General features: G+C 34.5%; 5 protein-coding genes and 2 non-coding genes across 12 annotated transcripts; 4 read left to right on the top strand and 3 right to left on the bottom strand.

Annotated features, from left to right (window-relative positions):
* The first annotated feature begins 10,292 nt into the window (after positions 1-10,292).
* LOC148546182 (small nucleolar RNA R71) lies at positions 10,293-10,400 on the top strand. The gene has a single exon (XR_015900497.1). It is a non-coding gene; the product is annotated as a small nucleolar RNA R71 (small nucleolar RNA).
* A 16,156-nt stretch (positions 10,401-26,556) lies between these two features.
* LOC107616572 (cotton fiber protein) lies at positions 26,557-27,669 on the top strand. The gene has a single exon (XM_016318525.3). It carries the CDS (start codon positions 26,791-26,793, stop codon positions 27,364-27,366), a length of 576 nt encoding a protein of 191 aa, XP_016174011.1. The 5' UTR covers positions 26,557-26,790; the 3' UTR covers positions 27,367-27,669.
* A 1,419-nt stretch (positions 27,670-29,088) lies between these two features.
* LOC107618789 (pre-mRNA-splicing factor SLU7-A) lies at positions 29,089-33,566 on the bottom strand. 4 transcript variants are annotated; one of them, XM_021112250.2, is made up of 11 exons: positions 33,336-33,472; positions 32,594-32,757; positions 32,410-32,462; positions 32,233-32,293; positions 31,244-31,657; positions 30,993-31,128; positions 30,595-30,894; positions 30,153-30,369; positions 29,774-29,877; positions 29,508-29,576; positions 29,089-29,405 (listed from the first exon to the last, which is right to left on the bottom strand). In XM_021112250.2, the coding sequence occupies exons 5-11, from the start codon at positions 31,645-31,647 to the stop codon at positions 29,328-29,330; spliced, it is 1,308 nt and encodes a 435-aa protein (XP_020967909.1). In that variant the 5' UTR covers positions 31,648-31,657; positions 32,233-32,293; positions 32,410-32,462; positions 32,594-32,757; positions 33,336-33,472; the 3' UTR covers positions 29,089-29,327. The 4 variants fall into 4 exon arrangements, with proteins under 4 accessions (XP_020967909.1, XP_016176431.1, XP_016176432.1 ...); XM_016320945.3 differs by lacking the exon at positions 32,233-32,293 and having other exon boundaries at positions 32,350-32,462; positions 33,336-33,566; XM_016320946.3 differs by having other exon boundaries at positions 32,233-32,462; positions 33,336-33,522.
* A 30,408-nt stretch (positions 33,567-63,974) lies between these two features.
* LOC107618385 (RNA polymerase III subunit RPC82 family protein) lies at positions 63,975-71,192 on the bottom strand. 2 transcript variants are annotated; one of them, XM_016320433.3, is made up of 15 exons: positions 70,689-71,192; positions 68,769-69,068; positions 68,544-68,691; positions 68,347-68,465; positions 68,156-68,237; positions 67,699-67,853; positions 66,890-67,046; positions 66,706-66,779; positions 66,403-66,514; positions 65,974-66,111; positions 65,768-65,805; positions 65,588-65,680; positions 65,060-65,143; positions 64,804-64,953; positions 63,975-64,445 (listed from the first exon to the last, which is right to left on the bottom strand). In XM_016320433.3, the coding sequence occupies exons 2-15, from the start codon at positions 68,835-68,837 to the stop codon at positions 64,287-64,289; spliced, it is 1,578 nt and encodes a 525-aa protein (XP_016175919.1). In that variant the 5' UTR covers positions 68,838-69,068; positions 70,689-71,192; the 3' UTR covers positions 63,975-64,286. The 2 variants fall into 2 exon arrangements, with proteins under 2 accessions (XP_016175919.1, XP_016175920.1); XM_016320434.3 differs by having other exon boundaries at positions 68,769-69,064; positions 70,689-71,090.
* Positions 71,193-95,091: 23,899 nt separating this feature from the next.
* On the bottom strand, positions 95,092-95,199 carry LOC148546181 (small nucleolar RNA R71). The gene has a single exon (XR_015901743.1). It is a non-coding gene; the product is annotated as a small nucleolar RNA R71 (small nucleolar RNA).
* Positions 95,200-121,634: 26,435 nt separating this feature from the next.
* LOC107617412 (malate dehydrogenase) lies at positions 121,635-124,915 on the top strand. Its single transcript, XM_016319169.3, has 7 exons — positions 121,635-121,792; positions 122,675-122,833; positions 122,962-123,137; positions 123,571-123,848; positions 123,961-124,096; positions 124,184-124,295; positions 124,432-124,915. The coding sequence occupies exons 1-7, from the start codon at positions 121,750-121,752 to the stop codon at positions 124,524-124,526; spliced, it is 999 nt and encodes a 332-aa protein (XP_016174655.1). The 5' UTR covers positions 121,635-121,749; the 3' UTR covers positions 124,527-124,915.
* Positions 124,916-130,477: 5,562 nt separating this feature from the next.
* On the top strand, positions 130,478-133,814 carry LOC107617411 (malate dehydrogenase, cytoplasmic). Of its 2 annotated transcripts, none has more exons than XM_016319168.3 (7): positions 130,478-130,738; positions 131,705-131,863; positions 131,981-132,156; positions 132,635-132,912; positions 133,023-133,158; positions 133,244-133,355; positions 133,477-133,814. In XM_016319168.3, the coding sequence occupies exons 1-7, from the start codon at positions 130,696-130,698 to the stop codon at positions 133,569-133,571; spliced, it is 999 nt and encodes a 332-aa protein (XP_016174654.1). In that variant the 5' UTR covers positions 130,478-130,695; the 3' UTR covers positions 133,572-133,814. The 2 variants fall into 2 exon arrangements, with proteins under 2 accessions (XP_016174654.1, XP_088355703.1); XM_088499577.1 differs by having other exon boundaries at positions 130,597-131,193; positions 131,246-131,863.
* Positions 133,815-144,179: the final 10,365 nt, after the last annotated feature.

Raw genomic sequence — 144,179 nt, 5'->3', positions numbered from 1 at the left:
TGTCGGGCACTGATGGGAAGCAGAAGCTGGTGAATTAAAAATTTATTAAAATGGTTACATTGCAAGTATAGTTCTTAACTCACCGAAAATCTGCCTATCAATTTAGAAATATGTCACAGAGAGTTTAAATTAAAATTACTGGGAGTTTTAAGTCCCAGGTCGTCTCCCAACGAGTTGCAGAAAAGTGTGCTGTTTTATTAATCAGATGTTCCAAGAAGTTGAGCTAGGTAAATTGGGAATTAAATTGAGGAATTTTAAATAATATAAATAAAATCCTTGACTGGGAATTGATTGGTTAGAATCTCTATCATTGATGGTGTGATTGTAAGATTAATTTTTAATTAATGGTTGTTCTGTTTGGTTATCCTTTACTAGGTAAGGGAAAGTCAAACAAGTAGAAATGCCAGATCTGTTCACAAGTTGCAACCCACTTAGTTCAAAGGGATTGGCGTCGGTGACAGGATAGCAATCCAACAATTAACCCAATTACAAATTTTCTTTCAATCCTTTCAACTCAAGAGTTCCTTTTAATCAACTCCCCATCAAGTAAGGAAACTACTCACGCATTGTAAATAAAGAATCCATAGCATATGAAAGGGAATTAAAAGAAGACATGATTATTGGAATAGAAATTGAATTAAAAAGAAATAATCCTTGCATTAATTAATCATAAAAGTATCTAAATGACAAAATTAAACATAACAAAGAACATGGAAGATTAAATCCAAGTTAAGAGAACAAACTAGAATGATGAAGTCTTGATGAGGAAATAACTCTTCTCAATGTTCCAATGCTAAGATCAATTGAAAATTAAAATCCTAAAAACTAGAGAGAAAAACCTAAGAGAGTGAAAAACTAGATCTAAAACTAAACTCAATGAATGTGTCCATTGTTTTTGCATATTCTCTGACTCTAGTCTGCTGTTCCGAGCCGAAAACTGGGCCGAAATAAGGTCCAAAATCGCCCCCATCGAATTCTGCAGATTATGCAGATCGCACATGTCACGCCATCGCGTCGTCCACGCTACCGCGTCGCTTGCGCTTTTTTCTCTCCACGCGTTCGTGTCGTCCACGCTACCGCGTCACCTGTGCTTTCCAATCCGCGCGGCCGCGCAAGCCATGCGGCCGCATCGCTGCGATTTGCGCTCCTTCGCGCGGTCGCGTGAGCCATGCGACCGCGTCACTTCTCGCTGGTTATCTCCTCAATTTCTTGTGTTCCTTCCATTTTTTCTAGCTTCCTCTCCAATCTCTATCTCATTCATGCCCTATAGGGACTGAAACACTTGACACACAGATCACGGCATCAAATGGAATAAAGGAGAATTAAAAGTAAATAATTAAAGTCTCTAGGAAGCAATTTTCAAACATGTACTGAATTTAGGAAGGAAATCTAAATGCATGCTAAATTGATAAATAAGTGGGCAAGGATCATGACAAAACCACACAATTAAACACAATATAAACCATAAAATAGTGGTTTATCAACCTCCCCACACTTAAACATTAGCATGTCCTCATGCTAGATTGAAGGAGACAAGGAAATAAGTATGAACATGCAGAAACTCATGAAATGCAATGCAATCCTACGTATATAAATAAATGCATCTATATGATTATTGTCCACTTGATCAAAAGTAAATAAGCCCTTCAAAACAGTTACAATTCAAATTCCACTAATTCTATCATTATACAATAAAACCGATAAAAGTGCAACAAGATAGCTTATGAAAGCAGGAAACATGAAATTTTAAGCATTGAACCCTCACTGATAATGTATGTACGCTCTAATCTCTAGTGTATAGGGTGATCACTCAATTCTTTTCTAGTCATGTTTTCTAACTTTTGTTTTTCTCTTAACCAATCAACAACAGTTAATATACCAATGCAAACATCATGAGGTCTTTTCAGGGTTGTAATGGGGCCAAGGTGCAGGTAAGGATATACATATGGCTAAGTGAGCTTTATAAATTGAATCTTTAATTAACCTAAGCTCTCACCTAATATACATATATTCTATATACTTTTAAATTCATGCTTAGCTACCCATAATTCCCTTTTTCAACCCATACTCATGTTTCAACTTTGTATTTTGATTCTATCATATGTGCATTGATATTTGAATTCTAAATTTAACATTGGGGTAATTTTTGTCCCCTTATTTATTGATTTTTTTTTAAATAAATAAAGCTTATTAATGCACATAGATTTTTCATTCTCATATCTTCACATGAGTAGGTATCCAAATTCCCTTTAAATTTTCATGACACATTCCCTCAATAACTTTTGTTCCCACAATTTCTCATACTTAACTAGCATACACAATTCCATCTTAAGCTAACCAAAGATTCAATTTGGGATATGCAATTATTTTTCAGCTTAAGGTTAGTAATGTGGTAAAATATAGAACAAATGGGGTTTTAAAGGCTCAAAGTGATTAACAAAGGTAATTGAGAAGGGTAGGCTTGATTTGGATAAGTGAGTTTAAACAAATAATGGCCTCAATCATGTGCAAGCATGTAAATATAATAAATATTGGACATATAAGATAAAACAAAATATAGATTACAATCATAGAGAAGTAAACACACAAGAATAAAATGATTATGGTTAAATAATGTAACCATACATAAAGGCTCAAATCTTTCACAGGTTGTGTGTTCTTTAGCTCAAACATCATGTTCCAAATACAACTTAAGCAGATTTATCATAAAAATTTTGAAAAATTAGTGAAATTTTGTTCCAAAGATAGATTTTTAAAAGAAACTTATTGTCTTTTCAATCAAGTAGAACATGCATGCAACTATTCTAACCTATGCAGTTTATTCTATTTTATAAAAGAAAGAAAATCTAACTAAAATATCCTAATTATTGGTGCCAGAGAAGAGAATTTACCTCCGGAAGTCAGGTACTGACCGACCTCCCCACACTTAAGGCTTTGCACCGTCCTCGGTGCCATCTGTCAAGAACAGAGGTGGGCTGTTAGTAGTATCTCCATCGTCGGGGCAGTCATGGCTCCCAGTGCTAGTAAAGAAAGTGGAGTCCGGGGTGTCTGAGTCTCTGAAGCGTCCCTTGAGTAGCTCCTTGAGGTGTTTGAATCGGCGCTCGTTACGGCGCTCTCTCAGCTTTGCTTTCTGTTCTTGCCGATCCAACCGTTCGATTATCTGCTGGAGTAATTTCTCAGTTGTAGATGCTTGTGGTGTTAAAGAAGGATTATCTTCAACTGGCTCAGTAGGCTGGTTTGTAGTGGCTGCTGAAAGTCTGAGGTATTTCCCGTTAGGGACATATTGATCATCCCGTGGAAGCATGGCTTTGGTGTCCCCAACTCTGTAGGAGACTCCGGCTGCTGAGACAAGATCTGAGACCAAGGCGGGGAAAGGTAAGTTGCTCGCAATTTGTACGTGTTCCACAGCATTCCGGATATGTCTTGAGAGATTCAGAGGTTGGTCTGTAAGGATGCACCATAGTAGAACAGCCATGTCTGCAGTGAAAGAGGACTCATGAGTGCTTAGAAAGACGTAATGGGACATGATCTGTGCCCATACGCGAGCCTCCAAGGTAAGTGCGGAAGCCAAGATTTTCTTAGGGCGGGTACGGTGGTATCCGTAGATCCAACGGCTGCCAGGTAATGCAATGACTCCGAGAACGGAGTCCCAGTCAAATTGGTATCTCTAGCGCTGAAGGGTGGCTTCTTGAAAAGCGTCCATTCCTGCTGGAATAGGGGGAAGACTCAGAACTTGTTGAATGGCCTCTTCTGTGATGGGGACTTGCTTCTGCCGGACATAAACAGACTGCAGGGTCGGCATGTAGAAGTTGGAGTAGAACTCAACTACCCAAGAGAGATTGACCTGCCTTGGCTGTCTCCGTAGGAAACCCCATTGTCTTCGCTCAATTTGCGGCTCAACAAAGGCAGCAATATTGGACGGGAGGATAAGAAGGTATTCATTGTTATAGTTCCTTTCGGCTAGGATAGGGAACATCTGTTCACAGTAGCGATTGGGAAATCGCGCAGTGTCCTTTGCTGGAAAGGCTTTTTCCTTGTCGTCAACCTTTATTATCCTCTTAACTCTTTTTGTTGAGGGCTTGACTGCGGTTGAAGAAGGTTCTGCCACTAGTGCTCTTTTAGTTCCTCTTCTTGCTGGTGGTTTGGAAGTAGCTTTCTCTTTTCCTTTCTTGGTGGCTATCCTGAAAGAAGGGAAGAGAAAGGAATTTAAATTCAAAGAGATAGAGCAAGGAAGAGGGTATTGTAAGTGATAGTCAATGCATAATAAAGATAAATGGCATTAACGCATGGTCCGGATTACATGTGAAAAGCTCATCACTAGCAATATAGCAAGTGCATGTAGGACAATGGAATGCAAGAGGTTTATTGGCATGCAGGCAAAGGCATGAGTAGCGTAAACCAAGCCTTACTTTGTAACAAACCATCACGTTTGTATTGACAATTGAATTCAATTAATAAAACAATAAGGGAAAGTTGTGAAAAGCAAGCATTGAATAGTATAGGAACATAGAGAAGTGCATAATGCTATATGGGCATTTTCACAAACACATGGCATGCATGTTAAACAAGATATAAAAAGTATGAAATTGAACATGCAAGCAATCCCTTAAAAGTAATAATCGTCAATTAAATTATAACAAGTCACAAGCATATAATGAGGGATAATGACTCAAAAAATGTCTAACACCATGTAAAAAGGGAAAAGAAGAATAAAGAAAAATAAAAGTTTGAAAAGAATAAAGAAAGATAAGATAATTTGGCAATTGAGGTTTAGCAGTGCGGAGCATGCGACGCGGCCGCGGAAGGCACGCGTTCGCGTGGGTGCGCATCAGGTAAGATGACGCGATCGTGTCAGTCACGCGGTCGCGTGACCCGTGTTGCGCTACTGGCGCGAGTGCAGCCTCGCTCCAGCACAACTCTCTGTTCGATTCATTTTAATTGTCAAAATTGGGTGACGCGATCGCGTGAGTGTGCGTCAGAGAATAATCGACGCGACCGCGTCGGCGACGCGGTCGCGTGACAAGGATTGTGCTTCCAGCACCAATCCAGCACCACTCTCGCACAATATAGCATTGTGCACCCTTTTACGTCGAAAATGCAAGGCACGCGGCCGCGTGGGGCACGCGGTCGCGTCAGCGATGCGGTCACGTGGGGGTAATTTGTGCCATTGGCACAATTCCAGTGCTCCTCCTACGTAGCTTTCTGTTCATTTTGATTTTTCTTTACTCCTCCTGCCACGCGGACGCGTTGCTGGTGCGATCGTATCGCGCGGCAAAATTTTTTTTTTTAATAAGAAATATAAAAACATGCATATGAAAGAGCACGGAAGTACTAATAAAGAGAATAGTTATTAAAGAAGAAAAACTAAAAGTGAAGAAAAGAACGATCATACCGCGGTGGGTTGTCTCCCACCAAGCACTTTGCTTTTACGTCTGTAAGTTAGACGCTCCTATAGCTCAATCTGCTGCGATGTGGGGATCTTCCAGGCGGAAGATCTCAAGCTCCCTATTTTTCTGCACCTTCTCACCATGGTATAGCTTCAGGTGTTGTCCATTAACCTTAATAAGTTCAGAGCTTGAAGGATGGCTTAGGTGATAGACTCCGTACGGTTCAGCCTTCTCTATTCTGTATGGACCTTCCCATTTTGATCTCAACTTACCGGGCATGAGCCTCAGTCGAGATTTGTAAAGGAGAACAAAATCTCCAGGTTGGAACTCTCTCTTCTTGATGTTTTGATCATGCACAGCTTTCATCTTTTCCTTGTATATTCTGGAGTTCTCATAAGCTTCCAGGCGAAGGTTCTCCAGTTCCTGCAGTTGCAACTTTCTTTCAGCTCCAGCATTCTCAATTCCCATGTTGCACTCCTTAACTGCCCAGAAGGCTCTGTGTTCTATTTCAATTGGGAGATGGCAAGCTTTTCCATAAACCAAGCGGAAGGGACTCATCCCAATGAGTGTCTTGTATGCTGTTCTATATGCCCATAGTGCATCTTGTAGTCTGGTGCTCCAGTCTTTTCTATGAGGCTTTACTATCTTTTGCAAGATACGCTTAATTTCTCTGTTTGACACCTCGGCTTGCCCATTAGTTTGGGGATGGTAAGCTGTTGCAACTTTATGGATTATCCCATGCTTCTTCATCAATCCTGTTAGTCTCCTGTTACAAAAATGGGTGCCTTGATCACTCACAATCGCTCGTGGTGATCCAAAGTGGCATATAATATGGTTTCTCACAAAGGAAACAACAGTGTTAGCATCATCAGTGCGGGTAGGAATTGCTTCTACCCATTTGGAAACATAATCCACAGCTAACAATATATAAAAATATCCACCAGAATTTGGAAATGGACCCATGAAGTCAATGCCCCATACATCAAAAATTTCACAGAAAAGCATATATTGTTGAGGCATCTCATCCCTCCTGGATATGTTACCAAATTTCTGGCATGGGTGACAAGATTTACAAAACTCAGCAGCATCTCTAAAAAAAATAGGCCACCAGAATCCGCAGTCTAAGATCTTTCTAGCTGTTCTTTGAGGGCCAAAGTGTCCTCCACTCTCAGATGAGTGACAGGCCTCTAAAATGGACTGGAATTCTGATTGAGGTACACATCGTCTAATTATCTGGTCAACGCCACATCTCCATAAATATGGGTCATCCCATATATAATATTTAGACTCGCTTTTCAGCTTGTCTCTTTGATGTTTAGCGAAATGTGGAGGAAATGTGCGGCTAACTAAATAATTAGCAACAGGTGCGTACCAAGGGACTACCTCAGATACTGCTTGCAGGTTGTCAAAAGGAAAATTATCATCTATAGGAGTAGAATTATCCTTAATATGTTCAAGGCGACTCAAGTGGTCCGCTACTAAATTTTGATTACCACTCCTGTCCTTTATTTCTAAATCAAATTCTTGTAACAGCAGTATCCAACGTATAAGTCTTGGTTTGGATTCCTTTTTAGCTAATAAATACTTTAGAGCTGCATGGTCCGAATATACTACTACTCTAGTACCAAGTAAATCAGCTCAGAATTTATCCAGAGCGAAAACAATAGCAAGTAGCTCTTTCTCAGTAGTAGTATAATTGGACTGGGCAGTGTCTAAAGTCTTAGACGTATAGGCAATAACAAAAGGGTCCTTACCTTCACGCTGAGCAAGCGCTGCTCCTACTGCATGGTTGGAAGCATCGCACATGATTTCAAACGGCTGGCTCCAGTCGGGTCCTCTTACAATTGGGGCTTGAGTTAGAGCAGTCTTCAGCTTATCAAATGCTTGTTTGCAATCTTCACTGAACTCAAACTCAATGTCCTTCTGCAGTAATCTGGATAAGGGAAGTGCCACCTTACTAAAGTCCTTAATAAATCTCCTGTAGAAACCTGCATGGCCAAGGAACGAACGGACTTCCCTCACAGAAGAGGGGTAAGGTAAACTAGAAATAACATTCACCTTTGCTGGGTCTACAGAAATGCCATTATTAGATACCACATGTCCTAATACAATCCCTTGCTTTACCATAAAGTGGCATTTTTCGAAATTCAATACAAGGTTTGTATCAACACATCTATCTAATACTCTAGATAATCCATCTAAGCAAAGGTTAAAAGAATCACCATAAACGCTAAAATCGTCCATAAAAACTTCCATACAGTCCTCAATAAGATCAGAGAAAAGGCTCATCATGCACCTTTGGAAAGTAGCTGGTGCATTGCACAAGCCAAAGGGCATTCTCTTATAAGCATAAGTCCCAAAAGGACATGTAAAAGTAGTCTTTTCCTGATCCTCAAGAGCTATATGAATCTGGAAATAACCTGTGTAACCATCTAAAAAGCAATAATATGATTTACCTGACAGGCGATCCAGCATTTGATCAATGAATGGAAGTGGGTAGTGATCCTTACGGGTAGCTTGGTTGAGACGCCTGTAATCAATGCAGACTCTCCAAGCATTCTGAACTCTAGTTGCTATGAGCTCTCCATGCTCATTCTTTACTGTAGTGACTCCGGACTTCTTGGGCACCACTTGTACTGGGCTTACCCATTCACTGTCTGAAATGGGATATATGATACCGGCTTCCAATAGTCTGGTCACTTCCTTTTTGACAACTTCCAAGATGGCGGGATTCAATCTTCTTTGTGGTTGACGGACAGGTCTTTCTCCCTCTTCTAAAAATATTCTGTGCTCGCATACTTGAGGGTTAATTTCCACTATGTCTGCCAAACTCCACCTAATTGCCTTCTTATGCTTCCTCAGTACATCAAGTAACTGCTCTTCTTGTTGAGAAGTCAGTTCCCTAGCAATAATAACCGGAAGCTTCTGCTCATCCTCAAGATAAGCATATTTGAGATGTGGAGGGAGAGGTTTCAATTCTAACTTTCGAACATGGGTGGGCTCTGGATTATCTGGGACTTGCAAAAATGGCAAAGTGTCCTCATTGTCAGTTAAGAGGGTCCCCACACTTGGACCTTGTCCAGTGTGCCTCTCTTCAAACTCTTCTTTTTGAACTTCAGCCACACTTTCGTCTATGACATCACACTGGAAGATAGAACGATCTTCTGGGGGGTTGTCAATGACTCCATTCAGATTGAAGATCACTATGCGGCCATCTATTTCAAAGGAGTATGTTCCTGAAAAAGCATCCAATTTGAATTTTGATGTCTTCAGGAATGGTCTTCCAAGTAGGATTGATGATGGATTATCTGAATCATTATGGGGCATCTCCAAGATATAAAAATCAGTGGAAAATGTGAGCCCTTTAATGTTCACCAAAACATCTTCAGCAACTCCAGCCACTGTAATAATGCTTTTATCTGCTAACACAAAACGAGCTGCTGACCTTTTTAAGGGAGGGAGCCTTAAAACATCATATATAGACAAAGGCATTATACTGACACATGCTCCTAAATCACACATGCAATCATAAATTACTACACCACCAATAGTACAACTAACTATGCAAGGACCTGGATCACTACATTTTTCAGGTAATCCTCCCATTAAAGCAGATATAGAACTACCTAAAGGAATAGTTTCTAATTCGTTAATTTTGTCTTTATGAATACATAAGTCTTTTAGAAACTTTGCATATTTAGGTACCTGCTGAATAACATCAAAAAGGGGAACAGTTACCTCAACCTTTTTGAATATTTCTACTATTTTAGGATCAGGTTCCAGCTGCTTCCTGGGCTTCCTTGCAAGTTGTGAAAATGGAATGGGAGTTGTGTTTTCTGTGGTGCTTGCGCCTTTTTGTGCTTCTTCCTGTGGTGGAGCTATCTCTTCTTCAGCCATGTCCTGTATATCCTCTTCCTCTTCAACATCTTCGATTTCCACCACCTCTTCAGCTGAGGCGTATTCTGGTGAGCTTGGTTCCTCCTGATTCCTCTCCTGCAGTGTGGTTCCGGACCTCAGGGTGATGGCGTTAATGCCTCCCTTCGGATTGGGTAATGGTTGAGAGGGGATTCCAGTGGTGCTTGAGGGTTGGTTACTGGAATTTTGTGCTGAACCAAGTTGTGACATAAAAGCTTGCAGAGTAGAGGTGAAACCATTCAGACTGGCGTTGATATTGTTCACGATGGTATTTTCCATGGCCAGTTGTCTTTTCTCAAAAGCTTGTAATAAATCTTCATTAGAAGATACAGAAGAATGAGTAAATTGAGAGGTTTGCTGCTGATTGTTCGGTGGTCCTTGGTTTTGCCTCAGGTGAGGTGCTCGGTAAGGTTGATTTTGCTGCCTGTTGTTGTTATTATTCCACCTCTGATTTTTCTGATTATCTCTGCCTTCTCTATTATTGTTGTCCCTCCAATTCTGGTTTGAATTGTCCTGCCATCCATGGTTATTATTTCTACTTTGATTGTACCCTTGGTTGGGGCGGTCATAGAAGTTGTGAGTGGATGCCACCATGTTGTCTTCTTGTTGGAGCTGCGGACATTCATCAGTGTAATGACTGTAATCAGCATAAATTTCGCAAACTCTTTGTGGGACTAGTTGCTGGTTTTGCTGCGGTTGAGTTTGCTGAGCTTGTTGATTCAATTGCATCTGATTCAGCAGGTTGGTCATCTCACAGATGCTTCGATTTAGAGCAGCAGTCTCTATGCTAGAAGATACTTCTGCAACGGCCCTTGAACGACCTTGCTTCTGTCTGTGGTTCCGAGTAGATTCAGCTAAATCACTGATCAATTGCCAAGCTTCATCAGTGGTCTTGTACTTCTTCATAGACCCATTGCTGCCACTTTCCAATGTGGTCTTATCCTGGGGCCTCATTCCTTGTGTGACATAGCTGAGTAGCACGATCTTGTCAATCATGTGGTGGGGGCATGCTTCCAGAAGATTATTGAAGCGCTCCCAGTATTCAAAGAGAGTCTCATTGTCATCCTGAATAATTGTAGAGATATCCTTCCTTAGTTTATTAGTAACTTCAGATGGAAAGAATTTCTCCAGAAACTCCTTTTTGAGTGTATCCCAGTTGGATATATTTGCTAGAGGTTGAGTGTAGTACCACTCTCTTGCTTTTCCCTCAAGAGAGAACGGAAAAGCTTTCAGCAGAATTGAAGTTTCATCAGTGCCATCACACCTGATAGTAGAACAGACTGCCTGGAAATCTCTCAAGTGCTTGATAGGCTCTTGAGCAGGTAGGCCATGAAACTTGGGCATCAAATTTAGCAGTGCGGTCTTTATTTCAAAATCCATAGCTACCGCTGGATGATGCGCTTGAAACGGTCGCATTGTAAAATCAGGAGCTCCTTCCTCCTGAATAGTAACTCTTCTAGCTGCCATGTTTTCTGCACGTAAAACAACCGAATCAGTAGAACGGGGGCTGGTTTCTTCCTCAAATTCACTTTCAGATCCGCCCTCAGAGCGGGCTAACCTACGCTGTTCTCGCCTTATTCGTGAAATTGTCCTTTCAATTTCAGGATCGAATATTAGCAAGCGCGGATCAGGAAGTGAACGTGTCATTTGACGGAAGAAACATGCAGCTCATAGTAGCAAAATTAAATAAAATGCAAATAAATAAATTCTAATTAATAAAATTAGCACTCTATTGCAACTCCCCGGCAACAGCGCCAAAAATTGATGGGAAGCAGAAGCTGGTGAATTAAAAATTTATTAAAATGGTTACGTTGCAAGTATAGTTCTTAACTCACCGAAAATCTGCCTATCAATTTAGAAATATGTCACAGAGAGTTTAAATTAAAATTACTGGGAGTTTTAAGTCCCAGGTCGTCTCCCAACGAGTTGCAGAAAAGTGTGCTGTTTTATTAATCAGATGTTCCAAGAAGTTGAGCTAGGTAAATTGGGAATTAAATTGAAGAATTTTAAATAATATAAATAAAAGCCTTGACTGGGAATTGATTGGTTAGAATCTCTATCATTGATGGTGTGATTGTAAGATTAATTTGTAATTAATGGTTGTTCTATTTGGTTATCCTTTACTAGGTAAGGGAAACTCAAACAAGTGGGAATGCCAGATCTGTTCACAAGTTGCAACCCACTTAGTTCAAAGGGATTGGCGTCGGTGACAGGATAGCAATCCAACAATTAACCCAATTACAAATTTTCTTTCAATCCTTTCAACTCAAGAGTTCCTTTTAATCAACTCCCCATCAAGTAAGGAAACTACTCATGCATTGTAAATAAAGAATCCATAGCATATGAAAGGGAATTAAAAGAAGACATGATTATTGGAATAGAAATTGAATTAAAAAGAAATAATCCTTGCATTAATTAATCATAAAAGTATCTAAAGGACAAAATTAAACATAACAAAGAACATGGAAGATTAAATCCAAGTTAAGAGAACAAACTAGAATGATGAAGTCTTGATGAGGAAATAACTCTTCTCAATGTTCCAATGCTAAGATCAATTGAAAATTAAAATCCTAAAAACTAGAGAGAAAAACCTAAGAGAGTGAAAAACTAGATCTAAAACTAAACTCAATGAATGTGTCCATTGTTTTTGCATATTCTCTGACTCTAGTCTGCTGTTCCGAGCCGAAAACTGGGCCGAAATAAGGTCCAAAATCGCCCCCATCGAATTCTGCAGATTATGCAGATCGCACATGTCACGCGATCGCGTCGTCCACGCTACCGCGTCACTTGCGTTTTTTCCTCTCCACGTGTTCGCGTCGTCCACGCTACCGCGTCGCCTGTGCTTTCCAATCCGCGTGGCCGCGCAAGCCATGAGGCCGCGTCGCTGCAATTTGCGCTCCTTCGCGCGGTCGCGTGAGCCATGCGATCGCGTCACTTCTCGCTGGTTATCTCCTCAATTTCTTGTGTTCCTTCCATTTTTGCTAGCTTCCTCTCCAATCTCCATCTCATTCATGCCCTATGGGGACTGAAACACTTGACACACAGATCACGGCATCGAATGGAATAAAGGAGAATTAAAAGTAAATAATTAAAGTCTCTAGGAAGCAATTTTCAAACATGTACTGAATTTAGGAAGGAAATCTAAATGCATGCTAAATTGATGAATAAGTGGGCAAGGATCATGATAAAACCACACAATTAAACACAATATAAACCATAAAATAGTGGTTTATCAGGCACTATAACTCGCGGGGCGCAAGATAAAGAAAGAGTGAGTAGGGCACTATATCCCTAGTCGTGGCAGAAAGGCAACATGCCGGGGATGTGTCGGGTTGGCATTTTGAACCGACAAGTGATATCACGAGCCAATAGGATAGACATTCATCATATGCATCTATGTGACATTGTTTGGGTGTGCATATTGTAATTGGTTTCCCTATGTGAATAATTATGTTTAACTGCTAATTACTATACTTAATGTAACTGCTTTGTTTGTGTTTGAACCTCTTTACTTGTGTTTGTAACTGAAATTGGTTAGATTGTGGTGAATTGGATGTTGAATAAGTTGTTTAGGCATGAGGCCGTGATTGATTGATTCTATGATGGGCTGGAGGCCGTGATTGGTTTGAGTTCCTGGTTTAGTAAAGTATGAAAAATCAAACTGGTTCAGTATAGACTTAATGAACCTATACTTGGAACAGCTTGGTCATTTATACTATCTAGAAAAACTTTTACTATTTGATACAAAAGGTTTTGGATTTTGAAGAATAAACGGGTTTTTCTTTTAAAAAGGATTTCAGCTTTTTTTTAATGTAAACCTTTGGTTTTTGAAACGGTGCATAAGGCGAAAAACGATCACTCTACCTTGAAAATAGTTTTATTTTACGTATCTTATTATAACAATTCTGTAACCTTATAGTGAGAACCAGCGAGGACGATGTTCTCACTCCCCTATAGGTGTTTTCTTTCCAGGATATGGACGAAGAAGTCACGAAGAGTTTATCTTGTTTCTGTTTATATGATGTATTGTATTGTTTTAGATATTATGTTTTTCCTCGCCTTTATCTTTACACATTTTGTAAGAGGGATAAGATTTGTATTATGTAATGCTTGTAAGTCAATATTTTATATATATATATATATAGTTTGGATATTACGACGACTCTAAATATATTTAATATAGGATAGGAGCATGGCTAAAACTTAAAACCGTATAACCCTTTAAAAGAATTTTAGTTGAAAACATAAATACATACTCAAACCATATACAGCACTTAATAAGAATATGTATAAATATATATTAAATATTCTTCATATTCTTATTAAGTGTTGTATATGGTTTGAGTATGTATTTATGTTTTCAACTAAAATTCTTTTGAAGGGTTATATGGTTTTAAGTTTTAGCCAGGCTCCTATGCTATCTTAAATATATTTAGAGTCGTCGTAATATCCAAACTATTAGAGTGGCTCAGTCGAAAGCGTGACATTCTGATAGTGAGGGTGTTACAATAACCAAGGGCCATCTTTGACCTTTGTATATTAAAGCTACGATCAAAGGATTGGTAATTAATCACATCTTGGTCAATAGAGGAGCGGCAATTAATTTGTCACCTGAGAGCATGCTACCTTTGTTCCAAAAAACAATTGACGATTTGATTTAAACAAACTTGATTGTCATTGTTTTTAATGGTAAGTCGACAACAGCTCTGGGAATGATCCCACTCAGGGTTAAAATAGGAAGTGTCAAACGCCCCGCGGTATTTATAGTGGTGCCTACCAAGACAACTTTCAACATGTTTTTGGGGAGAGACTGGATCCATGGAGTATTGGCAATTCCCTCGACTTTGCATCAAAAAATGGTACTCTGGGACAAGGATGGAAGAATTGAGGAAGTCGAAGTTGACGATAGCCCCTGATATGTCGAACAAATGAATGTCAGCTTTAAAGAATATCATACGAGTGTTTGGCTGCTGGATATTGATATGAGCACCTTTGACCCCACCCTCATCAAAGGCTGCTATGTAGGAGCCCATAGCATGAAGCTGGTCTCTAAGGCCAAGGAGAACTTGGCTACAGAGTCCACTTAATGGATATATCGAGCCACTGGACTCGACTCTCAGCCTACATGGCTGAGAAGAAGGAGTGCACAGGAAAACATGCACTAGATTGTATATATGATTTTGACCCCTTAGGGTTTGAAAAGTCTTATTTATTTTCAAAAAGTTTGCACAATGAAGGGATTGAAGTACAAGATTCTCTCGAGGAAGTCAAGATTGGCAAAAAAGGTCGAGTTACTTATGTAAGTAAGAACTTGGATCCTATTTTTAGAGAAGAGTTAAGCAAGGTGTTGAATAAATCCCAAGATTGTTTCGCTTGGCAATATGAGGAGATGCCTGGATTGGATAGATCTTTGGTCGAGTATAAGCTTCCCCTTATTAAGAACGCTTGACCTATTAAACAAGTGCCTAGACGTTTTGCACCTGAAATCATGGTTAAATTAAAAAGAAGGTCGAACGTTTGTTGAGAGCTGGGTTCATCCAAACAACCCGATATGTCGAATGGATTGCTAATATTTTTCTTGTCATTAAGAAAAATGAAAATCTAAGAGTGTGTATTGATTTCAGGAATTTGAATAAAGCTACACCAAAAGATGAGTATCACATGCCAATCGTAGAGATACTGATCGACTCTACAGCAGGAAGCGAACTTCTGAGCTTCATGGATGGGTATTCAGGATATAATCAAATATTCATATCCCATGAAGATGTGTCGAAGAAGTCTTTTCGATGCCTTGGAGCCATTGGTATTTATGAATGGCTAGTCATGCCATTTGGACTAAAGAATGCCGATGCTACTTATTAGAGAGCTATGAATTCAATTTTCCATGATTTTATTGGTAAGTTTATGAAAATTAACATTGACAACGTTGTAGTTAAGTCAAAGTCAAGACAATCTCATTTAGGTAATCTGGAAATGAATTTTAAACAAATAAGGTATCATCGACTCAAGATGAATCCATTGAAATGTGCTTTTTGGCGTATTTGCAGGGAACTTCTTGGATTTTGTTGTGTAGAAAAAAGGAGTAGCTATTGACACTAATAAATGCCAAGCTATTTTCGATTCATCACCTCCCAAGAATAACAAAGAACTTCAATCTTTCTCAGGTAAAGTAAACTTTCTTTGACATTTCATTTCAAAGTTGTCTAAAAAAACAAAATATTTACCTCTTTATTGAAATTAAAACAGGGAGAGGAGTTTAGATGGGAGAAGGGGCACCGAGAAGCTTTCGATCAAATAAAGCAATATTTGACTTCACCACCAATCTTGGCACCTGTCAAGCAAGGTCAACCACTAAAATTATATATTGCTGCATCAGATACAACTTTAGGGAGCATATTTGTCCAAGAAGATGAAGATGGAAATGAGAGAGTAGCTTACTATCTGAGTCGAGTGTTGACTGATGTAGAAACTAGATATAGTGTAGTCAAAAAACTTTGCTTAGCCCTTTATTTCTCTTGTACTAAACTTAAAAGTTACTTAATTAGAAGGAATGTTTATGTTGTGTCAAAATTCGATATTATAAATTCATGCTTTCTTATCCAATTTTAAGAGGACAAATTGACAAGTGGATGTTAGGATTAATTGAGTATTCTTTGTTTTATGTCCCTGGTAAGGCTGTCAAAGGACAAGTGATTGCTGAATTTTTAGCAGATCACCCTTGCGTCGATATTAATGATCGACCCATAGTTGAATATTTAGAGCTCACTGATAAACCCATATTTTATGATATATTTTGTGCTCAATTTAAGTGATTTATTCAATCCTTCACCCACTTATTCATGTGAAATTGCATGGTTTTACTTTTCCTTTCTTATTATGTGATATATATGAAAAACATGTTTCCTATGCGTTAAAAATATTTATTTTAATTACCTTTTATTACCATTCGATACCGTGATTTGTGTGTTAAGTATTTTTAGATCTCCTAAGGCAGGAATGATTTAAAGGATGGAAAGGAAAATACAAAAATGGAAGGAAAGCACAAAATGGAGTTTTTGAAGAAACTGGCAGCGACGCGAACGCATGGACGACGCGGCCGCATGCCTAGCGCAAAAAGGCAGTGACGCGAATGCGTGACTGACGCGGACGCGTGCCTTGAGCAGAACGCAAATGACGCGTACGCGTGACCAAAGCGAACACGTGACAAGGAAAACTCCCAGATGACACGACTGCATGACCCACGCGGACGCGTGACAGACGCCACGTGCAACAACTGCAGAAAATACTCCCAGCGATTTCTGAAACCCTTTTTGGCCCAGATCCAAGTCCAGAAAGCACATATTGGAGGTTATAAAGTGGGGGAATGCATCCATTCATGGACATGTCTTCGATTATTCACTTTTCATAATTTAGATGTAGTTTTTAGAGGGAGAGGTTCTCTCCTCTCTCTTAGGTTTTAGGATTAGGATTCCTCTTAAAGGAATTAGGATTTCTTATTATTTCAACTTCCTCTCAGGTTCAATATTTCTTTTACTTTATATTTCTCTTTTACTTTCAGATACTTTAATGCTCTCATTTAATTACTTATGTTGCCAAATTGTCTTATGAACTCTTTATGTTTGGATTAATTTCCTTTTATTAAATACAATTGAGGTATTTCAGATTTATGATTCTTATTTAGTTTTTTTTATATTCTTGGCTTTAATTGATTAACTGGAGACTCTTGAGTTATCAAACTTATCGTGATTGTTAATTAATTTCTCTAATTGAATTGAATTCCGCTTACTCTAGTCTTTCCTTAGGAGTTGGCTAGGACTTGGGGATCTAACTAATTAGTTCACTTGACTTTCCCTTGCTTTCGTAAAGGTTAACTAAGTGGGATTAAACTCAATTCTCATAAGGATAACTAGGATAGGACTTCTGAATTTTCATACCTTGCCAAGAGTTTATTTTATAATCATTTATTTATTTTTCTTGTCATTTAAATTACTTGTTCCTTACTTTCAAAACCCCCAATTTACAAAACTCATAACTAATAATAAGAACACCTCCCTGCAGTTCCTTGAGAAGACGACCCGAGGTTTAAATACTTCGGTTATCAATTTTAAAGGGGTTTGTTACTTGTGACAACCAAAACTTTTGTAAGAAAGGTTGATTGTTTGGTTTAGAAACTATACTTGCAACGAGAATTTATTATAACTTCTAAACCATCAATCTTCAGTTCTTCACTCACACCTTGGAAGTTATTTTTTGAAGGGTCGAAACATCAAAATGGGGTAGGAGTAAGAATGATTATCATCACTTCTGACAAGATTTCGTCAAGATTCATGTTTTGATTGGAACAAGGTTTATCAAATAACGAAGCAGAGTATGAGGCTTTAATTATTGGCTTAGAACTCTTAATTGAAAGAGGAGCTCGAATAGTCAAACTCTTGGGAGATTCACAATTAGTAGTACAACAATTGGCTGGGAAATATCGAGTCATTAGTAAAAATTTAGCCAAATATTTTGTAGTGGTTGTTCGACTCTTAGTTGAGTTTGACCCAGTTTCAATCAAGCACATATTTAGGGAGTCGAATTAGGAAGCTAATAAACTTGCTCAAATGGCTTCTAGTTATAAGATATCTCCCAAATTAATGAAAGAATTTAGCGAAATTGAGACTAGTCTGACTCCTTTAGAATTAAGAGGAGTTTGTCGTGTGAATAATGTCGATCCAAATGATTGGAGATACAAGATCTTCAATTTTCTTACAAATTCTAATCAAAGAACAGATAAAAAAACTAAATATTTGGTTTTGAGCTTTGTGTTAGTTGGTGGGAATTTGTTCAAAAAGAGTATCGATGGATCTTTACTCCAATGTGTAAGTGAGCAAGATGCTTATTCTGCAATGGTAGAGGTGTATGAAGGTATTTGCGGAGCCCATCAATCGAGACAAACGATGCATTAGATATTGTGTCGACAAGGATTGTATTGGCCTTCAATGATGAAGGATTGCATTGAGTTTGTTCGACTTTGTGATCAATGCCAGAGGCATGCACCAATCTAGAGAGTCCTTGCCTCAGATTTACATGCTATAGTTAAACATTGGCTATTTATAGGATGGGCTCTCAACTTAATAGGAATGATTCATCCCTCTTTGACTAAGGGGCACAAATTAATTTTGGTTGCGGTGGATTATTTTACTAAATGGGTGGAAGCTGTGCCCATGAAAGAAGTTACGGAAGCCAAAATAATTGACTTCATTGAGGAGTCGTTTATTCATAGATTCGGAATTCCCCAAACTTTGACCATGGATCAAGAAACCATGTTCACTAGCCAACAAATAAAAGGGTTTGCCGAATCGAGAAGAATTAAAATTATACATTTGACTCCTTATTATACACAAGCTAATGGCCAAGTAGAGCCCATTAACGAATTTCTAATAAGTTTGTTAAAGAAACATATAGGGAGGCAATCTTAAAATTGGCATAATATTTTAAGTCAAGTGTTATGGGCATATAGGTAGTGTTCTCCGAAAGAAGCTACAGGTTCGACACCTTATGAGCTGGTATATATAGTCATAAAGCAGTTTTACCACTTGAAATAAATTTACAAATAGTTAGAGTAGAAAAACAAAATGACTTACCTGTTGAACAATATTGGTCGAGTATGATGGATGAATTAGATGCATTAGATCAATCTAGATTTCAGCTTTAGAGTGAATGATTTGACAGAAAGAATCTATAACCAAGTCATACAACAAGAAAGTAAAGAGTAAAGGTTTGCAGTTGATGACTTAGTATTGAAATTAGTCCTTCCCACTAAGCAAGTTAAGGGAAAGTGGTCACTTTTATGGGAAAGACCTTTTAGAGTCGAAAAAAAATTTGATGGCAATGCGTATGAGTTAAAAGATATAACAACTACTCAACAAATAGGACATATAAATGGTAAATATCTCAAGTTATATCATTGTCATTAATTGTTGTCATTAATCAAAAGATGTCAAAAATTCATACAAAATGAGCGAAAAGTTCATATGGAGCTTCGATAGAATACAATGAATTAAAACAGGGTCCTAAATCTAAGCTTCAAGTCTTCTTGTTTTTGACCCAGAATAGTAGAGGCTTCAAAATTTTCCTCTTTGATCTTAGCGGCTTGATTAACGGCTTCGACAAGTGCAGGGTGGCCTGAGGTCCTGAAGATGTGTGCTTGGTTGATCTTTTGAAGTCGAAGAGTAAGTGTTGCATTAGTGGCTTCAATTTTTGCTTTACTTGACTTCAGTTCAGCCAACTTCTTTTCAAGCGCCTCGACCCTAGATGCTATAGTCTTCTCTTTAGTTTAACCCTCTGTTAATACCTCTTTAATTTGATGTTTCACATTTCTTCAATTATGCGTCATGGGTAGCCAAAGCCTCAATTGCCTTGCTCAAGTTGCTTTCAGTAGATTCGAGCTTCAAGATATAATTATAAATATCTTCAATAAATGTCTCTAAGGTTGCATGGACTTTGACTGGATCTTTTGCAGAAAGTCTAGAGCTTCTAACAGTCAATTCTTTAGGTCGGCATTGTTGTTAATTTCTTCTAAGGGTTGATTTAGACATTCGAGAACAATGTTAACCCTTTCGACAATCAAAGGGTCAGGACCTGGTGGCAATTGGGGCTCAGGAAAAGTGACTTCTTCTTTATTGGTCGACGCAATGGGCTCTAATTCTTGAATGGAAGGAGTAATCTCTGGCCGCATACTTGAATAAAAAACTCTTGTCCCTTTTGAGGAGTACACTTGGCGAGCTTCTGTCACAATATTGTCGAGATCAAAGTCTAAATCATCGAAGTTCAGATCTCTAGCCTCAAGAACGGGGATGTCAAAAGGAGGTTTGTCTTGTTCGACAATAGCTGGATCTGTTTTGAGTGAGATTGTTGAAGCAGCTACAACAGTTGTCAAAACAGGACTAGATTCTTAATGCGTTTCCACATCAGTTGGTAGGGGCATGTAGCTTGACTACAAGAGAGAATAAGAAGTGTGAATCTGAACAAAAAAAAATAAAATAAGGAAATGGTGAAAAAATTTACAATTGGATAATCAGTTGAGGCCTGAGAAGTAGCAGTCGACGGACTGGATTGTACTGGACTCAAAATAGGAATGGGTGGTATTGTCACCAGTCGAAGTACCACGAGTGGAGGAGGTTGACTCACCTCAGTCTCGATACCAGACGGATCAACTCCTAGTCCATAGTGACTTCCTGTTTCAACCCGAGATTTGGAGCTTTGTTTGGACTATTTAGATTGAATAAGAAAGATTAAACAGATTCCCCAAAACAAACGTCGACTATAAAGCTTAGAGGTATTACAGGGATACCTTAGAAGAAATGGTGGGATTTGTTTTTTTGTGCTTTCTTGGGGTTAGCCCCAACAAGGATGTCGATAGCACCACACTTCTTTAAGGAAAGAATGGCCTCACCCGACCGTCCTCTTGCTCAACCTTGCTTGGATTAGGTCTTTTTTGGAACTATGTCTTCCTCTGACTCCCAATTCTCCTCGTCTAGTTTAAAGTCGGGAGTAGTACCTGTTATTTCTGTAGCTCGAGCAGCTGAAAAACAGAAAGCATATAAGATAAGTAAGGACTTAAAAGATAAAGTTTTAAGAAAACATGATACCTGGAGGATATCTAGCGATCCTCGTTCGACCATGAATCTTATTCCTGAATCCCTGGTAATAGATAGCACTAGTCGTGTTTATGCCTAAGGTTTGGGGATCTTTCTTTCGGAGTCGGTGATCTACTCCTAAGGCTTCTTTAGGAGGGTCAGATAGTCGATCGGCAAGACCAAAAGGGGCATTGGGAAAAGAAGAAAATTTGAATTTTCGCATAAAATGACTTTTCTGGGCATAAGGGTCTCGAGCCAAAGCTTTGAAGTAATGGTCGAGACATCTATGAAAATGGGCTTCCTTTTTTTTTTTACCATACCTCTAAGGCTTCGATGAACACATACCTTACGTTCCTGAAATACCATTTTACCTTATAGTATTTTTCAAATGCAACAATTTCATTGATATGCTCACTTTTAATTTTCTTCGACGGTGCAGCAGTCTGTGCAAAAGGAAGAACCAAGTTAGAGAGTGTTTACTCAGACGAAGTACAGTGGGAAGTAAAGTAAGTCAACCAACATTTGTGGAAAGCAAGATTCGAAAGAAAGCAAAACTTGATGTCTTGTCTTTGGTATTGGGAAGTCACCCTTTGGTGATTAAGATCCAAAACTTGATCAAATTCTTCTAAACTCAACACCTCATAGTGGATCATTTACACTGCAAGGTTGAGGAAAAGAGGGAAAGACAAGGCTTGTGCAAGACCAAACTACCTCGACACATATTGAGGGGAGCAGGTGACCAAGTTCCCTTTTAGAGCCATGGTCGACTCATGAGGCAGACCACACAGGAAGAATTTGGGGAGTTAAGGTTTTCGACTATAGCTCATCAACAGTTTCTTGGTTCCCAGGATTGAGGTTGGTTAAAGAATGGAGATATCTGACAATACTTTCTGACAAGTAAATGGATTAGGGTAATAAGAAGTGTCATAATCAGTTTTGATGTCGAGAAGAAGGTTGATGAATTAATGAAAGGAATCGATGCTAGACATGACTTTTGGCTTCGACCAGGAGAGTTGAGATAGTCAAATACCATCAACTTGAGCTTTTGGGATAGGAATAGAAGGGGCAGTGAATCGAGGTTCAAGTACAGCCTTCAACCATAGGGTTACAACCCAAAGAAGACCAAAAAGGTTGATCAAGGATTCACCTCGACGGATTTCACTAACGACTAAGAAAAGTATTTCATATAGTTGGCCCAGAATCAAGAGGGACGATTGACGTATTTTTTACAATAAAGCATGATAGCTAGTGGCAAATAGTTACTTTTCTAGATTTGAATTAGCTTGGAACAAAATATAAAAGCTTAGCCACAAGAGTAAGCCACATGTTCACTCTTAGTCACAGGGTCACCCTCAGAACCCATGTTGTTTTGAATGAAACCCAACATAGAGGTCGAGTCAAAGTTGATGTCGAAGACATCATCAAGATATTTTGCGGCCCAACATGCATCCTTCCTATCAGGAGCAATGCTGGTCAGAGCGAAAATTTCCATTAAGGTTGGACCCATCATTTCATAAGGAAAATGAAAGTTATTTGTTGTTGGGAACCAAAAATATAGGCTAGCTCCTAAGAGGGGCGTAGTATATGACAAGTTGAAAGTAGCTAACCATAGTGCGCTAGAAATCCTTAAAGACTTTCATACTGGTTTATAGGTCGAAAAGAGTCTCGACATCCAAGTCGAGAATGAAGAACTAGACTCCTTAGAGGGTGCTGTTCTAAAGACCCGACTAACAAAAAAAGTAGGCTTAACGTTTTTGCAAAAAATCAAAGAAAAGTGTTTAGGAAAAAATGGAAAAAAAAAAAAAAAGAAGAAATCGACTCTACTTGTTTTTTCTTTTTAACGGAGATTGGTTCCATGTATGAATACAAGATATTGGTAACCTGAAATAGAAGCAGTACTTGCTCTGCTATAGTGCAATGGTCTCTACATCAGGGTTAGGAGCTTTTCGAATACCATCATCATTATAGAATTGTGACACATTGGCCACCAACAGAGGAGGGTCTACAACTCTAATATGGAGGGATATTTTAGTCATTTAGCTACTTGCTAAACAACAAAAGAGAGATGGGAAACCTTATCGTACATGGTATACTAGTGTTCTAATAAAGTAAATGGAACAGGTAAAATCATATAAATATGCAAATTAAAGACCCTACAATATACTATTTATTGGTAGTGTTTATCGTTTTTGAAGCAAAATGGAATGAAACAAGTGGCTGGGATGCTACGTTTGATGATGAATTGCATTTCATGGTGGGTCTCAGTCGTCATTTCATATCTAATTTATCGTCAAACAGTTAAACAAAGCCTAACTATTACTGTTTCCTAATCAGAGGGAGAAGAAAAGTTTGATCTATACTTTTAATTTTAAGTGCCCGGGGCGGCTAAGTGCATATCTATTATTCATTTCTCTCAAATGGTTTATTTGATAGTGATACAGAAATAATGAGGCAGAAGAGTGTAGGTCTTGTTGGTTCAATGAATTGATTTTTCCATTTATATTTTATCATCACTTGGGGTTTGATTATTGGATTCTTTTAAGTAAAGTGAATCAAAAGTTCACTGAATTTGAAAATATTTATGAGTTTACTAAATACACCTTTTTAATGTTTGAAAATGTATTATTAAAATATAATATTTCCAGTCCGTGAAATAAACTTATTTTTTTTAACTTAAAATCCTCGAGGTTTTTTCGCCTATAGTTTATAATATATATTGCGAGAATTATATTATGATGATAATTTTCAAAACAATTTAATTAAGTATTCTTTAAAAGTGGTTATTTATTCAGATTTTTATTGTAATAATTTAAGAAAATTAAAACAAACACATCCAAATAAATTTAGTGTCGTTTAAAATTAAATACATATCTAAAACACAAACTAAATAAAATTGAAATTTAAAATTTAAAATTATGAAATAAACAAATTTTGAACATTAGCTAAAATACCAAACAATAAAATTAATAAAGACATTAAATTAAAATGAATAAATACTAATGCTCAAATAAATAATAAAAATTTCAACTAATACTATAATAAAATATGTTAGATATATTTTTATTGAATAAGATCTAAAATAATTAACTTAATTATTCATTTTAATAATTTTAAAAATATTAATGTTCAAATAAATAATAAAAAATCCAACTAATAATAAAAAAAATAAGTAATATTAGATGTGTTTTTATCGAATAAGATATAAAAATTTTATTTTTTTTAATGTTTAAATTTAAATTTTAGATTTATGATTTTAGATGTGTTTTAAAAATATTTTGTATATAACTTAATAATTTTAGATGTGTTATAATTAAAAAAAAATAATTTTTATGAACATACATTTTAATAATTTTAAAAACGTTAATATTCAAATAAGTAATAAAAAATTTAACTAATAATAAAAAATAAGAAATATTAGATGCGTTTTTAACGAATAAGATATAAAAAAATTAATTTTATTTTTAATGTTTAAATTCAAATTTTAGATTTATAATTTTGGATGTGTTTTAAAAACTTAATAATTTTATGTGTTATAATTTAAAAAAAAAAAATTATAGACATATCATCTACATCTTCTTATTTAAACCTTCGACTTTTTGTACATCTTTACTCAAACAAATTAAAGTATGAATTAGTTTATTTGTAACAACTTTATTATTAAAATCACATAGGATCAACCAAGTTCTAATTAAATAAATAGATTATTATGTTTATTCTAAACATAATTAAAGATGCTAATTTTTATATTTCTTAGGATAAAACAAAGAAAAATATAAACTAGGTAATCACATAAATAATGGAACAAAGAATAATAATAATAAAATACTAAATATAAAATAGTAAATTTACCTGAAGAGGAATACACTCTTAAATTCAATCCTTTCGCTTAGAGAGAGAAGAAATAAAAGGTTGCAGAAAAGAAAATATACAAAAATGTTGGCAGAGAAAAAAATAAAACTAGAGAAGAGAACGTACGAGAGAGATAAAATAATAAAGTAAGTAACTATTTTATAATACGGGTAGAAAGTTAGAGAAAATTTAGTATTTAAAATTTAAATTAACCTTAATTATTAGTGTATTTATTTATAAATTAGGAATATATTTTAGTTAAAATTTAATTAAATAATATTATTTAAAATAAAAAATTAATTAAAAACTGAAATTTAAAAGATAACTAGCATTTTTGTTTTTCAAATATCCTTGTCATATTTTTAAAAATTTTTAGCATACATTCTATTCAACTAATTTATGGTTTTAAATATATTAAAATCAAATCTTAATTTTAAATTGAGTTCAATTAGGGAATTAATATTATCATCGATATTAATTAATTTTTTAATCCTAAATTTGAATATAAAAAAATAATTTTTAAATTTTAAATCATAAATTATAAATGTAAATACTTTTTGATTAATTACGATGAAGTGAGACAAGTCATGATAAATTCATCATAAATTTAAACTTCACTTAAGATCTTAATCCAAAATCTTAAATCTTTCAAAAAATAATAGTTAAATAAAATTATTTTGCAATAAAAAATTTGTTAATATTAATTAAAAGATATTTTTTATACTTATTCTTTTAAGTTTTAATAAAGTAAAATTCATAATAAAGATCATGTGTGAGCATACAATAGGTCTAACAACTAAAATCAATGAGAAAAGGAGAAAATAAAAATTAAAACAAAAAAGTGATGCCTTTTTCTGTGATTTTGTTTTGGGAAAGTATAGTTTGGTAAGGATCAGTTGCATTCTGTATTAAAAACAATAGAAGCTAGGAGCCCACGCACCAAAGGATCCACATGGAAAACAACAATTTATGGTGGTCTTTGCAGAATTGAACTTTCGTTATTTGCAAATTCAAACTGATCATAGCCCCTCATTGTTGGCATCTGTGCTGTCAAAGACTCAAAGTGATCCCATCATGCCGAAAGTGACACTCTTAATTAGTTGTATATCTGCCCTTTTTCTTATTCTAAATTTCGTTTATATTGCAACTTGTGCCCCTCATTCTTGACCGTTGTCTATGACACTAATAATTTTCCACATTTGCTTAATCAGAAATCTTAGTGAATGGGGGCACTTCTGTAGTTCAACTGACAAATCATGGGTCAATTTGGCACCACAAGAATAAAATGGTAGGTTGTGTATGATACTAACTAATATAATCATGAATGAGTTTTATACAAAAAATTAATTATTAAATTAAGTATTATATATTTGTGTATAAATATATGTATTATTTAATTAATTTTTATTACGTATTTTATATTTTAATATATATTTTATACTGATAGTTGATTACAATTAATAAAGATGTAAATTTTTATGCTTGAAATACCCTCAAAATGAAACAAATTAATTTTATTTTATTTTTAACTTAGTTTGAATATATGGCGTGAGACTCTGAGTGAATCAACAATGATAAGATTGCAACCAATTTATCAAATTATTTGAAATCGAAACCAATCAACTATATTTAAATTCAACTTAAAGCATGAGTAGATTTTTAGACTATAAGCAACATAAATTAAAAAATTTTCAAAATAAAACCAATTATTGTTTGGATAACCAATATTATTATTTAGACCAAAATAAATAATTATGAAGACATTTTTTGGAGTTAGATAAGATTCCAAACATATTCTTTAGGGTACTTGGGAAGAAAGCAATTATATAAAAGTAGTGTGCATCAAATCAAAACTTCATCACAAGGAAGAACCATTTCCAACTCATTATATTTGCTTTTGTAAACAAAGCCTTAGTTCATTTCATTTCCTATCCAACCACTTCCCTTTCAAAAACTCTTTCTTTCATCAACCAACAGGAAAAGAAAGAAAGAAAAACTTTGTTGTTGTTGTAATTGTGATGTCAAGCTTGAAGATAGGGAAGAAGCTTCAACCTGCAAAGAAAGCATGGAGGAGCATCTCCAAAACTGTGCAATCAAGGGTCAACAAGCACAACATACAAAAGAGTATCAAGAACACCCTTCATCGCCTCATCGCCATATTTCACCATCTTTGTCACCTCATAACACGTAGCCGTGGCCATCATCGTTCGCTCACTACTACAAGAACACCATATGGTGCTTCTTATTATGGTAGGAGCATACCTGCAATTCACATAGATGATCTCTTTGCCGAGTCTGCTTCTGCTTCTACTTCTGCTACCAACGTTCGTGTTCGTGCCAATAACAATAATATTGGTACATCGCCTGCGCGAGGCGAAGCAAGCCGAGGCAAAAAGGTTGTCGTTGAGAAGAAGGAATTGCAAAGGGACATAGATACTATTGAGGATGCATGGAAGGTTGTGGTTGCTAAGTCACCAATGCTTCAGGTTGATGAGAAGGCTGAGGAGTTCATCTCTAAGTTTCATCTTGATATGAAGATTCAGAAAGAGAACTCTTTGTTGGAATTTCAAGAAATGCTAGCTAGAGGGGTCTAAAAAAATTTTGTTATGAAGCATGATTACTTGGGATTGGTTTTATTGTTGTTCATTTTTTTAGATGACTTGAAGTTATTAGTACACCCACACAGAGTGGTTTTGCCCAAAAAAACTTGTCAAAATGTGTAGATATATTATAAGAGATTGCAAGGGATAACTTCTTTTTCTTTTTTGGGGGGTTGTTTTCAGCATCCATTCACATAGTCCATAGGAAAACATATGATGAATTTTTCATTGTTTTGTACTCTGTTAAGTGAAGTGTGTATACATTGCATTAAAATATGAATTTTTTGTTTGTATTTAGTTGTTTTTCCATGATGCATACCCTTTAACAGCAACTCATGCTCACTCTGAGTTTTCACCTGCCGGTTGCTAGAATAACTTTGTCCCTGATATTCAAGAATCAAACTTCTAATTATTATATCTGTTAAATAAAGATAAGCTAAAGTCCAAGGGCTTCACGGGAGAACTAAAAACTAGTGCTGTTGGCATTGTCATGAACTTCGAATGTTAAAATACTTGCAATAATTTCATTCAGAAATTAAAGTTGTGGAGTTTGAATATTTAAAAATAAGAAAAGTATATGGAACCAAAAGGTTACCAGCCAAAAACTAAACAAAATCACATTAATTTATATTAATAATTAATTAATTTTAAATTTTTTAAATTCAAAATTTAAAAAATTTAAAAGATTAAGTAAACCTAATTAAAACTTATAAAAACGTTCATCTTCTCTCTCACATTAACCTACCCATCTCCAACAATTACACACACAGACCTCTCTCTCCCACCGTCAGACCCTCTCCGCCTCCCCACCACACTCTCCTTCTTTTCCGCATAAACCCGCATCGCAGCCTCCACTATCCCCGGCCCTCCCTTTGGATCAACCTCCACTTCCAATATCTCCGGCACCATCCTCTTCATCTCCCTACACATCTTCGTCACCTCCACTAGCTCCTTCGACCGGAAGCAATTACAGAGACTGCACATGGCTTCACCTGTTCAAGGCCAAGGTACTCCCCTCCTATCCAACAGTAGCCGGTTTATAATCCCAATCAACAACCTGGCCCAATTAACCACCGTCCTACCCTGCAACCAGTTCAACAAAATTTGGCTCAACAACCTTTCGCACACATTCCCATGTCTTCTATCACCAACATCTGCGTTTTGGGATATTAGGTATCGTTTTGATGATTAAAGAGGCTCAAACTACACACTTGATCTTAGCCAAAAAGAGTCCTTAAACAATTACAAAAATATAAAAAAAACATTCATTTAATATGCAAAAAAAAACATCCTAATACTTAACAAAAGAAATATCCAGTTATATTTTAGCAAAAATAATTAAATATCTATCAAATTTAAAAAAAATTATAAAATTCTTAAAGAAATAGAGACATTCACATTTGTAATACAAAAAAATTCGAAAAATATATATAAAAAAAACATCCATTTAATATAAAAAAGAAGCATTCTAATATTTAGCAGAAAAAACATCCATATATATTAACTCGTAGAGATTTTGAATTCACCCAAAAGTATTTGACTAGTTTTTGGCTAATACCCTTTTGGTTCCCTAACATTGCTCTTAAAAATAACATAAAAATATTTTTAATCATCATTATTGTAGAAATAATTAATAGATTTAGTTAGGAGTTGGTGTGTATAAAGAATAAAATAAATTAGTTAGGAGGAGGTTGATCAGTTATAACAAATGATCAGTTGTAACAAATAAATGGTATAAGATCTTTCAGTCTTCCTTAAATTAGTGTAATCCTTCTAGGGTTCCTAGCACAATGCCATTGAAACTCTCCTCAAAGATTCCTTTTGTCTATGACATTTACAAAACACCAACGATATTGGAACCAAAACAATCAACATTGGCTGTTAGCAATTTTGTTTTGTAATATTTCTTCCAAACTGATATAATGACAGCAACAACCACTTAGGGACAAGACAACCTAATGCAGAAAATCTTTCATTGGATCATCATAATGGACCCTTTTCATCCTATATGCCTCCATCTCCTCAGGAGTGACCTAGAAAAATCATTACAATGTCAAAACAGAAAAACAAATATCCAAAGACGTATAATGTAATATGGATTAACAGTTAAAACACAAACCATACGGAAATTTTACCTCATCATTCCATCTAACATTATACTTGCGCTTCCTCTCATCTTTTTCCTCCCTCTTTCTTTCATCCTCCTAACCAAACAAAAAGTTATTTATTTGACAAGTTAAGATAGTGAAGTTAATATCAAAACCAACATATTTTCCAAAAGCCAAATCTCAATGCTCCTTTGCCACTGATATACAAACTCTCTTACAAGGAATCTAAATGGGAAATGGAATTAATGATAAAAGAATATTAAGAAAAAATGGGAAAAAATATCAAGACTAACCTTTTTAAGGGCATTGGCAAGTTTTTTCTGATCCAGGACAAGGTCAGCAGGCACATCAGTTCCCCAAGCAGCAAGCTTTTTCTCCTCTGCTTGAGTAGGAGTATCTGCATTTTATTTTATTTTTTTAAAACTCAGGCATGAGATTACAGGGATTGCTATTTATTAGATTAGATCAGATCATATGATCATTTAAGAACTTGAAATAACAATATAATTCAAACAAATAAAAGGAGTTTCTGTACACAGATCATGTAGAAGAAAAACATTGAGAGATAAATTAAACAGAATACAAGTTTCATTCTAATTAGGGGAACATTAGAAATAAGAATATGATAGCACATAAGAATGTTCTAAAAAGTGGATAAATAGGAAGACTTGCCTTCAGATGCTGCTTTATGTTCAATGTTTGCCTTCATTAAATCTGCTGCTGTCTCAGCAGCTTCAATTCCTGCAGCCCCAGTGCAATAGCTGTTTCTTATGGTTTGTTTACAACATTTGTAGCCCCATTGGTGATCCTTCCACCATGAACCCCATACGCTAGTGTGATTATTAATATATACATCTTCTTCATACTTGCTTTTCGGAAGAGAGGTCTCCTACATATATAGAACGAAAAAATTCAAACAACATAAACCTTTTCCCATCACTTGGCAAATCAAAATGATTAAAAACACTATTTTCAGAAAGCATAATCCAAAAAGAATCTTACTGAACTTCCATTTTTTTAATGGATGATACCAGCTAAGGGAAAAGAAAAAGTATATTAAATAGCATAACTAATAAACATGAAGAGAAGGGATAATTTCCATATCAAATCATACCAGGCCTTTAATGACTCTTCCAGCACGATCATATTCAACTTGTCTCTCTGTTTGTCCTAAGAGAAGCTCTTTCGGAAGCTCTTCTTGAGTTGCTGCATTTCCATACTTCTCCATTATGGCAGCCTTTGTTTGTGACTTCAACTTCTCTTTGATTATCTTAAAATCCTTAAACAGCAATTCAGCTTGGGAAGGTGCAGCTTGCAAGTGGATATCTTTCCCTTTCTCAAATGCCTCCCAAGCATGAACATTAAGTTGTTTGAACTCCAAAGCTTGTCCACTTATTCTATATTGGTTGTCTCCCTGTTTAAAAGGAGCAAACACAAAAATTAGTTAAATGTTTCCAATGCTATATGGATCTCAGTATCTGACAACCAAATAAAATCTCTTGCCATACTCACACCATAGAATTTCTCGTTAGGATCTGCATCAGGAAGGGGGTCCTCTCGCATGGAACGGGTCTTTGGATCATAATAAGCTGAATTGACATCAAGATTTAAAAGGTATTTGGCAATGTCCTCCCGGATACGCAAATTTCTGAAGCAAAGGAAAGGTTCCATAATCAATAGCAATATCAACATAACAGTGAAACTATGAGAAAATAAACAAATAGGAATACAAACAAAAACCGTGACGTAAACTGTAAACACACCTTACAGTTCCTGTACTGCCACCTCCAGTAGTTCTAACTCGCTTTTCAACCTTGGCAAAGTCCATCTGTTTGCTCTCATCAACTTTAGCCTCATCATCCTTCATGGTATCTTCATCCTCATCATCATCACTAACCTCATTTTCTCCTTTTTGTTTATTGTTTTTCTCTTCCAATTTCTTTAACTGCTGTTCTTTCAAGTACTTCCTCCGAGCCTCATCCCTTTGTTCATATTTTTCAATAATACGAGCATAGGTTGCGGGATCGAAACCATTCCACCGATCCCGCTTGCCATCATAATCAAGTTCAAATGTTTCTATTTTCTCATCAGGAGCAATATGCATGTTGGTCCATTTTGCTCCAATCTTTCTAGGTCGCTCCATGCATGATTTCGCATTATGAGTCATTGCTCCACAGCTTAGGAGTAAAAGTAACCAAAAAGTTAGTGGGTTTCCCTATTATTATTTTCTGTGTAGTCTTAAAAATGGAAATATTCTGTGTTTTCCAACTAATCAAATCTATCAATATGAACAGGCTACAAAGCTGGCAAAGGTGAGGAATTCTATTTGATCCAATGCAGACCATATTAGTATATTAACATAGGCAACAAATGAAATAAAAAATGGTACCTAAAGTGAAGTTCACATGTGAAGTATCTTTGTATAGAAGACCATATTTGAATAGCAAGAGATGAATTAATGAAAGGTTTAGTGGGCTTTGAATAAAGAAAGCTATACTCAAAGAAGGCTATATAACAATCAGGATTTTAGCCCTCACTAGACAGTGAAAGCAGCAAACTCTATTTAGATAAGAAAAGTAAGCTTTAATTCATTGTTGACACCTCAACCAAAATAATATTTGTTTACATAAATCAAATCCATAATAGAACAAATAATGCTAAGGGACACGTGAAAAAGGGTCAGTTCTAGTTAGCATAACACGTCTAAACCATGCTCATCCTTTGCAACTCATTGAAGCTACAGAAAACAAACCTGTGTGCTGTATTCAGTTAAAACTCTTCAAGTAGCAAAACGCCATTTCCAAAACAGAAAACTGCAGAGACATGGAAGAATTAGAAAATCTAGATAGAAACAACTCAAACCACTTACTTTTCACAAGCTCCCTTTCTATACTTGTCAGCCTGAAATATTTTTGCACCTCGATCATACCAAGATTTTGTATAATTTGGATCTGATTTCCATTTCCTTTGATGTTTTAGACTCTAAATAGAAACAAAATAACAAATAAAGAAAGCTACTCAGAATGCAGAGCTTCATCATCATAACAGATTGGGGTGGAACAAAGTTATCGAAGACAGAAGGATGTAGGCATGTAGCTAGTTGTGATGCTTACAGGTTTCTCTGCATTCAAATACCATGGAGCAGAAGACATATACTGGGGTATATGAGGGTTAATCTCTTTCCCATCTTCATCAACCTCAGCTGGAGCAAGCCCTGCTTTACGCGCCTCCTCCAATTCGAGTTGTTTCCTGTGGTCCTCTCTAGATTTGAAAGCCGCTGCAATAATAGAGCAGGTATTTAAAATATCATTTAGCTCCTTCACATCCAAGATATCTATAAATTACAGAGAATACCATAAAATAGTAATTACAACCATTGATATCATCTTTCTCACTTGAAAACATTTTTTTCCAGCAAACAATGCTCTAGCATCATCTGATTGATAGCTTGGGATACTATTGTCTTTTCACAATTCATCATCATTGAGTTGACATTGAATTAAGTTATTTATATCCACAAACTTCCCTTTACGACTAAATTACATGCACATTTTAGTTACAAGCCTAGAAATAAGTTCACGCATTACAAGCTTCAAGACGCAGGTGCTTGGCACAAAGTGATTGAATTTACGACTTCACATTTGGTCCCTTTTCTCTTTCACGGTCTATTTCTGATGTTCCCATTCAAAACTGTTTTGAGAAATACAAGCTCATAATTGATGATGACGTGTTACGGAAGCATTCAAGATTATTCACACACAAATCAGAATGCTAAATCATTTCCTGGTACACCATTTCAAATTCATGACATGCAACAAAAAGACCATGAAATGGAGTTTTTGCAGAAGCGCGTACCTGATGCAGTTGCCATGTCAGATTTTTGAAGAACACGAGAATGGCAAGAACACACAAACGCACACAGCAAAATGATGATTTGATCACGATGGAGTAGTATAGAACCTTCTTCAATGTTCGATTGATTCGATAGGAATAACCGAATGCGTAATAACTTTAAGTGGTTTATTGGGCTTGAAATGGACTTGGACCTTGAGCTTTCTATTGGGGAGCATATATGTACTCAACTTTGTGGGCTACACCGAACTAGCCTTAACAAAAATTACCGCAATTTCTAGCAGAAAAGATTAAAACAAAATAAGATTTTAAAAATCGAATTTGTAATTGAATCGTTCTAATTATTAGTTTATTAATTAAGAGATTTAAATAATTTTACTGTGGTTCAATTTGAATAATTGAGTTATAATAAAATATTATATTACATAATGTGTTTAATTTTTTTACATGCATATAATTTGTAATATTATAGTTTTTGTTATACAAAAATTAAAAGTAACAACTAAAAAATAATATTTATCAGTTTAATAAAATTTTAATTATTAAGATTTTTTTCAAACATCTATATCTCTTTTCACATGCATATTTATATTAAATATATTATACTAATATAAAAATAAGTATAATCTATCACAAGAATAAATAAATAAATATTACAAAAAAGCAAATCTTTGAAATAAAAATGTTTTTTTTTTCTATTCTTTTTTCTCGATCCAAGATTCCCTCATCCTTCTGGATATCTATTAAAAAAAAGATAATTTGTAGGCTTAAAAGTAAATGACTAAATAGGCTAATCCTAATAAGTTTTTTCTTTCTGCGTGATATTAAATTGAATTGAAAGAAGAAAAAAAAATGAGAGGCTCATAAAATGAGAAGAGAAGGTTGGGCTTTGAAAATTAAATTAAGGGTACCCTTAAATTAATGATAGACATATAGACTGTATTTGAAAGAAAACTAAGAGTCTAAGACCGAAGCTAAATTCTTTTTATATTGTGTTTGGTATAAAATATTTTAGATTGAGTTATATCTCAGTATTATATTGAGTTTAAGATAAATATAAAAATTAAAGAATAAATTTAATATTTAAAAAGTTAAATAAATATATTTTTAAAAAAATATTAAAATTTTAATCTCTATTCCAAAAATTTAATTCTTGTGCTTCTACTTTTTGAATATACTGAAAAAAACTAAAATTTTATAATTCAACTTCTGGTCACCAAATATAATACTAAATTCCAATATCTCAGTCTTACAATATCCGCCTCTAAAAATAAGCGCTACCATAATATTAGTAGGAGGATCATTACTTACTGTAAATGAAAATTTGAAAACAAACCAATTTCTTTTCATTTTTCTTTTTCTTTGCTTTTTTTTATTGTATATCACTCTACCTTGGTTTGTTCTCTTTGTCATTTCTATTATTATGTTTGTCTCTCTTGAGCTCAAGAGAGATAAGAAGCACCTTCTTGTTGAGTTTCTTCTCAAGTTTATCCTTTATTTTAGCAGATTTATTACTATTCTGGTGATAGTTATCTTTGAAGCTCTCAACTACTCTTTTTCTGTGCTCATCTGTTCTGTATCTATGCATTGCTACTTGGATCTTCTTGTAGTTGCATTATATTTTACCTCTTTGATCTGCTATTTACATTATCTTTTTTCTTTTTCTACACTAAAATGATGTCATAAGGGGATTCACAAAATCAGACTAATCATTTTCTAGCCAATTTTTTAGTTTGATAATAGTTTGAGACTTAAAAAATTGGGTTAAGTACTGAAATTATCCCTAAGGTTTTGGGTGAAAATCAAAATCGTCTCCGACCTTTTTTTGTTATTAAAATCATCCTCAACATTACAAAATGTTATAAAATTGTCATTTTTCACTTCAATTTTATTTTTTTTACCATATTACCCTTCATTAGTAATAAAAATAAATAAAAATAATATTAAAAAATTAAAACAAACTCTCCCCCCTCCCCTCCCGTAACTCCCTCACTATCACACCTACACATCATGTTCTGCATTATCTTCATCATCCTTATCACTTTTTGTCCATAACTTCTGCATCATCTTCATCATCCTTAGGCAACTCTCTTCCTCTCCCTCTTCTTTTTCTCATGGCCATCACCACTGCCTCCATAACTATCACACTTTCCTTCTCTCTAAATCACTATCACCCACCCACAAACTAAATTCAGCAACAGCAACAACAAATTAACCAATAAATTCAGCAACATTAACACACATTTAGCAATAGCAACAACAAAATGAACAACATCAACAACAACATCCACAAAATAAATCAACAAAAATTTTAAATTTAACAACAATTCAGCAATCATCAACTGCAACTTCAGATCCAAATTCAACAGCAACAGAAATTAAAAAAATTTTTAAAAAAATGATATTTATCAGTTTATGTTCTTCAGAAAAAAATAAAAAAAAGGAAGAACAAAAAGAAGAGGGATTCGAGGCTGAAGACGACAAACTCGAAGACGCTTCTATCGATCCCACCACCATCTGCTCTCCACCTTTCCAACCTCTCACAACTGACCTCACTCCTCCTACCCGCATCGATCCCCATGGAAAGTGGTGAGCTCCAGGAAGAAAAACAGAGAATCAGAGAAGCAGAACAGGAAGAAGAATAGATTTGAATCTGGAAGGAGGAGCGATACGGCAAGAAGGCAGAACGGAGACGTGACGCTGTGAGAGGAAGAACGCATACCGGCGCTGCGAGAGAAAGAGCGCGACGGAGAAGGAGTCGGCACCGAAGAAGAGTCAGAGGACATGGTTGTCGTCAAGGGGTAAGGATTGAGGTCGGTGATGGAAAGGGAGAAGAAGGTGGAGAAGGAGATAAGGAGGGTGAGGCCAACGTTAATGGAGGAAGGGTTGAGATTGGTGATGGAAAGGGAGAAGAAGGTGGAGAAGGAGGTGGGACGGAGATGATACGGTGGCGGAAAGAGAGAGAGGAAAAATTGGGGTTGTAGTTGGGAGGGAGGGTTCCGAAGAGGGGTAGGAAGAAGGAGATGAAAGGGAAGAGAGGGAGAGACACGGAGACAGGATGGGGCTGGGGTTTGGGGAGGGGGGTGCTGGGTTTTTTTTTTAAATTTTAATTTTATTAATTTTAAGGATAATTTGGTCAAGAAAATGAAATTAAAGTAAAAAGGACGATTTTATAACGTTTTGTAACGTTGGGGATGATTTTAATAACAAAAAAAAGGTCGGAGACGATTTTAATTTTCACCCTAGACCTTAGGGACGATTTCAGTACTTAACCCTAAAAAATTTTATTAATCACCCAAGCCGATTTTCACAATGGCTTTTGTTCTAATTGATTCAGTCTAGTTTCAGAACATTGAAATAAAACAAAAAATTCTATCCTATTCTATACCAATACTATAAATCCTATACTATTATTATAAAAGTGGATTTTCAATAATGAAATTCTAATATATCTTTCACCAGAGTGCTGAAGCATAGCATTCATGTGGTGGTTCTACGGAGTTAAACCCCAAAATGGTCCCTGAGATTGGCGTTTTGTACTAGAATTGTCCCTGAGATTCCAATTGCACCAATTACGTCCCTGAGATTGAAAAAAATGCACCATAGTAGTCCTTGACCCGTTTTTCATTAAAGACGTGATGACATGGCATGATGACGTGGACTGTAAGTGACACGTGTCACTTCATGATTTGGCCACGTGTAATGGTAGGGGGACGTGGTGACCAGTGACACGTGGCATGCTGACGTGGATAGTTGTGCCACATGTCACAATGTTATTTGGCCACGTGTTCGGTTGTGCCACGTGTCGCAACAGTATTCGTCCATGTGTCATCCATTATGTCATCGTTGTATATGCACCAAATTAGTCCCTCACTTTGCCTTAAGTGACTCATTTTAGTCCCTGAAATTGAATGTCGTGCACCAAACTAGTCCCTTCACCAATTTTTTCTCATTTTTTCTATAAATTCAAAATTCTCAATATTTTTGAATACATTAATTTCAATTCTATTTTTTCACATGTTCTTCAAATAAAAGTGTTTTTATAAAATATTTTTTCTCTTGCGAATACCCTAATCGCCGACTTGGAGTTGACGTGAAGGCTTTTCAAGCACCTTCACTACCATCTCTAACCTCTTTCAGTACTTTTATAAAATATTTTTTTTCTTGCGGATACCTCTAATAGCCGCCGTCTTGGAGTTGATGTGAAGGCATTTCAAGCTTTCCTCATTACCATCTCCGACCTCTTTCGTCTAAACTGCAGAGGTCAAAGGTGGTAGTGAGGGTGGTTGAAGTGCCTTCAATCTAACTCATTTATACATAACGAAAACGTGTATTTCATAAGAAAAAAATATTTATTTTAATTATTAATTTCTTGTTAAAAACACATGTTTTTTTATGAAAAAAATATGTCTAATCAATCATATAATTATTTTTTTATAATAACATACTTATATATTACAAAATTTACCAATGTTAAATTATTAAAAAAATTATATAATTAAAACTAAAATCTTAAAATTTTTTATAAAAGCACTTGTATTTAAACGATATATGAAAAAATAGAATTGAAATTAGTGTATCCAAGATATTAAAATTTTAAATTTAAAAAAAAGTGAAAAAATTAGTGAAGGGACTAGTTTGGTGCACGACATTCAATTTCAGGGACTAAAATGAGTCACTTAATGTAAAGTGAGGGACTAATTTGGTGCATATACAACGATGGCATAATGGATAACACGTGGACGAATACTGTTGCGACACGTGGCACAACCGGACACGTGGCCAAATAACATTGTGACACGTGGCACAACTATCCACGTCAGTATGCCACGTGTCACTGGTCACCACATCATTCTACCATTACACGTGGCCAAATCATGAAGTGACACGTGTCACTTACAGTCCACGTCATCATGCTATGTCATCACGTCGTTAATGGAAAATGGGCCAGGGACTACTATGGTGCATTTTTTTCAATTTCAGGGACGTAATTGGTGCAATTGGAATCTCAGAGACGATTTTAGTGCAAAACGCCAATCTCAGAGACCATTTTGGGGTTTAACTCTGGTTCTACGCTATACGAGATGCATATGTGCTCCATAACAGTTCTCCACATTCTACATCCAATCTTATCTATTAGTTATGTTATACATCATATTATATTGCATATTTTTTGTCTGTATATGTTTGTCAATTACGTTTTGTTTCCAATCTTCAAATTTTAGTGTTTAAAGTTTAAATTTTTAGTTCAAAGTTGATTTAAAATTAGAATTTCTTTCGGTGTATTCATTTCAAGGCAAATCCTAACTCCCAATTAATTCTTTTGTTCAAAACTCTAATCCTAATTGAAACAATGACATCTACATTAAGCTAGAAATTGTTCAAAATGCATTGTTTGGTGATCATGAATATCATTGATTATTGTACTCGCGTCAAGTCTCAGCTCACCCCTCCAACTTGAAATCCAATGCTTTTTTCAATTTTTCTACTTTAAATATTCTACATAAATTCACTATTCTTGTTCCAGCTTTGTTCCACCATGCTATTGTAGTCCTCATGAAAGGTCCACAGGACTACGAATTTAAAAGATTTCAGTCCTTATTTCTATTGTTCATTTGAAAATCAAAAAGGATAGGCAAGTAATCAGATTTTATTTTTGAAAGATATTTCATCTCCACATCTGAAAAATGTGTAGAGAATTTTAGATTACTAAAAAAGTGATCTAATATTCTCTTTATATTTTTCCGTTGCCAGGTAAAAGGGGACAGTAAAATCAAGATTATTAAGCTCGCATATATTAATACAATGAATACAATTATTAGTATCATAAGAAAGGTTAGAAGAACTTCCTATATCACTTTGGGTGAGAATGAACTTAAAATCTCTTCCTATACACCAAGGTCCATTCATTCTTTCAGTTATTTCTTCTAGTCCTCTCCAAAGCTCCAATATGTTACTCACTTGTGGAATGCCATAGATTGGTATAAAAAATTATGGATAATATTTTTTTTCATTGGACTTTCAGATGAATAAATTATTTGTGGATGATAATTGAATTGACAGTCCACAAATTTTTCATCCACAACAAGCACCATATCCCTCCTGAAAAATATTCAGCTTCATTAATACACCATGAGCTCTAATTAGGGTAAAAACAGGCCAGACTTCACCTTTAATAGGCTAGGAATATTATGTATTTAACTGGCATGTAATCTGTTATAGATTTTATTTTAAGTACTAAATCTGATCTGTTATTAAATCTGACTTGATTTGAAGCCTGATAAAAGGTCTAAAATATATAATCTTTTATCAAAATAAAAAATAAAAAATATTTAAAAAATTAATTTTCTTTTAAAAAAATATTTATGTGCAATATACTAAATTCGATCCTTATAATAATATCTGAACTTTTAAAATATTTAAAATATAAAAAATATTTATAATAAAATATAATAAATTTAAAATTTTTAAAAACTATTTCAATTATAAAAAATTATTTTTATATTTATTTATATTTTAATAAGTTCAAGTAAGTATGACAGGCCTATTAAACTATTTTGTGAGCTTAGACCTAACTTATTAATAGAATTAGCCTTTTAAATCAGCTTGGACCTGAAACTATTTTATAACAGGCCAGACAGATCAGGTTGTAGGCCCTTGGCAAGCCTCCTTGCCTGTTTCCACTCCTAGTCATAACCAAGCTTCTTGATAATAGTTTTAACTCTATTCTCTGAAATGTGAGTCTCAAGAAAAATACAAAAATAGTTGTCATAGCAACGAGTAAGATTCTTAATAAGAGTGTTGAAGCCTTTAGACGAAACTCCTCTACACATCTAAACTTTAATTTATAATAAATAATTAAAATATAAAATAAAAGAAAAACCACAAAAAATGCATTTAAAATATTTTGTTGCTGTCAAAAATACACCCAAATTTTATTATTAACAAAAATACCCTCAAAAATTTAAAATTTTGGCAAAAATGCACAAACGTTAACTACAACGTTCAAGGTTAACTAGAAAGAGTAATGTGGCAAACGGATGTTCCAATTTCGTCTCCCCCCCCCTCTTTTCTTCTCTCACTTGCCCATTCTCCAATTCCTTCTCTTCTATCATGCTTTCTCTGGTTCTCTCCCTTCCATCTTCTTCATCTTTGTGATTTTCTCCTTTCTCTTCTCTCCTTACTAATATCTATCTCTGTTCCCTGCTGTTCTTCTCTATCTTCTGTGCATCAATGGCGGCTTTTTTATTTTTCTCTGTAAGCTCTGTCATCTCCTCTCCTCTTTTTCTTCGAAAATTTTTCTAGCTTCAAGAGGTAGCAGCACTGAGTCCTCTATTTTTGCAGCCACAGCTTCTTCAGTGCTAAGTTCTTTTCTCATCCAAATATCGTGTCTTTATCTTCTCTTTCTCTCGGGTCCACTGTCCTCTTTTTCTTCTCCTAGCACCGACTCTTCATCATCTTTTCCTCCCATTGCCATTGGAATCAAATTAGTATTCTATGCAATTCGAGGATCTAAGAAATTTAGGGATGCCCATCATGAAATCATTCTAAAATTTAGGTTTAATTGAAATTTGAAAAATTATTATTTTAAATTAGAAAAATTAGGGTTTTAATTTGAAGTGATTCATATTCTATTCTTTGATCTGATCTCCATTTTTTTTTTGTGATTTTGAAGAGAATGATAGTGATTGGGATATGTTGATAGTCAAGAGTTGAGATAGAAAAAGTGAGTGTGAAAAAGTAAGAGAAGAGGGAGAGAATAGGGAGGGAGATGGTGTTGTGGTAATGGTGGTTTGCCAGCAGCTCTATCACGACAGACAGAGGTACTGCGGATGGTGAGTGAGTGAATTAGAGGCTGGGTGAGTGAGTGAATTAAAGGCTGGGTGAGTGAGAGAAGAGAAGAGGGGAATGAAATTGGAACCTCTGTTTGCCGAGTTAAACCATAAAGTGGTCCTAAGATTTACCATTTGCACCGATTTAGTTCATGACTTACCAATTGCACTGTTTATATCCCCGACTTTGTTAAAATTGCACTACAGTCATCCCTCTCTACATCTCCGGCCAAATTGACTGCCACCGATAGTGACATGGCGCTGAGATGCCACGCTGGGTATGTTGAGAGATGGATGGAATGACGTCGTTTGAGAGATGTTGAGAGTCAAAATCCAAATAACCTAACCTCTGTGATCACTTCATCTTCCTCTTCTTCTTCTGAACACCAAAACTACGTGCCATGAAATCATGAGTCCGGGCAATTGTATAGGGTTTGAAGGGTGAAAATGCTCGGCTTTGTGGAGTTCACTGCCACTGTGATAGTTGTGTGCAATCGTTGTCGCTGATGGAAGGAGAAGTTCATCGCGAACACACGAAGGTAGGTCTGAACTAGAAAAAAAATAATGCTTTTCAAGTTAAAGTTATGCATCATTGTCTCTGTTGGGTGAAAATTTGATTTTGGTTGATGAAAGTTTAAAGTTTTTCGTTATCTGCTAGGGTTTTGTGGGTAGTAGAAAAAATTTTTCCATTTTCTGTTTTTAATGCAATCTTATTTTGGGTTGGTTGATGGGTATTTATGGTATTTTGTTTGCGGTTGAATGTCATGGTTTGTTATTGTATGTGTGAATCTGATTGTTTGATTCTTCAATTTATTTTTCCACATAAAGCAAATAGAGACTTTGATGGACATCATATTCCATCATGGGGGAATATTTAAAAAAAAATGATGATGAAATACTAGTGTACTCACTAAACAACAAAACTTACTTAGGAGATTTAGATGAGGATACAGAACTACTACAAGGAGCTTGGGTATGACAACATACTTCAGTGCTGGTGGTTGCCTACGGGGAGGAGCTTAGATGGTGGACTAAGAGCTTTTACAAGTGACGATGAGTTAAGAGACATGTGCTTTGCTGAACGAAAGAATGATAGAGTTATTGATTTGTACTTTGAGTATGGGGTGTCCATACTAGAGTTGCTAGCAGGGAAGGAAGTTGTGATATGGCTTGATGATACTCATGAATATCCTGGTGAGGGAGACTTGGTGAGCAAGAAGAACACAAATGAGGTCCTAAAGCTGATGGTAACACCTTGAACCCAAATACAGAACTGAATCCAGAGTCTGTTTCATTTTCCAACCCAAACCATAGTGATACAAATGCAAACCCAAGCCTTATAAACAATCCTATTCCAAACCCTCCTGAAACTAACCCTGATCCTATTCCAAATCCCATTGATGCTAACACAATCCCTAATCCAAATCCTACTAAGACTCATGTCAAATCCATTTTGGAGCCCAAATCTAACCTAAAACCCAAGCCTAAGTCAAAGCCCAACCCAACATTCATCTCCAAACCCAAATTGACTCAAAAGTCCATTCAAAAGCCCAACCCAAACTTGAATACCAAACTGAGAGAGACTACCAAGGCATGCTCCACACCAAAAGGCAAAGGCAAATCGAAAATGAAGTCCAAACCTCAGTTCTTACCTAGGAGAATTACAAGATCTCAGGCTGTTGGAACATATAGAAGGTCTACTAATAAGGGCAAAGAAGTTCTTCATGTTGACTTAACTGTGGTGGTGGATCTTAAAAAAAGACTATGTACTTGCCAATTTTGGATGTTAACTGGTGACTTTTGTCAATCTCTTTTACTTAATTATCAATATTTATGTATTCATTACTTTGATGATTATCCCACTCTGCATTTGTGTAACTAACTATAGGCATCCCTTGTGTTCATGCTTGTGCTGCCCTTGCACAGTGAACAAAAGACCGGAAGACTTTTGTCGCCACTTGTGTACTATGGAGTCATACAACAAGACTTATGCCCATCACATTAACCCTCTTCCAGGCCAATCATTGTGGGAGAAATCTGTTTACAGTCAACCACAATCCCTTAACATTAGGAGGAGGCCAGGAGTTCTAACAAAGAAAAGGAGAAAAGATGCTGATGAAGGTAACGGTGGTAACAAGAAAGCAAAACCAAGTGAAAGTTTGAAAAGACATCTGAAGACCTTCACATGTAGGTATTGTGGAGTAAAAGGGCATACTAAGAGAGGGTACTCAAAGAAGAGACTGGATGAAGTAGCTGTCTGCAAAGGCTGCTGCAGATAAACCCAAATTCAATGCCATTCCTTCTGCTTTTGGGGCTGGCCCTCAAACCTACTACTACTGTTGCACCTATTGATAATCCTCCTACTGCTGCAATCGTTGATAATTCTCCTCCTGTGGAGATTGAGCTATCACAACCAAACTATGAAGGATCACAGGTAATACACTTGTTTTTGTCACAACATAAAATATATATTTGTGTGCACTGGACTCATGGATTGAACTGTTTTTTTGTTTTAGGACATAGCAGTAGCTGCTGCACCTACACCATCAAGGCCAGAGAAGTTACCCACCAAAAGGAGAAGCTCACCACCACCTCAATCCATTGGTGTGGATCCAATGGATGGAGCCAGTGTAGCAACATCTTCAAGATTGGCCAGTTTTTTGAAGTTTATTCCAACTCCCGATTTCAAAGCACTAAAGAAAAAGAACAATTGATGTTTGATGCAATGCTACTTTTTTCATCAGGGTGTTTAGGACAATACTTCTTTGTTTTGTGAAAGACAGTTACTAGATAGTTGTTTTGTTTAGGACAATAGGCCAAATTTTTATATTGCCAGACTTGATTTCTTTTGTGTTGCACTTCTTTTGTTCTTTTAATGTTTGCTACTCAATCATGATTATCAGTGATTTGTAGTTATGCATTATGCATTCTGCTATTATGATGTTAGATGATTTGTAATTGTTTTTTATGGTAATTACTCTATCAAAATAGGACACATTACTTAAGAAAAAAAAGTAACTCTATCTTACTTTCATTCATCCATTAACACATTATATACAACATTGTCGGAATTTTAAAGTTATAACTAATACAACAACTACACTGAAAAAGACCAGTATGCCTAAGAATTGTATTATACATTTTTGACTCCTCACTTCAACTTTCAATTTTCCAATCCTCCAAGCTAAATTAACTCTCACTTGCTCATTGTCATTTGCAGTTGCATCCAGTCTTCCTTTATATTCCTCTTCTTCTTCTACATCATCAACCCATAGAAAAAATCCGAGTTAATAGTCAAAATCGTCCCTGAAAGATACCCAATTTCTATTTTCATCCTCGAAAGATAAAATTAATCAAAAGCATCCCTGAAAGTTACTCACGTTGATCGAGTTCGTCCTTTCGTCATCTCAGTTGTTGAGGTGTCTAACGTTTGCTGAGCTGGAACGTTAAGTGCCAGCGTGGCATACTCCAGCATGGCTACCGTTAATGCTGATAAGATATGTTTGCTTATTTAGTTCAAATTAGTCCTAATGTTACAACCCTAACCTAACCCCAATCTGAAGCATAAATGGGCGTGATTCTCGTAATTGATAACCTTGCATGTTTGTTGAGTCGCTGTTATAATGAGTGGAAGCTGCAGTGGTGACATGCCGTCTCAGTCTATCGGTAGCCATAGTTCCAACTCTTCCATGCAACGGAGGAGGAAGATCAAGGACCAGACATGCTTTTGTGGGTTGAAGACAACAATCAAGAAGTCTGGTACAAGAGAGAATCCAGATAGGTTGTTCCACACTTGTGCAAGATACTCGATGAGTTAGGTTAGGATAAATTAAGTTTGTTTTCCATTTTCCTATGTCTATTTTGCTGTGCAGTTGAAATTGATTTTTTTTTTTGAAACAATCTATAAGTTCACTTTCAAGGAAGAAGGACACTCTGCCATTCCTGAAGAGTGCAATCCAGTTACATGAAGAAGGAGTGAAGTTTAAGGTAACAAACAAAAGGAGTCTATGCTTACTTGACTTGAAATTTTCAGGTCACATTCTTGAAATTCCACAGATTGAATTAGAGGATAAAACTGAAATTTGGTTGAGGAATATGGTGGCTTTGGAACAATGCTACTATCCTGATGAGTTCTACATCACTGATTACACTGCAGTCCTTGATTACCTTATTAACACAGAGAAAGATGCTGATTTCTTGGTTAAAAGGGGATAATCATCAATTGGTTAGGTGATAGCAAGGCTGTGGCTAAATTGTTCAATGGTCTTGGAAAGAATATTATCCATGAAACTTTAAATGCCAAGTATCTGGTGCGGTATTTGTAACCCACTAACTTACCGGCAAGTGCACCGGGTCGTACCAAGTAATACCTTACGTGAGTAAGGGTTGATCCCACGAGGATTGATGGATTAAGCAACAATAGTGTTTGATAGGATTAGTTAGACAAACAGAAAAGAGTGTTTTGGTAAAAAAAAAAGCATTAAACAGTAAATTAAGAATTTCAGAAAGCAAGCAGCAGATGAGTTGTGAAATATATATGGAAAAACAGTTAAGGCTTCAGAGTTATCTATTTTCTGGATTGACTTTTCTTATTAACTAATTTTTAATCATGTAAGATATAATTCATGGCAAACTATTTGTGACTAGACCCTAATTCCTTAGACCTTCCTAGTCTCCTCTAAAATTCATCAACTGCCAATTCCTTGGTCAATCAATTCCAATTAGAGGGTGATGATCAAATTCTAGTTTATATGCCACAAGAATCCTAATTATCCAAAAATAAAGGGATTATATGTCACGTATCCCGTTAAATACAAACAATTAGAAATTCAGGATAATATATTTTCAAGCTATTATTCAAGTAAAGAGCTTTTCCAAGTTATACAAGAACTCAATTAGAACATGGGTCATACTTCCGTTCCACCCAAATTTATAAATTAAAGAACGAAAACAATTATTGAAATATAAATCAAAACATGAACTAAAATAGAAAAATAATATTATCAATCCATACAATAGACACAGCTCCTAACCTTAACAATGGAGGATTAGTTGCTAATGGTTCAGAGTAGAAAATAGGGATTGTAAATTGTAAATGGGAATAATGTTGTGTTGGAATCACCCTGTTGGCATTCCTTTTATAACTAATCCTAATAAATTTAAAATCTAATTTTTAAAATTAAAAATAAAAATAATATCTTTTCCTAATTTAAGATTTGAATTTAAATTTAAATTAATTAACAAGTCTTCAGTTGATGGGTGGGGACCACATGTTTTGTCCATTCTGCAGCTTCTGTGTTTTTTGGGCTGAAAACTGAGTTAAAACAGCCCAGAAATCGCCCCCAACATTTTTCTGCGTTTTCTGCACGTGGCGCATGTCACGCGTACGCGTCAGTCACGCGTACGCGTTGATGGTTTTTTTCGCGTGTCACGCGTACGCGTCGCTGAGCAAATCTTCAAATCACGCGTACGCATCAGTCACGCGCGCGCGTTGCCATGGAAAGCTCCAAATTCACGCGTACGCGTCAGTCACGTGTACGCGTCGCTCCTCGCTACCACCTCCTTTGATTCTTGTGCTGCAGAAACTCCATCAAATCCGGCCGAATGCTACCTAAAATAAACAAAATTGTAAAAGACTCAAAGTAGCATCTATATTGGCTAAAAGATAATTAATTCTTTATTAAATTCAACAATTTAGATGCAAATTCACTAGGAAAAGATATGAAAGATGCTCACGCATCACAACACCAAACTTGAACTGTTGCTTGTCCTCAAGCAACCAAAACTAATATAACCTTAGGATGTGAATTTGCATGAGAATGAGAGTTCGATTAAGCTCATTTCTCTTCTTATAGTGGGATTCACAACTGCAATCCTGAATAGTTTTGGCATCTCACTTTATCCTTTGAAGTTCAGAATGATTGGCATCTATAGGAACTCAGAATTCAGATAGTGTTATTGATTCTCCTAGTTCAGTATGTTAATTCTTGAACACAGCTACTTTATGAGTGTTGGCCGTGACCCTAAGCATTTTGTTTTCCAGTATTACCATCGGATACATAAATGCTACAGACACATAACTGGGTGAACCTTTTCAGATTGTGACTCAGTTTTGCTAGAGTCTCCAGTTAGAGGTGCCCAAAGTTCTTAAGCACACGCTTTTTACTTTGGATCATGACTTTAACCGCTCAGTCTCAAACTTTTCACTTGACACCTTCACGCCACAAGCACATGGTTAGGGACAGCTTGATTTAGCCACTTAGGCCAGGATTTTATTCCTATGGGCTCTCCTCTCCATTAATGCTCAAAGCCTTGGATCTTTTTTACCCTTTTGCCTTTTAGTTTAGAGGGTTATTGGCTTTTTCTGCTTGCTTTTTCTTTATTTATTTATTTATTTTTTTTCAAGCTTTGTATTTTTCACTATTTTTTCTTGCTTCAAGAATCAATTTTATGATTTTTTAGATTATCAATAACATTTCTCTTTTTCATCATTCTTTCAAGAGCCAACAATTTTAACATTCATAAACTTCACTATAAAAAATATGCACTGTTCATGTCATGCATTCAGAATCACAGAAAATACCACCACATTTAAGTAAATAAGACTATTCTTCAATATAGACCCACTTTCTCATGCAATATATCACTCCTGTATTTTTTTATTTGAATTTAAGCTCAGTGAGTGATACATGAGACATCTTTTCAGAATTAAAGTAATAGGGAGAACTAAACTAGTCCTAGGATTCTAACTAATAAAGGATCATGCAGCAAACAAAGCAAAATAGCAGAAAACCGGAACATAACATAGCAAAATAGGGGAGGAATAAAAAAATGAAAGGAACTCAACCACCTTAGTTATCCTAGCAGTCGTTTTATTCTTCAGGTTTTGCTCCTCAGTGAAGATGATTCGCCTCCCTTTTGGTGCCATAGGAATAAACAGAAAACCTATAAGCGCAGCATCAACACCAAACTTAAAGGTTTGCTTGTCCTCAAGCAAAGAAGAACTGAAAATAAAAAGAGACAAATAGTATGAGGAAAGAAAAATAAAAGGATAAAAGAACCAGAGAGAATTAGGATTGGGGGAGAGAGAAAGAAAGTTGAAACTGGGCGGCGAAGGCGACGCGTACGCGTACGGCACGTGTACGCGTGGGTCGCGGAATTTTCTTAGTGACGCGTCAGCGTCAGGCACGCGTCCGCGTGCCTTGGGTTTTGCGCGATTCGCGTGAAGCTAACCGTGCGCACGCGCAACTCTCTGTTCGCGTGGCTAGGGAACCAATATTGGCATACGACGCGTTCGCATCATGGACGCGCACGCGTGGATGGCTGTTTGGTTAAATGACGCGCATGCGTCCCTGACGCGTACGCGTGGGCAATTTTATGCTTGTAGCACACTTCTAACCCCAAGCCAGCATAACTCTCTGTCCAAACATCTTTTACGCCGATTTTCGAGGTCACGCGTACGCGTCGATGACGCGGACGCGTGTAGTGCCAAAATCATGAATGACGCGCACGCGTGGGGTACGCGTACACGTGGGTTTGTTTGTGTTAGAGGCATCATTCTTGCGTCACTCTAGCGCAACTCTCTGTTCAAATTTATTTTTCACGCACACCCATCTGACGCGTACACGTCAGCGACGCTTGCGCGTTGTGTGCCATTTTTTTTTATTATTATTTTTTATTTTTTTTATTTTTTTTCACCTGAGGTGTTCGGTTCCTGTGATAAAATAGTTTCATGATGAGAAAATTAGTAAGAATTTAATAAAAATCAAATAAGTAAGAAAACTACTACTACTAAAAAAAACTAAGGATACGAAATTATTGGGTTGCCTCCCGACAAGCGCTTCTTTAACGTCACTAGCTTGACGGTTAGTTCTGCTAGTTCAGCAGATGAGTGTACCTCTGGCGATCAATCTCGCCTCCAAGATAGTGCTTCAACCTCTGGCCATTCACTGTAAATTTCTTGTTAGAATTCTCTTCCTGTATTTCCACATGACCATATGGTGAGGCTCTGGTAACCACAAACGGTCCTGACCACCGGGATTTCAGCTTCCCGGGAAAGAATTTGAGCCTTGAATTATATAGAAGCACTCTCTGTCCTGGCTCAAAGACTCTGATGGCAATCTTCTTGTCATGCAGTAGCTTGGTTCTCTCCTTATAGAGCTTAGCATTCTCATAGGCTGAATATCTGAATTCATCAAGCTCATTCAACTGAAGCATCCGCTTAATTCCTGCAGCTTCTGAATCAAGATTCAGGTACCTGATTGACCAATAAGCCTTGTGCTCCAGCTCAACTGGCAAGTGACAGGCTTTGCCATAGACCAACTGATATGGGGACATGCCAATTGGAGTCTTGTATGCTGTTCTGTATGCCCAGAGAGCATCATCAAGCTTCCTAGACTAGTCCTTTCTTGAAACACTGACGGTCTTCTCCAGAATCCTCTTAAGCTCCCTGTTGGAAACTTCAACCTGTCCACTTGTCTGAGGGTGATAGGGGGTTGCCACTTTATGACGGACTCCATATCTATGCAGAAGAGAGTCCAGCTGTCTGTTACAGAAGTGACTTTCTCCATCACTAATGAGTGTCCTTGGGACACCAAACCGGCTAAAGATATATCTCTGAAAAAAGCTCATTACCACCTTGGCATCATTGGTGGGTAGAGCCACAGCTTCCACCCACTTGGACACATAATCAACTGCCACTAGAATATAGTTGTTTGAATGTGAGGGTGGGAAAGGTCCCATGAAATCAATACCCCACACATCAAACAATTCAACCTCAAGAATCCCTTGCTGTGGCATTTCATGATTGGCAAGGAGATTTGTGGCTTTTGCACACCTGTCACAGTGCTTCACAAATTCTCTTGAATCTCTGAAGAGAGTAGGCCAGTAGAACCCGCTCTGAAGGACCTTTGTAGCTGTCCTTTCACCACCAAAGTGGCCTCCATATTCAGAACCATGACAGTGCCAAAGAATCTGCTGTGTTTCTTCATCTGGGACACATCTCCTTATTATACCATCTGAACACATTTTAAAAAGGTATGGTTCCTCCCAAATGTAGTACTTTGCATCGGTCAACAGCTTCTTTACTTGTTGCCTGCTGTACTCCCTTGGAATAAAATTCATGGCCTTATAATTTGTAATGTCTACAAACCATGGAGCCTGCTGAATGAGGAACAATTGCTCATCTGGAAATGTCTCAGTCACAGCTGTGGGTGGTTGTACTCCTGCTTCAGGCTCAATTCTGGAGAGATGGTCAGCTACTTGATTTTCTGACCCTTTCCTGTCTTTTATCTCAATATCAAACTCCTGAAGGAGCAACACCCATCTGATTAATCTTGGTTTAGAATCCTACTTGGTTAGAATGTACTTCAAAGCAGCATAGTCAGTATAAACAATAACCTTAGAACCAAGTAAATAGGACCTGAACTTATCAACAGCATACACAACAGCTAATAATTCCTTTTCTGTAGTTGTGTAATTCTTTTGAGCATCATTTAACACACGACTAGCATAATAAATGACATGTACAAGCTTACCATGCCTCTGTCCTAAAACAGCTCCTATAGCAAAATCACTAGCATCACACATTAATTCAAATGGTAAATTCCAGTCAGGGGGAGCTATAATGGGAGAAGAGGTAAGGTCTGCCTTCAGAGTTTCAAAAGCATGCAGACAATCAGAATCAAAGACAAAAGGAACATCAACAACTAACAGGTTGCTCAATGGTTTAGCAATTTTAGAAAAATCCTTTATAAATCTTCTATAAAATCCTACATGACCCAAGAAACTCCTAATTGCCTTAACATTAGTTGGTGGTGGTAATTTTTTAATTACCTCCACCTTTGCTCTGTCAACCTCAATCCCCTTACTTGAAATTTGGTGTCCAAGAACAATGCCTTCTGTAACCATAAAATGGCATTTTTCCCAATTTAAAACAAGGTTTGATTCTTGACACCATTTCAAGACAAGAGATAAATGTTTAAGGCAGGATTCAAAAGAATTACCAAAAACAGAAAAGTCATCCATAAATATCTCAATAAACTTTTCAACCATATCAGAAAAAATTGAAAGCATACACCTCTGAAAAGTTGCTGGAGCATTACAAAGTCCAAATGGTATTCTCCTGTAGGCAAATACTCCAAAGGGGCATGTGAATGTTGTCTTCTCTTGATCTTGAAGGTCCACTGCAATTTGATTATATCCAGAATATCCATCTAGAAAACAATAAAAAGCATGACCAGCTAACCTCTCAAGCATCTGATCAATGAAAGGGAGGGGAGAATGATCCTTCCTTGTAGCAGTGTTGAGCCTCCTGTAATCTATGCACATTCTCCATCCACTATAAGAAAAAGTAATATTTGTAGCAAAAAAAATTGTTACAAAAAATCGAAATTTTGAAACAAAAGGATTTTGTAACAAAAAAGGGGCCGTTGCAGTATGTCCTGTTACAAAAAGTTTTTGTAACGAAAAATGGAACTGTTACAATTCAAAGTAATATTTTGTAACAAATTTTTCTGATACAAAAAACCAAAAGTCATTACAAAAATGATAACAAATTTTTATCTTCAAAATGTTTTTCGTAACAATTTAAACTTTTGTGTCATAATATTTTGTTACAAAATACTACTTACTTTTGTAACATTTTTTGTTCTTAGTTACAAAAATAGAAAATTTATTTTAAAAAATTTAATTAAATAATTGATATATCAATTAATTTTCTAAACACACTAACTTAACATTTATATAATATATAATCATAATCATATAGATAATTAGAATATCTTACATGTCATTAAGATTCTTTTACAATAAAATATGTTCTACAAATTCAACTAAATACAATTTTTTCCTAACATAAAATTGTATCATATCGGATTTATAATTCTTGACTCTTCTAGCACATTTCAGTCAATATAAAGTCTAGCATGTTGGCATCAATTTTGTACCCCTGCAAATATGAGCAATGAAAACCAAAATTAAAAAACCACATATAACACTATCTTCATTAGAGTAAAAATAAAATTAGAATTTACAAGTTAAAATTAACTAATTCTTTAAGAATCTATTCTCAAAGTTTAAAACTAGCCAATCAAGAATGCAAATTATCAAAAATTTACAATTCAATATATAAACTCGGCCTAATTAATCATAATTCAATTCATTAAATTTACATAAGTATCAATTGTCTAAAAATCACTACAAAGCACAATTTCCACCAAAGTCCTCATAACAAATATACTTGACTTTTGGAAATAGTTTGGAAATAGAGAAGTATAGTAAGAATGGAAAAATAAAACCGAATAACAACTTGACAGCTAAGCCACACTATCTTGAACTTTCTTGACAGTTAAGCCACACTAATCCAGAGATCACTTTTGCCACCTAATTTATCTTTATATGATTTTTTTAAAAATCGGCTACTGATTTAGTACACTTAAAAAAAAACAGCAAGCAGTAACCAATTTAGAAAAATCATATAAAATCCATCGTTTGTTGGATTCTCCTAAATTTTGGTATGGTTGAACTAGAATTACCCATCTTTCACTCAATTTAAGTCCCAGAGAAATTTCACTTCTCTAGAAAAAGTTATGCCTCTTGAAATATGATTTTATTTTAAGGAAAGGATGCTGTCACAGCAGTGAACAGCCCTGCTTCCAGAAAGCACAACTTTCTCTACAAAACTCGAATTATCTTGAAATTTAGATAAAAAATACTAGACATCCTAATATTTCATCCCTCTTTGGTTTCACTTCCAAAGAGTTTCAGAGTATTGAGATATGTAATTTTGAAGTTGCTGTTCCAGAATTCGGATAGAAATATTTCTGCAGAAAATGACCATTTTCTAAAAATCATATCTCCCAAACCAAATATCAAAAAATTCTAAAATTTTAGAGGAACAATCTAGACATATCAAAGTTTTATAGAAAAATAATTTCACCCATTTTAAGTGGCTATATTGCTCCCAATTTTATTCACAAAGTGCTGTCCGAAACTGCATAATTCTGCAACATGTAACCTTGGGTTTTGAGAGGTCAAAAATTGATTCCTAGCTTTTCACTCACTCTAACCTTGCATTTTAACTTTCTTTTATCTATTGTGACTTGTTGAAAGGATTAAATTAGCCCCAAGTACTCAGGATTAATAAATCACCATTTTTGGTCAGTTTTCACATTTAAGCATACTCATATAAAATCAACAATTTCTGCATTACTCAACACAATCCAGCCACAAATCACTCAAACAATTCACATATCTTATCATCAATTTACTGCATCATATATAAAAATAGTCCAACATCATCTCAAGTAATCATTAGCATGTATCATCAATTAATTCAATTATGAAACTTGACTTTTAGCCTTTCAACAAATTCTGCACTCTAACAAACAGAATTTTCAGCATCATCATCATTTAATAAATCAAACACAGCATCATTCAATCAGTTTAAACAAAAAAAGTTTTCTAAAGTTGCAACTAGCTTTTGATTTCTTAGCTCCTTTCCTAGCTAGTTTTATTTCTTAACTTTCATCATTCTCAAAGGTCATCATGCAGTGGTATTTATTTGCACACAAAAAAGTATAAATAGAAATTAACTAAACCAAAATAGTAGTAACATCACAAAATGAGTTGAAATACTAAAATATATATGATCATCAAACTATTCCAAAACAATAAAATAGATTTGAAACTCGTATTAGAATTTAAATTTGAAACAACAAAAGTAACTTGAATAGCAATCACTAATTAAAAATTTCTTAGCCAATATCATTTGGTGTGAAAAGACTAGATTCTACTACCATATGAAGAAGTCATAAAATCATTAGCAGGGTACTTTCAAAATCAGATAACAACTTTCATATAACTATAATTAACAAAGAGAAGGCTACTTACAATTATGTTTCTCTTGCAGTTTGTTGCTTGTTTAATAATGTATACATATTTTTGCATGACACCAAAAATAGAATAATAAAACAATTATACTATATTATCTAAATTATATTCCATTCATTGAGTCAAGCACACAATTACATAACCCTAATGAAGCTTCAATCTCTTAATCTTTAGTTCTTTAACATAAAAGCAAATAAGCACACACACAAATAAGCATTCATCCATAAACCAAAGAAATCCACAAACACCTCATAATCTATTCAATTAATCCATCATCCAAAACATAATCTATGCAGTACCAATCTGAAATGCTCTCATATTTGAATATTATCATTAAGCATTCTAAAAATGCTATCATGAAAAAGTAACTACAGGGCATTAAGCATTCCAAAAATGCTATCATGTTTATTTGAGCTAACATCAGTAGATTATCAACTAACAATACAGTTAACAATACTCAAATAAATTGCACTTACCTTCAGCAGAGAAGCAATCGAACCAGACCAGACCAGCAGCAGAGGAAGGAAAGTCGAATCAGACCAGCAGAGGCAGAGCACGATACGTAGGACGCAGAGGAGCAGAGATGACGGAAAGGTGACCACGAACGGTGCCGACGACCACCACCACGAAGACCACCACGACGACGACCACACCACACAGCTACGGCGCACAAGACGGGACGAAGACCACCAAAGACCACGACTCCAACGCACACGACACGACGACAGAATAAACGATGGTAGAAGATGAGAGGAGACGAAGACGAAGCGGACGGTTCACTACCGGAGGCTATGCTGGTGTTTCATCTTGCCGCAGGAGCTCCATTATGCTTGGTGGAGTAGACGGCGGCGCAGAGATGAGTAGTGAGGCGCGAGTTAGAGGTTGAGCATTTAGGGTTTTCTTACTGATTCACCCTTTTTTACATTCTTGCAACTTGGTAACTTAGTTTTTTTTTTTTTATATTTGATTATTGGAATTTATAAATATAATTTAATTAAATTTTTTTATGCTTTCACAAATTAATTTTTAGTTAATATTAAAAATCTTATTATGAATAAAAATTATATATTAATTTTTTAAAAAAATATAAAATAATATTTATAATTTTTAAAAATTAATGAATACAAATAATATGTAAAAAAATTTAATTTTTGAAACAAAATAAAATTATTTTAAAAAATTTATATAAACAAATTTTTTTTACTTTCAAAGTGTTTAACATTTTGAAAAAAAAAATTTGTTATAAAATATACTTACATTTTTTGACAAACAAATAACTTGTTACAAACAATATTAAATTTTGTGACAAATTTATTTTTTGTTACAAAACAATTAGAAATTTTGTTACAAAACAATTGGAGTTTTTGAAACAAAAAGATATTTTATTACAAAATATTACGAATTTTTGCAAGTTCTTTTTTTTTTGTTACAAAATATTATAATATTTTGTAACAAAACAACCGTTCGTTACAAAAACTAACATGATTTGTAACAACTTATAATGTTGTTACAAAACACTATTCTTTTGTAACAATCACCAATTATTATTACAAAAAATTACTTTTTTGTAATAATTTTAAATTTGATACAAAATTTTTGTTACAAATATTTCATTTTCTTGTAGTGATCCTGTGACTGTTCTTGTAGGAATAAGCTCATTCTTTTCATTCTTGATCACTGTCATCCCTCCTTTCTTGGGAACTACCTGCACATGACTTACCCAAGGACTGTCAGAAATAGGGTAAATAATACCTGCTTCCCATAATTTCATTACCTCTTTTTGGATCACCTCTTTTATAGTTAGATTGAGTCTCCTTTGTGGTTGCACAAGTGGTTTAGTATCATCTTCAAGAAGGATCTTGTGCATACACTTGGTTGGACTAATACCCTTCAAGTCACTAATGGTCCATCCAAGAGCTGTTTTATGGCTCCTGAGCACTGAAATAAGCGCCTTCTCTTCTTCAGGCTTCAGAGAATAGCTAATAATCACTGGATATGAATCATTTCTACCCAAGAATACATATTTTAGAGAAGGGGATAAGGGTTTGAGCTCAAGCTTGGGGGCTTCCTCCTCCTTGATTGGCGTGTTCATTAGCTCCTTTTGGGGTGGTGAATCGTCAACTTCAACTAATTCACACTCAGAAATAGGATCCAGAACATCATCAAGTACCTCAGTTTCTAGTACTTCTTGAACAAGTGGTTCAATAACATCTTTTTTCATACACCCCTCAGAATCATTAGGGTGCTTGAGAGCTTCAAAAACATTAAGACCACCTGTTCTTCATTGACCCTCAGGGTTAATTCACCCTTTTGCACATCAATCAGAGCTCTACCTGTAGCTAAAAAAGGTCTACCAAGTATAATAGAGGGTTTTACCTCCTCTTCCATGTCTAATATAACAAAATCAACAGGGAAGATAAATGGTCCTACTTTAACAAGTAAATCTTCAACTATACCCACAGGTAATTTAATAGAAAGATCAGCAAGTTGAAGAGAAATGCGAGTGGGTTTTACCTCCTCAATTTGAAGCTTTTTCATCACTGAAAGTGGCATGAGGTTGATGCTAGCTCCAAGATCACATAAAGCTCTCTGAATGCCGACTTCTCCAATGGTGCAAGGAATGACAAAGCTCCCTAGGTCTGGCATCTTCTTAGGAAGGGTGTGTTGAATAATAGCACTGCATTCTTTGGTTAACACCACGGTTTCTTACTCCTTCCAATTCCTCTTGTGGGTCAACAACTCTTTCATAAATTTAGCATAGAGAGACATTTGCTCCAGAGCCTCTGCAAAAGGGATGTTGATCTGCAGCTTCTTGAAGACATCTAAAAATTTAGAGAATTGCTTTTCTTTGGATGCTTTCTGAAGTCTCTGAGGAGATGGCATTTTTGGCTTGTATTCAGGGGCCTTTGGCAAGGTGGGATAAGTGTCAAGAGAGTCAGAAAATGGGTTGTCTGCACGTTTAGGAGGGGCGTGCTCTACTTCTTCCTTCTTCTCCTCTGGAGCTTCCTTTTCAACTAGATCTTCACTGACCTTGGTCTCAGAACCAGCTATCTTACCACTTCTCAATTGAATAGCCTTGCAATCTTCTCTTGGGTTCACCACTGTATCACCAGAGAATGTATTTGAAGACCTTTCAGGTAATTGCTTGCTCATTTGATCCATTTGAGCCTCCAAGTTTCTAATGGAGGCTCTGGTTTCTTGCATGAAACTCATCATCATCTCCCAATTAGAATCTTCTTAGAATTTAGAATTTGCCTGCTGAGGTGGTTGTTGTTGCTGAGACTGAAATTGGCGGTTATTATAGTTATTATATTAAGAACCGCCCTGAGAACTATTGAAGTTCTGAGGTCTCTGAGGTTGATCTCTCCACCCAAAATTTGGGTGATTCCTCCACCCCTGATTGTATGTCTTAGAATATGGATCATTGTTGGGATTTCTAAGACCACTCCCCATGTAATTCACCTGTTCAGAAGAGGGTTGAGCATAATCATAATTATCATTTTGCATAAAGTTACCTGCCATGTCATAGGAGACTTCCTGTGGTGAATTTTGGGTGTTGATGGCTGAGACTTGCATGTCACCCATCTGTTGAGTAAGTAGATTTATTTGCTGAGACATAAGCCTGTTCTGAGCAAGAAGAGCATTAACAGCTTCTACTTCCAACACGCCTCTCTTCTGAGGGGTCTCAGAGTTCACAGGATTCCTGTTAGATGAGTATAAATATTGGTTGCTTGCAACCAATTCAATCAACTCAATAGTCTCATCTGGTGTCTTCTTCTTGTGCAGTGAACCGCCTGCAGAAGTATCTAAGCTCATCTTGGACATCTCACCCAAGCCTTCATAAAAGATATCCAGTTGGGTCCATTTGGAGAACATGTCTGGAGGGCATTGCCTAGTCAGTAGCTTGTATCTCTCCCAAGCTTCATACAATGTTTCACCCTCCTTCTGCCTGAAAGTCTGAACCTCCAACCTAAGCTTAGTCAGCTTCTTTGGTGGGAAAAATTTAGTGAGAAATTCAGTAACAACCTTTTCCCAAGTATCCAAACTCTCCTTGGGTTGGGAATCTAGCCATAGCTTTGCTTTATCCCTCAAAGCAAACGGGAATAGCATGAGTTTGTACACCTCTGGGTTCACTCCATTTGTCTTCACAGTATCACATATCTGTAGAAAATTTGATTTGGGTCTTCATGAGGAAGTCCATGATACTGGCAATTTTGTTGCACCAGGGTGACCAATTGTGGCTTCAACTCAAAGTTGTTTGCAGCTATAGGAGGCACCACAATGCTTTTTCCATAAAGATCCGCAGTAGGGGCAGAGTAAGAGCCAAGCACTCTCCTTTGTTGCTCATCCCCATTCGGATTTGCCACATTGGCATTAGCATTATTATTATCCATAGTGGACTCTGCAGCCTTGTAACGTCTTGTTTGTTGTAAACGTCGTCTGAAAGTTCTCTCAGGTTCAGGATCAAAGTCTAAGAGATGTTCTTTGTCTCTGTTCATGCGCATACACAAACAAAAGACAAGCAAAGATGGGATTCTCTACGTCTGAGTGCAGAGAACTCCCAGTGAGGTATCCTGTGTAAAGAGATAAAAATATTGAATAAAACAAACAATCACTAAATTTTGAAAATTACTAGTAAGATTAAGACTAAAAATTTTTGAAATTATTAAGTAAATTAAATAAAAAAAAAGTTAAAATAAGACTAACTAAGAAACACCAAACTTAATTTCAAAAATTAAAAAAAATTATTAGTATTAAATTATTAAATATTTTTTTATTTAATAAGGCAAAATTAAAATAAAATTAAAACTAAAAGAAATAAAATTAAAACTAAGGAAAAATGAATATATAAAGAAAGAAAACAAAATGAAATAAAATAAAGTAATTAAAAAAAACGATAGAAGGGTTGAAAAAAAAATAAAAAAGAAACGAAAGTAAAAGAAATAAAAAGTAAAACGGGGTGGGGGGTGCTAACGAAAGAACAAAGAAAAGAAAAAAAAAATAAAAATTATTACGGGAAGGAAAATAAACAAAAATGAAAAATAAGAAATAAAAATTAATAATAATAAAATAAAATTAATTTAAAATCGAAACGCCTAATCTAAGCAATCAAGTAACTAATAGTTGTTAATCACAGTCAATCCTCGACAACGGCGCCAAAAACTTGGTGCGGTATTTGTAACCCACTAACTTATCGGCAAGTGCATCGGGTCGTATCAAATAATACCTTACATGAGTAAGGGTCGATCCCACGAGGATTGATGGATTAAGCAACAATAGTGTTTGATAGGATTTGTTAGACAAACAGAAAAGAGTGTTTTGGTAAAAAAAAAAAAAAAGCATTAAACAGTAAATTAATAATTTCAGAAAGCAAGCAGCAGATGAGTTGTGAAATATATATGGAAAAACAGTTAAGGCTTCAGAGTTATCTATTTTCTAGATTGACTTTTCTTATTAACTAATTTTTAATCATGTAAGATTTAATTCATGGCAAACTATTTGTGACTAGACCCTAATTCTTTAGACCTTCCTAGACTCCTCTAAAATTCATCAACTGCCAATTCCTTGGTCAATCAATTCCAATTAGAGGGTGATGATCAAATTCTAGTTTATATGCCACAAGAATCCTAATTATCCAAAAATAAAGGGATTATATGTCACGTATACAAACAATTAGAAATTTAGGATAATATGTTTTCAAGCTATTGTTCAAGTAAAGAGCTTTTCCAAGTTATACAAGAACTCAATTAGAATATGGGTTATACTTCCGTTCCACCCAAATTCATAAATTAAAGAACGAAAATAATTATTGAAATATAAATCAAAACATGAATTAAAATAGAAAAATAATATTATCAATCCATACAATAGACACAGCTCCTAACCTTAACAATGGAGGATTAGTTGCTCATGGTTCATAGTAGAAAATAGGGATTGTAAATTGTAAATGGGAATAATGTTGTGTTGGAATCACCCTGTTGGCATTCCTTTTATAACTAATCCTAATAAATTTAAAATTTAATTTTTAAAATTAAAAATAAAAATAATATCTTTTCCTAATTTAAGATTTGAATTTAAATTTGAATTAATTAACAAGTCTTCAGTTGATAGGTGGGGACCACATGTTTTGTCCATTCTGCAGCTTCTGTGTTTTCTGGGCTGAAAACTGAGTTAAAACAGCCCAGAAATCACCCCCAGCATTTTTCTGCGTTTCCTGCACGTGGCGCATGTCACACGTACGCGTCGATAGTTTTCTACGCGTGTCACGCGTACGCGTCAGTCACGCGTACGCGTCGCTGAGCAAATCTTCAAATTACGCGTACGCGTCAGTCACGCGCACGCGTCGCCATGGAAAGCTCCAAATTCACGCGTACGCGTCAGTCACGCGTGCGCATCGCTCCTCGCTACCATCTCCTTTAATTCTTATGCTGCAGAAACTCCATCAAATCCGGCTAAATGCTACCTAAAATAAACAAAATTGCAAAAGACTCAAAGTAGCATCCATATTGGCTAAAAGATAATTAATTATTTATTTAATTCAATAATTTAGATGCAAATTCACTAGGGAAAGATATGAAAGATGATCACGCATCAGTATCTTCGTATCTCTAAAGACTTGAATGATTTCTGTGAACATCCTTGTCACAGAAAAGTAGCAACTTTGAGCCGCCATTACTGCAACACTCAATGGAAGATGGTGGCTTCTGTTGTCGGAATTGCTCTTCTTATATTAACTGTCATTCAGACAGTATGTTTTATCATCCAAGTAGTTCAAGGTTCCTCCAAGTAATGTTTGTGAAGTTGCAGAGATCAAGCTAAATTAATTTTTGCTATAACATCTTTTTGTATTTTAATTTCGTTGCATATGATATGGCTGCACATTGTACTTTGTATTCTCATTGTTGTTGTAATTGTTATTGTTATTCAAATAAACATGTTCTATCAACATGATTAAATATTTATATGACATAACAATTAACATGAGTTGAAAGCATATAAAATTCTTAATAATAAATGATTAATTATATTTAGATGTATGATAAGAAGAACAAGTAAAAGTGAATAACAAGAAGTACAAATCAACATGCCATAACTTAGCTAATAAGTAATACACTAGCTATATTCATTAAGATATCAAGAATTTTATTATCTAAATAGATAAAATTTCCTCCAAGGACTGACTTTGGAAACAACCCCAGCTTCTGAACCATAACCAATTACAAAACCATCCAACTTAGACTCTGTGAGGACAATCTCAGTTCTAATGACGGCGGCTTTGTCCTCCACAATCTTGAGTTTCTCTCTTAACTTAGAAGCTTCTTCGGTCTAATACTTCTCTTCCTCATGCAATGCTTCGATCCTTGCAAGATCAGCCGAAGATAGGACTCGCTCCACAGTAGGACTCAACCATTCCAAATCGAACATCTATTCTCATCCAATCCATCCATGCCACCTTCACCCTCCATTCATCATACTCACTTTCAACCTGCAACTCAGTTCTATAATCTTCCTTTGCACTTACTTCAACTACTGCTTCATAGTCATCATCATCAACCCACTTAAAGTAATTACAATGACTTTCCTTTTGCAAATTGATAAATCAGACAAGAAAACAATAAATGACACCTAATAACACAGAACAAGATGAAAAACCTTCAACTTTTTCAACATAACTTACCCAGTACCTTAGACATGCATAGAATAATCTATCTGGGTTCTCTGTTGTCCCAGATTTTTTTATCACAACCTTCAACCCGCAGAAACATGCTTCCTCGTGAGTCTTCCTCCTCATTCGCATTGAGGCACTGGAACCATTACTGTCGTGCGACCTAAGAGATACACCACCACTACGACCTCCATTTTCTGTCTTCATCCTCCCGACGACCCAACAATTCCAGCGTCTACCCAACTGTGTGGCCATATGATTCTAGACCGCGAGTTATTTATCATCGCATTTAGGATTAGGGTTCATCATCCAAAGGACTGATTTAATTTCTTTTAAGGAACTTACCTAGTCAGCAAACCCAGCGTACACGTAGGAGTCAGCCACCAGGCAGTTAACGAAACACGTCACCCAACGTTAGCCAGCTCAGCAGACGAATTGACGGAAGGACTAACGTGGTCATATCCGACATCTTTCAGGGACTATTTTGATTAACTTTATCATTCGGAGACTCATATGGAGATCGATGTATCTTTCAGGGACGATTTTGAATATTAACTCGAAAAAATCCACACCATGTTTTGCCCCTAGTCTGTGTATGAAGTATGGTAAGGAGTAAAGAACAAGAAATCACTAAGCAATTTTTCTTAACAAAAACTCACATTGTAATTCGGACAACCAAAGAAGGACTTATTCGAGTTGGTATTTGTTCTGGACCACCGAAGCACGAGCCAGCAGCCGCACCCACAGTGCTCTGACATCCGCGACGGCTTACACCGACTCCGAGTTCTCGTTGTTGATCGTGTAAATCTTCCTTGACCCTAGCTCGTACATCCAATCATGGTTTTCGTTTCAGTTCAAAGAGTAACAACAACGAAGCAGGAGAAGAACGTTGCTGAGCAAAGACAAGATGAAGAGATAACGATGTCATGCTAGAAATTAGGGTTAAAAATAGGTATATGGACCACAATGGGTCAAACAGTTTCAATTGCCACCTCAGCTAGCCATTATATACGCCAGCGTGGCATCTCAGCGCCATGTCACTGCCGGTGGCAATTAATTTGGCCGGAGATGTGAAGAGGGACGACCGTGGTGTAATTTTAACAAAGTCGAGGATATAAACAGTGCAATCGGTAAGTCAAGGATTAAATTGGTGCAAATCGTGAATCTCACAGACCACTTTAAGGTTTAACTCCTGTTTGTCACATTACTCTCTTTCGTTAACCTTAAACGTCGCAATTAATGTTTGTGCATTTTTTCAAAATTTTAGATTTTTTAAGGGTATTTTTATTAATAATAAAATTCGGGTACATTTTTTACGGGAACAAAATAATCCGAATGTTGATGGATTTCTCCACTTTTCATAGGAACTAGGAAGTACCTGTCATATAACTCAGCTGGGAGGTATGGTATCCTTACCCAAACTGCAACCTTCTGAACCTCATTCTCCTGTGGGATGAACAAGAGCCTCCATCGCTGGATGAGGAGGTAGTGGTCTGCAATCATCCAGGATCCCTCAAAGAGGGCATGGGCATTGTCTCCTTGATCAACAAATCTCATCAAGAAGAATCCACCCTCCAGATCTATAACTCGAGCCGTAGCCTTCACCGCCCACCTTCTATTAACACACCTCTCCATGATTTAGAGACTAATTTTTTTCCCCAACGGATTTACTATAAGAGACAGCTTCCATGGTCTACACCACTCATCATACTCTTCCAGGGTTACTTCAATATTCGATTTTGGATTAAAGGGAGTCCTTGAGTCCTCCTCCATAGCCTCATCATCCGAGATATATTCTTCTGCTACCATCTCGACGATTTCCTCTGGGTTTAGCTTCTCCAGTACATTGCTCATTAGTCTATCCTTGTAGGATACTTTGGGGGGTTGTTTCAGGAACCATATCCTCCTCCTGTTTACCCGATCCTTCCTCCATCAACGTTTTGGGAACGACTTAGAGTTGGCTCTCCTCCTCCATGTATTCTTCCATTTGACCTTCCGCATTCATCTTGACTTTCTTAGTTCTTCTAGCTACTAGGTCATTAGACTCTTTTCTATAAACAACTCTTTTGTGTTTTCTGAATAACACAATCATTAATCAAGTCAACCAAGTTGATGTCTTCGTAAGTGTAAACATTGGTCGGTGGGAAAATGTAAAACGGTTATTATTTGATTTGATTTGATTTGTTGGATTCACTTTGATAATTTTGAAGAACGAATGAATGCTTTTACACTATTATGTGGGCGTCTGAGTCATTTACTGCAGTTAACACCATGAAAGTGATATTGATGCACATTAATAAAATCAATGAATGAACTCCATAGAAATATACAACTTATTGTTCCCTCCAAACACTCCCCCCGGCGGGGGGGGGCTGGGCTTCTTTCCCTCGTTAGAAAAGAATCTATTACATAAATCACCACTTCTATGATCTATCTGCGCACAGTACTCCCTACCCTACTCAAAGTTGCATGCTATAATTCCTGAACCTGAACAATAGAATTGCAAATTCTTTGCCAATATTAAAATGTCAAGTCTGTAACCTTTGCTTAATCTAGAAGTTACATTCAGAAGTCATGGAAAAGCATCAGAGCATCATCAAGTTTCATCAATGATGATCCCATGAGAAAGAGGACATCTCTTAGTCGCCGGTATCTCTTCTGTAGCGCATTTGCTTCGCTTGACTTGTCTGCAGGAACCAACTTGTCTGCAGGAACGTGCAATAGCTGGAACAAGCACAAATAACACATAAGCACCACTCTCTGTTCTTTTTTATCTTTTATCACTCTAAAATTTTGGTATATCTTTATAGCAATGAGTTTGTTACTAAATTTCACAACGAAGGATTTAAAAAAAAAAAAGTAATTGTTATCGTGTCTAAAAAGTGGTGCCTAACTTGTTAAAAAAAAAGTTAAAAATTAATATCTAATTTAAAAAGTATAAAAATAAATAATTTTTTAAATATTTAAAATTTGTTATAAAAGTTAGACAAAAGTTAGACATCATAGTATTGGCCCAAAAAAGATGCTGTATAACTCAATTGACTGGTAAATTTTTAAACAAACTTGTAGAGTGAGTACTCACATCTTCATCCTTTTCCTGCTCAAAAGCCAATCTTAAGCTCAAATTTAAGGCAGCATGGTACATCTCGTCCAGCACATATTCCCAAAGCAGAGGCTTATTAACTTTCCACAACATAAATCTTGATTGCTTAGCTGCAGTTACAACTAATTTCTGGAAGCAAGATTAGATTGCAGAAAATATTAGATATTTTTTAAGTTCCCAACCACAAATTAAACTGTTTCACAAACTGCGTATGTAAATTTTATCAGATTGTCACCTCCATATACAAGTAGTTATCCTTCCATAACTTGTATAGTAATCTAGGAGTTTCCTTTTTATCGACAAGAGCAGACTCTGCTATCTGCAAAGAAAAGAGATTAGGTATAAGGTTATAGGAGGATTGCAGTGCATGCCAATTCATCAATCTCTTTAATTGGGTTTTGGCACATCATACGTTGTTATCCTTCCATATAGTACCCTCTTTTGAAAGCTAAAATGGGATTATAAAGTACTTCAATGCATTTTTATAAACCATAAAGAACTAAAGATTCCTTTCGATACAACCTCATTTATTTTCATAAATAGTACCATATCATAAATATACAGTGCTTGGAATTTTCTTTTTGCAATAATAAAAAATTGAACAATAGTTTTCATTTTCTAAATTTTCGCTTTTACCGAGCATATCACCAATGTTACTCTAATAGTTCTTCATTCAACATCGATGTTCTCATCAACTCTGTCAATTTTTTTGGGGTTTTTTTTGGGGGGTTTAAGACAACTTTTGTCAATAAGAGTTAATAACCTTATCTGTCTCAAGAAAACAGTTAGACTTTGACAGGAGCCTAAATATTCTGTACGCATCACTTCCAAATCTTTTCAACACAATTGACTCAACCTGCAACATAGTGCAAGAAACAAGAGTTCTACATGTAGAAAACATAAATACTCATATATTTGACTTGGAAAGGACAGATATAAAAACCTCCTCATTTCTAGCCATTTCAACAATGCTCTTCAAATCTGAAAAGGAAATGAAAAGTAATTCAGAATTCAAACTATAAAATAGGAGTTATAAACCAGAATTTCATTGGCATAAACAAATTGGGGAAAAAATAAATAAAACAAATGGAGGATGTTTATATTGCACAAAATAGCCTAACACGGGAAAAAGATATATATCATAGGTACCAATACTATATGAATCATCGAAGTTCCTCTGTGGACAACCCAGCTGTACGAGAGAAGCTCTAACACGATCTATGGTCATAGTACGACCATGTTCAGTTTTCGTCACTTCAGTAAAAATTGAATCCAGTGATAGGGGAACTGAAACATGTATAGGATAACATTCTGTTAGCCAACCAAGTACAAAAGATAACAGTTGTGCACTTCTTTCTTATTTTTCATAAAAGGAGAAATCGGTTAGACAAAGACAAAGACCAAAGAGACGAGGAACCCTTGTTAAGGAAAAAAACCAATAAAAAAGAGAAAACTACTGGAGCAAATATCCAATATTAGGTTTCCAAATTCTGAGCGGTGCTACCGGCAAATGGCAATAGTTAAATCAAAGCCCCAACAGTAATATCATAGCTCTATGAAGTAAGGAATCTGGTTAACCTGATTTCTCTATTTTCACTTTTTTCTCAACAGTTTTAGTCACATCCAGTATGGCACTTAAGATAGTTGCAGCTCCATCATCCAGTCGCTTTCTTTCATTCTCGACCAATAACTGTAATTTTGCATGGAATATTTCACATGTATTCGTTCAATAATAATATAGAGAATGCTAAGGGAAGATGGAGAAGAAGATTCACCAAATACAAAAAAACAGCACCTTATGGCATGAGATCCACAAATATATCAGCCAGATCATTAGAAAGAAAAAACAAAAGAGCAGGAAACTTATAAAAAAAAACCAACCTTATGCCTAAGATGCCGTATAAATTCCTCAAAATTTGCACGCCAAAGTATTGACCCCTCGTTTGCAATACCACCTTGAATCCAAGTAAAAAGTGAAGGAAAAGAAGTATCATACTACTGATATGAGTGCGGTAAAATTTGGTAATGTAAATTAGTGATTCACATAAGATGACAATAAACTTACCACTATTATCTCCAACATTTACCATGGAGGAATCATCTGATTTTGCTTCTCTATCAGCATTACCTAGTGTATATGCTGTAACAGCAAATCTGATTGCCTCCCCAGGCACAGCAGCTTCTAGAACACGTTGTTCTATGGTCTCTGGTGCTTCAAATTTCTGGAAGCATGGATTATCAAAATTTTTTTTTTCCCATCTTAATAAAGTTCTTGATTATCAATAAAAAGAAACAGCATTGAGGTAATACATATTTAGGTTACAATAGTGAACACTATGCTGTTCCAACTTCAATCAAAATGATGATATTGAATGGTCATCAAATATCCACTTTTTTCCATATATATCATTATCATTGATGAACCAGAACTTTTAAAGTAATAAGCAAACAAATCAGAAAGTAGTAAATAGAGGGTCACTGGTGTAATACAAAAACCAAACATTTACTAGTAAATTTATCTCATTGTCGCATTACCTCAATATTCCTTTCTAATCAATGCTACCATACATGAGAAATCTAAACCAAACAGGTTGCAGCTCAAATTTGTTTGCATGAATCTCGATAATTTTAGTGATTGACATCTTTACCAATCAAATACCAAGCTCAACAGATGGGCTGTGCTAGTTCCAATTATTCAATTTCCTACTCAACACATACCCAGACATCTCAATCCGATTGTAAGACAAATCAGTACTTTTATAACACTACAAACTGAAAAAGAAAAGGGGACTGCTACACAAAAGCTGGCTATAAATCCTGGTGATGTATAAAAGTTAACGCAACTGTCTGTAGAAATTGACAAGAACCAATTACCTTGGCCATCTTAGAACCCCGCTTTCTAGGAGCAGATTCTGCCTTAATGAGTGTAGAAATAACTGGCTCCGGTGCGGGACAGCGTTCAATATAGCGTGCCTTCAAAAGTTTATGAAAGCTCTCTCGAACAACAGCTTCTATAGCACCAGGGTTTTCTGAAAGATAAAAGAAGATGAATTTAAGTCAGTCTAATTTTAGAGGATTCAGTATTACTATTTAGCAGCGTATAAGTGAGCTGAACTACAATTTGGAATTTAAACTTCCAACATTTTATAGAGAGCCACACTTTTGACTATATTTGAGTAGAAAGGTACTAATATACTCTTAGAAAACCAACTAAGCCCTCTACACATGCACCGAAATTTGACCCAGATCAACCAACTAATCAGTTTAAATACTAACAAAAGAACATACTTATCTTTCACAATTAATAGAAGCAAAGCAAAATAATGCTTGCCTTTTCCTTGGACTGCTCTTTCAATCATCTGTTTGAGGGTAAGCCTACCATCGCGAAGCAAACCATCAAGAACCTTCTCACACTGCAATACAAGAGTGGACCACAAAATATACATAAATTAAAACCACCTTTACAGGATTGAATTGGGAAGCTTCAAAAGAACAATGTGCAGGGTGGAGAAGCTCGCTGACTTCGTCATCAAATTGGTGCTTCGCTATCTCCAAGAACTTGGGAAACCTCAAACGATGGATTATGTTATCGAATAATGCCAGGTACTCCACTGTCGCCATAGATCCATCCTCGCCCCTAACTACATTTACAGAGAACAATATAATTTCAGTGGCAAACACGAAAAAATTAGAGAAAAGAGGGGGAAAAGCAATAGTACATTGATCGGCGGGGACATAAGCTTGGACACAATTGTGCTGAACTAAGACGAGTAGTGAGTTCTTGACTTGCTCCGGAGTGAGCTCCGTGCAGCGAATGATCTCTCCCAGAGACAGGGGCCCCTTCCGAAACAGTGTTTCGCATACTTTCTGCAGGGGAAAAAAGATTTGGGAGCAGTTACAGAACGATTAGTGGAAAAGGGAACAAGGATAATAGAGATAGTTACAGCGACGATTTTGCCGAAGTGGTTGGTGACGAGGTGGATGGCAAATTTGAAGCCGTACTGTGAAACCATCTTTTTCTTCTTCTTCGTGATGCAGAAGAAAGGAAAGGAAAACGCGCGGGGACGGAGGGATTAGGGATTTGGGTGGTTTCTGTTTCCTATGTCTTGATTTTGAAGCTTCACTGACTTTCAGGTATGCTTACACTTTAATGATAGAGTACCAACCTCAACTCCAACTCTCCAAGCAAGTATAAAGCGGTGAGACTCCTTCACGAATAAACTTGTATGCCACAATCCCACTGACTAAATCCAATTAGAGGAATAACACAAATTGGCAAAAAAATATATGTTAAATAAACAAATCTAATTAAATTAGAAGAAAATAAGTGACATCCATATTTAAATTACAGAAAAAAAAAAGTGTAATAGAACAGATATGCAAAAATATAAGATTTACCAGCTTACTAACCCACTACTTTCAATGAATTTTTTTATTTTAAGATAGAGTTAATAGTGAGAGTAACAGGAGAGGGAGGGGGAGGGCAGTAATAGTTGTATACACACAAGGCTAATTTAGTAACAAATTGAAGCACAACCCTCAATTTTTACCATGTTTAATCTACCATGTGAAATTAACAATGATAAATCTAATAATATTTGTAGGCAGCAAATACAAGTCACAGCCAAACAAAAATCATTCTTTTTTGGATTTTTGTATATTGCTGTAAAAAAGTTGATAACCAATTTCAATTAAAAACTACTCAATTCATGTCTGCTTGAATTGGGCGAAATTATAAATTTATATTATATTGAACAATGTACAGTAATTACTCCATAGTCTTAAAGAACAAATAAAAACCAATTAGACAATTAAAGAAACCAATTAGACAAGGGAAGGACCCAACAAAAACAAATAGAATAAAACAAATCAAGATATAACAAGTTTTCCAGTCAATAAAACTGCACTATTAAAAATAATGCTACAAGTCAAGATATAACGTTTTTAATTGACAAATGCTACAAGTTCAAAAAAATTGAAGTAAATAAAAAATTTTATGTTTGTTGCTGCCATGGTGTATCTGATAGCCATATATTATATTTTGATCTAGTCTGCTTCATGGTTTTTATTTGCTAGTAAGGAGAATCCCATACCCTGTACTAACAGAACTTTATAAAAAAAAAGGGTGTATCTAACAGGTGATTCAAACAAGTTACTGAGAATGTGGAAGAGGCTAATTCCCTACATAACAAGTACTTTAGCTTGGAAGCATAGTCAAAGTGTTACTTGTATCTATAGGTTTTTAGTTAACAAATGATCAATTGCTCATAGTTATTAGAACTGAACTGATAATGGAACCGATCAGACCACGGAATCATTGGGTTATTGGTTTAACCGGTAAGTCACTAGTTGAACCGAGTAACCTGGTGTCACTTAAATAAAATTATAAAATCGTCAAAAAGTTTAAAATTAAAATTTAACATACATGTCTTCCCTAATATTTTAACAACAATCACGTCTCAATTCCTAAAAATAACTAAACAAAAATAAACATTAAACTAGTCGGTACTACAATAGAATCTTAATTTAGCCAAATAAAAGACTGAAAAAATGCAGAATCTATTTGAATTAGCTTACAATCTCAATTAACATACATCTTGAAAAAAATACAGAACCTATTACATACAATTAGCATACAATCTCAATTAGCATAAAAAAATTGAAAAAATGCAGAACAGCATACAATCTCAATCAGCATAAAAAATTGAAAACATACAGAACCTATTGCATAAATGAGCATACAATTATCTAATAAAATCAGTATTAAATAAAATTAGCATAAATTTATCTAAACCTACATTAAAAATGAAAAAATCAAGTATAAAAAAATTAATATAGAATAACTGAAAAAATAAAAAACTCACCTTCACCTACACACTACACTTTGGGGTTGCACCATGGAATCAGAAGCAGAGTCACGGTTTGGAGTTGCAGCGTGGAAGCAGAACCAGACGAAGAAGCAGAAGCAGGCCACCGGCAAGGAGAGTACGGCGCACGAGGAGAGGAGGCCGCACGGGAACAGGATCCAACGAGCCAGGACGGAGGAGGCAGAGGCGCGGACCGCGAAGGAAGCAGATACTGGCGGCGCGGGGAGTGATGACTCCGTTGGCTGTCGTTGTTCCGTGACGGCTGCTGTGAGTGTCTGAGTGAGGCAGGGAGGAGGGAGAATGTGGAGAGTGAGCGGGTGAGGCTGAGGAATGAGGCGTCGTGGGTCAGAGCGTGGGTAAAGGAAATTGGCGTTTTCAAACTTCTATAAAACCGAAACTGAAACGACGTCGTATGCTGAGGAATTTAAAAAAAAAAAAAATTGTTCCGGTCAGTTTTCAAAAACCGGACGGTTCACCGGTTTCACTAAACCCGTAAGGGTCAAATTGGGTCGCATCGATTCTAAATTTAAATTCTAATGCACCTCCGATCCGATTATTAACTCGACCCGATTTGATGGCAGGTGACCGATTTTTTTATCGGACTGATCAAATCAAGTTGGTTTTTATAACACTGCAAATGTTTTTTTTTTTTTTAACCAAAAATAGGACACTCGAACCCGCAACCTCTTAATTGAGTATGAAGAGTATACCATTTGAGTTATAACACATTGGCATAACACTGCAAATGTTACAAGTTTAGAAAAATTGAAAGCAAACCAAAATTAATTTCTAAGTACTAAACACCAACATTAATTTCTCAGCAATTGAAGCTCTTGAAGTATCGGATAGGGATTTACCTAGAAGAAATGTATGAAACTAGTGTACAAAAAATATTTATTTTTTTATTTACATATGAATTATTTTTAATAAAAATATTTTTTAATATACTAACTTTAAATTAATTTTATTTTATTATTTTTTATCGGTGCAAATACTTAGCAAATAACAAAAAAATTATAAAATAATTAGACTAATTAAAAAAAGTATAACATGCAATAAATCAATGTCTTAATTTTTATGAAACAATATGTGTATATATTTTTTTTATAAACAACTAAAATTTTAGTCTATATCTCTAACATTGATTATTGCATATTTATAGATTATATCTTCATTCTTGTATTGAAGTATCCTAACTTTAAATTTCTAAATTTTATATTCAGATGTTGCCTTGAGATTCTTAATAAAATCATACCTGCAAAAAAATCAAGATAAAATAAAAAGACAAAAAAATATAAGTAAAAAACTTTAAAAAAAAACTACATTTAACAATATACTAAAACTCAAGATTAGAATATAACCTAATAGCCATAACATTGTAAAAAAAAATATAAGACTCAAGTATAAAAGTTTGCAATCACATAATACACTAAGAAATTATATATAGTGTAAGATTGACCTATCTATTCTATCTATACTATTATATAAAAATCAGGTTTCTACACTTAATGATGAATCTGATGTGGCATACTTTTGAGAATATTACTCAACTTATTTTTTTTAACTCATTAAATACAAGTTATTACGGTGAATTAATTATAGCAACTAATTAATTTGATTATATATTTAAATATCACATAATTTATTATAATTTATATCAAATAATTAATTGTTAAAAGTGTTTCTCAATTTATTTCTTTTAACTCATTAAATATAATTTATTACAGTAAATTAATTATATCAACTAATTAATTTGATTAGATATTTAAATAGCACACAATTTATTATAATTTATATCAATTAATTAATTATAATTTATTATATCAATTATTTTAATTGATTAATTTATAAAGTACATATTAAAATAGATAATTTGTTATTTATTCTAATTGAATATAATAAACACAGATTAATTTAGTTAGAAAATCATTGTTTCTAAGAGAGTGTTTCTCTATTTATCTTTTTAATTCATTAAATTCAATCAACTATTTCTTGATTTATTTTTTTTAAATTCAATAAATTAAATCAAATCAATTATACTAATTATTTGTATTAACTAATTGATTTGATTAATTCTTAAAAATATTTTTATTTTATTTATTTTATTTATTTAAATATATTAATTATAACTAATTCATTATCTAATTTTATTAGGATAAATATTAAATTCTATTTTTAATATAAAAATATAAAATTTTACTTCTTCTATTTTTATTTTATCATTATAAAAGATCATATGTACTAGAAGAGAATTTCATTTTTTTTTATCAATTATTTTTTTATTGAAGCATATATAATATGTTAACCATAAAGTATTTATGGACCATGGTTGACAAGTTTTTAAGTTGGAGTTTATGAAAAGCATGTCCCTGACAATTTTAATATGGACTATGAACAGTGAAAACGTGTTGGGATAAAAATTTAATGGTCAAATATTCAAAACATTAATCCGAATTATATAAATGTATCGTTGTCACTACCTTTGTTTTATAATTATTTTTTAGTCTCCAGGTTTGCTGTAACTATGAAAGATTTGAATATTTAGGTCATAAATGTGATTTCAGTAGATACTCCAGATACACTTCTTATTACATATAAACGCGGTCTTTTTGCCATGTATCATGATTGGTGTAAATCGTTTAGCACTTATCTTAAGTCCTACGATCTCCTCCATGCAGATTATCTGTTTTCAATACTCAAAAAAATGTGTGTATAAGTATTTCATTTTTCATTCATCAAAACTAATAGTTTGTCAGATTATATCAATAAACAATAATTATCGGTGTCATTTTGTTAATATATTTATTAGTCTTTTAGGTGTAATTTCAAATTGTTGTGGCTAAGATTGATCGGATTCTGAGACCCGAAAGTATGCTTATTGTTCGAGACACTGCTGAGGTAATTAATGAGATTGAGAGCATGGTGAAGTCTATGAACTGGGAGATTTGCATGACTTACACTAAAAAAATGAGGACTTTTTAGGTGTTTAAAAGTCTATGTGGCGGTTTACAGAGATTGTGACGCTCGAATATGTTGTTTGATTGACAGAATGGATAGGTGAATTTTAAATTTTGGCTTAGAAAAATTCTTGTGTAATTGTACTTCCACATTTATCTATGTATTTGACTTAGAAAATTTCTTCTGTAATTGTAGTTAGACATTCATGTATTTGACTTTTTTTCTTTTTTTTTTCATCCATTTGGTTATTGATTTCGATCTCTATTTAGAGGTTGATGTATTTTGCTGTAACATGGTGATATAGATAAAAAATTTCATCACATTCTTGAAAATGTAGAGGTTCTCAACTTAGAAGCCAAGTAATTAAGATTCTAGACTGTTGTATAACGAAGTAGATAGTATTTATGTAATTGAATATTTCTAAAAGAACAATATATTAGGGAACATAGACTAAAAAAATTAGAAGAATTAATATTATTAGTATAGAAATTGAAAAAAAATTATTAAATTATACCGCTTAAAAATAAGGCTATTTAAATTTATAGTTAAATTTTTTTAATTTATATTTATAATCCAAACTTATCAATAGTTTATAATATGATTTCACAAGTTATAAAATGTGATATTAGTCATTGTTATATATATATCTGTATGTGTGCGTGTGTGTCGATTAATATTGTTATAATAAGATACTGTAATTTTATGATAATGATATAACTTGAACTTTGGTTATCTAAGAATTGACTAAGTGGCTGGTATAATTCCACGTCACGAACCGACGAATGCTAGCAATTGGAATGATAAAAAAAAAAACCAAATGGATATTCGTAGGGATTAATCGCGATTTGGAACTTAATGAAAATATGTCAAATTTTTAAGGGTGGGAGAACCTATCCACATAAAATGGACGGGGACGGGGACATAGTTACCCTCTCCATAAGACCAGTTAAAACAACGCGAATATAAAATTACTGATTTTTTCTAATATATATATATTTGAATTTAGTAACCTTAATTCTTGCCTCCAATTCCAACACTTATTTTTTAGACACATCCTTAGTCTTGATTTTGTATCTCTCTCTCTAACTCATTTTTTCTGCCTCTTAAGTTTGTCATTACATCGTTCAGTTTCGTTCCAAAAAATTATGTTATGTAATTTGTTGGAAGATGTTTATATATATATATATATATATATATATATATATATATTTTAAATGTTATTTATTATAATGAATATATTATGAATTGTGTTGAATTATATTGAATTAATTATTTTATGATTATTATATTATGACTTTTTTTATTTAAAAAAATTCAAAGAATACCTATAGATAACTGTGGGTATTTTTTTAAAATATGGGATAATTAAAGAGGGACTTGTGACGAAAATGAAGAGGGGACAAAGGGTATTTTTTTAAAATAGGAGCAAAGAATGGGAATGGAAGTCTGTTGCGTCCACACGAGCATCCATTACCATCTCTAACTAACAACGAAAATTGAATTTGAGCCGATTTGAGATGGGACTCATGGATTTCATCTACATTGAATCCCAAGATAATGAACCTGATTCGGATTTGGAATCCAGACAATGGACCTAGGTTGATTTTGCTCACTTGAGTTAATGTTTTGAGTCATTATTGCAAAACATACTATACTATTAAATATTATTACATTTAATATATATATATATATATATATATATATATATATATATATATATATATAAGTTAGATATGCTTACAAGATATTTTTTAATCAAACTAAAAAATTTTAATTATATTTTTTCTCTTTTAGTCTAAATATTATTTACTAACTTAATAAATAATAATAATAATAATAATAATAATAATAATAATAATAATAATAATAGTCACTCGCATAATAATTAAATAGATCATCCTAATATATACATGATACTACATATATTAAAGATGATTATATATATAAAAAATATTTTTAATAAAGTTAATTTATGTGTAAATTAACTAATTTTTATTACATAATTTTTTTCTCTTAAGATGAGTAAATTAATAAATTTAATATACAAAATATAATTTATATTATTAATATACTAAATAAGCAACTCAAGTCATGATTTAGGACAATAAATATAATATAAATACCTACTTATTTATTAATATTAAAAAAATATAAATAGTAGAAATATAATTTTTTTTTGTGGAGAAATAATAGTAAAGGCTATTAATTAAGTTAATTACATAATAAAAAAACTATGAATAATTTTTTAAATAATAATAGAACAATAAGACCACTATTTTCACATACTACAATGTTTATAAAAAAATTTGGATAATAAATCAATTCTCAATCAATTATAGATTAATCCTATCAAAAAAAATAAATAAATTATAGATTAATTCTGTCAAAAAAATAAATAAATTATATATATATGTATGTATTATCGATTATTAAGTTATAATTAATTTCTAACCCAATTTTCGTTAATTGAAATTTAAATGATTGAAATGATTAAATACCGAATATTTTGTACTTAACTAATTTTATTTTTGTTATTAAAATTTAAAAAAGGTGAGTTGTTAATCAATTTTAAAGTTAAATTTAAATTTGTGTAAAAATTATTTTTAATTTTATTTTATGGACCAAAATTAATTTTAAAATAAAAAATTATTTTATACATCATATTATAAGATAGTATAGTCATTTATTTTTTTAATGATAATTATTGCAAAATAAAATATTATAAAAATGAGAAAAAATACATTTATCAATCTTGGAATAATAATTTTTTTAATAGAATAAATTATATATATATATATATATTTATTTATTTATTTATTGAATACCAAAGTTATTATGATTTTTTCTTCACACAAATTAATACTCAACGATAGTGTTTTAGTAATATTACTAAGGAATATTAATCAATCTAATAGCTTTTGTAAAGAAATAAGTCTATATATAAGTTTGAAAACTTGAAAATTATGTCATAAAATGTGAAATATTAACTGATAACAACATTGATCATATTGTTTTGACTTCATGAATGAATATGATACCAATAAATAAAGTTGTCACATTTAAATTTTAACAAAGACAAATCTCCACAAGTATTGCTATCAATGATAATTGTTCTACTTTCAAGATAAATACTATTTTTTCCACCGTATTTTCTAACTCGGCAAGTTAAGAATTAATCTACCACGAATTGAAGCTCCATTTATTAAGAGTCTATCGCTAGCCAATGAGTTGTTATATATATAAGTGAGATTCGAAAATACTTCAGTAAGTAGACGAGTGAGATAACTATTCAACCAACTCAAATTAATTAAAATAAATACTAATTATTTTTAATATTTTTAACATTAAAAATCGTTAACTTTTGATTTTAATTATAACTTTATAAAATATTTATAGTAATAATTGTTATATATATTTTTTGTTTAATTTTTTAATAAAAACTTCATATATTTTGATTAATTATTCCGTGCACTGCATGAGAACATTGCCAAATAAAATGGTGTAAGAAATTAAAAGATAATGTATTTAGCAATTTAACAAATAATAATTCATTTTACAATAGAATAAATTATATATCGAATAAAAAAAATTGTTATTGATTTCTCTTCCCACAAACTAATACTCAATGATGGTGTTCCAGTAATGTTATTAAGGAATATTAACTAACTTAATAGCTTTTGTAATGACATAAGTCTGAGTTTGAAAACTTGAAAATCATGTCATAAAATGTGAAATTTTAACAGGTAACAATATTGATGATATTATTTTGACTTCAAGAATGAATATGATACTAACAAATAAAATTGTCACAGGTAAATTTCAACAAAAATAAATCTCTATTGTAACACCCTAATATTCAAATCCTTATGCTCGAGTCATAAGTCAATGATATTACGGTGGTACGACTCTCAGGTGGATTTTTAATATATAAAAGTAGGTAATTTCGAAAGGAGTATTAATTGAGAAGCCTGAAAAGAGTAGAAATAAAATCGCGAAGACGTGTCACTCACGTATCGACAACAAAAGATAAACCGTGAAGCTGAAAGTGATATACGGATAAGGCGTAGAGGAGATTAAGAGGTAGATAACAGATAGATATATATAACATAAGTAAATAGCCACTAGTCGCGACCCGCGAAGTTTAGGCCGGCTAGGATACAGTATGAAAGTAGTTGACAACAGTATATCCTAATCTCTCTCGAAGGAAACATGAGAGCCTCTATAGGCAAATTCAAAAGAGTTCAATACATAATATAATCTTTTCAAAACAAAGGTGGAGAGATTCTAAGCAAAACACAAAGGAGAGAAAATAAAGATCTTCGCCGTCTCTCAGACGACCCACAACTCACTTCTGAGCACCTGGACCTGTATCTGAAAAACAAGAGATATATACGGAATGAGAACCCCGGGTCCATGGGTTCCCAGTACGGTAAAAGTGTCAAATAAATACAATGCACTGCAATAAAAACTCACTAAGCATCCTAAACTTCTTCACCAATTATCCATCCTAGGTTCTCGCTAATCCATGAATAGGCAACTGTCATAAGGGAGTACTAAATCTAATTCATGTTTCACATGTTTCCCAACTCGCTGACTCTTCCACGAATCAGACTCAAAATCATAAGCAAAACTATCACCAGTTGTTCTATCTCAACAATTCTATATCAATACATCATACCTTCACCTGGAGCTAGTGAAACCACATCACTGCGTCTACCCAGGGAGTTCAAATTATCTCATTCAATAATCATCATCATCATGCAATCGCATCATCAATTCATCTCATCAAGAACAACCATCAACATCCACCGACACCAGCATGAGGGGACTCTCAGTTGTACAAACACAAGCAATACAGGCAAGTAATACACAAATATGGTACAAGTAGAACAAGTAGCACATAGTCAGGTAACATGGCATATATAATGTAGAAATCCAAAACAAACAGGCAAACCCAAACAATTCAAACATATGCAAATGATGAATGCCTGCCCTATGGCTGATGATATCATCTGTCGGTTATATAGCCAACCCGACATGTCCTGGTAGCTAACCATTGGATAGAAACACCCCTTGCGGAGCAAGTAGGTTTGAGCTACAACCCCCTTGCTACTGCCCGCTCAACCCAGAGCTAGTGAAATAATCACTACTGCGGCTACTACCCAGGCGGGTGTCTAAAAGCTCAACCTGGAGCGAGTGGATTCACCACTACTACCGCTACTACCCAGGCGTCACAATCTCTGACCTGGAGCAAGTGGGACGAACCACAACCCTTGCTACTGCCCAGGATCTCAAACATTAACCTGGAGCAAGCGTGATGAACCACCACTCTTACTACTACCCAGGTATCACAAATACTCATTTATTCAAAACTCCATAATTTAACTCATTTATCATAAACATCCTTTCCCGTCTCATACCCGGAGCAAGTGGACAACGCCACTGCCTACTACCCGGGGTCACACATCACATTTCAACATTCTCCATTATTATCCATTTAACACATTCATTCATTAATCATATATGCTTTTATACTCAGCCATAACCAATAATGGCTTTGCCATAACCCGGCAATAACTCAGCCATCCGGCTCATGGTTCAATCAAGAACCAGCCATTTATCAATAAATATAGCCCTTCGGCTCATGGCATACACGGTACTTCCACCGTCATCCTCCATATCTCATATAATCATCTTTGATCATCATTGATCATAACTTTTCCCCTTGCTTCACTCGCAAGTTACCACATCCCCTAGCTCCTTTCTCATTGCTAGGCATATCATAATGATTTAATACATAAGGGGTGATATCGAAGGCTTAGAAGCATGAGATTTGGCTTTTAAAACTCAAAAATCAACTTTGGCATGAAAACAGGGCCACGCATACGCGCACTCCACGCGCACGCGTAGATGGCCACAAAACTCATCGATGCGCAAGCGTCATACGCGCGGATTGAAAAATAGCCAAATGGCGCGTATGCGTCAGCCACGCGTACGCGTGGGTGCACTTGCGCCCCAGGCACAAAACTGGCACAATTCTGGCACAACTCTCGGAAAAATGGCTGGGCATTTGGTGCAGCGTATCGACGCGCCCGCGCACACCACGCGCACGCGTGGATGGTGCCTTCTTGAAGAACGACGCGTACGCGCCAAGTACGCCTACGCGTGGAGGGTCATTCTGCTAAAAATTTTCTAAGTTAAAAGCTGCAGAATTCACAGATTCAACCCCCAATCTTCCGACGGACATAACTTTCTCATTTTAAATCGTTTTTTGCCCGTTCTTCAAATGGCATGGACATCGCGGATCCAATTTCACTTTTAAATAAGTTTGGCACAAAACAGAAATTCGCAGTCCAAGTTATATCCTGTCAAAGTATGCCTAAAAACCATGTTTTCACACAAAACCACAAAGTGCCATTTTCAAAACAAGCCATTTCCAACTCTTTTCAAAATCAACCAAAACATGCCAATTTCATCCCTTTCTTTGAAATCAATCAAAATATACCAAAATCAACATCAAGCCTCCTCAACTCACACATTAACACTTTATCACAATTCACAAAACATCATCCCACCATTTTAACCCACTTCACCCAAGTGGCTCAAACTCAAACACATTTACATATCATATACTCTTCCTCATGCCAAATTTCAACAACACTATTTCCAATCAACCATCATTATACATAATCAATATCATACTCACTATCACGTGGTTTCACCCACAAAATCAACCTTAATCATTCCTCAAGCATATATCACAACATACGTATCTCTAATGCATCATCATACCATCAAGCTAAGGCATCAATAATCATAATCACATATATGATCACATAATATATCTCAACCAAAACCAAACATACCTCATCTACATAATTTCACCCAAAATTACCAAATTCCACACTCTAACTCCCCAAACCTTATTATTCAATAACCAACCCAATCATTCATATATTCATTATCTGAAATTTATCCAATCACTTGTGTCATCATATAATGTACACGTCAACTTACCTTCCTTACCTCTTTCTGGCCTCCGGCCCAAAATTCACGGCCTCCGGCCCAATTTCACAATTTAAATGCATAAACCACAAATCAATACTCATTACCCAATACATCAAATTTTCAATACACCAAGCATACAAGGCCACACAATTCTCAACCCAATCATTAAATTCATATTACATACCAACTATGCATATTAGCACCAACTATTTACACAATCCAAACTTAATACTAGGGGCATCTAGCCTAGAAATTCTCATCACACCACACGGTACTTAAATGAAACTTAAACCGTACCTCTTGTAGCCAAACCAATTGAGCCTCTTCTTTGGAAGTCTTCACCAACCTTAGCTTCAAGCCTCACCAAAGCTCCTCAAACAATACCAATCTCTCAATTGTACACCAACATCACCAAATACACTAACATAACCAATATCACATACATACATCAACCTAGGGCTCATAAAAATGACAAATCACAAGGGTTTGAGCACTTCTTATCTCAGTCTATATGAAGTAGGGATATAATCCACTTAGAATCCATGTTGGAGTATCCCTAAACACCCAAAATCACAAGATTTTAACACTAACTACCCAAAAACGTGTAACAGTGGAGAATCTTGAAAACTGGGTAGAGATGAATAGAATACTCACCACAAAACTTAGATATAATTGTAGAGGATGAGAAGAGCGACGCGTGGCTGCAAACGGCTCGTCAATCGGAGCTCCATAGCTCAAGTTATGGTGGTTTGAAGATCAAAGAGAGTTAGGTTTTCTCTCTTCTCTTCTCTCTTCCCAAATCAGCGTCCCAACCCTTCCTTTTAGGGTAAAATGAGCTGAAATGCTCATAACTAATGTTTATATATGTTGGGTCTTGGGCCCACTTAGGCCCGGTTCACTTATTTTTGTCCGTTGGCCCAATTTTGGGCCAAAATCCTTTAAGATTAGCGCTCTAAATCGCACTTTAAAAATTTCTACCTCCCCTAATTATAATTCCTCATTCCTTAATCTTATTTACTCATAATCAATTTTCTCAACTGTAGTACCAGACAGATCTTAGCAGGTACTGCCGGTCAAAATTCTACTGCGCGCTTTTACGCAGAAAACTATGTTTTCCGACTCGGAAAAATTCACTGAATCCAAATATCATATTTAAATTATCAAATTCCAATTGTCAAATCTTCCAAGCATATTCGCTCCTATTTAACTCATTATTTAATTAATTTCGGTTAGACCGGGTATTACATCTATAAATATTGTTATCAATGAGAAAGCATTCTACTTTAAAGAAAACTATTTTTTTTTCTATGGTATTTTTTTAACTGGACAAGTTGTGAACTATTCCACTACGTATAGGGTTGGCAGTGAGGCCGGTTTTTGCCTTACCCGGCCATACCCGCTATCCTTAAACTTCTCAACTACTCGCTCCACCTATACCTACGGGTAGTAAAATATTGTATACTAACCCTTTTCTGCGAGTAGTAAAATATTGTACCCCAACTCTTTCCTGCGGGTACCCTCCCCATTCTTATCCGTCCTATAACAATTAAATAATACTTTAAGATTTACATATTCATAAATAAATTAAGATAAAAAATTAAAATTTATACATAAATTAAATTGCAAACATAAAATTCATATAATGTCAAATAACATGAAATAAAAAAAATTAATGTCTGATCACTACAAATTTAACATGAAATGTATTAGCATTACTCTAAATGTTAATCTCAATATCATTAGGAGCAACAATGTTGTTGTGTGTGTCCTTTCTAACATTACTAGCCATGGAATAATCTTAAACTACCTATATTTAAAAAATTGAAAAATCTAAACAAACCATATATAAAGTATTTATTGGAAAAAACTGAGCAAACTATTACAACATCAGCAATTAAATCCATTGCACATATATTAATCAACCAAAATCACAAAAACTCTAATTCTCAATCAACATATATAAACTATTGCAACATGCCAACATCAGTAATTAAAACCCAAAGTCAATAACGATTTAAAATGAAAAATACAAAATAAACTTTATGTAATGACAACATTCACATTTTAACGAAGAATCAATCATGAAACATATTTATTTTTATATATAATAATCTTATAATCAATCATGAAAACTATTAGTACATAATATGGACAGAAATAATTAAAATGTAGATTAGACCCATTGGACATATATAAACAAAATTGCAACACAAATTCACAACTTCACCAATAAAATTGTAACACAATGCAAACTCACAACTTCACCAAGTAGTCAAGTACAGATTCAACGAAATACGGATTCAATCATTCATAGAGAGAGAGAGAGAGAGAGAGAGAGAGAGAGAGAGAGAGAGAGAGAGAGAGAGAGACTTATCTGCAGACAGATAAATAGAGGAGGAAGACAGCGACACTCTCAAGAGAAAGGGGCTCCGGTGATAGACTCACACAAAGTTGCAGCAACGACCAAGTGATGAGTCTGTGAAATAAGAAAAGAAGAACTTAACAGACTCATAATGTGATGGGAGAGAGAGGGGGAGAGGAATTTACCTAGAGAAAAGGGGTTCAACAGGAGGAAGGCGGCGACAAGCTTAAGGAATTTACCTAGAGGAAAATGGGCTTAGCAGAAAGGTAGCGACGGGCTCAACAACGACGGTGACGGGTTCAGCAGCGACGGCGACGAGAGCTGTGAAGGTAGGTAGTGACAAGCTCAGTAGCGAGACGACGGAAGCTGTGACGAAAATGAGAGATGTGAGGTTTTCTGTGGAGAAGTCGAGAAGAAGAAGACTCTGGGTGCGGATGACTGAGTCTCTCTGATGTGGCTATGGAGTGTGGACTCAGACTGTGAATTATTGAATCTATGATGTGAGGCAAATTCTAACCCATAAAAGGTGTTTATATGTATATACCCTGAGGCGGGTACACCTTAAACCTGATCTCATTCTGCCCCGCTCGAACACTCGCCCTGAACAAAACCTGCCACACCTCGAGTCGAGTTATTATTCGTTTTGACTGGGTAGGGACGGGTCGGATACTCACGGATTTCGATACTCCTGTAAAGTCTAACCACGTAGTGATACTCCATTTATTAAGGGTCAATCGCTTGCCAATGGATTGCTATGCACGCAAAGCGAGATTCAAACATCCTAATACTTACTTAAGCGGATGAGTGAGATAGTCACTCAACAAACTCAAATTGATTAAGACAAATATTAATTATTTTTAATATTAAAAATCCTTAAAGTTTGATTTTAATTATAATTTTGTAAAATATTTATAATAATTATTATTATATATATTTTTATTTAATTTTCTTTAATAAAAGTCTTTATATAATTTTATATGTTATCTCGTATAAAGTACGAGAACATACACTAATTTTAAATTAAAAATAAAAATATTCAATTAATACTAAATTAATTTAATTATCTATTTTTAGAATAAATCATTCTGATTATACGTGATTGATTTGTAAAATTAAAATTTTATTATAATTTTTTAATTAATATTTTTTTTATTTATGTAGACGTTTATATTAATTATTTAATTAATAATTTTCATATTCTTAAGATATATTATTTTGTTTACATAATTCTAAATATTTTTTATTTATATATACATATATATTTATTATACGTAAATATATTTAAATCATGTATATTAATTATTTTTTTATTATGATTATTTTTTAGCCTACAAACATTTAATAATTTTGTATTTTTTATTATTAATATTATTGTACGTGTAATTTTTATAAATCACAGTTATCTTTATTAATCACGATAATCTTTATAAATCACATTGGACAACTAAATTTTAATTATAGTCATTAATTTAATATATATTAATGCTAAATTAATCACACTAGACAAATAAAATTTTAATTAATGCTAAATTAATTATATATATATATATATATATATTAATTATAGTTATTAATTGTAGTTATTAACTTAATTTTCTTTATACCTATGATTTTTTTATATATCTAAATATACATTATTCGACAACTAAATATTAATCCAATGATCCTATTAATTATATATTAGTAAAATTTTAACTTAACTAAGAGTTTATTTGGAAAGTATTTGAGGGTAAAAAAAAATTTTACTTTCTTTAAAAAAAGAATTTATTTCTATTTAATATTCAATTTCATGATTTAGAATAACTTTAATATACTAATAGAATAAAATTTAATTCATTGGTTTGAAATAATTCTTACATGAGTTAAATTTTTTTCTTTTACAATTTTGTCCTTAACAAAATTATTTTATTAAACATCCACTTATTTAAATAGGAATATTTTTGACATTTGACATATTAAGTTAAATTGATGTGAGAATTAATTTCAAAATCAGACCTCTTCTAGTTGGATTTGTAAATAAGGAAAAAATTAAAATTAAAATTTTCAAAGGATTTTAAATTATTGCTTTTTACTTATTCCAAAATAAGAAAAAAAATTCTAATTTTTGAATGAATTCTAATATATAGATTTCCAAACAAGCTCTAAATATATCGTATTGGACAACTAAAATTTTTAATTTTATAGTTGTTGATAAACTTTAAACCAACTATTAACTATTTTATACAACGTTAAAAAATTTTTTTAGTACAACTAATAGTATTATATAAGATTTAGTTTTTGTTTGAGTAATAAATCTAAAAGTATTATTTATTATTAGCAAATTTTTTAACTTAATTATTTTGTTTTTTTAGTTATACTGGGAGTCAATAAAAATAAAAATAAATTTAAAAACAAAAAAAATCATATTAAAAATTTTAAAAATAACATAACCAAAAATAATAGTCGTAATATATAAATTGAGGTAACAATTTAAAAATCTATATATGTTTTCCTTACCTTTACGCTTTAGTTATCGTGTGTGAACGCTTCGCGCTTTTGTATCTCTATTTTCTGTGTCTTTGAGCTTTTATTTTTTCATCGAGCTTTTAGTGTATTATATCCCTGATTATATATTGTTGTATGGAGTTTTAGAACTGTCGTGACGCCTTGTCGTCCTTTGCTTTACGGCTAGAGGTAAGGCTTAGGGTGATAGGGTGTTACACTTAGTGGTCTTTTCAGGTGAACGTGTACTAGTTTTAGGATCTGTGTGGTTACAAACCACACTAGGTGAGCATTCTCTAACTAAAACTTTAGATATTCAATATCTTGTCATTGATTGTTTCAGTCCTTATAATTTAATACTTGGTCGTCCTTTTTTGAATAACTTTGGTGCCATAGTATCCACAATTCATCTGTGTGTCAAGTTTCATGTATAGGATGATCTTATTGCTACCATCTACAGTGACCACCATGAGGCTCAGCACTGCTACAATGCCAATCTAAGGACGTCTGCTTCTAACCGAGCTATAGGTGCACACGTCAATGTTGTTCACAACTCGGTTGATCTTCCACCATTAGTCGAGTTATATCCGAGAATCGAGCTTGAAGACCGACCTACTCCAATGGAAGAACTACAAAGAGATTTCTTTAACTAATTATCTAAACAAGTTTACTTATGTATGTGCAGCTTTGCAGGGAGACAAGAAGGATAAGCTCCAACAATTTCTTCAACAAAATGTAGATTTGTTTACTTGGACTCCCACAGATATGCCCGGCATAGAGCTTTCTGTTATCTCTCACAAGCTGGCATTAAATTCATCTGTCCGACCTATAGCACAGAAAAAGCGCAACCTTGGCATGGATAAGCATCAAACATCCTTAGAGGAGACTAAGAAACTTATTGATGTTGGCTTCATACGTTAAATTAGGTTTACAATGGTTAACTAATGTTGTCGTGGTAAAAAAGCATAATGGTAAATAGCGCATGTGTGTTGATTTTACTGATTAGAACAAAGCTTGCCCAAAGGATGCATATCCTTTACCATCTATTGCGGCTTTTGTTGATAATGCCTCTGGTTTTGGTACTTTAAGTTTTATGGATGCATATTCTGGTTATAACCAGATTTTGATGCATCCTTCATATCAAGATAAAACTGCTTTTATAACTAAATATGGTAACTTTTGTTATAAGTTATGCCTTTTGGTCTTTAGAATGCAGTGGCTACCTATCAATGAATTATGGATAAAGTATTTTCCAAACAAATTGGTCGGAACATGGAGGTATATGTTGATAAAATAGTGGCAAAGACCAAGATTGGTCAACCTCACATTGTTGACCTTACTGAAATCTTCGCTGAAATAAGAAAGTACAACATGCGATGAACCCAGAAAAATGTGCTTTTGGTGTTTAAGGAGGTAAATTTCTTGGTTTCTTACTCACAAGCTGAGGTATAGAAGCCAATCCTGACAAATGCCGAGCTATCCTAGAAATGAAGAGTCCTCAGACCGTCAAAGAAGTTCAATGGTTAATAGGGAGATTTGCTGCTTTATCTAGATTTCTGCCTTATTTAGCTTCTAAATATTTTTGCTTTTTTCAATCATTGAAAAAGAAAAATAATTTTAATTAGGATGATGTATGTGAGAATGCTTTTACAAACCTTAAAGCTATCCTTTTGAAACCCCCATCTTACAAAAGATTGAGCATGCGAAGGAGCTTTATCTTTATTTATCTATTACTGATTGGCCATTAGTTCTGTTCTTGTCATAGAGAGGAATAAATTACAACATCCTATGTACTTCATCAGCAAATCACTGCAACATGCCGAGCTTCACTATCCAAAGATAATAAAGTTTGGCCTGGCTTTAGTGTTTATGGCTAGGCATCTCCAACCTTATTTCCAAAGCCATGTTATTATTGTTCGGACTAAGCAACCATTACGATAAGTGCTTACTAAACCAAAGTTAGCCAGCCGACTTATCAAATCGTCTGTCAAACGTTCTGAGTTTGATATTTAGTATCAAAGTCAAGGATCCATCAAATCCCAATATTTAGTGGACTTTGTCGCCTATTTACCGCTCCTAACTCAGATGACCATTCCATTGAATGGACCCTTTATGTTGATAGTGCTTCTAATTCACAAGGATGTGGAGCTCGTATCCTTCTTGAAGATGGTAATGGAATTATTTTAGAACATTCTTTACATTTCTCCTTTAAGGCAAGCAATAATCAGGCTAAATATGAAGCCCTCCTTGCTGGCCCAAAATTAGCTATAGACGTGCATATTTCAGAACTAAAGGTGCATTGTGACTCTTTGTTAGTTGTTCAATAGGTAAATAAATTATTCCAAGTCAAAGACCCTCTTTTGATATAATATTTAGCTATTGTCGATTCCCTCATTTCTCATTTTACTAAATTTGAAATGCTTCATATTATGAGAGAACAGAATCTCAGACCTGATATTTTATCTAAATTAGCTAGTACACAATCACATACTTCAACTTTATTACAATCTACTTTGTTACACCCGGTGTAAAATTAACCGATGTTTTAAATGTTACTCAAATTCATGATTGGCGATGGCCTTATATTAAGTATTTAAAAACCGGAAATATACCATCAGAAGTTGGCGATCTAAAGAAGTTTCGACGACAGGCTTTCTTTTTTACCCTATTTAGTGATCAACTCTATAAACGAGGTTATACTCGTCCACTTTTAAAATTCTTAAATAGATCGGAGGCCGATCTTGCTTTAGTAGAAGCTCCTGAAGGAATCTGTGGTATATACATAGGAGCTCAAAGCTTATCTTCAAAAATACTCCAGGCAGGATTCTACTAGCCAAGTTTACAAAGTGATTGTTTTGAAAAAGTGAAGACCTGTATAAACTGTCAGAAACATGCTCCATTAATACATGTTCCAACCGAGCTATTACATAATTCTGAAGTAAGTTGGCCTTTCTACAAATAAGGAATTGATATTTTGGGTCCTTTTCCTATGGCACTAAGTCAGGTCAAATTTTTAGTAGTCGCTATTGATTATTTTTCTAAATGGATTGAAACCCAACCATTAGCAAAAATAACATCTCAAAAAATGATTTCATTTGTCTGAAAACATATCATATATAGATTTGGTATACTTTGACATATTATCACTGACAACGGTTGCTAGTTTGTCGATCATAATTTTACTTTTTTCTTACAGAACTTTAGAATTCATCAACATTTTTCCTCAGTTGAGCACCCACAAACTAACGGATTAGCCGAACCAGCCAACAAAGTCGTCTTACATGCCTTAAGAAAGAAACTGTATGATGCTAAAGGCCTTTGGGCCGAACTAATCTCAGAAATACTTTGGGAATACATTGCTATTGTACATTCTACCATTAAGGAAATTCCTTTCCATTTAGTTTATGGTTATGAAGCAATGATTCCTTTGGAGTTGGATTTTGTCAAAGAAATTTGTGATACGACTACTTTCAAACACCGAACAATGCAACATCATATAGCTCGTTGATATAATTATAAGGTTCACCCTCGATTATTCCACGTTAACGACCTGGTACTCAGAAAGACCGAGAATGCCCGACGACCTCCATCTCATAGAAAGCTTGTTACCAAGTGGAAAGGTCCATTCCGAGTTATAGATGTTCTCGACAACAGAGCATATCGTCTCTAATCTTTAGATGGTACACCTTTACCTAATACTTGGAATATTTCGTCTTTATAGTTGTATTATAGTTAAAAGACAGGGACAGACATGTACTATTTTTCCTACTTGCATGATTTTTTCCAAAAACAAATTTTGCTTGAAGAGATTTTAACAAGGCATGCCTACCTGCACCTTTTTACATTAAGGTATAATAAATTTCACAAACCCAGCATATCCGACTTATACATCGACTATTCTTTATTCAGACTGCAATGATTCAACAATCCATCAATCAAAATTATCTATCAATTTGATCTATACAACCAATATCTGATCTAATACGAATTCTGATATATATGTCATCAATATGACAATCAAATTCAACTAAAACCAATAACCCAAAACTAACCTATACGTCATCACAATGACAATCAAAATCAAACTTCAAATCTATCAATCAAATTATATACATTGGCCATGTATCATTATCAATCAACATTGCTATATCCATTAGTAAATTATGTTTACTATCAATAAGATAAATATCAATCCCAAAACTGATTAATCAAATTCATGAAAATATTGGTGATTACAAAACCAAGCTTATCATTCAACATCATCTGTTCACAAAAGGATGATGCCAACAAACATAGTCTAAATAAGCCACAAAACAAAAGATTATCTAAAATACAAAGATTCGTAAACCCTATTCTTCTGCCACATTTTTACTCTCTTCCTCGACAGTAGCATCATCATCTACAAGCACTCCCTTGCATACAATTTTGGTAGCATCCATTGGGAAAAAGTTTTGCTCAGGCACCAAAAACTTGACTTGAGTAACTGCTCGTTCAAAACCTTCAACAAATATATCAATTTTGGTAGCATCCATTGGGAAAAAGTCTTGCTCAGGCACCAAAAACTTGACTTGAGTAACTGCTCGCTCAAAACCTTCAACAAATATATCAAGGATCTTTGTTTCTTTGTTTTTCTCTAACTTCTTCATTTTTGTAGTAACTTCTATCACCTAATCTTTCATGTTACAAATGTTGCTTTCTTTTCTCTTTAACAACTCTAGATCTTTTTTATGAGTGCACTTCGTTGCTTTCAATTCCTCTTCCTTTCCGAGGAGCTTTTTCCTTAACTCTTCTATCATTTTACTTTTCAACTCTAGTTCATCTTAAAATCATTTGGAGTCATTCTTCTTCTCTAAAATATTTTTATGTTTCTCCTCTTGACTTCGGCCAATACTCGCCAAACAAAAACCGAGCAACTACCCAACAAAAAAGTGTGTTATAATTCAAGTTTATGGCTATTATTCACAAAGCCATACTTATACATACTTGTAGACATTGGTCGATACCAATATCACCGACTTTCTTGACTAGTGTCACATCAGATATTGACTGAAAAGCTTCATCAACTACCACCATAAAAGGAAAATTGTGATCCCACAATGAGATTTCATCACCCCATCTGAAAACCAATACAATTTTTCTTGATTACTCACAAAAACAGTTAGTTCTTCTAAAGGAATTTCTTTCATTCCACCATATAAGTCGTCATTCGCATCATCCATGGCTAAGTCTGTCGTCCTTTTTTGAAGACCATTGGTTTCTTTTTCGAGGGTGGTTGGTTAACTTTCCCCTCCCCATTTCCTCTAACAAAGTTAGACGAAGACCCTTCCACATTCTTGCTTTTGAGGCAAGCTCTTAAACTAGCAGCAGTAACACCTGGGTACTTTCCACCTACAAAAACCAAAATCGAATTCTTAAAATAGTCAAATACAATTATTTTTAAAATAAATCATATTTATCAATCTTACCAAGGTATTTCACCACGGACCCCCTGTTTTCCTCCTAGGGAAACAGTTCTGACACAGATATTAACTTATCTATTTTAATTCCTTTCAACAAAAACTCTATTATACATTCATTTCTAGTATTAATTTTTTGGACCCTAACTCATGCAGTGGCTATGAACACCAGTAAAAGGAAAAGTTTTCACTCAAATGTTCATCCAAAGAAAAGGAAAAATCTTCTTCTATGACTTTAACTTTCAAAAATATTTTTTTGAAATTTTTAAAAGAGAATTTATATAGTTCAAAAATTCCTAAATCAGGAGATCTATTTAGATTCACCCAAATCCCTTTAGCCTAGAAAAGTACAAAAAACAACTTCACCGAGGGTTTTATTTCGAGAAAATCAGTTAAAATCTCAAAATATTTTAAGAAAGTCCAACTATTTGAGTGCAGTTGAAATGGAGCACAATTTAATTGTTTTTACACATAACACTCAAAATCAGTAAAAAGTAGTTTTACTCGAAACTCTTGCAAAACACAACTATGCATATAAAAAAAATTCAAAATCATGTTTTATGTGAAAAACTTTTTCAACCCTACTGCATGATAGCAACTTCACTCAAACATCATACCCTTCTCTCACAATTTTTTATTTTTTTGTAGTTTTTGTTAATTCAGTTATCAATTATTTTCATCTTTTGGTATCAAAATGTGTATCTGGTTTGCTACCAATTTCAATATTTTTTACATACAAAATATAAAATACATCTACTAAATTTTTGTTCTATTGTATAATTTTTTTCTGTTATTTTACTCTTCAGTTATGATCAGATTAATTGTTGTATCCATTAAATCTTATCATGGACAAAAAAAAATTATTCCATAAATTCATACAAGAATTAAAATATTAAAAACAAAGAGAATTATAATTTTTTATGTCAAATATGTTACATACTTATTATTTTATTAGCTCATTATCAAAGAGATGTATACAAGTATACCATATAACAAGCATGAAATCACTGTATGTGTAGACAAAAGCAAAAAGGATTTTAACTAAAAGGCACATGAAAAACAACATATATTATAAAATTAATTAACATCACTTACAAGAAAAAATTATGAAAAACAATAAACGATTTTTCAATTGCAAAAAGTGATCACTTTAATATTATTATTGCTTCAATGCTAACCTAAATCATCACGGATACACATTTAATAATATATAAGTTCATATAATTTTTTAATATTTATCTTGTATTTTAAGATTAAACTTGTAATTTTAAAAGAGAATTAGATCCTTATTCATTAGCTCAAGTATGAAAAAGAAACTAATTCCTCTTCGTATATTTAATTTCTTAAGCATTTTTGGCTTTTTCAAAGCACAAGCTTTAGAATATTCTTAGTTTATTATGGGAAAAACAACACGTGTTTGATTTCACACCAAAAATATATAAAAAAGTTAAGAGAAAAAGAATTTTATTAGAACTTTCTTAGTTAATTACAGGCCAAACAACATGGGTTTGATTTCACGTCAAAAATATATTAAAAAAAAATTAAGAGAAAAAGAATTTGATTTTATAATATAAGGAAATGGGGATAGTTAGAAGAAAAAACATACTAGAGAAATACAAAAAGAAGAGGAAAAAAAAATACAAGTAGATAGAACATACATGATGTGTGATGGAGATGTGTCTGCACTCTGCATTGGAGTTTCTGAATGTTAGGGTGAAAGATATATAAGAACTCAAAGGGCAAAAATTGTAGGAAAAAAAATAAACAAAATTAGAAAATTTGGTGTTAATAAGGGTAATTTTAGATATTTATTATTATATAAGGTTATATTAGACTTTTAAATTTTGATTAGCACAAGTTAATTTTAAAAAGTTTTTTTAGGTATTTTTAAAAGTACCTTTAACTTTTACAAAAAAAACTGCAAGTAGAATGATGAGCGGATAATTTATACGCTTTTTGGCATTGTTTTTAGTATGTTTTTAGTAGGATCTGGTTACTTTTAGGGATGTTTTCATTAGTTTTTATGTTAAATTCACATTTCTGGACTTTACTATGAGTTTGTGTGTTTTTCTGTGATTTCAAGAGTTTCATGGTAACATGTTGAATCCTATCTGGCTGAAAAGCCATACCCAAACTCCTTTGGGATTGGTCTTCAACTAATCACCTCAATGGATGTAAATCCATTCTAAAGCTTGACTGGCTATTAAGCCATGTCTGACCCTTTGATTGGAGCTTTAGATTAAGAACATAAGATTCTTGGAATTCATATTAAAAATTTTGGAATCCTTATTTTTCTTTTTCAAAGAATTTTCGAAAAAATACAAAAAAATTAGAAAATCATAAAAATCAAAAATATTTTTTGTGTTTCTTGTTTGAGTCTTGAGTCATGTTATAAGTTTGGTGTCAATTGCATGTGCATCTTGTATTTTTTTTTGAAAATTCATGCATTCATAGTGTTCTTCATGATCTTCAAGTTGTTCTTGGTAAGTCTTCTTGTTTGATCTTTGCATTTGCATGTTTTGTGTCTTTTCTTGTTTTTCATATGCATTCTTGAATTCTTAGTGTCTAAGCATTAAAGAATTCTAAGTTTGGTGTCTTGCTTGTTTTTCTTGCATTAAAAATTTTTCAAAAATATGTTCTTGGTGTTCATCTTAACATTCATAGTGTTCTTGGTGTTCATCTTGACATTCATAGCATTCTTGCATGCATCACATGTTTTGATCTAAAATTCTCATGCATTGCATCATTTTTCTTGTTTTTCTCTCTCTTCATTAAAAATTCAAAAATAAAAAAAAATATCTTTCCCTTTTTCTCTCTCATAAATTCGAAAATTAGATTTGACCTTTTAAAAAATTTTTAAAATCTAGTTGTTTTTATGAGTCAAATCAAATTTTCAATTTAAAAATATTATCTTTTTCAAAATCTTTTTCAAAAATCAAATCTTTTTCAATTTTCTTAGTTATTTTCGAAAATTCTAAAAACATTTTTCAAAAATATTTTTCTTATTTTTATATCAAATTTTCGAAAATAACATCACCAATTAATGTTTTGATTCAAAAATTTCAAGTTTGTTACTTACTTGTTAAGAAAGTTTCAAACTTTAAGTTCTAGAATCATATCTTGTGATTTCTTGTGAATCAAGTCATTAATTGTGATTTTAAAAATCAAATCTTTTTCAAAACTAATTTCAATCATATCTTTTCAAAAATATCTTTTCTAACTTCCTAACTTCTTATCTTTTCAAAATTGATTTTCAAATTTGTTTCAACTAACTAACTAACTTTTTGTTTGTTTCTTATCTTTTTCTAAACCACCTAACTAACTCTCTCTCTCTCATTTTCGAAAATATCTTTCCCCTTTTTCAAAATCTCTTTTTAATTAACTAATTATTTTAATTTTTTATTTTAATTTTCGAAAATTACTAACCTTTTTCAAAAACTATTTTCGAAAATCACTAACTCCTTTTTCAAAAATAATTTTCGAAAATTCTCTTCTCTCTCATCTCCTTCTATTTGTTTATTCATCTACTAACATCTCTCCCTCACTCAAAAAAAAAAAAGGATCTCTATTATTATTATTTTTCTGTGCCCTCTTCTTTGTCATATGAGCAAGAGCAAGGACAAGAATATTCTTGTTGAAACAGATCCAGAACCTGAAAGGACTCTGAAGAAAAAACTAAGAGAAGCTGAATTACAACAAACCAGCAAGCACCTTTCAGAAATTTTCAAACAGGAAGAGGAGATGGCAGCAGAAAATAATAATAATGCAAGGAGAATGCTTGGTGACTTTACTGCATCTAATTCCAATTTACATGGAAGAAGCATCTCTATCTACCATTGGAGCAAACAATTTTGAGCTGAAACCTCAGCTAGTTTCTCTAATGCAGCAGAACTGCAAGTTTCACGGACTTCCATCTGAAGATCCTTTTCAGTTCTTAACTGAATTCTTGCAGATCTGTGATACTGTTAAGACTAATGGAGTAGATCCTGAAGTCTACAGGCTCATGCTTTTTCCTTTTGCTGTAAGAGACAGAGCTAAAATATGGTTGGACTCTCAACCCAAAGACAGCCTGAACTCTTGGGATAAGCTGGTCACGGCTTTCTTAGCCAAGTTCTTTCCTCCTCAAAAGCTGAGCAAGCTTAGAGTGGATGTTCAAACCTTCAAACAAAAAGATGGTGAATCCCTCTACGAAGCTTGGGAAAGATACAAGCAGCTGACCAAAAAGTGTCCTTCTGACATGCTTTCAGAATGGACCATCTTGGATATATTCTATGATGGTCTGTCTTAGTTATCAAAGATGTCATTGGATACTTCTGCAGGTGGATCCATTCACCTAAAGAAAACGCCTGCAGAAGCTCAAGAACTCATTGACATGGTTGCTAATAACCAGTTCATGTACACTTCTGAGAGGAATCCTGTGAATAATGGGACGCCTATGAAGAAGGGAGTTCTTGAAATTGATACTCTGAATGCCATATTGGCTCAGAATAAAATATTGACTCAGCAAGTCAATATGATTTCTCAGAGTCTGAATGGAATGCAAGCTGCATCCAACAGTACTCAAGAGGCTTCTCCTGAAGAAGAAGCTTATGATCCTGAGAACCCTGCAATAGCAGAGGTAAATTACATGGGTGAACCTTATGGAAACACCTATAATCCATCATGGAGAAATCATCCAAATTTCTCATGGAAGGATCAAAAGCCTCAACAAGGCTTTAATAATGGTGGAAGAAACAGGTTTAGCAATAGCAAGCCTTTTCCATCATCCACTCAGCAACAGACAGAGAATTCTGAGCAGAATCCATCTAGCTTAGCAAATTTAGTCTCTGATCTATCTAAGGCCACTGTGAGTTTCATGAATGAAACAAGGTCTTCCATTAGAAATTTGGAAGCACAAGTGGGCCAGCTGAGTAAAAGGATCACTGAAATCCCTCCTAGTACTCTCCCAAGCAATACAGAAGAGAATCCAAAAGGAGAGTGCAAGGCCATTGACATAACCAAAATGGCCGAACCCAATGAGGGAGAGGAGGACGTGAATCCCAAGGAGGAAGACCTCCTGGGACGCCCAGTGATCAATAAGGAGTTTCCCTCTGAGGAACCAAAGGAGTCTGAGGCTCATCTAGACACCATAGAGATTCCATTGAACCTCCTTATGCCATTCATGAGCTCTGATGAGTATTCCTCTTCTGAAGAGAATGAGGATGTTACTGAAGAGCAAACTGCCAAGTTTCTTGGTGCAATCATGAAGCTGAATGCCAAATTATTTGGTATTGAAACTTGGAAAGATGAACCTCCCTTGTTCATCAATGAACTAAGTGATTTGGATCAACTGACATTGCCTCAGAAGAGACAGGATCCTGGAAAGTTCATAATACCTTGTACCATAGGCACCATGATCTTTAAGGCTCTGTGTGACCTTGGTTCAGGAATAAACCCCATGCCCCTCTCTGTAATAGAGAAACTGGGAATCTATGGGGTGCAAGCTACTAAAATCTCATTAGAGATGGCAGACAATTCAAGAAAACAGGCTTATGGACAAGTAGAGGACGTGTTAGTAAAGGTTGAAGGCCTTTACATCCCTGCTGATTTCATAGTCCTGGATACTGGAAAGGAAGAGGATGAATCCATCATCCTAGGAAGACCTTTCCTAGCCACAGCAAGAGTTGTGATTGATGTGGACAGAGGAGAATTAATCCTTCAATTGAATGAGGACAACCTTGTGTTTACAACTCAAGGATCTCTCTCTGCATCCATGGAGAGGAAGCAGAAAAAGCTTCTCTCAAAGCAGAGTCAAACAAAGCCCCCACAGTTAAACTCTAAGTTTGGTGTTGGAAGGCCACAACTAAACTCTAAGTTTGGTGTTGAACTCCCATATCCAAACTCTAAGTTTGGTGTTGGAGAGTCTCAACAATGCTCTGAACATCTGTGAGGCTCCATGAGAGCCCACTGTCAAGCTATTGACATTAAAGAAGCGCTTGTTGGGAGGCAACCCAATTTTTATTTATCTAACAATATTTTTCTTAGTTATATGTCTTTATAGGTTCATGATCATGTGGAGTCACAAAATAAATATAGAAATTGAAAACGGAATCAAAAACAGCAGAAGAAAAATTACACCCTGGAGGAAGCACCTGCCTGGCATTCAACGCCAGAACAGAGCATGGTTCTGGCGCTGAACGCCCAAAATGGGCAGTGTCTGGGCGCTGAATGCCCAAAATGGGCATTATTTGGGCGCTGAACGCCAGAAATGCGCCCTGGAGAGGAGCTGGCGCTGAACGCCCAGAACAAGCATGGTTCTGGCGTTCAACGCCAGAAATGGGCAACAAATGGGTGTTGAACGCCCAAAATGGGCACCAATCTGGCGCTGAACGCCCAGAGTTGTGTGCAAGGGCATTTTACATGCCTAATTTGGTGCAAGGTTGTAAATCCTTGAACACCTCAGGATCTGTGGACCCCACAGGATCCCCACCTACCTCCACTCACTTCTTCTCACCCCTCTTTCACACAATCCCATAAACACTCTTCCCCAAAACCCTTCACCAATCACCTCAATCCCTCTTCCCCATCACCTCTTCACCACTCACATCCATCCACTCTTCCCCATAAACCTACCTCATAAACTCCACCTACCTTCAAAATTCAAAATCAATTTCCCACCCAAACCCACCCTACATGGCCGAAACACAACCCCTTCTCCCTCTCCTCCATTTTTTCTTCTTCTTCATCTATTCTTTCTTCTCTTGCTCGAGGGTGAGCAAAATTCTAAGTTTGGTGTGGTAAAAGCATAAGCTTTTTGTTTTTCCATTACCATTGATGGCACCTAAGACCGGAGAATCCTCTAGAAAGGGGAAAGGGAAGACAAAAGCTTCCACATCCGAGTCACGGGAGATGGAAAGATTCATCTCCAAAGCTCATCAAGACCACTTCTATGATGTTGTGGCCAAGAAGAAGGTGATCCCTGAGGTCCCTTTCAAACTCAAAAGAAATGAGTATCCGGAGATCCGACATGAAATTCAAAGAAGAGGTTGGGAAGTTCTAACAAATCCCATCCAACAAGTCGGCATCCTAATGGTTCAAGAGTTCTATGCCAATGCATGGATCACCAAGAACCATGATCAAAGTAAGAACCCGGATCCAAAGAACTATGTTACAATGGTTCGGGGGAAATACTTAGATTTTAGTCCAAAAAATGTGAGGTTGGCGTTCAACTTGCCAAACATGGAAGAGAACGCACGCCCCTACACAAGGAGAGTCAACTTTGATCAAAGGTTGGACCAAGTCCTTATGGACATATGTGTAGAAGGAGCTCAATGGAAGATTGACTCCAAAGGCAAGCCGGTTCAACTAAGAAGATTGGACCTCAAGCCTGTAGCTAAAGGATGGTTGGAGTTCATTCAATGCTCAATCATTCCCACTAGCAACCGGTCTGAAGTTACTATAGACCGGGCCATCATGATCCATAGCATCATGATTGGAGAAGAGGTGGAAGTTCATGAGATTATACCTCAAGAACTCTACAAGGTGGCTGACAAGTCCTCCACTATGGCAAGGTTAGCCTTTCCTCACCTCATTTGCCACCTATGCAATTCGGCTGGGATTGACATAGAGGGAGATATCCTCATTAAAGAGGACAAGCCCATCACTAAGAAAAAGATGGAGCAAGCAAGAGAGCCCATTCATGGAGCTCAAGAGGCGCATGAAGCTCATCACCATGAGATCCCGGAGATGCCTCAAATGCACTTTCCTCCACAAAACTATTGGGAGCAAATCAACACCTCCCTAGGAGAATTAAGTTCCAATATGGGACAACTAAGGGTGGAACATCAAGAGCACTCCATCATCCTTCATGAAATAAGAGAAGATCAAAAAGCAATGAGGGAGGAGCAACAAAAACAAGGAAGAGACATAGAAGAGCTCAAGGACATCATTGGTTCCTCAAGAAGGAAACGCCACCATCACTAAGGTGGATTCATTCCTTGTTCTTATTTCTTCTGTTTTTCGTTTTCTATGTTATGTGCTTATCTATGTTTGTGTCTTCATTACATGATCATTAGTAGTTAGTAACTATGTCTTAAAGTTATGAATGTCCTATGAATCCATCACCTCTCTTAAATGAAAAATGTTTTAATTCAAAAGAACAAGAAGTACATGAGTTTCGAATTTATCCTTGAACTTAGTTTAATTATATTGATGTGGTGACAATGCTTCTTGTTTTCTGAATGTATGTTTGAACAGTGCATATGTCTTTTGAAGTTGTTGTTTAAGAATGTTAAATATGTTGGCTCTTGAAAGAATGATGACTAGGAGACATGTTATTTGATAATCTGAAAAATCATAAAAATGATTCTTGAAGCAAGAAAAAGCAGCAAAGAACAAAGCTTGCAGAAAAAAAAAATAAAAATAAAATAGGCGAAAAAAATAGAAAAAAAGAAAAAGAAAAAGCAAGCAGAAAAAGCCAAAAGCTCTTAAAACCAAGAGGCAAGAGCAAAAAGCCAATAACCCTTAAAACCAAAAGGCAAGGGAAAATAAAAAGGATCCCAAGGCTTTGAGCATCAGTGGATAGGAGGGCCTAAAGGAATAAAATCCTGGTCTAAGCGGCTAAACCAAGCTGTCCCTAACCATGTGCTTGTGGCGTGAAGGTGTCAAGTGAAAACTTGAGACTGAGCGGTTAAAGTCAAGGTCCAAAGCAAAAAAAGAGTGTGCTTAAGAACCCTGGACACCTCTAATTGGGGACTTTAGCAAAGCTGAGTCACAATCTGAAAAGGTTCACCCAATTATGTGTCTGTGGCATTTATGTATCCGGTGGTAATACTGGAAAACAAAGTGCTTAGGGCCATGGCCAAGACTCATAAAATAGCTGTGTTCAAGAATCATCATACTAAACTAGGAGAATCAATAACACTATCTGAACTCTAAGTTCCTATAGATGCCAATCATTCTGAACCTCAATGGATAAAGTGAGATGCCAAAACTATTCAAGAGGCAAAAAGCTATAAGTCCCGCTCTTTTGATTGGAGCTATGTTTCATTGATAGTTTGGAATTTATAGTATATTCTCTTCTTTTTACCCTATTTAATTTTCAGTTGCTTGGGGACAAGCAACAATTTAAGTTTGGTGTTGTGATGAGCGGATAATTTATACGCTTTTTGGCATTGTTTTTAGTAGGATCTAGTTACTTTTAGGGATGTTTTCATTAGTTTTTATGTTAAATTCACATTTCTGGACTTTACTATGAGTTTGTGTGTTTTTCTGTGATTTCAGATATTTTCTGACTGAAATTGAGAGACTTGAGCAAAAATCAGATTCAGAGGTTGAAGAAGGACTGCTGATGCTGTTGGATTCTGACCTCCCTACACTCAAAGTGGATTTTCTGGAGCTACAGAACTCGAAATGGCACGCTTCCAATTGCGTTGGAAAGTATACATCCAGGGCTTTCCAGAAATATATAATAGTTCATACTTTGGCCAAGAATAGACGACGCAAACTGGCGTTCAACGCCAGCTCTCTGCCCAATTCTGGCGTCCAGCGCCAGAAAAGGATCCAAAACCAGAGTTGAACGCCCAAACTGGCACAAATGCTGGCGTTCAACTCCAAGAAGGACCTCTACACGTGCAACACTCAAGCTCAGCCCAAGCACACACCAAGTGGGCCCCGGAAGTGGTTTTATGCATCAATTACTTATTTCTGTAAACCCTAGTGACTAGTTTATTATAAATAGGACCTTTTACTATCGTATTAGACATCTTTGGATCATCTTTGGACACCTGGTTCTTAGATCAGAGGGGCTGGCCATTCGGCCATGCCTGGACCTTTCACTTATGTATTTTTAACGGTAGAGTTTCTGTACTCCATAGATTAAGGTGTGGAGCTCTGCTGTTCCTCAAAGATTAATGCAAAGTACTACTGTTTTCTATTCAATTCATCTTATTTTGCTTCTAAGATATTCATTCGCACTTCAACTTGAATGTGATGAACGTGACAATCATCATCATTCCCTATGAACGCTTGCCTGACAACCACTTCCGTTCTACTTTCGATTGAATGAGTGTCTCTTAGATCTCTTAATCAGAATCTTCGTGGTATAAGCTAGATTGATGGTGGCATTCAAGAGAATCCGGAAAGTCTAAACCTTGTCTGTGGTATTCCAAGTAGGATTCAATGATTGAATGACTGTGACGAGCTTCAAACTCGCGATTGCTGGGCGTAGTGACAGACGCAAAAGGATAGTAAATCCTATTCCAGTATGATCGAGAACCGACAGATGAATAGCCGTGCCGTGATAGGGTGCGTTGACCATGTTCACTGAGAGGATAGGATGTAACCATTGACAAGGGTGATGCCTCCAGACGATTAGCCGTGCCGTGACAGGGCATTTGGATCATTTTCCCGAGAGAAGACCGAAAGTAGCCATTGACAATGGTGATGCATTACATAAAGCCAGCCATGGAAAGGAGTAAGACTGATTGGATGAAGATAGCAGGAAAGCAGAGGTTCAGAGGAATGAAAGCATCTCTATTCGCTTATCTGAAATTCTCACCAATGATTTAAATAAGTATTTCTATTCCTATTTTATTAATTATTTTCGAAAACCCCATTACTATTTTATATCTGCCTGACTGAGATTTACAAGGTGACCATAGCTTGCTTCATACCAACAATCTCCGTGGGATTCGACCCTTACTCACGTAAGGTATTACTTGGACGACCCAGTGCACTTGCTGGTTAGTTGTGCGAAGTTGTGAACCATGGTATTGGCATCATATTTTTGGCGCCATTACCAGGAAAAGAAAGAGCGATGAATTTTACATAATCAAAGTGTAATCACAATTTCTGCGCACCATAGAAGCACATGAGCTTTTTAATTTACCAAATACAAAGCGAAGTGCTTGTATTTTTGAAAAATTTTTAATTTATTTCTTCAAAAAATTTTACTAAACTAAGCATAAATGTATGCGACTAAACTAGAAATTAATAAATAAATATGATTGTTACTGTTTTGTTGATATTATTGACTTTAATGTATCCATCCACACAATATGAAACTGTGTTTGTTTATAAATACAAGACACCGAAATATAAATACAAAGATATATAATTATATTTAATTGATAAAATATGGACAAAAATATTGTGTTTTAAGACACTGAATTAATGTATATTATATCCTTCTTATTATGAAAGATACAAAGACATAGAGACATAACTTATTTTTTTTTATCTTTTTTATGTAAAATATCATTTTTGTCCTTGACATTTGAGATAAGTTTTATTTGTGTCCCTAATGTTTAAATTGTCCTATTTATATCCTTAACATTTGAAAATGTCTTTAATATTATTCTACCGTCAATTACACTAATGAACTGTGATGAACTTGCTACATGGACGCTAGTGTCCAATATGGCAAACCACCCCCTTCTTATCGCTAGTGAATATTCTGAAAAAAATAAATATATAATAAAAACAAATAGTTAAAAAGGATAGAGAATCCTAAATTGTAAAACCTTTTCCTACTTCTATCTCTTTTCTACATTTTCTCCTCTCTTCTTTTGGTTGTTAATTCCATGGGTTTGCAGGGCTCCCAAGGTACATGTAGTAGTAGCCAGCAGGTCGAAGCCACAACCAGGCCCGTCGAAGGAGAACATGTTATTGTGGTGAGAAACTCGTGCTTGCAACTTCATCCACTGCAGAGAATCTTGGACAGAGATTCTAAAACTGTGTTAATTATGGGGTAAGTACAAAATGTTGTCTTTCTATTGATAGTTATAACTTGAAGATATTTGCTTATGTGATTGGCTTGTATTCTTTTTTTTTTTTGGATTAGATTGGGATAAAACGTGGGTACTTTGTTTGGGCATAGTTAGAGATGACCCAAGAGTTGCAAAAATGAAAAGAAAAGTCACAACTTTAAAAGGCAAATTGGAAATGGTTCATCTAGTTTTTAAAAGGTAAATTGGAAATGGTTCATCTAGTTCATCAATGGTTAAGTGTAATTTGTGCCTTCAATTTATATCTTTGCAATACATTAGTTTTATAATTATTTTGACATATAGAAAAATGACAACAGTTCTGTAATAGAACATAACATAATACTTTGCTCATTAAGCATAATGTTGCAACAATTCAAAAACAAGTACAAATACAATAATCTGATTAGGATTGTGGCATTAAGGTCTTAGCCAAATACATTGAGTAAATGATCAAATTAGTTCTTGAAAGATCATTCATTCTCCAAATTAATCTCTGAAAGATTTTTTAATCAAATTCGTCCTTTAAAGATTTTAAATTAGTCATATTAGTCCTTTCATCATTTCCATTACTAACGGTGTTAGAGTTTATTGATGTGGTATGTTAAGTAATATCACAACACACACCTAGTAATCTTAATTGACTATTAATATGATTAGTTTATGAAATCGGATCAAATTAACTCCCAAATTAAGGGATTCCAATGTCAATTAGATTTTGATTTAATCTAATTTCATAAACTTATTATGTTAATAGTCAATTAATACTCCTAAGTGTGTGTTGTGGTACCACATTAGTAAATTTTGACACTATCAACAAAGAAAGTGATGGAAGGACCAACATAATTAACTTACAATCTTTGAAGGATGAATTTAATTAAAAAAATTTTGAGGACCAATTTAAAAAATGAGTGATTTTTCAAGGACAAATTTGACCATTTACTCTGCATAATATTGTATATGAAGTAGTAGCTTCACCAATAAAAGACTTAAATCAAGAAACCTAATTTGTGATTCAAAACAAAAAGCAAAAGGCATCCAATCTGCAGAATAATGTAACTGAACTAGTAGCTTTACTCCATTTTCTTCCATGCTTTGGGAGATGTTTTGGCCATGAATTGAGAGAAGGTCACTATCTTCATTGGACTTGGCAGCACCCTAGGTATAGTTGCACCCTAGGCATAGTTTGTGACTGCTGGTACTCATAGTATTCATAGGTGACTTTTTCTTTGGATGTGTAGTTGGCCCTTTTTTATTCCCCACCTTGTTGCTGCCTTGTTGAGATCCTTTATAAGACGCAACTTTTGAAGTAAGTCTTAAAGTAGTTCTACTCTCCTTGATGTGCCCTTTGAAGTAGATCCAACCACATTCTTTTCCTGTGCACCATTGATATGTATTATTAATATAACTTTAAATCAGTCAATAAAAAAAGTTAATAGATGTTGCACTCTTTGACCAATAGTACCATCAACTTTCTCACATCAGACTCAATAGTACCATTAACTTTCTCATATGATTCTTTACTTTTTGACTCAGCATGTTGCACTTTACTTGATCCAGCATTGTCCTATCTAAGCTAGGCCCAACAGCATGGCCTTTATACATAACAACTAGGCCAGGTCCAACTATATCATCTATTTTTGTTGTTGGAGTATTCCTACACAAGTGACATCCTCTCTATTTCTTGGACTTCACTTGTCTAGTGAACAACATAAAGCTCAACCATATCCTCCTTCACACCAATATTTGCCATGTCCATTGCATCCTTGTTATTTCTCAACATCCTCAAACTTTTCTCTGTCCCAACCTTTAATGATTTATACCACATGACAGCAATGCCATTCTTCAAATAATCTTGTTTGCTGACTATTTCATACACCTCGATTAGGCTCCACTCATCCTCATTATAATAGTCCACAATAGTACTCTCTCTACCCAAATACCTCAGAAGCCCTCCTTCAAGACCAAATCTTCCTTGATGAAAAACTTTCACGCTAAAATAACTCATGTCTTCAGCTAAACCCCTGTTGGATGTATCAACCATCATTAGAGAAAGGGAATAAATGAGTAAGCTAAGCATAACAGTTTACAACCTCCAAAATCCAACATCGTTAACAGATTCAAATAAAAAACAAATTAGCCCTAATTAGTAATCACACTAAATATATCTTAAACTCAAACAAGATCAATCAACAGTTACCATTTTTCATAGCATGCATTATTAAGTACAAAATGAACATGAAAAAAAATTCTACATACCGTTTGACTCTGGGTGATTTCAATAGCTTTTGAAGATCGAGACGCAGCAATTCTCTCATTCACAAACAAGATTGATCCACAATATATCTTAAAAATGCAAGCTCTCACTGAGATAAAGTTCGAAGAAGAAAAATGGTGGTAGGGTTCATAGAGTTTGGAGAATGGAACTTTACATTCTTTTTTCTTCTAACTGAGATGTTTCGTATAGCGAAAGAAAGAAACATTAGGTGCGAAGGGATACACGTATAGATACTCACATTTGGAGTTACCAATGTTATTGTCCACTTAGGCAAGTCTGTCGCTGATCCATTAGTGTAATTGACGATATGATAACATTGAAGATAATTTCAAATGTTAGAGACACAAATAGGACGATTTAAATGTTATAGACACAAATAGGACTTACCTCAAATGTTAGGGACAAAAATGATACTTTATTCTTTTTCTTTTTATTGTCACTATTAATATTTTATAATTATATTTTTTACTATTCTATTTTTTTCTAAATTTTACGTGAAAGAAAAAATGTAAATAAATTAAACTTTTTATTATTTGTTCTATTTTATATTCAGTTTATCATTAAATAAAATATAGAAATATTAATTTTTATATTTCTATCTTTTGTATTGTATTATCTGTAAACCCCGGTTAAATTAGTAGATAATTAGTCAATAAATTAGTTTTTAATAAGGAGGATTAGAAATGTGAATATTATATTAAATTAGGGTAGAGCTCATCGAAACGAGAATTTTGACACTAATTTCGAAGAAAACGGTCCAAAATTAGACCGAAAAACCGAACTGGTTGAACCGGACCCAAACCGGGCTGTCAGTCCAACCAGACCAGCCCTTTTAAATGAACCCAACCTTTGTCTTCTTCCCATTTTTGAAACAACGAAGCTTTCAGCTTCTAGGGAGAGGAGAAACGAGAAAAGCTCCTAACCCTTACGTTACTTTCTAAATCCCATAACTTCTCCGTCCGAGCTCCGATTGCCGCACCGTTTGCGGCCACGCGTTCACCGCGTCGAGCTCTACATTTTTACCAGAACAATTTCATAGGTAACATGTTATTTTACACTCAGCCTTCATTTCCCCCAATTTTCAAATTTGAGAAGGAATATTGAATTTCTTTAATTTTTGATGTTTTAGGATCCAATTAGCTTGAGAAAAACGTCCACTCTTGCTTATGTGAAGCTTGGGTAAGGTGAGGATACGATAATTCTATTTTATTTTTATTGGATTTGAGGTTTGAGTATTAAATTGGATATATATATATATATATATGTGTGTGTGTGTGTGTGTGTGTGTGTGTGTGTGTGTGTTATGAATGTGTATTAGGTTGTGAATAAATAATTGGAGCTTGAAATTGTGAATACTGGAACTTGGAGGAAGCGAATTAGTTGAGGTTTTGAGGGCTGTGTTCTTTTAGAAAAATTGTCTTGGAATAATACTTAGAAATTGGCTAAGGTATGGTTTAGGTTTCTTGCATTTAATATATAATGTTCTGTGAAAACTTAGGCTAGATGACCATAGGATAAGTTGGAATGCAGGTGTATGTTTAATGTTTAGTAATTTGTCGATGAATATATTTGGTTGAAGTTTATTGGATAATTAGTTATTAATTTTGGATGGTGAATGTTGTTATGTTAATTTGGAGATAATTATGGTTGAATGTTATTGTTGATGAACATGGTTGATTTGGTGCTTGTTGATTAACTAATGATTTGGTGAATTATTGATTTGAGGTATAATTATTGTAGAGGTTGTTGTGATAATGAGGTATTTTGTGTTAGAAGCCTAGGATTAGTGAACTATGATCCTTAGTTGAATTTTGGTTGTTGGATTTGAATATTGTAAGAGTATAATTGTTGATCTGAGGTAGATTTATTGTGGTGACTATTATGATGATGAGGAAGGGTATGTTGAATTGAAAAGAAAGCAGGTTTGGACCCGAAAAGGGTGGCAAAGTCCAAGTTTTAGAGGAGATGCTGCCGAAATTTTATAAAAATTAGAGATTTTGTTTATATGATTATTTAAAAAGATTTAGATTCAAAGGTTATATGGTTTGATTTAGAGTTATTAAGAAAATGAGCATTTTTTAAGTTTGATTCATTTAGAAAAAAATGAATTATGTTTTGAATTGGAACTATTGATGGACGAAATGAGAGGTGTGATAATGAAGGATAAGGATTGAATATGATTGACGTATAATGATGAATGAGATGCGATTGAGAATGATGTGGATATTGATGAATTATAATTGAATTATTTATATGGCTTATGAATTTGAATAATCTGGGATACGAGATTCCCTGGATCAAGTGCCGTGGCTTGCCACCACGTGTACCAGATTGAAAACTCGATACTCTGTTGACCCTACGACTTAAGTGTGACCGGGCACTATATAAATTCCCGGGAATGTTGCCCCCATTGAGCAATATTGATTATTTGAGAAAAAGCTATGCATAGACTCTTGGGAATGCACATCGGGGGGACAGTCTAAGGACAATTCAGACTTGTCGGGTTGGCTGGATAACCGACAGATGAGTCTCATCAGCCATAGGACAGGCATGCATCATATGCATATTACTTGAATTACTTGCTTGTGCTTTAATTGGGTGTGCCTATATGTACTTGCCATGCTAAATGTGTATTTGTTACCTGTAGTCATTGTAACCTTCTTGTGTTTGCCTTTATCTGTCTATTTGTCTGTGAAAATGCGTGATGGAGTTGGAAGTATGGAGGAATAGCAGTATGGGACTTAGATTTAAGGTTAAGTTAAGTTAGGTTTAAATGCCTTTAGAAAACCACTTTTTATGGCTCCTATTTAACACTTTAAGCTCTATAATCTGAGTGTCGGTGTTCTAGGATTGCCTCTGGCATTCCCATGACCTTATATATTATGTGTGTGACACCTTTACCATACTGAGAACCTCCGATTTTTATTCCATACTATGTTGTTGTTTTTCAGATGTAGGTCGAGAGGCATCTCGTTAGGCGTCTGGACCCTTGAAGCGAAGTGGTTACTGGGCTATTTTGTTGTACAGTGATGTATATATATGTACCTAGCTTTCTCTCCGCATAATTTGTTCTTTTTGATCCTCTTAGAGGTTTATGGAGAGGCAGGATTGTGTATATGTACTTTTGGGTTTTGGGATATGTATGTATATATATATATGTGTAAATATTCTCCGGCCAGTGTTGACTTTGCAGGCTGAGTTAGGAGCTTGTTATTTTGTTTCTTTGGCACTCTATTTCTATTTCTATTATCTTATGTTTAATAATTATGATTTTCTTAGCACGTAAGTTAACTCGTACCTTGAGTGTTGCGCTTTTATTTCGCGATTTTTATTTCCTCTATTCTTCAAGGCTCCTAGCATATTATAATTCTTCTGCTATTATATATATACTCATTTTATTTTAGAGGTCGTAATACCACACCACCTCTGTTTTACGACTTAAGCGTAAAGTTTAGTGTGGTAGGGTGTTAAATTATCAATATTCTATCTTATTCTATTTTTAAAGTCGAACGCACCTGTACAAATCAGAATAAAAATTGAGCATGCGTATGTATTACTTGTTGCATGTTGATATGAATAAATATGAGAAGCGGCACCACAATCTACTCAGTACTCGCTTAGATTGTGTGGTTTATTTGATAGATCAAATTATTTATTTAAATAATTGTTAGCACAAAAGTTCGACGTAGCACAAAAGTTTGACGCAACATAATTGTTAACAACACAAAGGTGTTTTGGTCGACAAGAGTTATCTAGAGACGAAAAGGAGAATTTTAGGCATAGTTATCAAAACCGAACCGGTAATCAACCCGGTCATATGACCGGGTCACTGGGTCACTGGTTCAACCGGTGGGTCACTGATTCACCCGGTTAACCCGGTCATAACTAAAAAAAATAAAATTTTATAAATAATTTAAAATGATGTCTTAAAATTTAAAATATAAGTCTTTACAAACATTAATAATTCAATATTAAACATAACTAATGATCCAAAAAAGATAATAAATTAATCTCTAAATACAAATATCTTTTCAATTAAAAATCTACCACAACCTTATGCAATATTTATGACATGTGAGGGATTGGTGTAGATCTGTTCCAAACAATTATTCAGCATTTCCATGAACACAATCCCCTTCCTTTAAGTGTCATGTGAGGCAGCCAGGCACGTCTCAATTCTCGCAGAATGGTATGGCACGTACCCGTCCTGGAAATAGCATTACCAGTTAACAGCAAACTGACTTAATCCTAAAGTAAAAGCAAACTATCACGCATATTCTTAAAATTATTATGTGCCTCTATCCAGACAACCTAAGTTTTTCAGGAAAATGATCCAATGTCTTCTGCTGAAAGAAAGAAAAATAGAAAGTGAACTCCATTAGAACCTCGTCAAAGCAGTTAACTCACCTATGACAGGAAAATGCTTAGGACCATTAAATCAACACTTGTTTTTTCATATGCAACTAACCATGTATACATTTAAGTACCATAAAAAATAACAAATTTAACTATTCAACCAAAATTCACTAAAATTTTCTCAAGTTCAACATCAACTCTAAAAGACCAAATACAGCAGTAGTAACTACCAGATTCAACAATAATTCTAAATAAAATTTACATCAAATCAGAGAAAGAACATAAAGAACAGCAACAACAACTCTAAAAAACCAATATTCAACAAATAGAAAGAAGTAAAGAACAATAACTCCTCTAAAATTTGCTCATGTTCACCAAAATTAACATCGAATCAGAGAAAGAATAGCAACAACAACTCTAAAAATCCAACATTCAACAAACAGAAAGAACAGCAACAACTATAAAATTTGCTTAGGTTCACCAAAATTAGCATCGAACTAGAGAAATAACAGCAACATCAACTCTAAAAACTGAATAAAACAGCAACAACCACATTTAACAACCACCAGATTCACCGAAATCAACATTAAACTAGAGAAAGAACAGGGTCGAAAATTGGAGCTCACCTAGTTGAGAAGACGACGACCACCACCACCCGACGAAGCAAACACAGGGTCACGGACTCGCAGTGAGAGAACGAGAGCATGACGCGGTGAGATACCCAGAGGCTGAGAGTGACGAACTGGCGACGAGGGGAGAGACAAGGTGAGGGTGAGGGGATGCCGGCGCCGAGCTCGTGAGAGGGACAAGGTGAGAGTGAGAGGCTGTCCGTTGCCGACGCCAAGCTTGAGAGAGCAAAGACAGAGAGACGAAGGCACGAGGTTGGCTTTGGAAGTTAGGGTTCATTTCACTGAAAAAGGGGGGTGGGGTGGGTCTGAAACTGAAACGACATCGTTTCAGGGGAAAAAAATAAAAAAAATTAATAAACATGACCCGGACCGGCTTGGATTAACCGCCGGGTCACCGGGTTTGCATTAAACCCGTCGGGTCAAATCGGGTTCGACCAGATCTGTTGCATAGACGGTTCAACGAGTGGCTCGACCCGGTCAGGTAACCGGGTGACCGGGTTTCCGGTCGAACCGGCCAGGTCGTGCCGGGTTTGATAACTATGATTTTAGGTCAATCTAGGAAAGTACAAATAACATATAGGAAATAGATGTGACTCTTAAATGGAGATGAACGTGGGGACTATTATTTTACCATCAAGATATGGTAAGAACTTGGGTAGTTAAACTTGGAGAGTAAGTAAAACAAGAACATTGATAAGAGATCAATAACTACTCATTACAATACAAAATTCTTCTCTATAAATAGAAGAGTCAAAGAATTTTAATGGGACTTCCATTCAACACTTCAAATTACACTAAATTTCTGCAAATTTCTAGTCGCACCAACGCAAAGAAAATTCATGGAGTGTGCATGTGAGTATTTAAAGTTAATTTATTTTATTATTTTCTTTCAAGCATTGCCTAATTTCCATTTGTTTATCTTTATTTTTGTCTTGTTTTTAGTTTCTTTCTTTGTTTACTAGTTTTTTTTTGTCCATTTTTATTCATTTATTTACATCTTTATTTAAGAATGTTTTGATGGCATTTTTCAAATTTCTTTTGATATGAAGTTTTGATTCATTTGTATTCACATAATTTTATCATTTGTAAAGTTAGTTTCTATACTATAATCGATAAATCTCAGGTCAAGCTCACTTCTTTAAAAGGAATCGTATCTACTCCTTAAATTAAAATTTTGGATACAAGCTTGATTGATCCTTTGTTTCAAAAATAAACCAAAATCAAGCAAAACAATAATATATGTTTATATCTTTATAATATTTTTATATAAAAATATTACAAGTATTTTTATGAAAGTAACTATATGTAGATTAAAATGTCTAGTTAGCATATGTTTGAGAATAAAAATACAAATTTTTTAGTGTCTTAAGAATTCATAAGAATTCAAGTCAAATTTGTCAAAATATGATTCACGAGTTAATACTCAAAATGACCCATAAAATTTGATTGCTGACTCAATTTAGTCCTCAAACTTTCAAGTGACTCTAATTGAACTCCAAAATTTTAATCCGTGCCTTAATTTGGCCCTTCGGTCGTTTTTCGTCATCGAAAAGCTGCCCTAACAATTTTAATTAACACCTGGCATTGTCTAAATGACGTCGTTTAACTTTTGGAGCCGAAAATATTGAGAAACGATATCGTGTGACATGAGGAGGGGATTAAACAAAAACCCAAACGTTAACCACTTCAAAAGTAAAACCCCAATTGACCTTTCTTCTTCCTCCTCCAACTCCTCTCGTATACATACCCTCAAAGAAGAACCATGGTTGTCGCTATAACTTTACTTGTTTCGCCCCCATTGTTAAGACGAAGTACCTGGGAATCACCACTTCTTCAAAAACAGGTTAGTAACAAAATAGTTGCTCTCAAAATACAATGCTTTATTTTTTGCAAAATGTTGGTTGAAGTTTGTTTTTTTACTTTTTTTTGCTCTACTTCATCAGTGAATCTTTGAGGGACATTAGTTTATTATAGTTGTTAGTGATGGTATGATTCCTGTATGCTAGAGTTTAATTTTTTTTTGTATGTATGTTGTTGTGATCAACTGAATCTTTTAAATTATTAGAACAATGTAGAAGATGTACATCACATAAACCTGGTGAAATCAGTAATGAGAGTTCTTAGTATTGTAGAAACATAGTCTTGGTAGAATTAATTTGTGTTGGAATGAGAAAGGATTGCATGAGACATATTGGATTTAAACTAGACACCTTTAACAAAATACTCTACTTTAAAATTCAAGTTTTAACACCTCTTTTTTTTAATAGCTGTCAGAACACTTTTGATTGATTAACTTATTCAATATATCGGAACTAAGCCCCACTTGAATTGCTTGTAATCTGAATTACTATTTTCAATATATTGAACTTAATGTTGTTTTTAACCATTGTCTCTTTTTTAATCTTATTTGTAGATGGATGATGGTATAATAATTGTGTATCATCATGGAGATAATTTTGTCACCAAACCAAATGACAGTTTGGTTTATGACAATGATCACATTGATGAGTTGATTGGGTTGGATGAGAATTTACTAGATGTATTTTCATTGAGAGATTACTATAAGGTCATAAGTTATGATAACATGGTTGAGTATTGGTGGCTCGTTCCTGGTAGACCTATGAAGAGTTGACTACGAGCACTAAGTCATGACAAGGAGTTGTTAGAGATGTGATTCTATACAAAGAATGAGAAAAGAGTGCACATATACTATGAGCATGAAGTTTCCCAACCCATGGTAGATAAAGTACCTGAGTTGATAGAGATAACACTTAATGCCACTGGTGTATAAACAAGGATGTCAAAGGGACCACACCTAGCCCAAAGAATGATACACCAACCATTCCTTCTGAAGAAACCAACCCTGAACCACTTGAATTTACTACAACCCATAACAAATCACCCATCAACTCCACAACTGAAGGCCCTTCCAATGCAGCATCCAATCTCCCACCTCAATCTACTTCCAACCCCCCCCCCCATTAAAGGAGACACCCCAATCGAAACTAGCACTTAAGCCCACACCTAAGCACAAACTAGCACCTAAGGAGACACCTAAGCCCGAGTCCACATCCAAACTAGCACCTAACCCCAAGTGCACATCGAATACAACTAAGCCCATACCCAAGTCCAGATCCAAGCCCAATCTAACACCCAAATCAGGATCTAAGCCCAATCTAACACCCAAATTAGCATCCAAATCTAAGGGCACTTCATCCAAATCAACTCCTACTACAACCAGGTTCTTTGCTAGACTAAAAGAAAAAGTGGTGGGATAAATACAGGATACTGGCCTAAATGACAGCAATAGCAGTGACAGTGACTCACATGACCCCTACAAATCTACAGAAGACATCCTATATAAGTTTGGACCACAAGACAGATTCACTGAATCAGATATTAAAGGTGGCAATCTGGGACAAGGTTGGGGGAATTGAAGTTGAAGCATGCTCCAGGTGCTGCCTGGAAGAAGGGCAAAGAGAAAATAGTGGAGGAAGATGATGGTCTTGTTGTGGAGAATTCAGATGAAGAAGTAGACTGGCTGCAAGTGTTGGGAAACAGAGGAAACAACCAAGAATCTTATGATGCATATGATCCAATTCACGATGATTCTGATGAAAATAACTCTTGTAAGTATGAAGAATTGAAAACCCCCTAAACTCAGATGAGGAATGGAGTGATGATGATGCTAATGATGTGTTTCCTATCTTCTCTGAGGGTAGCCAATTTGGTGAACTAAAGCTTCAAGTTGGAATGAAGTTCAATAACAAGAATGAATTTATGGATGCTATGAGGAAATTCACTATTTAAGAGGGTAGGGAGATTAAATATAGAAGGAATGAGAGCTGTATGCAAGTGGATAGCCGGAGAAGATGAGGATATGATTAGATGTCCATGGGTTGCTTATGCATCCAGAGATTCTGAGGAGACATGCTAGTAGTTGAAAATCTTTAATAATGAACACATATGTCATTATGTCCTAGGATGAACAAAAATAGGGCTGCCAACAGAAGATGGCTTGCTGGCAAGTTGGTTAAGAAATTGAGGAGGTATCCGAGCTTAAAGCACAACCAGGCTAAAGCATATTTCAGGAGAAGGTGTGATCTGGACCTAAACAAATCATCACTCACCAGAGCTTTAATAGATGCAAGAAATATTGTTTAGGGTGATGCAACTACTCAGTATGGTTTGGTTAGAGACTATGCAGAGACTCTACTTAAGAGTAATTCAGGTTCAACAGTAAAGATTGGTACATATCTTCAAAAAGAGGATCCTATATTTAAAAAAATGTATGTATGCCTAGATGGATGTAAGAGGGGTTTTAAGGCTGGCTACTGCCCACTGATCGGACTCGACAAAGCCTTCTTGAAGACTCCATTTGGGGGGACAAATACTCTCAACAGTGGCTTAGGATGCCAACAACCATATATATCCAATTGTGTGGAAAATTGTTCATGTCGAGAATAAAGAGAATTTGAGGTGATTTTTGGACCAACTGCTTGATGATTTGGGTGACTACATGGCTAACAAATGGACTTTTATGTCAGACATGCAGAAAGTAAATGAATAAATGTATTTATATGTTTTATTGATGTTTGTTGCGAGGACTGTTATTAGTACAGTTAAAATATTTAGGTGGTTGATTTGAGTTTATTTAAGTTAATTGTAGGGTCTAATTGAGGTCATTTAAGTTATTTGTGGGGTCTATTTGAGGCAAAATAATAAAATTTGCATGTGTGACTGGTTTAGGATTTGGCTTTAGCAGTAAAGGAGCTCATGTCCAATGTACACTATAGATTCTGTGTCTGGCATCTATGGAAGAATTTTAACAAATAGTGGAAAGAATAGGAGTATAGAAGACTATTATGGGAGTGTGCTAGAAAAATAACTCATCATAATTTTGATCAAAAGATGGATAGATTAAAGAGACATAACAAGCAAGCATGGGCATACCTGGATAAGTGACCTAGAGAAGCATGAAAAAGGGCATATTTCCAACATGATAAAAAAAATTGACAACATTTATAACAATGCTTGCGAGGTTTTTAACTCGAGGATCAAGAAATACAGAGCTAAGCAAATAATCATCCTGTTAGAGAAGGTTCGGATGTTTGTGATGCGGTCGATTGCAAAAAATAAGGTCAAGTTATCCCACCATGTTGGTAAACTCCCACTAATACAACACAGTAGATTACAGAAAATTCGAAAAAAAGTCTAAAAAATGGACACCGATTTAGAGTGGAAGTGAAGGGTATCAAAGATTTGAGATCCACGGTTGGCCTACCAACATGGCTATTGACTTAGAAAAAATTATCTGCACTTGTAGATTTTGACAAATAACAGGTAATAAAGTTGTTATTAACTAGTGATTTCTATTTGTTTATATCATTTGAATAAACAGATTTTGGAATAAATAATGACTGGTTTGTATTTAATTAAGTGTTGTTATTTGTTTAACAAGTGATTAGTCTCTAGTGATTGGTCTCTATTTATTTATACCATTTGAATAAATAGATTTTGAAATAGATAGTGACTGATTTGTATTTAATTAAGTGTTGTTATTTGTTCAACTAGTGATTAGTCTCTAGTGATTGGTCTCTATTTATTTATACCATTTGATTAAATAGATTTTGCAATAGATAGTGATTGGTTTGTATTTAATTAAGTGTTGTTATTTGTTTAACTAGTGATATGTCTCTATTTATTTATACCATTTGATTAAATATAATTTTTAGTACTATTTCATAATATTTGTCTTTGTAGACATGCCGTGTGTCCATGCATGTGTAGCCATCTCTAAGATTAATCAAAATTCGGAGGATTTTTGTCATCATTGGCTGACCATGAAAGCCTATAAAGATACCTACAGACAATCTTTCAATCCAATATCAAAGTAGGATCTTTGGGAAAGAAGTCAATACAATAGGTCTCATGCACCCAAAATGAGGAGAAAGTCTGGGCCAATAACCAAAAAAAGAAGGAAGGACGCTGATGAAGAGTCCTCTAGTGTTAAGAAATCAAAAACTTCAACCAAGTTGAAGAGGCAATACAAGAAATTCACATGTACTTACTATAGTACGAGAGGACATACAAAGAGGAATTGCGCTCACAAAAAGGCTAATGACCTTGCTAGAGCCCTTACTAATGCAGCAGCAGCTATTATTGCAAAAGAAAAAGGTTCCAAGGCTGGAGAGACTACAGACCCAGCAAATGCTGCTACTGCTGACACACAAACTGGTGAGATTAATGCAAATGCTTCAATAGCACCACTTCAAGCTGTTGATGATGCACAAACTTCAGAGATTGTACTCACCCAACCAACTTATTCACAGTCAGAAAATCAAGAACATGTAGTGATTTGTTTCTAATATTTGATTAACTGTTGACTAGTTTGTATTGGTTTATAATACACGATTAAATGTTGATTGGATATAATTGGTTGATACTATTTGATTATATATTGATTGATTTTTATTAAGTTGTATTAGTTTTTAATTCTGTTAAAAATTTTACTAGGTCCCTCCATCAGACCCACCTCCACCTCCAAAACAGGTGACAAGGCCTGTGAAGCTATAATCTAAGAGAAAAATAACTTTCAAGATGGATCCAATGCAAGGAGCAAGTTTTGAGACAGTTGCACGCTTGGCAGAGTTTATAAAATTTGTCCCCACCCCAGGCTTCAAACCACCACCAACAAAATAAAATATGATTTGCAATGTTGACTGAAAGAACTTGTGTAGGATATATTTCGTAGAGAGCCTTTTCAAACTATGTTCTTTTGATATTTTGAGACTCTATTACGTAGAGTATTTGATTTTGGATTAGGATATTTTAAAACTGTGTTATGTAGAGTATTGTGGTATGTTACAGATACTGCTATTGTTAATGCTGCTTATCACTGATGACAATGATTAATCACTATAAATTACTAAATGAATGACTATCTTTTATTTTTTTTTTATAACTTATTTTGTAAAATTTTATATCTCTTTTATATAATCTCATTTTTAAACAACTTTCACAGGATACATCATTATCTAAGAGAGTGTAAAATTCCATTTTTATTTTGTCATCAACTTTCAGGTCTATGAAAAAAAAAAAATCAAATATATAATAATATTTTATTCACATAATTGATATCACATTTACATATATTTCATCCCACCTAATCTATAAGCTACAATCATAAATTCTGAAATAATGACAAACACAGACAACATAATATTCCACATTCTTAATATTCTAATTTCAGCTTCAACTGCACTAATTTTCCATCCCAGAGATATTTTTCAATGATCTTCACTAACTGGAATTTTATTTCTCCCAACTATGGCTTCTTCTTCTTCTTCAACATTTGTCCATTTAAAAAAATCACACCATCTCTTATTGGGAGTCTGCAACACCAAAAACCCAAAAAAAATTGAGAGGAAGAACAACTACAAAACCAAGAATAATTTGATAAATAAGACACAAAATCAAGTTGTAACAATTCAACCAACTCACATTATAGTTAGACATCCATAAAATGGTCTCTCTAGATTGGAATCCGTCCTACACCACCGAAGAATAGGACGCAATCCACAACCGCACCAATGCAGAACCTTCCCACCTCTATCACGGTGTGTGTCCTACACCCAGCCACCATGTGAACAAGCTCTACTAGAACTACCTGAGTCATGGCTGCTGCTCCCCAACATCCTTCTCAATTCTTGAAGAGACTACTATGATTTGAGAAAATTTGGGCTGCTAGGTTTTATGTTCAAATTGTGATGGGTTAAATTGGTGCCTTGAAGAATTTGGCAACGTCATCTAACCGTTAGGTGCCAAGTGTTAATTAAAATTGCTAAGTCAGCTTTCTGGTAACGAAAAACGACGGAAGGACCAAATTGAGACACAGGTCAAAATTTCGGAGTACAATTAGAGTCAATTAAAAGTTTGAGGGCTAAATTGTATCGAAAGTCAAATTTTAGGAGCCATTTTAAGTATTAATTCTATGATTTACCTATAATTTTTAATTTATCCTCTTTTAATTTTATTTTCTTTTACTTTTAAATTTTATTTTTCATGTTTGTCCTTCTTTACAAGGTGTTTGAAAAATTAGTCTCTTCTTTACAAGCTGTTTGAAAACTCCTTTAAAATTCAATTTTTATGGTAATTGAATTCAATTCCAATGTTTGAAACAAAAATAATTAAATTAGTTTAGATGGAATTCAAGTCAATTTTATTGTTTTCTTTCAAAATCAATTCCAATCTATGATGCACGAACATAGGACACGTCACGACACAGGATACGCCAGCACACAAATTTTAAAATCTTATAAGACATGGGGACACCCATATATATAAAATATAAATTAATTTTCTAGTATTTTAAAAGTCTTATTTTAATTATATAAAGTATTTAAAATATTTTTTTGCTTTAATAAATAATAATATATACTATTTCTAAATTTATTTCAATAATACATGTTAATAATAATGTTGGACACGCTGACACGTGATGATATTTAGGTGTATCCAAGTGTGTCTGGAGAAAATTTTTTTATTTTTTCTTAAGACAGTTGGACACAACAGAGACACGTGTCGGACGAGTGTCGTGTCCAAAATGTGTCCGACACGTAGACACGACAACTCAGCAAAGTGTCTGTACTTCATAGATTCCAACCAAAATAGGTCCAATTTGAAATTCTATTCTATTGGAATTTCACTCAAAACTTCAAATGTCTAAAATATCCTTATAATCTAATTACTTTTTCTTAACTTTTCTTATTTACTTTCTTTCAACGCCTCCCACCTTTCAACATACAATTTCTCTTCTCTTACCACCTTCATCCTTTTCTTTTCCTTCCCTTCTCCTTCAACTCACTTAATATAATATATACTTATTTTTTTTAAAAGATCTACTATGTAGATTTAAAAAAATATTCATATGTATAAATTTTATGTGTTTAATTTAGATTAGTAACACTAAACGTTTGTTAGTCTATTATGTCTAAATATTTTAAGTTAAGTTGTGTCAGTCATGATACTAGCAAAAGTAGAATAATTTTATCTCATTTTAATGACATTAATTAGTTGCTATAATTTTTATTAGTAACTATTTTTTTTACTTGCTATGCCATTAAACCACTTAATAAGTTTGTTCTTAATGGTTCATATTTATTTTTTTGCTGTTGGTTTATTGTTAGAATTAACCATAAAAAATTATTTAATTCTTTTAATTAATAATAATATTTTTTAAGTTTAATATTTTAGATTAATCTAATTTTTATTTTTTAAAAGAGGTAAACAAATTTTAGTTTGAATAAAATTTAGTTAAAAATATAAATTTTTTAATTATTTCATATAATTTAATAAATAAGTATATTTATTATTTAAATATAATGTTATATTAATAAAGAATAAAATAATTATCCTTTATAAAATTTAAATTCATTTAGTAAACATTCTAATTACTGAAATTTAATTAAATTCTATAATTTTATTAATTTATTTTAAATATTAGAATTCAATTTAATTTTGATTAAAATTTAATTTTTAATAGAATTTAATTTAATTTTATACTATTAAAAATTTTTACAGAGGCCGCTAAAATAACTAATTCCACCCTTGTTTGATTTATTATCTTCTTCTTCTATCATAATTTTTGTTTAATATTTAGGAAAAAAGTGTTGACTCTTGAGCTTCACTAAGGTCAATTTTTTTATCAAGAGAAGAAAAGAAAAATTAAAAATTAATTTTATGTCTATTTTTTATTAAAAAATATTAAATAATTATTAAAATTTATTATTTTTTATTATTAATTAATTAGTAATTTAATTTTTTTAATTTAATAATTCAATAATATATTTTATCATATACGTTTAAATATTAATAACTAAATAATAATTAAAATTAATAATCGATTATTTATTTTCCTAAACAAATTATTTCATAGAATATATATATATATATATATATAAACAAGTTTTTCTATTGCAAGGACAAACTTGCTAATGATTGTAAAGTTTATCCACTGTAACGGCAAACTTCAATATTTTTATGAAGTTCATCCACTGAAACAGCAAACTGAAAGTCAGATGCAACTGAAAATAGCATGTTTTCGCTCCTAAGATTTGTATAATGAATCCACAAAAATATTACAATAGCCGCTCATCTAACGCATCCTCAACTAACTTCCCACAAACCATGTCTCTGAACCACGACAAGTTGACGGTCCACTTATTCCAGTTCTATCTGTAGTTTAGATTTGGTACATGTCCTAATAATTGTTGCCATAGCTCTTCTGTAGAACGCTCCTCATAGTACTACTCTCAACCATCAACGCAACTACTAAGTGGGTCTCTATCAACATTCAGACCCATTTGATATGACATGTCTTGTAGGGTGATCATTATCTCATCACATAGCATGTGAAATATGTGGAACTCTAGCCGTCATTTCTCCACCAACGCGAATATCAAAGGCCAATTATGATTCCTCTCAACCATGTATACCACATGATCGAAACTAGTCTATTGAAAACATTTTCTGATACGTTCATCGGGTCTGATCACTAAATTTCGACCATCCGTAACATCCTAATAAGCTAAAAAATAATTAACATTTTTGTCAAATATGTTTAAAATAATATACATTTATTTAAACTTATCAAACACTAAAAATTAAACATCATACCAGTTAACCAAATCTACCAACAATATGTTCTATCTGATCTAATCTATACAACATATTTTCATACCCTACTAATTCTTGGTCTATCAAATTATTTAAAATCAAATAAGTACAAAATTAATAACAATAATTTTTATACCTACATAATTCAAAAATCCTTAATATTCTACAGAATAACTATCAACAAGCAACTAAATCTAATTAACTTTTATAATAATGTCTAAATCACTTATTCTTATATTTTTGAATAATTAATTTTAAATGATTATCTTTATATTTTCTACTAAATCATTCTAAATAATAAATTTCAAAATTTTAATTAATTAAGTCTATATAATTATAAATTTAATATTTTTTAATGTATTATTTGCTATATATGTGCTATCAACAATTTTATTCAAAATTAAAATTATAAAAATAAAATAAATTTAAAATAAAAAAATAAATTAGATAACTTCATAATAATTAGTAACTTTGCCGTTGTTATGGACAAACTTGCTTCAAACTTTAAAAAAATATATTTTAAAAATTAAAGATGAAATAATTTATTTTCAAAAATAAATATTTTTTTTTCAGAAAATTTGTCCCATATGTATACACTTCCAACTGAAATACAAAATGATAGTCGCATTTGTTTTTCACTTTTATTTAACTTCAAAATATTACAAAGAATAAACACTAAATTAATTTTTAATCTTATAAATCAATTCTTAATAAAATTTTATTATAAAATCATTATATCTCAAAAAATATATCAATTTAAGATAAATTAATTCTCTTCACAACAATAAGAAACCAATTTTATATAATTAAAAAATTTATTAAAAATAAAATATTCAATCTAAAGTTTTTTAGGAGTAATTTGAATATTTATTGATCATGAATTATGAATGAAAATAATTGATTTGGGATATGCTAAAGTCAAGAATTATGAACCGAATGCGACGTCGTTTCAGGACATCTAAACGTGGCAAGTGGCAACGACCAACGGCGATCTCCGCAAGAATAAATAGAAAGGAAGGGTCCTCTTTAGTTCACACACACTCTCCCTTTGACTAACCTACACTATTATTCCTCATTTCTTCTTCCATTTTCTTCGATCGACGGTTCCAATGGCCAAAGATCCAGTTCGCGTTCTCGTCACCGGTGCTGCAGGTACCTTCTTTCCTTCCCTACCTGTGTTTCTCATCATCATCAACATATCCACACTTTGATCTTCTGTTTCATTTGCTTCCACTTGTGCTTTATTGTAATTTTTTTGCAGCTTATGAATTCTAGGTTTGTGTCAAAATTGATGCCTTTGTTTTGTTTAATGGATCTTCTATTCTGATTTAGATCAGATCTGATCCTATGAATCGATGATTTTTCATGCCGATTTAAAAGCTTCAGATTTATTTTCATGGTGTAAACTGGTTCGGGAATCGGGATTCGCTTTGTTTTGAACTGGGTTGTGGTTTCATAATGCATTAGGAGCTGGAAGTTCATTTTTTCTTTAATAGTTTTGGGATCTGTCTTGTTATGCTATCTGAGCTTTGGGTACTGAAGAACAACTAATTTTGTGACATTCAGTGTAGAAAATTGACCTTTTGACGATGTTATTATAAAAAATTGTTACAGATGATTGATTTCCCTTTTATTTTTTTGAAGTTACTAATTGATCTCCTTTTGATTAGCTCAAAATAAAACCGGGAGTCACGTTGAACTTTTCTGATGGCGCTATTCATTTCTTTTTTGTGGTATTTATCTAAGATTTTTTTCTAGAGTCTTGTTTTAAAGGAGATGCTATATGCTATATATATATATGGCATACCATGAATTTGATGATGGAATATCAAATTTTTCTCCATGTCACAAAATATATAAAGCTAGCTGTAGATTGTTTCATGAATACTTGTAATAACTTAGTTGAGATAATTCTCTGAATGTACTATGGTGGTATGCATCAATTTGCTTTTCAGTAGCACAGTTCTTTTATATTTTTGTGCAGCTGGAAAGAAAACAGACATTGTCTTACTAATAAAATACTTTAAACTTTAGGGCAAATCGGGTATGCTCTTGTCCCTATGATTGCCAGGGGAGTGATGCTCGGCGCTGACCAGCCTGTGATCCTTCACATGCTTGATATCCCACCAGCAGCAGAGGCACTGAATGGTGTTAAAATGGAGTTGGTTGATGCTGCATTCCCTCTTCTCAAAGGTTTGAGTTTCCTCCAATTAAATGTTACATGAGATTCATGGTTTACCACTTTGGACTTGACACTGGGTTATTTCGTTTATATGAGTTATCCACAACCTAATGAGATATTTTGAAATCATTCGTGTCAGGTGTTGTTGCTACAACTGATGTGGTTGAGGCATGCACTGGTGTCAATATTGCTGTAATGGTTGGTGGCTTCCCAAGGAAAGAAGGTATGGAGAGGAAAGATGTAATGTCCAAAAATGTCTCCATTTACAAGTCCCAGGCTTCTGCTCTTGAAAAGCATGCTGCTGCAAACTGCAAGGTAACATTCAAGATATGTTGGAGATGCATGTTGTGTTCTGCCTATTGATTGAATGCTAATTTGTCATGATTTCTGTGTGGTGATGTCGTATGTACAACCACTATACCATAAGGATTGCTGATTCTATTATATGTTCCCATTAAGATATCTGGGGTTAGAATTCTTTTAATACTGATGTGAATTCATGTACAAGATGAAAGTTTTTACTTAAATTACCTTGGACTGTGTTATTTAAAGCATTGCACCTGATCAAATGTGTAATTCGATTTGTATCTTGAAAGTTGAAGTCCTTGTGATCACAGGGTGTTGAAAAATATCTTTTCCTTTTTTAATTGAAATAAGATATGTTCTACTTAGTTTTGATATGATATGTTTCAGTTTTATATGTTTCTTGGAACATTTATAAGCTTTAATTCTCTGGATTATCATGCAGGTTCTGGTTGTTGCTAACCCGGCAAACACCAATGCTTTGATCTTGAAGGAATTTGCTCCATCCATTCCTGAGAAAAATATTTCTTGTTTGACTAGACTGGATCATAACAGGGCCTTGGGTCAAATTTCTGAAAGACTGAATGTTCAAGTTTCGGATGTGAAAAATGTTATTATCTGGGGTAACCACTCATCAACTCAGTACCCTGATGTCAACCATGCAACTGTTAGAACCCCAGCTGGGGAAAAGGCTGTCCGGGAGCTTGTTGCTGATGATGCCTGGTATGTTGACTAAACTACAAGAACCAACTTATCAGTTTCAATGTTTTTTTTTTTTTTTTTTTTCTTTCTTTTTCTTCAAAATAAACTTCTTATTGAGCATTCCATTATCTAGGTTGAATGGGGAATTCATAACTACTGTCCAACAACGTGGTGCTGCAATCATTAAAGCTAGAAAGCTCTCAAGTGCACTATCTGCTGCCAGTGCTGCATGTGACCACATTAGAGACTGGGTTCTCGGAACTCCTGAGGTTGGTCGGATTAGTCCTGATCTTCTTTTAGGTTCTATATGAAGTTCCCAGCTCAGTTTTCTCAATTTTTTGTCTCTTCTGGTTCAGGGTACCTGGGTGTCAATGGGAGTTTATTCTGATGGATCTTACAATGTGCCTGCTGGACTGATCTATTCATTCCCTGTCTATTGTCAAAATGGAGAATGGAAAATTGTTCAAGGTAAGAGCTTGGTTGATTGTTTCGAAGAAATGAATGAGGCACATTTGATCTTTATATTGTAGTATTATTTTTTTAACTTATGTCCCTCCACATTCCTATATTTTAATTATAAATTGTTATTTTCTACTAAACACAGGACTTACAATTGATGAGTTCTCAAGGAAGAAACTGGACCTGACAGCAGAAGAGCTCTCCGAGGAGAAGGCTTTGGCTTACTCATGCCTCTCTTAGACCGCTGCTTGTTTACCTATAGAATTAGGCGCAATTTTTGAATAATGCCTTTCCAAGATCCCGAGAAACTTTTGATGGAGTCTCCATTTTTTTGGAAATTACTTGTGTATTGTAGTGTCTGTTCCGTAGTATATTTGACCTTTATGATTTTTAACTCATGGCCATGGATCAGAGGCGTAATCTTATATGCTTATGAAGCTTATGTGACCAATCTAGGTCTTTATTTTCGTTTTTGGTGTGTGAATGCCAATGCAAGTGTCTTCTTTTTTTTTCTTTCTATTTTCATCAGTACTTGGTGGAAACATTATTTTGGTAATTTGGTTATACCTGTTTACTAGTGTAAGCCATTACAAAGGGTCAATAAATCAAAATAGTGAAGTCATATCTCTCTGATATCTCTTCTTTGATTTGGCTGGACATGCACAATGCATTTCTCTCTGCTTCAGCGATTGCACGTCAGTACAATTTGGTGGTACATTACGTTAGGTTCAAGAATCAACATGGATTATTTTATTTTACTTTACTATTATTAATTATTTTATCTTTGGCCTATGATGTCCGGATACACATGAACATGAGGCACAACGACATATGAATTTAAAATTTTTTTAAGACACTGGGACATACATATATATAATATAAAGTATTTTTTAAATAAATTGTATTGATATTTTGGTATTTTATTGATATTAAAATATAAATTAATTTTTTAATTATTTTTAATGTCTTAGTTTAATTATATAAAGTATTTAAAATATTTTTTATTTTAATAAATAATAATATATACTATTTTTAAATTTATTTCAAGAATACATGTTAAAAATAAGATGGGATATGCTAGTATGTAATGGAATTTAAGTGTATCATTTGGGAAAAAATTTTTTATTTTTTATTAAGATAAAGTTGGACAAGTGTTGTGTCCGAAATGTGTCGGACATAGCGACTCAATTCAGCGAAGTGTCCATGTTTCGTAGTCTTTGGCTATATCTACTTATCTGTTACCTGTTGGACGAGTCACAATTGTGTTACCGTTCTTGGAGGTTCCACAACGGTTACAAGGTTTCAAATTGTTTTAGCAACGCTTGGTTTTGTTATCACTTTGCTTTGAATTGAGTGTTGGTTTAGTGGGGACAAGTGAGAGAGGAATATGGTAGCAGTAGAGAGGGAAAACAAAGAAAAAAAAGAGAGAGGGCGGGGGGTGCCCCATCTTGCAAGAAATCCATTGATGATGGGTACTCTACAGATTACATTATCTATTATCTATTAGATAGGATTTTGTCTTGATTTTTTCTTTCCTTGTCCTTTTTTCTATTTATCCTGAAGCTGAATTATGGCTTATGAGAGACATGGCAAAGTTCAAATCAAACAATGGATGGGTTCAACCAAAAGACAAATTTCACATGTTTGGGCATATATATCTTCTTTATTAATTATTATGTTTTCCTTTTGTATTTCTTTCAAGGGAATAATAACTATTTATATTTTTTGTGATGTTTAGGTTGAATCAATTAAACTAAAAAACGTTTGAAGAAGAATGTTATAAACTTAATCGATGATGTTATGTGACCAAGTTATTTTGATAATTAAGTTCAACTAAATTGTTCCAATAATTTATTAGCACAATAAAAATTAGTCAAAAAATAAAGATGAGACGCATAAAGAAAAAAAAGAAGAGAAAAAAAATTGACTAGACTTGGTAACAAAAATAACTTGGTTATTTAATATTTTTTTAATTTAATATGCATCCTTATGTCTTGAACTTGTATTTTATTCGGTAGAATTAAAAACAGATATCTGGTTATGTATTTTTATAATAAAAATTACATTTTACACATGCTATTTAAATATTCATTAAGAAGTTAATTTGATGACAATTAAAAAAATTATATTGTATCAAAATTAAAATTAACTTTTTTAAAATAATTAAGCACTAGAAAATTAAATTACTATTTGTTGATTTTCGTATTGCATGTGAATTGAGAAAAAAGATGGCTTAAATAAGATTTTTTTTTTGGTGACCGGCTTAAATAAGATTTTAATCCTTATAAAATACTCATATTTTGATTTTGAGTTTTATTAATTTATTTTTTCGGTTTTGGACAAGTAAACTTTGAAAGGTTTTTATTTTAATATTTGATGTTAGTTTGCTCCATTAAGTATTGACGAGAAATCATTAAGATTCAATTTAGGTAAACAGTTTAATTAAGTTTATTTTAAAAAAATAGTTTAAACAACAAATATTTATATTAAAAGTAGCTTATACATAAGTTATTTTGAGTTTGATTTTTTAGTTCTAAAAGTACTTATTTTAAAAGAAATATGATAAAAAAAATTTATTATGAGAAAAGTTAATTTTTTTAACTTCTCTATAAGTATTTAAATAGTATTTTAAAAATCTACAATTTAATTTTAAAAATTATATCAGACATTACTATTACTATTTTTTATAAATAAAAAACTCAAAAAAATAATTTTTGAAACTTTTTAAACGAGACCCTAAATATTAACATAGTAAGCTGAAATGTTGATGTTGTTAGACATATCGCACCAACACTTAGGGGAATAAAGTCTTGAAAATAATTAAAATAGGGATTATTTAAATTTTATTTGACCAAAAACAAAAGACTATAGAAATCAGAAATTATTTAAGCCGGAAAAATTTAATAAATCATTAATGTTATGATAATTTACATTTATTCGAAAACTACACCATAAATATAAAGACGGAAAATTTTTTTTCCTAAAATTAATTTACCACAGTTCAAAAATGTGCACTAAAAGAATATGGATTAATACAAATATAAACTATGTTTAAAATTGAAATAAAAAATAAATTAAAAGATTTAAAAGAAGAATAATTAAAGTATACAAATTAATAGGCCAAAAAAATAATGTTTCTAACTAATATTAATTCATATGCATTGAATTTTTCAAATCAATACAAAATGATTTTTTCTAAAATTTCAATTTCACAATAAGCTTTATTCAAGAATTCAAAAATAAAATAAAATTGTTAAATTAAAAATAGAACAATTAATAATAAAAATTAGTATATTAAAATATAAATATTTAAAAATTAGAAAAAAAATATTAAAATAATTATAGAAATTATAAAAAAAATTCAAATCTTAAAAATTATTAAATTTACAAAATGAGAAATTAAAATGATAATGAAATAGAAGTAAACAAACAATATTATGAAATTTATAAAAAATAATAAAAAGATAAAATAGTTCTTAATAAATATTTTGTTAAAAATTTAAATTTTAAACAAGTTAAAAAATTAGTATCAAGCACACGCTATTGAGAGCGGTGGGAGAGGCGATTCTTATTTATACACTCTCTTGTTTTAAACTCTCGGACACGCTGTTGACTGAGATTCATAACATGCTCTCGCAATTTTGGTGGGTCAAAAAGGCGCAGAACGAAGAATGGTTTGAATTAAATGGGACACAATGACGAGACCGAAGAAAGATGGAGGGCTGAGGATCAAGGACCTAAGGGCACAAAATTTGGCTTTATTGGGCAAGCAATGTTGGCGCCTAATGAAATACCGTAATTCTACTCTATCAAGAATGCTCAAAGCTAAATATTTCAGATATACAGATTTTCTACATGCAGAGATAGGAAGCGTACTGTCGTGGGGCTGGAGAAGTGTTCTTGAAGGGCGCAAGGTGATCGAGAAAGGCTTGGTATGGAAAATAGGCTCTGGCACTAATGTTCGCATCTTCTATGACCCCTGGCTTCCACCACCAGTGCCCCTTAATGTCCCACAAAATGCACTCACAATCCTGCCAAATCTGCAAGTGTATTACATTAGTACGTTACTAAATCCTGATAGAAGTTGGAATAGAAATCTGATTGAGTCGATTTTTTCAGTTGATATATGCAATACAATTTTTTCAATCAAACCAAAAGAGGAGGAGGATGAAGTTAATTGGTGCTGGACAAAATCTGGTATATATGAAGTTGGGTCAGGATATAAAATTGCTTACGGATTCTTTCATTCTCCTACTTCATTGAGGCCCCAGAACATACACAACAGAGTCTGGAATAGCATTTGGGAGTTGAAATTACCACACAAAATTAAGATTTTTCTATGAAAAAGTCTTCATGAAAAGCTTCCGGTGTTGCAACAAGTTCACAGCCGGTTCGCATCCACTCCTGCCACTTGTCCAAGATGCATGTTGAAGGCTGAATCAATTTCTCATGCTTTGTTCCAATGCCCCCTGTTTTCAATAATATGGAGTCTAAACTTAATAACCCCTGACCTATGGATGAGAGAAGAAGAGACCTTTTTCAATTGGTGTCAACGAGTCTTATCCTGGGCAGCGGCTCAATTCGACGGTAGACAAAAGACCCTCTTTCATAGCGGCGCTGTGTTGGAGCACTTGGAAAGCGAGGAATCAATGTGTTTTTGATAAGGTAATAAGTCCGGCACCAGAGATAGTAAAAGAAGCCAGCAATTTAGTGCGTGAACTCGTGAGCCATACCTGATAGATGCTGATAATTTTTTTTACTCTTACTCTACTCTTCTTTAAACTCTTAAGTCTTTCAATCACAGTTGGTAATAAATGGAAATACCCAGTTCTTTTGTACTTCCTTATGGAAATACTTTTATTTTATATTAATAAAATAATATTTATCTTTGAAAAAAAATTAGTATCAAAGTCCAAGTAACAATTTCAAAAAAAGACAATAGTAATGATTTCAAAAAAAGACAATACTTTTAATTTATGTTACGTGTAAAAAAATTTGACCCAATATATGACAATTTATTATTTGTTTAGGTGCCATTTTTTTTTTTTTATCAAAGATAGAAGACTCGAACCCGCAATCTCTTAATTGAGTATGGAGAGACTATACCATTTGAGCTATTACTCATTGGCTTGTTTGGGTGCCATTAAGTTAATAAAAGATATATTTTTTAATGAAATAAGATTTTTTTATTTTTCAGTATATTTAAAAAATTTTTAGTAGTAAAAATAAAAGTACTAGAAAAATTAAAAAAGCATCTTTTTTAAGAAGCTATAATTTATTTTTTTAAAAAGATCTTTTTTTCTTAAAAAGAAAGATATTTTTCAGATAATAAATAAACAAAAAAAATACTTTTATTATTATATCCTAACATAATTGATAAATAAAAATACTTTTTTCTATCAATTTTATTCTTTATACATGTTATTATTTTATTTATAAAATTCTTATTATATTCTTTTTTTCTGTTATTTATTATTTATAGTTTTTGTTAATTTTTTTTTTGATATTTTACACTTTTATAATTATAGTTTTTGTGTATTATATTTATTATTATTTTTTTATAATATAATTTATTAATCCCATTAAGTAAAGTAAATTAAACAAAAAAATTAATCATAAATAATAATAATAGTAAAAAATTATAGTGTATTAAAAAAAAATATTAAAAAAATACTATATAAAAAATATATTAGAACAAATATTAAAAAATTAAACATGCATATAAAAATAATATTATAATTTAATATCATGTCCTTTTAGTAATTATCTATCTAAAAATAATTTTAATTAATATTTTTTAAAAAATATTTGTTTTATCAAAATCAATTTTAGTATAATTACCAAACATAAATCATATTAACACAAATTCATTTCTACCAAAATCAATTATATAAAATCACTTTTATTCAAATTCCATTTCAATTTGATAAACACCAACCCAAAAACACACTAAGTGCCCTCCTTATTCAAATTTTTAGAATAGATTTAGTTTGTGTTTTTATTTTCTTTTTTTATTTTTAATATTTTTTATTTTTTAAATTTTAAAAAAAATAAAAATAAAAAATAAAAATAAAAAATATAATTTTATTATTTTTATTTATTTTCACAAAAATAAAAAATATTAAAAATAAAACCAAAAATAAAAATACAAACCAAACGAGCCTAATTATCCATTTCTGCTACTTTTTCTCATGGTTAATCATTAATAAATAATAATTATAGAATCGGATGCGGCGTCGTTTCGTGGTGTCATAACGTGGCAATAGCGGTCGCCGCAAGAATAAAAGGATAGAAGGTTCTCCTTTCGTCAACAGTTACACTCACTCTCTGTCTTAGCTTAGCTATTCATCTTCATCCTCTTCTCTTCCCGTCTTCCGTTCCGTTCCGGTTTCTTCGATAGACAGTTCCGATGGCCAAGGACCCCGTTCGCGTTCTGGTCACCGGTGCTGCAGGTACGTTCCCTCTTTCACTATCATAGTCCACACTCTCATATCCGTTTCATTTGCTTCCATATATATTTTTTTTTTGGGTAGTATTTTCCCGATTATAAATTCTGGTTTCGAGTCAAAAACTTCGCATTTGTTTGGTCTGTAGTTTGATTTGAGATCAAATTAGATCTGATCCTCTCCTATTAAGTTCAAACTATTCGTTTGGATTTTTGGTGTAGAATTGTTGGTTACCTGTTTGAAGTGTGTATTTCTTGTAATTGGATCTGTGTTGAACTGGATTGTGATTTTTTGCTGCATTAGGTGCTGATAGTTCATCTTGTAGTTTTGGGATCATTTACTTGTTAATTCTCGGACATTCAGTTTAGTAAGGATCTTCTTGTACAAATTTGTTATCTTTCTTTAAGTTCCTTGTAGATTTATTTGTGATAAATGTATATAAATTCCGTATCATTTTGAACGTGTCTGTTGGCGCAATTTCACTTTGTAGTATATATATTATGGTTTCTGAAGTCTTATCTTTGAACGGGGTGTTTTTATACTCTTTATTTTTAGTTAGGCCATTTTCAAGATGGAGTATTCATTTTTTTTCTTTTCAGTATATATAACATTATTAGCTGTACTCTGAAATTGCTATGCTAGTCTTCATCAATTTGGTTTTCATTTGCAGAGTTCTTATTTCTGTGGTTCTGGGAAAGAATATTTTGTGCCACTTTCAGGATCTGTTGAAAACCCCTTTCAAGCCTAAATATCACGGTTTTCTGTTGCATTTTTCTAGTGTGGTTTCTATCATGATAATTGGATTTTATAGTGAGATGATTCATTGCTTGACACCCACTTGGGCGTAACCTGGAATCTGGATGCATAATAAGTTTGCTCTTATTTGCTTTCAAGTTCAGAATATGTATCTAAACTATCTGATGCAAAAGTCTTGTATTTTGCTTTACTGATAAAATTATTTGCCAACTTTAGGGCAAATTGGGTATGCCCTTGTCCCTATGATTGCTAGGGGAGTAATGCTGGGCCCTGACCAGCCTGTAATCCTCCACATGCTTGATATTCCACCCGCAGCCGAGTCACTGAATGGCGTTAAGATGGAGTTGGTTGATGCTGCATTTCCCCTTCTTAAAGGTTTGAGTTTCAGTCCAGTTACATGTTACATGAACTTGATCATTTTGGACATTAGTTTCTTTTGGTTGTGTACATTATCTATGATGTAATGAGATATTATGAAATCATTTGTTTCAGGTGTGGTTGCTACAACTGATGTGGTTGAGGCATGCACTGGGGTTAACATTGCTGTCATGGTTGGTGGTTTCCCAAGAAAAGAAGGTATGGAGAGGAAAGATGTGATGTCCAAAAATGTCTCAATCTATAAGTCCCAGGCTTCTGCTCTTGAAAAGCATGCTGCTGCAAACTGCAAGGTAACCTTCTGAAACAGAATCTTTCGATTACACAAAAGAATCATCAATTTGTGTTAACTCCTAGTTTTTCATATGTTGGAGATGCATGTTTTGTTCTGCCTAATGATTGAATGCTATTTTTGTCATGAAACGTCGTATGTACAACCAATATACCATAAGGATTTATGCTGATTCTATTATATGTTCAGACAAGATTTTGGGGTTGGAATTCTTTTAATATTGAGGTGAATTCATATACAAGATGAAAGTTTTTATTTAAATTAGCTTGCTGTGTTATTTAAAGCATTGCACCTGATCAAATGTGTAATTCAATTTGTATCTTGAAAGTTGAAATCCTTGTGATCACATGGTGTTGAAAAATATCTCTGCTTTTTTAATTGAAATAAGATATGTTCTATTTAGTTTTGATATGATATGTTTCAGTTTTATATGTTTCTTGGAACATTTATAAGCTTTAATTCTCTGGATTATCATGCAGGTTCTGGTTGTTGCTAACCCGGCAAACACCAATGCTTTGATCTTGAAGGAATTTGCTCCATCCATTCCTGAGAAAAATATTTCTTGTTTGACTAGACTGGATCATAACAGGGCCTTGGGTCAAATTTCTGAAAGACTGAATGTTCAAGTTTCGGATGTGAAAAATGTTATTATCTGGGGTAACCACTCATCAACTCAGTACCCTGATGTCAACCATGCAACTGTTAGAACCCCAGCTGGGGAAAAGGCTGTCCGGGAGCTTGTTGCTGATGATGCCTGGTATGTTGACTAAACTACAAGAACCAACTTATCAGTTTCAATGTTTTTTTTTTTTTTTTTTCTTTCTTTTTCTTCAAAATAAACTTCTTATTGAGCATTCCATTATCTAGGTTGAATGGGGAATTCATAACTACTGTCCAACAACGTGGTGCTGCAATCATTAAAGCTAGAAAGCTCTCAAGTGCACTATCTGCTGCCAGTGCTGCATGTGACCACATTAGAGACTGGGTTCTCGGAACTCCTGAGGTTGGTCGGATTAGTCCTGATCTTCTTTTGGGTTCTATATGAAGTTCCCAGCTCAGTTTTCTCAATTTTTTGTCTTCTGGTTCAGGGTACCTGGGTGTCAATGGGAGTTTATTCTGATGGATCTTACAATGTGCCTGCTGGACTGATCTATTCATTCCCTGTCTACTGTCAAAATGGAGAATGGAAAATTGTTCAAGGTAAGAGCTTGGTTAATTGTTTTGAAGAAATTGAATGAGGCATGTTTGATCTTTATAGTATTTTTTTCCCACCACATTCCTATATTTTAAATGTTAAATTGTTATTTTCTACTGAACACAGGACTTTCAATTGACGAGTTCTCAAGGAAGAAACTGGATTTGACAGCAGAAGAGCTCTCTGAGGAGAAGGCTTTGGCATACTCATGCCTCTCTTAGACTGCTGCTTGTTTTCTTTGCCTGACAACTGCGGTTTCCCTTGTTTACCTACAGAATTAGGGTCAATTTTTCAATAATGCCTTTCCAAGATCCGGAGGAACTTTTGATGGAGTCTCCATTTTATTGGAAATTACTTGTGTATTGAAGTGTCTATTCCCAAGTATATTTGAGCTTAATGTTTTATAACTCATGGCCATGGATCTGAGGCGTAATCTTATATGCGTATGAAGCTTATGTTACCAATCCGGGTTTTTATTTTCGTTTTTTGGTGTGTCAATGCCAGTGCAAGTCTTTTTTCTGTTTTCATCATGTACGCGGTGGAAACATTGTTTTAGTTGTACCTTTTTGCTTGAGTAAGCCATTACAAAGGTTCAAAAACTCGGAGTTTGTGGTTTCACAACTCATAATGAGGGCTTGAAAGTTCAATTTCTTTATTCGGTTGGACATGCACAATGGATTTCTATCTGCATAAGCGATTGCACGCAACGTACAATTTGGTAGTACGTTACTACATTAGGTTCAAGAATCAACATGGATTTTATTTTATTTTACTTTTATATTATTAATTATTTTGTCTTTGGCCATATCTAACCTTTCGGACGAGTCACAGTTGTGTTACCGTACTTGGAGCTTTCACAACGGTTACCAGATCTCATTATTTCAGTACGCTTGCTTTTGTTATCACTGTTTTGAATCGAGTGTTGGGTTGGAAGGGGCAAGCGAGAGGTTTATTAATTTAAATAAATATTAAAAAAAATTTTATTTTTCAAATACGCATGAATTTAAAGCAGTGTCAAAATAGGTGATTTTTTTATTTAAATTAAATAAATATAGAAATTACTTAAGTATATAAAATATAAAGTAATTATTTAAATGCATAATATTATCACATCTCGGGTATTAAAAAATAGGCATATTTTGAGTACTCAGACCCCATTTTATAACATAACGACGACTGACATATCCAAGATGCACTTGGGATACGTGTTAAGTGGGGAAACAGGTGCTGAGTACTCGAAATGCGTGTAAAAGCACCCGAAATATGTGTATTATAGTATAATTGTCTATGCATCCTAGATATCTTGAAGAATATATATATATATATATATATATTGTTTTCATCGAGATCGAATCTAAATAAAATTGAATCACAATGTAATTTTCTTGTTTCTGAATGGGCTTCTTCAATTCTTTTCTTTTAGGTTTCTGTTCTACTCTGAGTACAGATCTGCCCGATTCTTATTTGCACATATAAGACAAATACTGCAATACCACATCTTTTTGCTTTTGCTACCAACCCCCTATTCTGAATTTCTTTTTTCACATATATGACATGCTAGAAATAGTAATCCTTGGTATATTATCCAATTGGGTTTGTCTAAATAGAGCATGGATGCTTCATTTTATTTATTGGTACAGTCAATATAGATTTGGTTACTTGTCTAAACAGAGCTTCTAAATGTTTACTCAATTGCAACAATATAGATTTGATTACTTGTATGTCCTAAAACATATTTATATAAACCGTGGAACCCTCCCACATTTTAACATTTACATATAAACCGTGGTACCCTACCACGATTTATGAAGAGAGAATAATAAACATAAACCGTGGTATTCTATCACGGTTTATGGAGAAGAGACATAAACACATAAAGCGTGGTATCCTCCTACGATTTATGAAGAATAGACATGAAGAAAAATGGTTCACATATAACATATACTCTTCATCATACTTGTAATATTAATATGCATAAATATAATTTAAAAAAAATAGTATAAATATACAACTTGAACATATATATTCTTTATCAGTAATTGAAATTTCACTTTTTTATTTCTCATCTTTGTTTTATATTTTCTCTAATAATAATAATAATAATAATAATAATAATAATAACACATATAGACAAACAATTCAGTATAATAAAAGTGCTCATAGGTTCCTCTCTTATTTACTTTCATTTTCCATTCTTAAAGATAACGCCAATAAACATATAGTCCTATATTTTTTAAATTAAACATATTATCACGGAGGAAGTTATAACATGCACAAAATTTTGACACATATCAAGCATCCAATGCAAAAATATTTATACGACAAAAAATAGTATAACTAACCTCTTAGTCGATATAAAATAGAAAAAAAAATATTTTTAAATAAATATATATAAGAATATTTAATCAAATATATTATATTTTTTAAGTATTAACGTGAGAATGTTACTGTAGTATTTTTTTACATCGTACTCTTATTCTAATACTCTCAATAATCTTATTCTTAATATTAATTTGAAATTCAACGTTTATGATTTTATTATTATCTGTGATTAATTTTTTTATTTAATTTATCATTTTTAATGGAATCATAATCTATATTATAAAAAATTACACTAAAACATAGTATACGAGAATTACAATTATAAAGAGAGTACTAAAAATAATAAAAAAATTAAATATTTATTTTGTAGTAATTGAAACAAATCTGAAAGTTTTTATGATCTTTTTTATACAGTATATTTTTAGTATTTTTAGTACTCTTTTTTTAATATGCTATAATTTTTTACTATTATTATTATTTACAGTTAATTTTTTGTTTAATTTACTTTACCTAATAGAATCAATAAATCATATTATAAAAAGATAATAACAAACATAATACACAAAAATCATAATTATAAAAGTGTATAATGTCAAACAAACAGTTGAAAAAAATAAAAATAATAAATAATAGAAAAATAGAGCTCATATAAATAGAAATAACAAGAATTCTATAAATAATACAATAATATACATAAAGGATCAAGTTAGTAGAAGGTAAATAAATAGTTAGTATCTATGGTTAAAAGCCCATTAAGAAAACGTAGAAGTTAAAAATAGTTACTTCTTGTAAACGTGGTTTTGGTAACAAAATCACTTTTGCGTTTATGAGAAAAAAAAATTGCCAAACCAAAAAATGAAGCTTTCAATAAATCTAAACGTACTTCCTTTTCAATGGATTTTCCAAACACACCCCAAATACCCTAAAACCCCCAACAATGAAATCCCCCCAAAGGTTTCGCGAATTGCGTATATAATTATATATACAGGTGCCCATAAACCGTGGGAGGGTACCACGGCTTATGCCCAAACATCCTTCTTCATAAACCGTGGGTGGGTAGCACGGTTTAGCACAGTTTATGTCCCCATTGTGGCTTCATAATCCGTGGTAATAGGGTCACACAGTTTTCTTATTTGATGATTCCTTCATAAACCGTGTTAGCTTACCATGGTTTGTATATATTTTCTAAAACGTGAGAGGGTTCCACGGTTTATATAGATATGTTTCAGGACATATAAGTAACCAAATTTGTATTTTTGTATTTGAGTAAACTTTTCTTCCTTTCATTTTATATAGGTAAATTGTCCATATATATATATATATACTCCCATCTTAACCCATACCCTCACAATTCAATCTTTTCTTTCTCCTCTCTCTTTATCCTTCAACTTTGTTCTCATGGAGAATAATAAGATCTTTATTGTAATTTATCCCAATGGGGTGGTAAGAAACGATGATGAAGGAGTGACTTTTGTCGGTATGGTCTCTCCTAGTCCGATAACGCGATCTATGTACTGATCGATCACATACCCAGATGCACCCACGATATGAAATATGTCATCGATGTTTTTAACAATTCTGAGTCAATGTCAAACTGGGTCTGGTCCCAGGAACTCCATCATCCTGGTGATGAGCAGTGTTGGAGCTACCTGGGTGAGGATCCTGACCATGTCCACCTCGCCCAATAAAGGATCCCAGAGAGGGAATATATGCATGTGTAGCTGTCGTAGGATCCTCCGATATATCCTCATGTCGTGCATGTAAGACCCGGTTAATTAACGGCTAATTAACCCATATATGAGAATTTATTCTAGAAAGCCAAAAATGATATTTTTATGGCTAAATGTGATAGAGAAATTTGAGACGAGAATTTTGGTACCAATTTTATAGAAAACGGACCAAGATTGGACCGAACGGGCCAAACCGGGCCAACCGGACCCAAAGTGAGCCCTTGGCCTAACATAACTAAACCAAAACCCTAGTTTTCAGCACTCTCTCTCCTCACAACACACTCAAACACGCTGAAAACTAATATGGAGGGGGAAAGAACACTCTCTCAAGTTCTCTCCCTTGGTTGATCTTCAAACCACCATAACTTTTGATCTAGAGCTCCGATTGCCGCTCCGTTTGCGGCTACGCGTTCACCGCGGAGAGCTCTACAAAACCCATACAATTAATCTTGAGGTAAGCCACGTTTTACTGTTCGAAATTCCAGCCCTTGATTTCGAGTTTCATGAGCAAAAATGTTGAGATTTTGGGTTCTTTGATGTTATAGGACCCAACTCTCTTGAAGGAGAAGGTTAATCTTATCTCCTTGGACCTTGGGTGTGGTAATATTCTCAATCCTAGTGTAATTTGTTGTTCTATGAGGTTTGGGTATTGAGATGTTGTGTATGGGTATGATGATTGTGGCTTAGGTTGTGTATATGTGAATATTGGAGCTTGATTGGTGATTTTGGAAAGCTTAGAAGAGGGTTTTGTGTGATAAAATCTGTTCTTGGAGGTGTTGATACCTTGAGAGCTTGTGGACAAGTGGTTTGGAAGTGCTCCGGTTGAGCTTGGAAAATCGGCTAAGGTATGGTTTCGGTTTCCCGTATCTAATATGTAATGTGGTAGGAAATACTTAGGCTAGAGGCCCTAAGATAGGCATTGAATTGTTGGTGTTGTTGAATGGTTGAGATATATGATGTGTTCATATATGTGATTATGAATATTGATGCCTTGATTGTGTGATATATGAGGAATGCATGTTGTGATATATGCTTGATGGATGATTGAGGTTGAATTGATGGGTGGTACCATGTTGATGGTGAGTATGATGTTGATCATGTATAATGATGGTTGATTTGGAAATTGATATTATTGGAAATTGGGATGAGAAGGATGTATGACATGAGATTGTGTTTGTCCTTTAGCCATTAATTGAGAAGTGTTAAAATGGTTGGAGGTAGTTTTGAGAATTTTGGTAAAATGTCAATGTGTGAGTTGAGGATGGCATGTTGTTGAATTTGGTACACTTTGATTGATTTCAAAGAAAAGGGATGAAATTGGCATGTTTTGATGGATTTTGAAAAGAGTTGAAAGTGGCTTGTTTTGAAAATGGCACTTTGTGGTTTTGAATGAAAATATGGTTTTTGGGCATACTTTGACGGGACATAACTTGGACTACGGATCTTTGATTTGTGCCAAATTTGTTTAGAAATTAAATTGGATCCGGGATGTCCATGCCGTTCGAAGAACGGGTGAAAAATGATTTAAAATGAGAGAGTTATGACCGTCGGAAGATTGGGGTTGAATCTGTGAATTCTGCAGCTTTTAACTTAGAAAATTTTTAGCAGAATGACCCCTCGCGCGTAGGCGCACTTGGCGCATACGCGCCGTTCTTCGAGAAAGCATCATCCACGCGTGCGCGTGGTGTGCGCGAGCACGTCGATGCGCTGCATCGACTGCCCAGCCATTTTCCAGAGAGTTGTGCCAGAGTTGTGCCTGGGGCACAATGTATTCGCGCGTATGCGTGGCTGACGCGTGCGCGTCGTTTGGCTAATTTTCAATCCGCGCGTTCGCGCGTATGACGCTTGCCCGTCGATGAGTTTTAAGTTCATCCACGCGTGCGCGTGGAGTGCGCGTACGCGTGGCCCTGTTTTCATCCCAAAGTTGATTTTTGAGTTTTAAAAGCCAAATCTCATACTTCTAAGCCTCCGATCTCACCACTTATGTCTTAAATCATTATGGTATGCCTAGCATGAGAAAAATGGCTAGCGAATGTGGTAACTTGCGAGTGAAGCAAGGGAAAAATGAATGATCAATGAGGATCAAAGATGATTATGTTTGGGTTAGGAGTGATATCCTCGGGTTCCTTCTCTCTCTTGAAAGTGAAAGCCGAAGACGTTGAAGAAGGTACGGAAGCCGGGAAAACCACAAAAGCAATAGTGTGCGCGGTACGGACTTTTTTAAACCACAATCAATCTTGCTTGCAATCGAAGAAGCAAATAGGGGCTATTGTCCAGCTCGAGCCGTACAATGCAAAATCGCATTGACGATTCCTTTCATTTCGCACAACAGACCCTTGATGGGACTTCCGAATCCGGGAAGTCCTTCTCGAAAGAGTCATCTAAGGCTTTTCGAGATGCGGAGGATGGCGGTGGAAGTGCTTGTTATGCCATGGGCCGAAGGGCCGTAATTGTTAATGAATTGGCTGGTTATGGATTTAACCGTGAGTCGGATGGCTAGATTATTGCCGTGTTACGGCGGAGCCATGATTATGGCTAAGTATAAATGCATATATGCTGTTGAATGAATTGTGAATGTTGCACTTCCACCATCGGAGATGAGGGTTTCCCTGGGTAGTAGCAATGGCTAGCCACCACGTGCTCCAGGTTGAGACTCGAAGCTTTTTTGACCCTATGTCGTAAGTGTGGCCGGGCACTGTGAAAGGCCCGGATGAGCTTGCCCCCATAAATATTCACCAGTGATGGTGATGGTTAAATATTCACCAGTGAGGGTGATGGATATGGATCATGATTATGATCAAGTTTATGATGAGTATAACTCAAGTTGGGGATGCACGACAGAGGGACAGTCCAATGGTTAGCTACCAGGACTTGTCGGGTTGGCTCTATAATCGACAGATGATATCATCAGCCACTAGGGATAGGCATGCATCATAAGCATACTACATGAATTGTTTGAGATTGCCTATTTGACTGCATATTACTTGCTAATTGTCTAAATGCCTTATCTGTTCCTATTTGTAAATCTCTTGTCTGATATAACTGTGTTTGCTATATTATACTTCTGCTGGTGGTTGGGAGGTCTGAAGGAATTGGAAAGGGAAGTATTAGTTAGACTGAAGAATCTTTAGTCAGTTTCCACTTACGGTTTAGCTTGTTTATAAGCTTTGATATTATTTGGAGGAAGTTCTAGGATTGCCTTCAGCTTTCCTCTATTATTATGTATTATATATGTGGAAGTTGTTACCGTGCTGGGGACCTCTGGTTCTCACCCATGCGGATTTTTTGGTTTTCAGATGCAGGACGCGAGGCTTCTCGTTGAGGCATGCTGGAGACTTCTGGACTAGCGAAGATCCTTTGTTCTCGGGACTCTGTTTTGGGTTATATATCTTGTTTAGATACTTTTATCTCCATTAAATAATACAAACTGTGATGACTCCTCTTATAGGAGGTTTTGGAGAATAGGTTTCTATATTTGTGTCCCTTTGGGTTTTCCTTGGGGTTTTCCTTATTTTATTATATGTATATATTGCTATGCTCGGACCGGTTATCTTCGCAGCCGGATTTTGAGTCTTGATATTCCTGTTTTTGACACTCTTTTGTATATATGATCTCGCGATAGCTTATCCCGGTTCATCATGTTTATCGATCGGAGTGTTGCGCTTTCGAGTTACGGTTTTTTTGTTTACCCCCTTTTTCTACAAAGGCTCCTAGTTATAATCAATCATTCATACTACTATACGTACTAAATTTTTGTTTTAGAGGTCGTAATACCTTGCCATCTCTGAATTATGACTTAAGCATAAGACTCTGTATGGTAGGGTGTTACATTATGGTATCAGAGCAGTTCGTTCCTATAGAGCCTGAGGAATGGACTGACTATGCTTCTGTGCATTCTCTGTATATGTGTCATGTGCTATTAGTATATCTGCTTGATATAATTGGCATAAACGTTCATGAGCATGCATTTGGGACTTTGAAGCACTAAACTTCCGATATTGAGACTGATCAACTTAATATCGATTGTTTGGTGTGTATAGGAACCAGATAGCGCCTCGTGGACGCGGTAGAGGCCGTGTGAGAGGACATACGAATGCTCGTGCGCCGGAGACTAATCCTAATGACCCGGTGAACTTTATGACTGCGTTGGAGAACATGGCTGCTGCTATGCAAGCCACTGCTGAGGCTCTTGGTCAACAGATGAACAACCATGGTAATGACGGAGTTAGAGTTCAGGGTCTGATGACACTGGTGAACTTTTTGAAGGTTAATCCACCAAAGTTCAAGGGAACTACTAGCCCGACTGAAGCCGATACGTGGTTTCAAGCTATGGAACGAGCACTGCAAGCGCAGGTGGTACCTGAAGGGCAGCGTATAGAGTTCGTACCTATTTGCTCACTGGTGAAGCGTCGCATTGGTGGCAGGGTATCCGACGCCTTCTGCAGCAGGGTGATGATTATATCACCTGGGATGTCTTCCAAGAGGAGTTCTATAAGAAGTACTTTCCGACTTCTGCTAGGACGGCCAAGGAGCTTGAATTGTTGCAGCTGAAGCAGGGTGCTATGTCCGTATCCGAGTATACTGACAAGTTTGAGGAGCTGTTCAGATTCTCTCGTATGTGTCAAGGGACTCCGGTGGAATATGAGGAATAGAAGTGTGTTAAGTACGAAGGAGGACTCCGCAGCGATATTTTCAGTTCAGTGGGACCAATGGAGATTAGGACTTTCTCCGAGTTGGTGAACAAGTGTAGGGTTACTGAAGAGTGTGTGAAGAGGACAACCGCTGAGAAAGGAAGTCACAAAGGATCATTTTCACAGAACCGAGGGAAGAGCTTTGCACCTAGAGGTCCGCCTTTCAAGAGGGGAGGTTTTTTTAGGAGGCCCAACAACAACTACTCCCAAGGGAAAAGGTTTGGGAAGCAGCCTCAGAATGATCAAGCTTGTACTAGGTGTGGAAGTCACCATCCGGGAGCACCATGCAAGGCCGGATGGGGTTTGTGCTACAATTGTGGAAAGGTGGGGCATAAAGCCACAAGTTGTCCAGAGAAGCAAAAGCAAGGTGCTGGGAAAGCACAACAGATTGGTCGGGTGTTCACCACCTCAGCTGTGGGTGCAGAGGGATCCGAGACACTCATTCGAGGTAACTGTGAAATGGCTGGTCAAACTTTAAATGCTTTATTTGATTCGGGAGCATCGCATTCATTCATTGCATTTGAGAAAGCCCATGAGTTAGGATTGAAGATCATAACCTTAGGTTATGACTTAAAAGTGTATAATGCTACCCATGAAGCCATGGTAACTAGGCTAGGATGCCCGAAAGTTTCGTTTAGGTTTAAGCAGCGTGATTTCGTCCATAACTTAATCTGCTTACCGATGATCGGTCTTGACTTTATCTTGGGATTGGACTGGTTATCTGAGAACCATGTCCTGCTAGATTGTTCTACAAAGTCGGTGTACTTTATGCCGGAAGATACAGAAAGGCCGGTCGTGGTGAATAATTATTACTTGAATTCGATGATGGTGAACTGTTCCGGAATCGAATGTCAGGGTATCCTGTTGTTAACCGCTGGTGTTTCGGGTGATGATCAAAGGTTGGATCAGATTCCGGTAGTGTGTGAGTTTCCGGAAGTGTTTCCCGATGATATTGAGGAATTTCCACCTAACCGAGAGGTCGAGTTTGCTATTGAGTTGGTGCCTGGGATGGGACCAATCTCAAGTGCTCCTTATAGGATGTCACCGTCAGAGATGGCCGAGCTAAAGTCTCAGTTAGAGGAATTGTTGGGTAAGAACTTTATCCGACTAAGTGTTTTCCCGTGGGGTGCTCCAGTGTTACTGGTAAAGAAGAAAGATGGAAGTATGCGACTCTGTGTGGATTACAGGCAGCTGAACAAGGTCGCCATAAAGAATAAATACCCATTGCCGAGAATTGATGATCTCATGGACCAGTTACAAGGAGCTGGGGTTTTCTCTAAGATCGATTTGCGATCCGGTTATCACCAGATAAGGGTGAGGGGTGAGGATATCCCTAAGACCGCTTTCAGGACTCGTTATGGTCATTACGAGTACACCGTAATGTCTTTTGGGTTGACGAACGCTCCTGCGGTATTCATGGATTACATGAATAGAGTATTCCGTCCGTTTCTGGATAAATTCGTTGTTGTCTTCATTCACGACATACTGATTTACTCCAAGACTGAAGAAGATCATGCAGAACACTTGAGGACTGTGTTGCAGATTTTAAAGGAGAAGAAACTCTATGCGAAACTGTCTAAGTGTGAGTTCTGGAAGAGTGAGGTGAAGTTTTTGGGTCACGTGGTGAGTAAGAAGGGAATAGCCGTAGATCCAACCAAAGTAGAAGCTGTGATGGATTGGAGGCAACCAACCACAGTAACTGAGATAAGGAGTTTTCTGGGTTTAGCTGGCTATTACCGAAGGTTCATCAAAGGCTTTTCGCAATTAGCCTTGTCGTTGACAAAGTTAACTCGCAAAGACACTCCGTTTGTTTGGACTCCTGAGTGCGAGGAGAGCTTTCAGGCATTGAAGAAAAAGTTGACCACTGCACCTGTGTTAGTGTTACCTGAGCCGAACGAGCCTTTTGAGGTGTACTGTGATGCCTCATTAAAGGGTCTAGGATGCGTGCTAATGCAACATCATAATGTGGTGGCGTATGCCTCACGACAGTTGAGACCTCACGAAGTTAGTTATCCTATGCACGATTTGGAACTCGCTGCGGTTGTGTTTGCCTTGAAGGTGTGGAGGTATTATCTCTATGGGGTTA

The sequence above is a fragment of the Arachis ipaensis genome, chromosome B9, assembly GCF_059453495.1.
Source record: "Arachis ipaensis isolate K30076 ecotype BB chromosome B9, ASM5945349v1, whole genome shotgun sequence".
In the NCBI taxonomy this organism is placed as follows: domain Eukaryota; kingdom Viridiplantae; phylum Streptophyta; class Magnoliopsida; order Fabales; family Fabaceae; genus Arachis; species Arachis ipaensis.
Note: the sequence above shows the minus strand (reverse complement) of the source record. Positions and strands in the feature narration are given on the sequence as shown.

What these genes read in the sequence shown, in the direction of transcription:
- LOC107618385 (XM_016320433.3), bottom strand. Translation starts at nt 68,837, where the DNA reads ATGGTTTCACAGTACGGCTTCAAATTTGCCATCCACCTCGTCACCAAC. An exon ending in AAATGTTGGAGATAATAGTG is followed by an intron (nt 66,780 to 66,889) that starts GTAAGTTTATTG and finishes CTTGGATTCAAG; the next exon opens with GTGGTATTGCAAACGAGGGG. An exon ending in CGATGATTCATATAGTATTG is followed by an intron (nt 65,806 to 65,973) that starts GTACCTATGATA and finishes TTTCCTTTTCAG; the next exon opens with ATTTGAAGAGCATTGTTGAA.
- LOC107618789 (XM_016320945.3), bottom strand. An exon ending in GGCAGTACAGGAACTGTAAG is followed by an intron (nt 31,129 to 31,243) that starts GTGTGTTTACAG and finishes CCTTTGCTTCAG; the next exon opens with AAATTTGCGTATCCGGGAGG. An exon ending in ATGTTAGATGGAATGATGAG is followed by an intron (nt 29,406 to 29,507) that starts GTAAAATTTCCG and finishes TGATTTTTCTAG; the next exon opens with GTCACTCCTGAGGAGATGGA.
- LOC107616572 (XM_016318525.3), top strand. Translation starts at nt 26,791, where the DNA reads ATGTCAAGCTTGAAGATAGGGAAGAAGCTTCAACCTGCAAAGAAAGCA.
- LOC107617412 (XM_016319169.3), top strand. Translation starts at nt 121,750, where the DNA reads ATGGCCAAAGATCCAGTTCGCGTTCTCGTCACCGGTGCTGCAG. An exon ending in TCTCGTCACCGGTGCTGCAG is followed by an intron (nt 121,793 to 122,674) that starts GTACCTTCTTTC and finishes TTTAAACTTTAG; the next exon opens with GGCAAATCGGGTATGCTCTT. An exon ending in CTTGTTGCTGATGATGCCTG is followed by an intron (nt 123,849 to 123,960) that starts GTATGTTGACTA and finishes TCCATTATCTAG; the next exon opens with GTTGAATGGGGAATTCATAA.
- LOC107617411 (XM_016319168.3), top strand. Translation starts at nt 130,696, where the DNA reads ATGGCCAAGGACCCCGTTCGCGTTCTGGTCACCGGTGCTGCAG. An exon ending in TCTGGTCACCGGTGCTGCAG is followed by an intron (nt 130,739 to 131,704) that starts GTACGTTCCCTC and finishes TGCCAACTTTAG; the next exon opens with GGCAAATTGGGTATGCCCTT. An exon ending in GGGTTCTCGGAACTCCTGAG is followed by an intron (nt 133,159 to 133,243) that starts GTTGGTCGGATT and finishes CTTCTGGTTCAG; the next exon opens with GGTACCTGGGTGTCAATGGG.